Source organism: Rana temporaria, chromosome 1 (assembly GCF_905171775.1).
Source record: "Rana temporaria chromosome 1, aRanTem1.1, whole genome shotgun sequence".
Taxonomy (NCBI): Eukaryota; Metazoa; Chordata; class Amphibia; order Anura; family Ranidae; genus Rana; species Rana temporaria.
In genome coordinates, this window is record NC_053489.1 from 589,780,838 (window position 1) to 589,925,016 (window position 144,179).

Consider the following 144,179-nt stretch of genomic DNA (forward strand, 5'->3'; position numbering starts at 1 on the left):
TCTCCACCCCGGTTCTCCCCCCCAGTACTCTCCACCCCTACCCCCCCAGTGCTCTTCACCCCTATTCTCCCCCCCAGTGCTCTTCACCCCTGTTCTCCCCCCCCAGTGCTCTCCACCCCTGTTCTCCCTCCCCCAGTGCTCTCCACCCCTGTTCTCCCTCCCCCAGTGCTCTTCACCCCTGTTCTCCCCCCAGTGCGCTTCACCCCTGTTATCCCCCCCAGTGCTCTTCACCCCTGTTCTCCCACTCCCTGCTCTCCACCCCTGTTCTCCCTCCCCCTCCAGTGCTACCCCCAGTGCTCTCCACCCCTACCCCCCAGTGCTCTTCACCCCTATTCTCCCCCCAGTGCTTTTCAGCCCTCTTCTTCCCCCCCAGTGCTCTCCACCCCTGTTCTCCCCACCCCCCAGTGCTCTCCACCCCTGTTCTCCCCACCCCTGTTCTTTCTGGCCCCCCAGTGCTCTCAAGCTCCACCCATCGCTCTCCAGCCCCCTAGTGCTCCCTACCGCTGTTATTTTTGGCTCCCCTCCAGTGCTCTCAAGCTTCCCCCAGCACTCTCCGCTCCCCGCTTCTGGACTCTCCACTCCCCCCTGCATTTTGCCCCCACCCATGTGCTCTCTAACCCCGCCATTGCTCTCCGCTCCCCCTGCATTTTGCCCCCACCCAAGTGCTCTCTAACCCCGCCAGTGCTCTCCGCCCCCATAGTGCGCTCCAGCCCCCTGTACTTTCCACCCCTGTTTTTTCTGGCCCTCACTGGTGCTCCCAAGCTCCCCCATTGCTCTCCACTCCCCAGTGCTCTCCACTCCTCCCTGCTCTTTGTACCCCCCAGTGCTCTCCACCCCTGTACTTTCTGCCCCCCCCAGTGCTCTCAAGATTCCCCCTTAGTGCTCTCCAGCCCCCCCCCTCAGCCTCCTGTGCTCTCCACCCCTGTTCTTTTTGGCTCCCCCCAGTGCTCTCCGCTCCCCACCCCTGTAATCTCCACTCCCCCCTGCTCTTTGCCCCACCCATGTGCTCTCCAACCTCGCCAGTGCTCTCCGCTCTTGCTTCTCTCCAGCTCCCACCCAGTGCTCTCACTTCCCCAGGATCAGAGGACAGGCTAACTGGGGGCAGAAAATGAGGATGGTTGAAGGCGCAGGTGGCCAGGGACCACTCCATCTCACAGCAAACCAATCATCTGGAAGGAGCACTGTCCCCATCCAAAACGAGAACAGACCCTGCATGCTGATGGCAATCATGGATATCCTGCTGGCATGGAAGGTACTGTACCGAGCATCAACAACACACCTTCCCACAGACAGAGACTGCAGACTGGGAAATGGGGCACAGGAGGGGCTGCAATGATGGGCACAGTGAGGCTTAATTCGTGGGCACAGCGAGACTGCATTTGATGGGCACAGTAAACCTGCATTTGATGGGCACAGTGAGGCTGCAATGATGGGCACAGCGAGGCTGCATTTGATGAGCACAGCGAGGCTGCATTTGATGGGCACAGTGAGGCTGCATTTGATGGGCACTGATGAGGCTCCATTGAGCTCTTGTATCATGTCTGCCCCTGACCATCTCCTGTATCATGTCTGCAGTCTCTGATCATCTCCTGTATCATGTCTGCAGTCTCTGAGGGAGTCTGGAGAGGAGTCAAGAGTGGGAGCACCGCCGGGATGGGGGTCATGGGAGAAGTCAGATGTCTGTGGACTGTGGAGAGGAGACTATATAGGATAAAACTAGAGCCACTGAGCTGGTGCCGACTGACTGAGCCCTGCATGGTGCACCTGAGAGGAGGTCGGTGACAGCACGGCTAGGCCAGTCTGAGGGGGGGTCACTGATGTAAGGGGGAAGTGAATATGATAATGTAAGGGGGCAATGATATAAAGGTTTCCCCCTTTTATCAGTAACCCACTACCCTTACCGTATTCTTTCTGCGGATGGTGGTCCCCCCCACATTCTGAGTTCCTGGGGTCCCCTTTAATGATTGACCACTTTTACCTGGAATTTGCATTTATAGATATAAAGCCCTATGTGCTTTCATATCTGTCTTATCTATATATATATAATACACTCTTCAAATGTGCTTTAAAATGTATGGTTTTCCCTTTCATGAACAAGAAAATAATGACGCTATGCTGGTATAATAATGCTGTGGGGCTGATATGAAATTTTTTCCAGGGCTGGTTTTTATTCCCAGTCCGGCCCTGGAAACATAACAATGTCCAACTGATGAGAAAGACATAGGTACCCTCAATCCGTGGTTAATTATTTAGCTGCATAGTACATTTTGTGAGTTGGGTGTAAAATGATTCACCCTCTTTATCAGTTTTAAAGCACATGTGTGGGAGAGGCAGACCTATTAGAGAATCTCGAGAAAAAGGCTTTTCACACTCAGGATGGCACTCCTAATTTGCATTTGATAGATAAAATTTGGAGGTCAAGGATTTTATGGGGATAAAGGGATTTACTTCTTTTACACCAAATCTGGGCAAATTCTTTGTATGAGGAAGTGAACCTGGGGCAGAATGGAACAACATGGTGGCTGGCAGTTTCTGAACTGTACAGTAATGATTCTTTAGAGTAATTTGAACAGCTACAGGAGAGTTCTCTATGCCTAAGCCAAGTTTTATCAGTATCTACAAACGTGAAATACAATAGGTTCCCAAGGGAAGATAATGCCTATGGTACATTAAAGGATTCCAGTAATAGAGGATGTGGAGAGGTCTCATCGTGCAAAGGGTGTCATCTCCTTCATATACAATATCTTAGTTCATAAATATTTGATGAAATATCTTCTAAAATGCAGGATGCAATGTTCCCAAGCTGTAAGGAATATAGAAAAAGATGAATGGTCAGATATATGAAGATTGATTCTCTCTGTCTCAATATCAGCTTCTCGGGGAGTAGGATGTATAGAAATTCACTTTATAGAGCAGGTCTCTGAGACAGTCGTAACCGTATTAGATGTGGCCAGGGAGACTGATACTAAAAAGAAGTTATTCAACATATGAATGCTATTTTCAAAACCAGCATTGTATGTTATCCATACATCATGTATTTTGGAACATCTACACCTGTAAGTCCTGTGAAAAGTAATTGTCCCCTAAACCTAATAACTGGTTTTGCCACCCTTGGCGGCAACAACTGCAATTAAACGTTTGCGATAATTGGAAATAAGCCTTATCTCGCTGCGGAGCAATTTTGGCACACTCTTTTTTGCAATTTTTTTTTAAATTTGTCACCATTGGAGGGTTTTCGAGCAGCCTGTTTAAAGTCATGCCACAGCATCTTAAATCGGATTTAAATCGAGACTTTGACTAGGCCACTCCAAAACCCTAATTTAGTTTTTTTTTGAGCCATTCAGAGGCAGACTTGCTGGTGTGTTTCAGGCCATTCTCCTGCTGCATAACCCAAGCACACTTGAGGTTGAGGTCGCAAACTAATGGCCAGACATTCTGCTTCAGGATTTTCTTGTAGAGTGCAGAATTCATGTTTTCATCAATTATGGAAAATCGCCCAGGTCCTGAGGCTGCAAAGCAGCACCAGAACATCGCACTACCACCACCATGCTTGACTGTTAGTTTTATGCCAAATGTAATGTGACGCAAAACTTCCAAAAAGTTCAAGTTTCTTCTCATCAGTCCACAGAATATTTGCCCAAGAGTCTTGGGGATAATCAAGATGTTTTTTAGCAAATCTGAGATGAGCCTTTGTGTTCTTTTTAGTCAGCTGTGGCTTTCACCTTGGAATGCTCCCATGGATGCCGTTTTTGCCCAGTCTTTTTCTTATTGTTGAATCATGAACACCGACCTTAACTAAGGCAAGTGAGTGAGAAACTTGTAAAGCGCAACACATGCGAACTGAATCGCCTCTGGGCGCTGTATCCATTTCATGGGTAGGGAACCCCTTGACCTCAGAAGAGATGGGTTTTGATCTTTCTCCTGAAGGCCAAGTGGTCCGGCTCTAGTCTGATGTTGGTTGGTAGTGCACAAGTGAGGCCTACAGTTCTTTAGATGTTGTGGGTTCTTTTATGACCTCCTAGGTGCATTCTCATTGTGCTCTTCGAGTAATTTTAGTAGGCTGCCACTCCTGGGACAGTACACCACTTTTCCAAGTTTTCTCCATTTATGGATAATGGCACTCACCCTGGTTTTCTGCCATTCCAAAGCTTTAGAAGTGGCTTTGTAACCCATTCCAGACCAAAACACGTCAATTACTTTTCTCATCTGTTCTTGAATTTCTTTAGAACACGGCATGATGTATTGCTTTTTTAGACATTTTAGCTTGCTAAACGTTGTCAGACAGCTTCTATTGAAGTGATTTCTTGATTTAACAGGTCTGACAGTAATCGCAGGCCTGGGTGTGGCAAGTGAAATTGACCTCAACTTTCCAAAAATGGGGTTAATCATAGTGTTGAGCAGAATATGCCATATTCGATTTCGCGATATATCTCGAATATATATTCGAATATTCGAGATATATTCGCGAAATTCGAATATTCGTGATATTTTATCGAAATTAAATGATTGCGATTTTTCGCTATTGCGAATGCGAAAATAATTGCGAATTTTCGATAACTGCGGTAGGAGCACTCTGGCTCAGAATATTCTTGATATTTTTTCGAAATTTCGCAAAATGCGAATGCGATCTTGATGGCGAAATTTCGACAACAGCGCTAGGAGCACTCTGATTGGCTCAGAATATTCGTGATATTTTACAATACAAAATAATTGCGAATATTCGGCAAATGCGGAAGGAGCACTCTGATTGGCTCAGAATATTCTTGACATTTTTTCGAAATTTCGCAAAATGCGAATGCGATATTTATTGCGCAATTTCGACAAATGCTGTAGGAGCGCTCTGATTGGCTCTGATGCAAAAGAAGGGCGGAGAAAATAATCGCGCAATATTCCTATTGCCGAATATTCGCATTGCGAATATTCGGCAATATAAAATGATCGCTTCAGCTACTCGGCCCAAGGTCTCTAATCATACCAGCAATGCTTTTAGACGTCTATGGAGATCACTAGGATGTAATCTGTTTTAAAAATGAAACTGTAAAAATCGCTCTGATGCGGAAGATAGGGGCGAAGAAAATAATCGCGCGATATTGCGATTGCCTAATATTCGCATTGCGATTTTTCGGCAAAATTCAATGAACGCTTCAGCTACTCGGCCCAGGGTCTCTAATCATACCAGCAATGCTTTTAGACGTCGATGGAGATATCTAGGATGTGATCTGTTCTAAAAATAAAATTGGAAAAAATCTAATATTCGGAATTGCGAATATTCACCGCGAAATTCGAAATATAGCGCGATTACTCGAATATGCTATATTCGAGTCGAATATTCGCAATGCGAATATTCGTGAGCAACACTAGTTAATCACAGTCCATTCATGATTTAGCTTGGGGCAATTTTTTACAGCACAGTAGATATTTCAGAAAATCTAGTCAGTCAATCTGAGGCTAGAGTTTTACAGACACTTTTGGTGGTATGGTCCTTTAAAATGGCCTGCAGCAGATAGAAAAAATCCCGGATGCCCATTTTGGTAGGGATGTGAAGCAGATTCAGGTAGTTGCTTATAGTGCCATTTTTATGAAGAAGTGCTGTTACTGCACCAAATTTAAAAATAATTGCCTTCTGTTCGTATATAATAAAACTAGAGGTAATTGAGCCCAACTCACAAGCAGCGTGCCTATCTCTGTATGCTATGTAGTAGATTACATATTTGCCACTGCTACGCCTTTCCCTTCCTACTAGTCAGTTTCACAGCCAACAGCCCCCTAGCAACCAGTGATGCCGACAGTGGCCAGAGCCTAATTGGGAAGCTGAGACACTAGTTCCCAATCATGTCTGCTCTCTCCTTGTGATTGACAGCAGGCAGCCTGCCAATAGCAGGCTGCCTATTGGTGAGGGATCTGCCCCACTGCCTGCTGTTAATCACATAGGAAGTGGACCTGATGGGGAACTAGTGTCTGGGAATCCCCACCAGGCTTGAGCCACAGTTTTAGCAACCACTACTTAGGCTGCAGTGGCAGTCAGATGGGGTTGTTCACATGCACAGGCAAAAATCATATCCCACGTCATGTTTGGCTAGCAGTACATAACTTATTCAAGTGAATAGGGAAAATCCACAATAACTGCAAGCCAAACATTATGATCATGGTTGCATCAGTTATCGCCTCCTGAACGTCTCCCGGCTGCTCCTGTACTAGGCTCTAAAAAGCAATACATGGCCGGTGCTTTTCAGACGGGTAGCAAGGGCTGTGTATAGGCCCATAAACTGAAAGCTGGTTTTATCATTTAAACTCAGGAAGCAAGACATATGAAGTACTTCATTAAAGGAAAAGTACATCCAAAGCTTGTTTGGCTGTACTTCTATGGATCATCACATGCGTGCATTTTATTCTGTACGCTCTCTGCTGACGTCACAGTGTCGGGGCAGGCTCCACGCCATCACCATCATGGAGGTGGGATCCACCTAGATACCTGGACCGACACCCGGCTCAGCCTCTCAGCAAGTCACTGAGAGCCTGAGCCGCCTGCCCCCCCCCCCCCACCTCTACAGCTCAGCGCTCCAGTGAGCAAGGAGGGGGCAGAGCAAAGAGCTGTGACTGTCCGACAGTCGCCAGCTCTCTGCTCATGGAGCTGTGGGAACCAAGTGATTGGCAGAGTTCGATCGCTCGGTTCTCAGTGCATATATAATATAAAAAAAAAAATATATATATATATATATATATATATATATATATATATATATATATATATATATATATATATATATATATATATATATATAATATAAAATATATATATATATAATATAAAATATATATATATAATATAAAATATATATATATATATATATATATATATATATAATATAAAATATATATATATATATATATATATATATATAATATAAAATATATATATATATATAATATAAAATATATATATATATATATATATATATATATATAATATAAAATATATATATATATATATATATATATATAATATAAAATATATATATATATATATATATATATATATATAATGAATTTTACATGGAACAGGAGATAAGAAGTCTGAGAAATCTTGTCCACAAAGTAACGTAACTATGGTTGCAAGGAAGAGAATTTTGATTTTTTTAAAAGAACATTTAGAAAATCAGCTGGTTTGTGCATAAATTGGTGTTTTGCTTTAAAAGATTCACACAAAACAAGGTGTAGATTTTTACAATATATTTTCTTTATTATGCGATAACAACATTGGTTCCTCACTGGGGGAAATTATTCAACAGAGTTCCTTAAATGACAAGTGCAATGCAAGGTTTATGTATTCAAAGAGACACATTTTATTACAGTGTTTCTTGCAGCTCCCCACCCAATGGCAACAAATACGGTACCATTTTACATCTCAACGTAAGCCCCTAAAAAACTAAAAGTTAATCAAAGTGAAATATAGCACATGTACAGTATATACTTTAGGAACTTTTCTTGTCTCTGGTGGCTTTAGGGGGTGATCATATTAAAAGTCAAATCTGCTATCAATTCCTCATGTACAAGGGGGTGGCGGCAAATTCATATTGTGTAGCAGCTTGATTACCCATATTTACTCAACTATAAAAAAAACTCTAGGTGAATTTTTAGAAACAAAAAAGCACAAAAACAATTATTGAAATGTTTTATTTTTTGTAAACAGTTACTCAATGGAGTATTGCGAACAATACATAATATATAATCTGCAATAGAATAAACGCTGTGCTACATTGATATTTCAAAGCATGAGCAATGATATATATTTTGGAAAAAATTAATTATTTAACTTTCTCCAGGACACCACAAAGATTCAATTCTCGTCCACCTAAATTATGCATAGATTTACCATGTTACATTAGGCTCATAAAAGGAGGCCTCCACTGAAAACACAGTTTAGTTTTGGGGGATGAATACTTGGGGCACAAAAAACCTGTGGCAGGAGATATATATATAAAAAATAATGGACTACCATCTTGTGTTCTCCCTTTTAAAGGACAGGCACCTGATTCCATTCAATATAAATTATGGTGGTTTTTCCTTGGCCTGAAAAGCCCAGATTCTGCATACAGCCTCCCACAATCTTAAACATGAGTTTAAGATTGAGGTGTACAGGTGTATGAAAAAAGTAGACATTTTTATAGTATACCCAGAGTACATCCGCACATAGCTATTTGTGTATATCGGAGGTTGTATGCAGCACCTGGGCTTTCTATATGGGGGCGGGAAACAATGGACTCCATGTGTGAGAAGCCATACGTTTTTAAAGGGGAGTTCCCTTCTCAAACAATTGACCACCCCACCCCTCCTTGTTTTTATAGATAGCTAGATCTCTCTCTCTCTCTCTATATATATATAATTGGTACCCTTTCTTGATTATGTCGTTGTGGCGAGGTATGTCCCTTCCACTATTGCATCCGACCCTCCTCCTTCCTCCTGCTGCCTTCTGGGACCTGTGTGTGTCCCAAAAGACGAAGGGCCATTCAAAAAGCACTGTGCAACTGGAAACCGGTTGTGAAGCCTGCAGGCTTCACTTGCTGGTTTCCTTTACGCAGCCGATGGACGGATCGGCTTGGGGTGCCGACATCACGGGCTCCCTGGACAGGTAAGTGTCCTTATATTAAAAGTATTTGTAGCTGCTGACTACTTGACGTGATTGTAGCCGTATTAGTGCAATTGTGACAGAAAAAATTGGAGTACTGTCCGTGATACTTTTTTTATTTGCACTAACATACAATTTTTCAGGACAAGCTTTCGGGGTGTTACCCCTTCTTCAAGGTCCAAGCAGTCTGACCGAATTCATTTTTACACACAACTACTTCACTTTCAATAATGACATCTATCTCCAATGTTTGGGTACTGCTATGGCAAGCAAAATGGTACCCCAATATGCAAACTTATTTATGGCTGACCTGGAGGCATACAACAAAAGCCATACAAATAGTATCGCTATATTGATGATATCTTTATGATATGAACTGAAGGTGAAGAAAATCTAAAACAATTCTTCTCATTGATCAACACTTTTCACCCATCTATCAAATTAAAAATGGATTTTTCGAATACACGTCAACTTCCTAGACACTACCGTATACATCAGGCATGACAAGCTTCACACTTCGATATACGGAAAACCGACTGACCGATGCAGCTATCTTCATAGTTCCATTTTTCACCCCCAACACACTAAACGAGCCATCATACACAGCCAGGCCATCAGATACCACCGAATTTGTTCAGACCCAGCAGACAGAGATAAATATCTCAGAACACTGGCAGGCACTTTCCATAAGAAAGGTTACAAAGACAAAACCATCAACAACAGCGTAAACATAGCCTTGAAAACCCGAAGAGAAAATCTCCTCCAATACACAGAGCAAAAAAACAAATAACCGAGTACCTCTGGTCACCACATACAACCCAACACTAGAAGGGATCAAAAAGATAATCAAAGATTTACAACCCATTATAACAGAGGATGAAACTCTGAAAGGAATATTCCAACTACCCCCCATTATTGGCTTTCAGAAAACCACCCAACCTCAGACACAAACTAATCAGCAGGAAACTTCACTCAGATTATGAAGTCACAAATAATGGTAGCAAACCCTGCAATAAAAAACGCTGCAAACTGTGCAACCAGATCAATCTATCCAAAAGTGTCACACACACAAATGGGACCTTCACTTTCATGGGATCTTACAACTGTACCTCCAGTAATGTTGTGTACCTCATCCAATGCAAAGGACCTTATGTTGGTGAAACAGGACAGAAGTTGCAAGCGAGGATGAATTTACACAGACATACCATCAAGGAATATAAAGAAGACAGTTTATGCACACATGTGGGACATCACTTAACACAACCGTATCACACTATAGAGGATAAGGAATTCCACGCATGCGTCGAATCATTACGACGCATGCGGGGGATTCATTCGGACGGATTGATCCGGTGAGTCTGTACAGACCAGCGGATCAATCCGTTGGGATGGATTCAAGCGGATAGATTTGAAAGCATGTCTTCAAATTTTTATTCGCTGGAAATCCATCCCAGGGGATAAAAATCAGCGGAAACAGATTGGGTTGCGTCCGATTGGGTTGTACACACCAGCGGATCTATCCGCTGGAGCCGGTCCGCGGATCAATTCCAGCGGATGGATCCTCTCGTGTGTACGGGGCCTTAGATTTTTTTTTTCTTGTTTTGTTTTAACATTCTGCCATAAAATTTGGGAATCAGTACTGCTTGGACCTTAAAGAAGGGTTAACACCCCGAAAGCTTGTCCTTAAAAATTGTATGTTAGTGCAAATAAAAAAAAGTATCACGGACAGTACTCAATTTTCTCTAGCTGCTGACTTAAATTGTTTTCCTCCAGGTTTGAATTCAACTTTAAGTATTTAAAACATACCCTACATTCCAATGCAATATAGTTCTACTACACATATTATCACAGTACTATTATTAAATATTATTAACGTTACAGTAGGTTGCTGTACATAACCCAAATGTAGAAGCATATTTTTTATCAGAAGCTCGACCTACAGTAGGCCGCTGTACATAACCTAAGCGCAGAAGCAAATTTGAATTTAGAGGCTCTTCACAACAGGCCGAGTTAAAGTCTCTCTCTGGCTATTTTTTCTATTATGGAGTCTCTCTCCCCCTGTTGCAACATTCTCCATATTTTTCTTTTACTCATTTCCCTTCCGGGAGCGCTGTAATCCTCTTCATTGCCCTCATGACATCATCATCTCCAAGTTCTTTAGGTAACTATAGCAAGGGAGTGACAGAATAATCTCTAGGAACCCTCATCCTGGTTCTGGTGGATACATGTCCTGCTCTGATAGACAGGGAAGGGGTGGAGACTTATCAGCGGTAATGACTCTTCCCCATCGTATGTTAAAGGAGTTGTAAATAAAATAAAAAATGTTATGCTGAAATTACTGTTTACAGGGTATAGAGACATAATAGTTAACGGATTCCTTTTAAAAATGATTAAAATCAATCATATAATGTACCTGTAGTTTCTAGTTTTGTTTTTGTTTCCTGCCTCCTGCCTTACAGAGCATACAGAGCCATAGAGCAGTGGTGGTTTGGAAAACGAAACTAGAAACTAGACACACAGTAGTCACACCTCCTGGATTAGTGACCACAGAGAGAAAGCTCCCAGTACTGTGGTTATCAGGAAACAGACAACCAGGATGTGTGGAGATCCGAGAAGAATTACAGCAACTTGAGAGCAAAAATGAACAATGAGGACATGAAAACAGCTCTGCATTAACCACTTCCCGACCGCCGCATGTATATGTACGTCCACAGAATGGCACGTACAGGCAAATAGGCGTACATGTACGTCCTTGCCTTCTAGCGGGTGGGGGGTCCGATCGGGACCCCCCCCGCTACATGCGGCGTTCGGGTTCCCTCGGGGAGCGATCCAGGACAACGGCGCGGCTATTTGTTTATAGCCGCTCCATCGCGATCGCTCCCCGGAGCTGAAAAACGGGGAGAGCCGTGTGTAAACACGGCTTCCCCGTGCTTCACTGTGGCGGCGTATCGATCGAGTGATCCCTTATATAAGGGAGACTCGATCGATGACATCAGTCCTACAGCCACACCCCCCTACAGTTGTAAACACACACTAGGTGTACCCTAACTCCTACAGCGCCCCCTGTGGTTAACTCCCAAACTGCAACAAACTGTTCATTTTCACAATAAACAATGCAATTTAAATGCATTTTTTGCTGTGAAAATGACAATGGTCCCAAAAATGTGTCAAAATTGTCCGAAGTGTCCGCCATAATGTCGCAGTCACGAAAAAAATCGCCGATCGCCATTAGTAGTAAAAAAAATAAAAATTAATAAAAATGCAATAAAACTATCCCCTATTTTGTAAACGCTATAAATTTTGCGCAAACCAATCGATAAACGCTTATTGCAATTTTTTTTTACTAAAAATAGGTCGAAGAATACGTATCGGCCTAAACTGAGGGAAAAAAAAATGTTTAGATGTGTTTTTGGGCGATATTTATTATAACAAAAAGTAAAAAATATTGCATTTTTTTCAAAATTGTCGCTCTATTTTTGTTTATAGCGCAAAAAATAAAAACCGCAGAGGTGATCAAATACCACCAAAAGAAAGCTCTATTTGTGGGGAAAAAAAGGACGCCAATTTTGTTTGGGAGCCACGTCGCACGACCGCGCAATTGTCTGTTAAAGCGACGCAGTGCCGAATCGCAAAACCTGGCCTGGGCATTTAGCTGCCTAAAGGTCCGGGGCTTAAGTGGTTAAGATAAAGGAAGCTATTAAGATAAAAAAATGTTTTCCTTTACAAACCCTTTAAGGCGCCACTGAATAGGGTGACAATTCTACAGTGACTTCCCCCTGCAGTAGAAGGTACCATGAACTGGCATAGTCAGCAGATATTTATTCTTGGAAAGACAGCACTTTCATTACATTAAAGGAAGACATTTATTTGGTATGAATATTTTACGAATTTTGGGTATAGTTGCGAAATATAAATTACACAATCTCTTAATATCATGAAGTCTAATCATTTGTTATTCAAAGCGAAACTGTTAGCATTCAGTGGTGTTCTACTTTCTGCAGATCAAACCATTAAATATCTAGACAAAATCATCAACTTTATGAAACAAAGACTTTCCAAAACCTACGATGTGCAAATTTGCATACGGCAGACAGCAGCAAGCTGTTCCTATTGGTTAAATCACAGTCAACTGGAACAGTATTGTTAGGCTTTGCTGCGATTTAGCTCAGGCTGTAGTTGTAGATGGTGCTAGGCTTTAGAAGAGGTTGCCTGAATGTGAGAGAATTGCAGTATGGGAAGCAGCAGCCGGAAAGCATCCTGGATATAAGTTGTGCTGTTACTTCCCTGGAAAACAAACACAGGTCAATAATTAAGAACCTGCGGGGCATCTTTAATGGAAAAAATACAATAATGTGCAGTTCTCATAGTCACCTATACATTTTCACCTTTCAGAATTAGAGAAATCAGACAATACATGCTAATGGTTTGCGTTATTACTACATTTTTATTGTTTTTTATTTTTTTATTTTACAATCACATCTTAAAATGAAACAAAGACGTTTCAGATATATACGTGGTTTGCGATACACATTACCCTTACATATTCTACAATGGTGCATGTTTATTCAGTCATGCAATAATTAACTGGACTGAAAAAAGGAACAAAAGGCTCAATTTGCAAAGCCTTAACACAAGAATGGGTATCTTTATTTTAGCCACATGGCTGTAAATCTAATTAAAAAGGGGTTGTAAAGGTAAAAAATGTTTTTCCTAAATAGCTTCCTTTACCTTAGTTCAGTCCTCCTTCACTTACCTCATCCTTCTATTTTTCTTTTAAATGTCCTTATTTCTTCTGAGAAATCCTCAATTCCTGTTCTTCTGTCTGTAACTCCACATAGTAATGCAAGGCTTTCTCCCTGGGGTAGAGTGTCATGCTCGCCCCCTCCCTTGGGGGGGGGGGGGAGGGGGCAAGCAGGAGAGTCAGGACGCTCTCTACATTGCAGATAAAGAAAGGAGCTGTGTGTTAGTGGGCATCCTGACTCTCCTGCTAGCCCCCTCCCCCTTCAAGGGAGGGGGTGAGCATGACACTCCACACCAGGGAGAAAGCCTTGCATTACTGTGTGGAGTTACAGACAGAAGAACAAGAAGTGAGGATTTCTCAGAAGAAATAAGGACATTTAAAAAGCAAAATCGAAGGATGAGGTAAGTGAAGGAGGACTGCACTAAGGTAAAGGAAGCTATTTAGGGATTTTTTTTTTACCTTTATAACCCCTTTAATTACCGTTTTTATTGGGGTATTGCACGCACCCGCGTATAGCGCGCACCCCCAACCTAGAAGGGACATTTCTGAAAAAAAATAAAAATACTTACAGTTTGAATGCCCCTCTTCGGTGTCCATCGGCGGCCTTGTCCGGTCCGGCGTCCGTCAGCGGCCTCGGTGGTGTCCTCCCGCGCTGTCTCTGAGTCGAATCCCCGCTTCCCACACTGTGTTTGAACGCCGCCGCCGACATTTACTGAGCGCAGTACACTCGGGCACGCTCGGCTTCTCGCACATAAAGGCTAGGAGGCGTCACAGAGCGTGACCGCGAGCGAAGCCGAGCCTGGCCGAATGTACCCGAGTGCACTGCGCTCGGTATATGTCGGCGGCGCAGTTCAAACTCAGCGCAGGAAGCGGCGTATATCGCACACCCACGATTTTCCCCTTATTTTAAGGGGAAAAAAGTGCACGGTATACGCCGATAAATACGGTAACTTAATAAAAAAAAAACGATCACTTTTAAAAAAAAATGCATATGCTTATCCTGGTGTGGTGTGTTAGCTTTTTGGATTGATATCCAAATCAGTGTTACCAACATTCAGCACTTACCAAACCCCTTTAAAAAGATAAGTTCACATTTTAAGAAAAAGTAATAAGTGCACATATTTTTGGCAAAAAATAAAATAAAAAATGTTCATTTATTATTCTTTCCCGCAGGTCCCTGGAAAACATTGCACCCACGATCAGTGGATCAGGAGTACAAGGTCAGGCTTCTGCAGACAAGCCCCACAGCTTTCAGCCGGTATCTCAGATACCGGACTGACTGTTTACAAGCTGCAGGGCTTGTGAATGAACTATGAGAGCGCTCATCAGTGCCCTCGCAGTCCATTCAGAACTACAGGTGAGAAAGAAAAAGTGCAGCGCTAAATATTGAGTGAAGGGATTCAAACAATACGGTAAGTAGTCCAATTCGATGAAACAATTCCAATAGAATTGGACCCAGGAGACACTCGCCAGGTGATGTGGTGAGTGAAAAAAGGGGAAAAAATGTCTGAAACAATGTAATAGTGTGAAAAACCACTAGGAGGTGGTGTTCCTGTTGGAAATGTATACAACACACTATAATGGGTGATGCGACACCTGTAAGTGATAACAAATGGGGTAAACCAACCACAAAGTCCAAGCAAAAAAAAAAATATATATATATATATATATATATATATAGCAATCCGATATCGGACTGATATGTACAGTCTTTGAGAGATGGAATTGGTCGGAAATTCTTATAAAGGAAAAACAAACGGCCACTCAAAAAGAACTGATGTAAGATGATCCTCTCTGGTATATCGATCAGACGATCAGTGTAGGTGGTGAAAACCTCATCAGCGATTCACAGTGATATCCAAAAAGATAAATAAATGGATACTCTTACCAGAATATGTGGACATACACGTCAGCGACGGTATGTCGATCAGGCCTGCACGAACTCCTAGGCAAAGATGGTGTTGATGGGAAACGTTCCAATATGTCAACCTTTAATCCCCGGGAGTCAGTAGAATCCAAGCGGCAGAAAACAAATCTTGCAGGAGAGATTTCACCAACAAATCTTGCAGGAGAAGTTCACAAGCATAAATATGCAGTGAACGAGGCCGTCACGGAATCATGTAAGGAAAAAAGTAACTCACATGGTGCGGTTAATCCTTAAAAAAGCCTTTTATTTAGGCATGAAAGGCAAGCAAATAAAACTGGATACAAAACATATATAAAAATTGGTAGATAAAAAATAGTACAAGCCGGATCAAGGACAAGTACAAGTGATCACGTATTTAAAAAATGGCGTCTTCGAGCAGGTAGCGTATGGGCTATGTACCCGACATGTTTCGAGCAAAAGAGCTCTTCAACTGGGGCATATTCCGAATATGCCCCAGTTGAAGAGCTCTTTTGCTCGAAACATGTCGGGTACATAGCCCATACGCTACCTGCTCTAAGACGCCATTTTTTAAATACATGATCACTTGTACTTGTCCTTGATCCGGCTTGTACTATTTTTTATCTACCAATTTTTATATATGTTTTGTATCCAGTTTTCTGTTTTATTTGCTTGCCTTTCATGCCTAAATAAAAGGCTTTTTTAAGCATTAACCGCACCATGTGAGTTACTTTTTTCCTTACATGATTCCGTGACGGCCTCGTTCACTGCATATTTATGCTTGTGAACTTCTCCTGCAAGATTTGTTGGTGAAATCTCTCCTGCAAGATTTGTTTTCTGCCGCTTGGATTCTACCGACTCCCAGGGATTAAAGGTTGACATATTGGAACGTTTCCCATCAACACCATCTTTGCCTAGGAGTTCGTGCAGGCCTGATCGACATACCGTCGCTGACGTGTATGTCCACATATTCTGGTAAGAGTATCCATTTATTTATCTTTTTGGATATCACTGTGAATCGCTGATGAGGTTTTCACCACCTACACTGATCGTCTGATCGATATACCAGAGAGGATCATCTTACATCAGTTCTTTTTGAGTGGCCGTTTGTTTTTCCTTTATAAGAATTTCCGACCAATTCCATCTCTCAAAGACTGTACATATCAGTCCGATATCGGATTGCTATATATATATATATATATATATATATATATATATATATATATATATATATATATATTTTTTTTTTGCTTGGACTTTGTGGTTGGTTTACCCCATTTGTTATCACTTACAGGTGTCACATCACCCATTATAGTGTGTTGTATACATTTCCAACAGGAACACCACCTCCTAGTGGTTTTTCACACTATTACATTGTTTCAGACATTTTTTCCCCTTTTTTCACTCACCACATCACCTGGCGAGTGTCTCCTGGGTCCAATTCTATTGGAATTGTTTCATCGAATTGGACTACTTACCGTATTGTTTGAATCCCTTCACTCAATATTTAGCGCTGCACTTTTTCTTTCTCACTTTTTGTACACAACATTGTTTTTTGTTGGTGCTGGCCGCTACAGGTTTTACATTATTTATGTTTAGCGCAATTTTTCCACCAATTTTCATTCAGAACTACAAGCCATCAATCACGATGATTGATGGTAGTTGTAGAATATTCATTCACAGGAAACTCTAAATGAAAGACGCGGACGTGTGGGCAGAGTCCCGCACGGCCGTGCTGTTTTTTGAATTGTGAAAGCGGGTGCGGATGGAACATAAAACATATTTCAAAAGGGGAACTTATCCTTTCAAGTAGCTACCTAAATAGCAATGAAACACAAAATTAAAGTAGAAGTCCAGGCTGAACTGACTGAGCTTAAACCCCACTTTTAACATCTATACTAGCGACCCTGTAGAGGGACACTTATACCTATTCTCAGGGCACTCCGGTCGTGTGATCGGCTCCCAGTGGCTGGCTTCAGGGGAGAGGAGGGACAACCAACAACAGATACCCTACATCAGGGGTGTCCAAACTTTTTTCAAAGAGGGCCAGATTTGATGAAGTGAAAATGCGTGAGGGCCGACCATTTTTCCTGAAATTCTTTTAACCATTAAAATTTGATCTATGTGTGTTACTCGGAGCACTAATACACTGCCCAACAAGAATTCTTCCTTTGTGGGTGTGTGTGGTGAAGAGATGAGCTTGGGCGTGTTATTTGGATATACCGTATTTATCGGCTTATAACACACACCTTCACTTGAGGCAAGTTTCAGACAAAAAAAAATATAAAAAATTTAATTAAGAACTGTGAAGCAAAATATGGGTCAGTGCCCATGAATGCAGCCTAATCAGTGCCCTTGAATGCAGCCTCACCATTGCCATAAATTCAGCCTCACCATTGCCATAAATGCAGCCTCACCATTGCCATAAATGCAGCCTCACCATTGCCATAAATGCAGCCTCACCATTGCCATAAATGCAGCCTCACCATTGCCATGAAAGCAACCTCACCATTGCCATGAAAGCAACCTCACAAGTGGCATTAATGCAGCCATACCATTGCCATCAGTGCAGCCTGATCAATGCCCATCTGCAGCCTCGGATGGGACAGGGAGGGGGGTGGGACGAGCCCCAACAGATTACATACAGGAGAATCTCCTGTTTACATGGCAGCCTCTTTAATACAAAGTCCCGCCTCCTATGATAGACAGAACAGTCATCCAATGGCAGCACAGGAGACGGGACTTCCTATTACAGATGCCGCAGAGTAAACAGGAGATTCTCCTGTATGTAACCTGATGGCACTCATCCCGCACCCCTCCCTGTCCCATCCGAGGCAGTGCCGATAAATACAGTACTTATCTTTTGTGGCCCTGGGGACCACAAAATATATATACCGTATTTATCGGGGTATAGCGCGCTCCCGCGTATAGCGCGCACCCCTAAAGTTGCCCAAATTCCTGTGGAAAAAAATAGGATTTTTATAACAGCTTACCTGAAAAATCCTTTTCTTGAAGTACATCACGGGACACAGAGAAGCATAGTAATTACTATGTGGGTTATAGAGAGTACCTTCAGGTGTGGACACTGGCACGCCCTTAAGGCAAGAAGTTCCCTCCCCTATATAACCCCTCCCATACCGGGAGTACCTCAGTTTTGTAGCAAGCAATAAGTGTCCCAAATTCCCCAAAAAGAGGGGCGGGTGCTCTGTGTCCCGTGATGTACTTCAAGAAAAGGATTTTACAGGTAAGCTGTTATAAAAATCCTATTTTCTTTATCGTACATCACGGGACACAGAGAAGCATAGTAATTACTATGTGGGACGTCCTAAAGCAATGCTATGAGGGGAAGGAGACCCCAAGAAATAAGCCGGGCGCCATCAGACATGAGGAATCAAACTGCAGCCTGCAGCACACTGCGCCCAAAGGCGCTCTCCTCATTCTTTCTTATGTCCAATTGATAAAACTTAGTGAAAGTATGGACAGACGACCATGTCGCGGCCTTGCAGACTTGAGCCATGGAGGCTTGATGATGCACTGCCCAGGAAGTACCCACCGCTCTAGTGGAATGTGCTTTAACCTTAAACGGGGGAACCTTTCCCCTCAAGCCATAGGCTTGAGTAATGACCTGCCGAATCCATTTGGAGATAGTGGACTTCGACGCTGCCTGCCCACATCTGGGACCTTCTGGCAGGATAAACAATGTATCAGTTTTCCGGACCTGAGCAGTAGCCTTAAGATAGATCTTAACTGCTCTTAATACGTCTAGCGTATGCAAAGACTTCTCCCTTGCAGAACTAGGTTCTGAGAAAAAAGAAGGGAGAACAAGATCCTGATTCAAATGAAATTTTGAAACAACTTTAGGTAGGAAAGCCGGGTGGGGCCGTAGGACCACTCTATCCTTATGGAATATAAGGTACGGTTCCTTACAAGATAAGGCCGCCAACTCCGAAACCCTCCTAGCGGAGGTTATGGCTACCAAAAATATCACCTTCCTGGTCAGAAGGACCAAAGGAATATGAGCCAAGGGCTCAAATGGTTGTTTCTGTAAGACAGAAAGGACCAGATTCAGATCCCATGGACACAAGGGAATCTTGACTGGTGGACTAAGCCGGATCACACCTTGCAAAAAGGTTTTGATCAGGGAATGTGTAGCTAGTGGCCTTTGGAAAAAAATCGATAAGGCCGAGATCTGGCCCTTAATGGTGCTTAGGGCCAACGTCATGTCTGCCCCTAACTGCAGAAACTCCAGAATTCTGCCAATGAGATACCTCCGGGGATGCCAACCCCTGGTCTCGCACCAGGCCACATAAGATTTCCAGACTCTGTAATAAATGAGTCTGGATGCCGGTTTTCTGGCATTAATCAAAGTAGATGCCACCGCATTAGAGAGACCCCTTTTCTTTAAGATATGGGACTCAATAGCCAAACCGTCAAATTGAGAGACGGTAAGGAAGGATGGAATATAGGCCCCTGGGACAATAGGTCCGGCCGAAGCGGAAGGGACCACGGTTGCCCCACGGACATCCTTACAATGTCCGCGAACCAGGCCCTTCTGGGCCACGCTGGAGCCACCAGAATCACTGGTCTTCCTTCCGACTTTACCCTGCGAAGAAGACGGGGTAATAATTGCAGCGGAGGAAACGCATACATTAGGGAGAACTGGTCCCATGGGAACACCAGTGCATCCGTGCCGTAAGCAAGTGGATCCCTTGTCCGGGACAGAAAGTTGCCCACCCTTGCATTGAACCTCGATGCAAAGAGATCGACATCTGGTGTTCCCCACCTCTGACAAATGCTCTGGAAGATGTCGGGGTGAAGAGTCTATTCCCCTGGAAGCACCTGTTGGCGGCTTAGGTAGTCTGCTCGCCAATTGTCTATTCCCGGAATGAACACTGCAGATATGCATGGGACATATTTCTCTGCCCAGGTCAGGATTCGATTCACCTCTCTTTGGGCTGCACGACTTCTTGTGCCCCCCTGGTGATTTATGTATGCCACGGCAGTGACATTGTCTGATTGAACCCTGACCGGAAGACCCTTCAACCTGTCTGACCAAGCTGACAGGGCTAGATAGACTGCTCGAATTTCCAGCAGATTTATGGGTAGAGACCTCTCGGAGGCTGACCATTTCCCCTGGAGAGACAAACCTCCCAGGACTGCACCCCAGCCTAGCAGACTGGCGTCCGTGGTCACAACCTGCCATGTCACGGGAACAAAGGACTTCCCCTTTAGCAGGTTCCGGGGAACCAGCCACCAACAAAGGCTCTGCCGGACTGACCGGGAGAGAGACATAGGGAGATCCAAGGCTTGAACCTTTTTGTTCCAAGCGGACAGAATGGCATGTTGAAGCTCCCTTGAGTGGAACTGCGCAAAAGGGACGGCCTCGAACGAGGCTACCATCTTTCCCAGTAACCTCATACAGAGGCGAATGGGAGGCTGACGCTTTGCTTTGACTAGTTGAACTAGTTCTCTTAAAGCCTCGAACTTCCTTTGGAGCAGGAAGACCCTTTTTAGCTTTGTGTCTATGAGTAGACCCAAATATTCGAGCCTTTGCACAGGCATTAAGGCTGACTTGTCCAGGTTGAGAACCCAACCCATGGATTCCAGAAATTTTACGGTTCTGTGTACCGCTGAGATTAAATCGGCCACTGACCGGTCTACTACCAATAGGTCGTCTAGATAGGCTACTATGGATATGCCTTGAGACCTTAGATAGGCTAACAACAGTGGAGCCAATACTTTCGTGAAAACACGAGGAGCGGTGGCCAGACCAAAAGGTAAGGCCACGAACTGGAAGTGGCGCTGATTTACCGTGAAGCGAAGCAGCTTCTGATGGTCGAGAAAGATAGGAACGTGCAAGTATGCGTCCTTTATATCGATGGACGCTAGTAGTTCCCCTCCTTGCAGGGAGGCCACCACTGACCTGATCGATTCCATCTGGAATGATTGGACCTTTAGGAACTTGTTTAAGGCCTTGAGGTCCAGGATGGGTCTTACATCCCCGTTTGGTTTGGGGACGGTGAAGAGATTGGAATAAAACCCCAAACCTTGTTCTTCCACTGGCAGTTCTCTGATTACCCCTTGGGATAACAGATGATCTGTTTGCCGAGGTCCTTTGGGACGTTCGAGGTTAAGAAGCGCGGTGGAGGAAATTCGCTCAACTCTAGCTTGTAGCCCCCGGAGACCGTAGAGAGGACCCACCTGTCTTGGATCCTGTCTAGCCAAGCCTCCGCAAACAGCTGAAGCCTTCCCCCCACCCGGCTGAGTGGGGGAGAACCTTCATAATGCTGACTTAGTTGCTGGCTTGGCCTGTGGCTTACGGTTCCAAGGCTTTTTGGAAGCCTGAGGCTGGCCCTGTGGCTTCCCACCTGCATTGAATCGTCCAGGAGGCCGTCGGAACTGCCTGGTACCGGAAGTACTAGGGATAGGAGAGGAGGATCTCTTAAAGGAGGGGGAACCCCTAAACCTTTTCTTTACTGGCAACAGTGTACTTTTGCCACTGGAAATTTTCTGAATATAAGCATCCAGATCTTCCCCAAACAAACGCTCTCCATGAAAGGGAAACCCCGCCAGTAATTTTTTACACGGGGCTTCAGCAGACCAGTTCTTCAGCCAGAGTAACCTGCGCATATGAACTAGCGAGAGAGTGAGACGTGAGGACTGCTGAATGGAGTCCTTAATAGCATCTATGGCAAAACATAATGCTCTGGGAAATTCAGCCAAATTCTGGGCCTGCTGTTCCGGCAATTCCTTTAAGACCCCCTTAAACTGGTCTTTCAAGGCCTGGCAAATCCCAATAGCCGCAATTGCAGGCTGGGTTATTCCTCTCGCCGAAGCAAAAGAGGTTTTTAATAAAGTCTCTAATCTCTTGTCTGTCGGATCTTTGAATACCAGAACGTTGTCTACTGGACAGGTCAAAGATTTGTTTACGCAGGACAGAGCTGCGTCAACCTTGGGGATGCCCCATTTTTTAGTGAATTGTTCCTCCATGGGGTATAAAACCGAAAACTTCTTAGGAGGAAGAAAATATCTATCTGGATGTTCCCAATCCTTGTAGATAAGCCCTTCCAGCAGGGGGTGAACCGGGAAGGAATAATTAGCTTGAGGAGCTTTTAAGGAGCCTAAAGATAAGACTGCACTTGAAGCTGGCTCTGAAAGTGGCAACTTGAAGGCCGAACGGACCATCTCAGTGAGGGACTGGACCAACAATTTTTCGGATTGCGACGCCGAAAAGGGTTCTCCCAAAGTGGAATCCTCAGAGTCCACTACTTCCAGCTGACCTTCTGCCAGATCTCCAGAGGGTAAATCAACCTCTTCTGAGGATGCATGCCCCAAATCGAGGGACTCCTCAGAGGGAGAGGGGGACCTTGTGCGTTTTTCCCTTGAGAGAGAGGATGCAATCAAGGTCGCTAATCTCTGCTCCAGACCCCCCATAGCTGAGGCCAGAGCCTCCTGTGTCACAAAAACTGGAGCAGGTGGGACAAGGGCAGAACAGGCATCTGACAGCCCTGATGGTTCACCCTGGGCCTCCTTAAATTTTTCAGGAGAGGAAGCAGCCGCAGGAGCATGCCCGAGATCCTCTGAGCCAGATGGCGATCCCTTTGCTTTTTTGCTTCTAGTCCCTGAGCCTTTAGCCATGATAAAGCTGAGGTACTCACAATAGTTGCAACTACTTGCGAACCTATAGACCAGCACTGACGCTGCTATTTGATGGTTGGCAAGGTGCAGAGCCCACTATGCGCCTTAAGCAGATGTCACTGTCCACCACCAGTACTAAATACTGAAAGTATGTGCACAAGATCTGTGTCCACCGTCAGCCAGAACCAGTTAGGTGGACTGGAGCATATAAGGACTAGGTATAATCACCTGACCTGCTCTGTCCTGTAATCTCAAGTCTCATAGAGAACAGCTAAGATAGACCCCCTGCGCGCATGCGCGCGCCGCTGTTAGGCGTGCACCACGAGGCTACGCGCGCACATGTAGCCGCACGCGCGCACATGTCATCACACGCATCTCACGGAGCACGCCGCGCACATTCGTGCGCACCGAAGCAGCGTACAAAAAATTCATTTGCGCGCGTGCGCCTAAGACAGATCAATGTCGCGCGCGCATGACGCTACGCGCTCATGCATGAGGATGGAACACCACAGCTCCATGTGAGGACCAGGTAAGCCAAGTGAAGCCAAACATTTTGGACAACTTTTTTCTGCTTTTAACCTGCACAGGAGGGGCTAACTACCTGACTAGAGATACCCCTCCTCCCCACAACACACAGGACCATATAGGAGAAGCACAGACAGATAGCTTTAGGCAAACATAATGGCTCAAATAAAGGAAGGTTACTCCTAGGACCAAGTCCTGAAGCACCTTCACTTACCTGATCCAACGCTGCAGGACTCTGCATAAACAGACAGTCCAATCTTCACCCATCACGGAGAGCAGCGTCTATAGACCTTCAGGGACCGGGGTCCATGGACAGGAACACCACACCCCTGGACCCATATCGCACCCTGTCAGTAAACTTTTGGTATTAGGAAATTGACCAAAGTACTGAATAACCAGGATCCAGCTCTCAAAGAGAAGCATTACAGGCCAAACCCCGTTCTTCTTAACCGGGGCCCGGGTACCGTCCACTTTGGCTCAGAAGCACTTTGGACGGATCCGGATTTCATGGAGGCTTTTTACATCCAATATGGATCCCTCCAGTGGAGCTCCTTGGAGCACATGTTCACTCGTGACCAACACCTTAGACACTGGCAAAAAACTGAGGTACTCCCGGTATGGGAGGGGTTATATAGGGGAGGGAACTTCTTGCCTTAAGGGCGTGCCAGTGTCCACACCTGAAGGTACTCTCTATAACCCACATAGTAATTACTATGCTTCTCTGTGTCCCGTGATGTACGATAAAGAAAAGATGTTTTGTACTTACAGTTTTGGTGTCTTGCGCGGCGTCCATCGGCGGCCTCGTCGGGTCCGGCGTCCGTCTGCGGCTTCGGGGTGTCCTCTTCGTCGGGTCTGGCGTCCTTCTGCGGCGTCCTCCCCACTCGTTTCCCGCGCCGAGTTTGAATACTGCGCCGACATATACCGAGCGCAGTACACTCGTGTATCGTCGGGCAGGCTCGGCAACTCTCGCGCTGACGTCCTGTACGCTCAGGACGTCCGTACGAGAGGCGCAGAGACTGCCCGAAGATACACGAGTGTACTGCGCTCGGTATATGCTGGCGCAGTATTCAAACTCGTGGCGGGAAAGCGGGTATCGGCGTATATCGCGCACCCACGATTTTGCCCTTCAGGGCAAAATAGTGCGCGGTATACGCCGATAAATACGGTATATCCAAATTACCAGGGGGGCCGCATTAAACCAGAACGCGGGCCGCAATTGGCCCCCGGGCCGGACTATGGACATGCCTGCCCTACATAGTATGCCGATGGGTGACGTCACCGCCTAGGCATTCCATCTGTTGTCGGCGCTCGCTCCTGATGTCAGCCACTGGGGAGATCATGTGACCGGACCAGACCACTCAGAGAATAGTTAAGTATGAGCATCTTCCTTCTACCTTAATAACAAAAAAACAGCACTGTATATGGAAACGTACATAAATTCCTGTAAACAATATATTTTACATACAAGCACTACCTTTTTTATTATTAATATCACATTAAGTTTGTGGTTTGAAGTATTTTATATGTGTGTATATATAGCTTTGTGAAATGAGCCCAAGGTCATCAGCCTCAAATATAAATAAGGTAAATCAGCTAAATATATCATCATCTAGTTATGACATCTGTAGTTACCCTTAATATTGACAGCATATAGGCATTGTTTTAATCTTTAATAGACAGTTTAGGTTTCCTTATCCTTGTCTCCCATCCTTTTGGTCTGTCTCTTGCCACCGCTATCCGTAAATTCAGAGGATGCATATCAGCATAGGTAGCAAGGACACAAAAATGCGCAAGGTTTAGGTCCGAGGGTATATCACAAAACAAAGCAACCTTATCTGATTGTGTCTATGGCTTGCGGATATTTGTACTAAATCAACACAGTTTGCACTGCTTTATTAAAAGCCCAAAATTATTTTTTTTGGTGATATTAAAAACGTAATTTTAAAAATAAATTTCACCCCTTACGGCAGGTGTATAAATAACCTTGGCCCTCCAGCCCTTTTGAAACTACAAGTCCCATGAGACATTGCAATACCCCTACAATCACAGGCATGACTCCTAGAGGCAGAGGCATGATGGGATTTGTAGTTTCACCACAGCTGGTGTGCCAAGATTTGCCTACCCCTACCTTACGGTAAAGACTGACATGCTCACTCTTTTTGTTCAGATATTCTTCTTGCCTGTTGCTTCAGCTGCTCCCCCTCAGCACTGGCCATGATATCCAGATTAGGGTATCTTTTCCTTTGAAGGGTTCTATAAAGCGGTGCTTTTGCAGCATTTGCAGTGCCATTTTAAAGGATTTGTTTTACCGCAACAGAAGTGCATCTCCCCAGTGTGAAAACATTCACGGATTTTAAATGGAAGCATTTTTCAGGTGCTTTTTTTTTTTTTTTTTTTAACACAGAAGCACTTGAAAAACTCCTCAGTGTGAAAGGCCCCCAAGGAGAGCTCTCCCTGTTTTAGTCTGTTGAACCAGACAGGACCCAAAAGGGAAATTTGCCTTATGTAGACCCTGTCAGAATTTCTAAACCTTTCTTATTCTACTAGAAACTTTGTTTTCAATGCTGATTTCCTGTCACTTCCTGTTCTGCCAGTCACACCTGCCAGAGATAGGAAGTAAGGATATCTGTTCTCAGAGGAGATAAAAATTAACCCAAAAACCCTATAACAGAGAAAGAGAATATGATATTACCTCTAGGTGTATACTGTTAATCATAGGATTCAAGGCTTCTGCCTTGAGCTTGCTCTGTAAAACAAACAAACATTCGGTATTAATAATTACAGGCTGTAAAATAAAACCGCACATCTAGAATTCACGAGAACATGGGATTTATGGTTTAAAGCACAAGACAAAATTACCCCAAAACAATTAAACAAAATACTGTGAAGAAAAGTACCACCTTAAAGGGAAACAATAGAGCATTTTCGTGTGACCGTTTAAGGGCTCGTTCACGCAGGAGGCCAGGCCGCAGTAAAAGCAGGTGGATGAGCCTAGGTTTTACTGCCCCCGACCATCAACCTATACAAAGCCAATGCAGCCAAATCAGGGCTGGACCCATGCTGTGTCCCTGATGCTTTCTGACCACGGCAAAAGTTAAAACGGCATGTCACATTTAGCAAGTGGTACCAGTATTAAGTCTGTCGATTAAAATATTTCCGTTAATTAACACAAAAATACGAATAAAGCTAAAATGGCACTTTAGTCAAAAGACTACGACTAAAACTAAATCTAAATTTTGACATCAAAATTAACACAGGTTATATATCATAACGGTGTCTGTAGTGCATGTTCAAACCTTAATACCATAAATAATATCTTATTCGATTTTTACTCCAGGAGCATATAAGTTTGGCAATTCTAGAGAAATACTTAAAGCGTTTTTTACCCTAGAAAAAAAAAAAATATTGATCCTGTTCCCTTAAAGTATGAGTAACAGCACAGTGCTTGTACTGTGTAATTTGGCCCTGTATCACCTAAAATACCTGGCTGATCCTGCCTGGTTCTGCAGTCCCCTCTGTAAACTGACCACGGTTAATCATGGCTGCTGACCCCTGACACTGTGGTCAGTTTTTCCTCATCCGCAGCTCTCCTTTGTCCTCTTCCCCCCCTCTCTGCCTGTCAGTTGTGTCAGTCTTGCCCCCCTCCCCTCTTGCAGAAATAACTTATTGTCAGGCAATCACCTGTCTTCCTAAATGCTATGTGCCCAGTGAATCCATTAAAAAAATGCCGTTCTATACTGTATTTCATGACCGGCCACCTTGTGTCTTTTCTAGGCATTGCGGTGCAGCTCCGTTGCAAATTCAAGACCATTATCTTCTATGGGTAGGCATCGGATTCGCAGATGTGCTCATTTCTCTTCAGGATTTCTCTCATTCACCTCAATACACTTCCCCCCTCCCCTTCCCTCTCCCAGGTCTTCAATTTGGCAGCTAAAATGGAGATGATCTGCTGAACAGCTCTCTTATCTCTCTGCAGAGATAAGAGAGCTGAAATTCGCACCGCACAAGTGTGAATCCAGCCTGAGAGTTTAAATTTGTATGCAATCAGGCAGGCCCTTGCAATACATGGTTTTGGTAAATCTGAAGCCACAAATCTGTAGAAAATCTAATAGTGTGTATGGGGTCTTAGTAAGCAGAAGGTGCAACCTTCTTATACAGGGCCAGGACACTAGGGGAGGGGTGGCTTCCCTGGGCACTGTTCTATCTCATGATAGGAGGGGGGCACCACAAGGAGACAAGGAGCGTTCCTGCTGCTACAAGCAGACAAGAGTAGTGACAGCGGCATTCTTCTCTTAGCTTGGCACTAAATCTGGGTGGCGGGAGAAATCTAGGAGGTGGCGCGGGCTGTTTTTTTGTTGGTGGGGGGGGGGGGGGGGGATTTGTGGAAAGAGAAGGTTTGAGCTGGGGGGGGGGGGGGGATTGGGGGGGCAATGATTTGTGCTGGCAGGAGGGGGGGGGGTCTGTGCAGGGAGAAGGGGCAATTTATACTTAATAGGTATTCTCCATAGTCCCCCAGAATGTACTGAATGTAGAAACATTCCCTCTCTTGCTCAATATTGAGATGGACTATAAAATTATGGGGTTTGCAGTGATCTGGACTGCTGATGAACTAACATGAACTGCTTGTTACAAAGAAAGGGAAATTGGGGGAAAAGAAGGGAGTAGAGGTTTGGGAGCTCACAAAGGACATTACAAGGAGGCAGAAAAACACACTAAGAAAAAATGTAATGAAAAATAGATTGCAGGGCCATTAAAGAGTGGATTCTTTTTGGAAAATATGGATATGGTTTAGTGCCACTTTAAATTTCAAATTCTTCCTTGAAACCCAAACACAATCAATACTGAATACTCACCCCAACAGTGGTCAGACCGTCAGTAAACCTTTTTGATAAGGATGTTACTTCTTTACACATAGCACAGGTTAACCTAAAAAGAACAAGAAAAGAAATGTACCATTAAAAAAAGAAAATAACACCCTCCACCCCCCCCCCCCCCCACAAAGCTTTTGTGAGACATTTGCTAAAATCCAATAATCTGGGATCTTATTTTTGGAGCCCCTCTTTCTCTAACATCTTGGGTTGTATTGGCTATCCCATAATAAATATTGCCCAGAGCAGGTAGAGTGCAGGCAGAGCTGTGCTCATGATAAAGGTCTGGCCTTTTGGCAGACAAAAGTAAAAAATGGCAACAGAATGAAGTTGGAAAACTGGGATAAGATACAGAATGGAAGCATACGTATCACACACACACACATACACTTTGTGGAGTGGAATATACATCATATTGTTGTCTAGTGATATCAAAACCACCCTTTGGGGCAGATCCACATAGATCTGCGCCGGGTGCAGTGTATGTCAGATACGCTACGCCGCTGTAACTCACTTAGGCTTAGTTTGAATCCTCAATGAATTTGCGCCGTAAGTTACGGCGGCGTAGTTTATCTCTCGCGGCGTAAGGGCGCGGAATTCAAATGCGGCGGGTAGGGGTGCGTTTCATTTAAATGAAGCGCATCCCCGTGCCGAACGAACTGCGCATGCGCCGTCCCAAAAATTTCCCTCCATGCATTGCGCTAAATGACGTCGCAAGGACGTCATTGGTTTTGACGTGAACGTAAATGGCGTCAAGCCTCATTCACGGACGACTTACGCAAACGACGTAAAATTTTCAAAATTAGACGCGGGAACGACGCCCATACTTAACATTGAGTACGCCACCATATAGCAGCTTTAACTATACGCCGGAAAAAGCCGAACGGAAACAACGTAAAAAATGCGACGGCCGCTCGTACGTTCGTGGATCGTCGGAAATAGCCAATTTGCATACTCGACGCGGATTACGACGGGAACGCCACTTAGCGGGCGCCGAAAAATTGCATCTAAGATCAGAAGGCGGATGAAGATGTACGCCTCTCGGATCTAGCCGAGATGCCATCGTATCTTGTTTTGAGGATTCAAAACAAAGATACGACGTGGGAATTTTGAAATTACGCCGGCGTATCAATAGATACGCCGGCGTAATTTCTTGTGGATCTACCCCTTTGTATTTTTCTGCTGTATGGAGTGTAAATTCCAGCAGGATTTAGAGACCCTGCCTTAAATGCCTGCCCAGACAAGAGGGGTGAAGGTAACAGAGCCAGCCAAGAAAGGTGGTAACTGGCCGCTCATCTTCATTATTATCTACATGTAAGAATTCTGTATCTTTATAAAGTTTACAGGTAGCATTCTCATCTCTTCTGTTTATTCAAAGAGATCTATGATGGGAAACCTTGATCTAATATCTACCCTACCTACATTAGTACATTGAAACACATCCGGTCCACTCACTTTGTTAAGACAACAGCTTGGTCCTTCACCGGCTTTTCTATGTCCTGTCCATGAAGAATCAGTTCTGCCACTTTATGAAGCTGTTCAATGCAGCGAGCGGTGATTTCAGCCAGACTTTCAATAGATGTCATGTACACATCCTAAACAAAAGAAAGGGTAGAGCCATTAATGCCATCTACTTTCAGGTTAACAGTAGCTATTTGTCTCCAGTATATCTATGTATGCATGTGAAATAGGGACTTTAGATTGTAAGTTCCTGGAGGGCAGGGACTGATGTGAAGAGATATATATGTAGCACTACCCCCGAAGAAGCTGCTGGATATTTTCGGGTGGCATGTTACCTCCATTTCATCATGTCCAGGGTATATGAGAGCTGAAAAAGTTAATGTCCACACCTTGCACTTCTTTTTCTAAGGTTTATTTTCTGAACTTGATAGGAAGATAAAATAAGTGAATGAAGAGGTGTAAGGGTAACAGGTAAATAGGTTCAGGTGCGTAGTTTCAATCCGGAAACACTCCTGTTTCCAGTGACACTTTCGTCACTAGCCAGAGTGGGTTTTGCGCACCGGGATAGGCCTCTCTCACTAGCCTAGCATAAGGTGACCAGATTTTTAAAATGAAATCCGGGAAATATTTTTTTTTTACTAGTAATGGTGGCAATCAGCAACTCTCTGCCTGTCGCCACCGCTGCCCGCCTCACAGCCTGTCAAGTCTCACTCTCCCGGCCCCTGGCTACTACTGGGTGGGGAGCGGAAGAAGATCACTCTGCCAAGGAAGGCAAGGAGAAAAGCAGGCTGGCGACTGGCCGGGACTTGAGCCAATGCAGAAGAACACACGAGCGGAGCTGAATGGGCATGCACCCGAAACTGAAGAAATATCCTCTCCGCTCCAACCACCACATGATCATCAGAAAGGGGCACAGATAATGAAAAAAAAAAATACACCCCTCCTTCCCCCAAGCTACTAGGAGCGGCGGTGTGGGGGGGTGTAATTCAGATTTTTTTTTTTTATTCTGCACTGACTGTCTTTGAAATTGCCCCAGCCCATGTTCAAATCCTATCTGGGGACAGACTTGGCCCGGGGACAGTGTCCTCAATATGGGGACTGTCCCCTGAAACCGGAGATGTCTGGTCACGCTAGCCTAGCATCCAGGGTGACACACGGAAAAACAAAATGGTATGGTACAGTCTCTGCCACAGACCTTCCCACAGATGGAGACACTTTTTGGTCCAGAATCCTCACAGTACAGGACTCAGCACCCGGATCTCTCCAGAGTAACTTCTTGTAGAACTTGAAACTGACAGGCGATCACCATCCAGCCTTTCAGTAAACGGTGCATCCTTCGATGGAGTTCAAGGCCTCTCTTGAGAAAGCAGCCTAGTACTCGGTCCTCTCCAAGATAGGTCCTTCATCAAGCGGCTTCCTCCCTCAGAACGGACAGCACAGGATCACCTTCCAATGCGTAGACCCAATCTGCCTACTGGGCCTACTCAGAAGATCACAACCCCGGACCAACGTGGTCCCGGAGCCAGGATTACAAGAACACGCACCCCCGGCCAGAAGGGCCACACACGGGGGGGTGGTGGTACGACAGACTCAGGATCAACGACCCTAGTCCAGTGATGTCTGTCCCTTAAGTACCCCTCCCCAGCATGCACAGTGGGACGATCAACCCCACTGATTGGCTGCCGAGGGAGAACACTCAAATCACCCTGACCTAGCTGCTGCCATCCTTAGCCTGGAGTAACAACTACACCCCAGGCGAACAATAGTGGCCATTTACAGCACAGCCATGGCTGGAACAGAAGCAAAATTTGCACAAATCACACATGTCTGAGTAAACTAACTCTCCGACTTCCCTCTAAATTTACAACATCGCTGGCTCAAAAAGAGCGGGCCGCTACATACACTTTATATATATATATATATATATATATATATATATATATATATATATATATATATATACACACACACATACACACACACACACACACATTTACACACACACACACACACACATTTACACACACTACTGTGAAAAAATGTAAGGCAGGTATGGAAAAATGCTGTAAATTAGAAGTATTCATAGTTTAGTCTACAAAATAGAAAATAAATGAACAAAATAGAAAGTAAATGAACAGAAGAGAAATCCAAATCAATATGTGGCGTGATCAACCTTTGCCTTTAAAACAGCATCAATTCTTCTATATACACTTGCACACAGTTTTTGAAGGAACTCAGCAGGTAGGTTGTTCCAAACATCTTGGAGAACTAACCACAGATCTCCTGTGAACGTAGGTTGCCTCAAATCCTTTTGTCTCTTCATGTAATCACAGGCACACTCGATGTTGAGATCAGGGCTGTGTGGGGGCCAAACCATCACTTCCAGGACTCCTTGTTCGGCATTATTCTGAAGATAGTTCTTAGGCCCCTTTCACACCAGAGGACCCGAGCAGACCACTTATTGTTCTCTATGGAGCGGCGGATGTTAGCGTTCCCCATCCGTCCGGCGGATCGGATGACAGTTGGATGGAAACGGACAGGCAGTCCCTTTCCATCCGGCCGCCCTATAGAGAACAGCGCTGATGTGTTAGAGTCCGCTCTACAAAGCGGAGCGGACACGGACCTGTCATCCGCCTCCCCTGCTGAGCTGTCGGATCTGCTTGACGAATTCTGCTCCATTTGAAAGGGGTCTAAATGACATTGGCTGTATGTTTGGGGTCATTGTCCTGCTGCAGAATTAATTTGGGGACAATCACAGGCCTCCCTGATGGTATGGCATAATGGATACGTATCTGCCTCTATTTTAGTATTGAGAACACCATTGACCCTGACCAAATCTCCAACTTCATTTGCAGAAATGCAGACCGAAACTTGCAAGGAATCCCCACCATGCTTTATTTTTGCCTGCAGACACTCATTGTACCACTCTCCGGCCTTTCGTAAACAAACTGCCTCCAGGTACAGCCAAATGTTTCATGTTTTAATTCATCAGTCCAGAGCACCTGCTGCCATTTTTGCAGCACCCCAGTTTTCATGCATAGACAATGGAAACAAGGCTAAGCGACTCAGCTATACATAAAATATGGGCTGCAGAAAAATGTCAGCAGATGCCCTAGCCTAGGGTTTGGCTCCCACACAGCCCTTGTCTCAATATCATCTTATCTAATCCAGTCACCTGCTCCTTATCTATCCATCAGCAGTCATGTGCTCCTACTGAGGAGACTTAAAATGCAATGTTAGACTGCAGTATACAGAGTGCCTTGACGGGTCCTGCAGCTTACACATGCATTTGCGTGCAACTAAACCTCTGTTTTAACACACACTGTTAGACAGGTGAATTTGGTTGGTTGCTGATTGGTCAGTAAGTTTGAGCCTGGATATTCCATGTTTTTGTATGTATATGCGCCCTTTACAGCGCTCCTTATTGTATAGACCAGTCATAGGTAGGGGCAGTGACTTTTGTTTGTTGTAATCTGTCTGGGATTACATGAAGTGACAGAAGGATTTGAGAAAGCCTACATCCACAGAAGATAAGTGCTTAGGGCCAGATTCACAGCTGAGATACTCCGTCGTATCTCTCAGAGTATCTATGCGACTGATTCATAGAATCAGTTACGCATAGATATGCCTAAGATCTGACAGGTGTAATTGTTTTACACTGTCGGATCCTAGGATGCAGTACCGCGGCCGCCGCTGGGGGGAGTTTGCGTCGTAAACCAGCGTTGGGTATGCAAATTAGGAGTTACGGCGATCCACGACGGTATTTCGCGTTCGCTTCGTCGCCGCTAGTCTAGTTTCCCGTCGCAAAGTTAGTCGTCGTTTTAGGTGCCTTAACTTTAGTCAGCAATCGTATTGCTGTCTAAAGTATGGCCGTCGTTCCCGCGTTGAAATTTTAAATTTAACGTCGTTTGCGTAACACGTCCGGGAATACGGAAGTATGCTACGCGCGTCGCCGTTTGAAAAAATGACGTCACTTCGCGCAAAGCACGGCGGGTGTTAAGAAACGGAGCATGCGCAGTAGGTCCGGCGCGGGAGCGCGCCTAATTTAAATGGCACACGCCCATTTGAATTGGCCGGCGTAGGTTTTCATCGCAAGTGCTTGGTGAATCAGGCACTTGCGATGAAAACTTGTGGTGCTGTAACGTATCTACGATACGTTACGCCGCCGCTCAGCTACGTGAATCTGGCCCTTAGTTCTCCAAGATGTTTGGAAAAAACATATCTGCCGAGTTCCTTCAAAAACTGTGTGCAAGAGTAACTAGAAGAATTGATCCTGTTTTAAAGGCAAAGGGTGATCACACCAAACATTGATTTGATCTGATTTCTCTTCTGTTCATTTACTTCCCATATTATTTTTTTTTTTAATAAACTCAATTAAAAAAAAAAAAAAACATTATTTCTGAAAGCATTCTTATATTACAACATTTTTCCACACCTGCCCAAGACTTTTACACAGTACTGTACATACACAGTGCCTAGAGAAGTTTTCATATCCCTTGAAATTGTCAATATTTTGTCATGTTACAACTAATCATAATCGATATGATTAGACCAACATAAAGTGGCACAAAAAGTGGCAACTGTGAAGTGGAAGAAAAATGATAAATGGTTTTCAATTTTTTTTTTTTTTTTTTTGAAAAGTGTGGCGTGCATTTGTATTCAGCCCCCTCAGTCAATACTTTGTAGATCCACAATTTACTGCTATTACAGCTGCAAGTCTTTTTGGGTATATCTACCAGCTTTGCACATCTAGAGAGTGACAATGTTGTCCATTCTTGTTTGTAAAATAGCTCAAGCTCTGTTAGATTGGATGGAGAGCGTCTGAACAGCAATTTTCAAATCTTGACACAGATTCTTAATTAGATTTAGGTCTGGACTTTGACTGGGCCATTTTCTCTTTCCATATATATACACACACACACAAACAGGAGCGGTGGGGAAAACCACATGCGATTCAGACAAATGCGGTTTCTTGCAGTGCGATTTGCGCTCATTTTGTATTGACGCAAATTGCACCGCAAAAATATCGATACTTGGTATCGGCGAGTACTTGACCGAAAGTATCAGTACTTGGTTTTGGTGAGTACTTGACCGAAAGTATCAGTACTTGGTTTTGGTGAGTACTTGACCGAAAGTATCGGTACTTATACTCCCCGATAAAAAAAACAGGCATCAGTGCAACCCTATTAGAAATACTGCACCAGTATGCCCATTGTATGATATATAATGTTTACTTCAGTGGTGATGCCCTTCTGTTGTTCAGCTAGAAGTTCTTCGCTGCTTTCTTTAGGATCTTCTTTCACAAGCTCTATCACCTCCTGGCCATCTGCCTCCGGGTCCTTTGGCGGCTCTTCCGGACACATGCTTTCTGAAGACAACCAATCATGGGCTTTCTTCCTGGCCTGCAGAGAAGAATGCACTAAAAGATTGAACCAGATATCTTTTTAGATACCAATATGTGAATAAATGTGAAATGAAAATGAAAGCGAAAGCATTCCTAAAGTTCACAGGACAATCAGGAAAAACTGAAACGATTAGAAAAGATATAGAACAGGATTATGATCATAATACTAAGAAAAGAGAAAAAGTCAAGAAGCCCAAAATGCAAATATACTGCAGTTAGAAAATTAAGGCGTCAAAATGTATCTATATACAAGAAAAATAGAACTGACCTTATTTAGCTTGTCAGGTGTAGCAGCAACATGGAGCTCAAATAATAATTCAGTAAGCATACTGGCAAACTCTTCTTTCTCTTCCTCTGCACAAAAAATATAAAATTGGAATAGTTAAAAGATTTAGCAATATTGCTTTTGAAAAAGTATCACAGGCAGAGGAATCTCATGCCTCGTACACACGACGGGCAGTGTTGCCAACCGTCCGTATTTTTACGGACGGTTCGTAAAAACGGGCACTTTTTTCCCCCGTTCGTAAATGTCCGTAGTTGCGGGAATGTGCCAGTAAAAATAGCCAAGATCGGTTGGGCTTGGAACTGCGCATGGAGATTAGAGGCAGGGGGCGATGGAGGCAGGGGGCAATGGAGGCAGGAGGAGATTGGAGGCAGGGGGTGATGGTGGCTGCGGTGGCACCGCAGAGGGGGATGGAGGCAGGGGGCAATGGAGGCAGGGGGAGATTGGAGGCAGAGGTTGTTGGTGGCACCATAGAGGGGGATGGAGGCAGGGGGCATGGGGGAGATTGGAGGCACTGCAGAGGGGGTGAAGGCAGGGGGTGTTGGTGGCAGGGGGTGATGTGACTAAATCATTTGCCCTTATTATATCGAAAATAATAAAAATATGTGTTTTTTTACCTTAATATCTACCTTAAATCACATTGCTATTTGCCTAGCGTACTTGTTTGTAGCCTAAATACTGAAATTTGCACCTAAAAATTTAATTTAGTAACTTTTGTGAAATGCCAGTAAAAACGTGGCTGTGCCAGTAAATTTCAATCTGGTAGGTTGGCAACACTGCCGTCGGGAAAACTGTCATAACAGCTTTTGGCCAGGAAAACCAGCCATGTGTATGCTCCATCGCAGTTTTCCCAGACAGGAAAACCGCCGGGAAGAATGAGAGCATGTTCTCTTTTTTCCCGCCGGGATTCCCGGTGTTTAAGCCGGCAGTTTACTTATGGGGAAAACCTGTGGTGGAGCATACACACGGCCAGGTTTCCCGACCAAAGCTCTCATGGCAGTTTTCTTGCCAGGAAACCCGGCCGTGTGTAGGGGGAAAAAAGCTACCGAGCAGGTTCTTGGTTTTTCCGGCAGACTTTTTTCCGCCGGGAAAACCGATCGTGTGTACAAGGCATTAGTCTGTTATTTATATCATAATCCTACCCTTCGGTTATCTCCATTCATTATAGAGATGAAGCTCTCAAAGTGGCCTAAGAACATGGATGTAAAGGTTTTAGATATTCTGTGTAGACTTCTGATAGCAAGGATGCAAAGAATATCACCTCTGTGTACTAGTGGATTGTAAACATGCACAGAACAGAAAAATCTGTTTTGTTTTGGATAGATTCGTTATGATACCAATTTAGTTTCATTGATTCGTTTTGAAATTCATTTAGTTTAGTTTAGTTTATACAATTTTTGAACAAATTCCAAATTTTCGGAACAATTCAAATTCAGACTGGTTGAAAAATTATAGACTGATTTGAATCCTGTGTGAAGAATAGCTGGTTGTTAAGAAGCGGGCCGGGAAGCCGGCAGCGTGTCCTTAACAAACGATGACTCATCAGCTGTCAGCGGGCTTCCACGCTGAGAGCTGAAATGTACACAAAACAATGCCAGGAATAAAAAAAAATAAAAAAAAACCCACACACACACACCATGCCCCCCCTCCCCCCCCCCCCCCCCAATTCACTTCAGGTCCTTAGGGAAATAGAAAAAGTTCATACCAGACCCTTTTCCGAGCATGCAGCCTGGGAGGCCAGGAAACGGGGCGGGGTGAGCAAGCGACTTTGCCCCCCCCCCCACCCCAAAGCACCTTGTCCCCATGTTGATGGAGACAATAGAGTATGGGGTACCCCTATCCATTCACCTAAAAAGTGAGTAAAGACAGAACAGTTTCTGACAATTTTTTTTTTTTTTTAATAAATAAAGTCCCCCGGTGTAGATCCATCCTTAATCACACCATCTGCTGCAACGCCAGTCCCGGAAAAAAAAAGAAAAAAAAAACCACCGGTCTCATCGAAGGCTTCTGTCTGCCTACTCCCCCATCCAACATTTCTTAAATAGCGAAGGGACAGAGTCACCCAATGACATTGGTGGTTGACCCTGCCCCCTTGTGGCATCACTGACCCAGAATGCCCTTCCCTAAACCGAATTGCATAAGTCTAGTGGATTTTGTAGAAGTTTTTTCTTCTTTGCACAGACTTCAGGTGGTCATATACATAGGTGTGCGCAGCCTATTGCATTAGGGTGTGCACTCCAAAGCTCAAACACCTATGGTACCGATCACTTACTGTTTTCATTCCCAATGGGAAGGGGCCGGTAAATGATATATTTACCGGCCTCTTCCCCCACTCTTTTTAAAACTTCCCCAGTGTGTGCCAGCAGCAGCAGCCTTTGGGAGAGAAGAGGAAGGAAGGGGCAATCTGCACTGCACAAGGTGATTAGGGTGTGCCCAGGCACACCTGGCACACCCTGTGCGCACGCCTATGGTCATATAGTAGAGACGCTAGAAACAAACCTGTACATATAAATCCCATCAATTTCACAGGTACACTTTCACACACTTTTGTGGCATCCTTGACCGTTTATCTGAGTTCACCTAGACCCTAATGGAAACTTTACCGTCTTTAGGCAGGCGGATGTCCATTTACATCCGATTACCTCAAATCTATCACGTTCGGCTCTGAAAAAGTACGCAAACCTTTTCTGTTTTTTTCTTTACCTAGAAGGACTTGGATTGGCTGCAGCTGCTGATCAGGAAATATTTTCCAGCATGTCCCTTCAACAGAAGTAAGGATGAGCTCCGCCGTGTTCGCATAGAACACGTGCAGAGCCCGCCAGGAAGTGAGCACGGCGCTGTGCTAATCACAGCCAGGGAGACATTGTCCCGATGCTCGGCTGCAGGGATCGTGAAATGTCTCCCTGGCTGTTATTAGCGCAGCGCCGTGCACACTTCCTGGCGGGCTCTGCACGTGTTCTATGCGAACACGCCGGAGCTCATCCTTAAACAGAAGTCAATCAAATTTGGACGGTCCCTGCCGATCCAGCCGAACTTTGATCAGGGTATGGCCAGCTTAAGGCTAGCCATGCTGGCTACTGTATTCAAGCAGCTATGTCAATTGTGGCTACTTGAATACCTAAACAAGAGACTGCATCGAATAGGTTGCAGTCATTGTTTGGCCGATAATTTTCCTCCCAGGTCCTTAATTTTTTCATTTGAATTTTGTTAAAGTAGAACTATAGTGTGCAAGGAAGGGTAGTAACCCCTATCAGATTTATTTTTGCAATCTCTTCCCCATTACAGAGATTTCCCTTCACTTCCTGTCCCATAGCCAAACAGGAAGTGAAAGGAAATCCCTGCAAATTAAGGGAATCCCTTGGGGACCCCCAGATCATCATCAGAACCAGTGTCCCCATTGGAACATTTTCCCTCTATTACTTTTCCGGGGGACAACCCAAAAATTTGGGGATTTTCTCTTAGTTTCACTTTCAATGATAATAGTAAACAGGACTACTAGAGAGGGTGAATCTCCTTAATGGGGACACAGACAGCAAACACAAATTGACAGGTGTTCTAACCCATCTCTACTATCCAAAAACAAACAAAAAAAAAAGTTTTGCCTTTAGTTATACTTTAAAGTGGTTGTAAACCCACTTTGACAACTTGCACCTACAGGTAAGCCTAGATTAAGGCTTACCTGTAGGTTCAAGAAATATCTCCTTAACCTACACGGTTAAGGAGATATATGCAGATAATACTGCACCGATGTCTGCAGCGCAGGCACACTGAGTGTCCCGGCATTCTGAATGGGATAATGCCGGGATTATGCCGATCCCGTGCGCATGCGCGGGAGTGATGTCATCGCCGATCCGGCCAATCACAGCACAGGATCGACGATACCAGGAAGAAGCTCTAAAGGGACATGGCGGTGGAGGAGGGAAACGAGGAGCGCTTCGGGGGCTTCGATTTCTTTCAGGTAAGTGCCACATAATGAGCTAGTATGCCATGCATACTAGCTCATTATGCATTTTTCTGGCAGGTGTTTTTTTTCAGGATTAGTTTAAGAGGGTTTACTTCCTCTTTAAGCCAGGTAATGCCGACAGGGCAAGCGACAGCTCAAATTTTGAGCCATGTATGGCCAGAGTTTTTTTCCTGAACGATTAGTGCCACCAGCTATATAGCCTGCAACATTAATCATTGTGTTCTGCTGGCAGGTAAGGCTCCCCACAATCCCTGCTGACAGAACACCATAGCATTGTGGGAGGGATTCCCCCAACACTGAGTCCCGGGTTCACACTAGTGCGATGCAAGAAACCCTGAAATTTTGTGCCGGTTCCCACATTACACCTGAATCTCACACTGGTTCTCCACGACATCTGCGAACTGCTGGGGATGTCAATGTAAAGTTAATCACACCCCCAGATCGGTTCACAGTGCGAACTGTAAAATGGTGCCGGAATTGGAACGCATAGGTGTGAACAATGCGAACCAAAAAAAAAAAAAAAGTCCTGCACCATTTGGGTGCAAATGCAATGCGATTTCAGACGCACAGTTTGTATGGCTGAATTTGCATTGCAAAGACATCGCATGTGATCTGAACAGCAATGCAGTGTGAATTACATGCAATGTCTGTGATCGCACAAGTGTCAACCCAGCTTCACTGTGTAAGGCTGGATTCACACCTGTGCAGTTTTAGTGCTTTTTGCATTTTGCAGGTTTGCACTACAGTCCATTTAACATGGTTTCCTACGGAACACCTTCTGTCATGAAAATCTGCAAAATGCAAAAAGCACTAAAAATGCATAGATGTGAATCCAGCCTAATGGGGAAATCCAGCAATTTACTTTCTTTTCACCTGTGGTGGAAGGAATGAAAACTGCATCATCTATGGCTTGCCTTAGTGCGCACAATTGGACATACACAATACAGCAGTGCAAATAAATCAAACTGTTGCAACCCACTGGGCCGGATTCAGAAAGAGATACGACGGCGTATCTCCTGATACGCCGTCGTATCTCTGAGTTCCGCCGGTCGTATCTATGCGACTGATTCAGAGAATCAGTTACGCATAGATATCCCTAAGATCCGACAGGTGTAAGTGTCTTACACTGTCGGATCTTAGGCTGCAATTCCAGGCTGGCCGCTAGGTGGCGCTTTCGTATTTTTACGCGAGGAATATGCAAATGAGGATTTACGCCGATTCAGAAACGAACGACCGCCCGGCGCTTTTTTTTTACGTCGTTTGCGTTCGGCTTTTTCCGGCGTATAGTTACCCCTGCTATATGAGGGGTAGCTAATGTTAAGTATGTCCGTCGTTCCCGCGCTGAGTTTTGAAATTTTACGTCGTTTGCGAATACGACTGGACGTAATTTACATTCACGTCTAAAGCAATGACGTCCTTGCGACGTCATTTAGAGCAATGCACACTGGGATATTTTACGGACGGCGCATGTGCCATTCAAATAATACGTCAAAAGCGTGTGGTCAAGTTAGATTTAAATAATACACGCCCCCTACATCCCCATTTGAATTACGCGGCCTTACGCCGCAACACATACGTTACGCCGCCGTAACTAAGGGTGCAAGTTCTTTCTGAATAAAGAATTTGCGCCCAAAGTTAGAGCGGCGTAACGTATCGGAGATACGTTACGCGGGTCGGACAGATACGCCATTGTATCTGAATCCGGCCAACAGTGTCCAATTTCAGTTGCTATCAGTTACTTCTAATGTTCTTTACTATATAGGACAGGACCTTAAAAAAATACCTTCTTTGCTAGATTCTTCTCCATTGTCAAAGTCTTTCTGAAGAAAAATCTCTTTGATTGCGATAAGTTCTGCCTTTAGTGTTTCCAGCTGTTCCTCATTTAATGATAATAAATATGCTTGGACCTGTAGGGACATATGATCACTATTCAAGTATTTTATATTTTTTGTACATTTGAACATTTTCAGCATTAAACAAAATAAAGTCAAACACCTGCATCTTGCCTCTGAAAATTCACACCGCTGTCAGACATAACCACATTTTTTGACAGACATCAGAAAGAAAGATTACAGAAATATAACATATCAGGAGTTATTTTAGTAAAAGTGTGGTGGGCATAGCTACTCATGGATATAAAGGAAAACTCAGCTTCTGATTCTTTTCTGACATCAGATCTGGCAAAGTCCTTCGCTCTACTTGTCAGAAACAAACCTCTCATCAGCACCGACAATATGCAGTGTCTGTCATCAGTGACATGTTAACTTCCTATAGAGTCAGCACCCCAACTATGAAGCTTTAACAATCAAGACTTGGCACCCTAATAAACAAGCATATATTTTGAGAAGAAGAAAGAAGAAAGAGGAAAAAGAGGAAAAAGAGGGAAAAGAGGCAAAGAGGCAAAGAGGCAAAGAGGCAAAGAGGCAAAGAGGCAAAGAGGCAAAGAGGCAAAGAGGCAAAGAGGCAAAGAGACAAAGAGGGAAAGAGGGAAAGAGGAAAAGAGGGAAAAAGAGGAAAAGAGGGAAAAAGAGGAAAAGAGGAAAAGAGGAAAAGAGGCAAAGAGGCAAAAGAAGAGGGAAAAGAGGGAAAAGAGGAAAAGAGGGAAAGAGGGGAAAAGAGGGAAAGAGGGAAAAAGAGGAAAAGAGGGAAAAAGAGGAAAAGAGGGAAAAAGAGGAAAAGAGGGAAAAAGAGGAAAAGAGGGAAAGAGGGAAAGAGGGAAAGAGGGAAAGAGGGAAAGAGGGAAAGAGGAAAAAGAAGAGGGAAAAGAGGGAAAAAGAGGGAAAGAGGGAAAGGAGGGAAAAAAAGAGGAAAAAGAGGGAAAAGAGGGAAAAGAGGGAAAGAGGGAAAGAGGGAAAGAGGGAAAGAGGAAAAGAGGGAAAGAGGGGGAGGAGGAGGTGGAGGAAAAAACCTGCGCCTCGATGCACAAGCGATGATACTAATGTGTGCAGCTGTTGTGTATTATGTGCAGCAAAGGGTTAATCAAAATTAATCTCAGGCAGCACTTGCTATACCATATGAATATGTCAATACGTGCTTCAATTAATAAACTGTAAACATCAATGGTGAATATTGCACATTGGTGACAACGAATTAAAAATAAAGTGACATGGTGCAGTAAAAGTGCAAAAAAAGGGCAATTTTGAGTGCCGAGTGCTTAATCACAGGGATCCATCCCCCTGTATATTCCACCACGTGCGAGATGGGTACACGCCGCACTCACTAGATGTCGGTGACTCCCTTGCCTTAAAACAGGGCTGCTTCTGAAGACGTTGCTAACTGATGACTAAACGCATCAAGCTGGATGTTCCCATGTGTCACTTCCAGCCCAGCAAGTGAAACACATGCCAGAGCATTAGGTGGCATCCAAATTTTTGCACACTCCACAGGGCTGAGTTTTTATGATTATCATTCTATACGCGACACTTTTTCTAACCTTTAGTAGTAGCAAATAAAAAAATAATGATAAATAATATAGCAAGCAACACAAGTCATATTGTAATTAAATGTTCCTAAAAATTACCTTTCCTTTTCAATCTGCAGCTCTGCAATTTTCTGTAAAATGCAGAATGGCTACCTGGAGGTGTCCTGTACACAGAATCCTCCCTCCCCCCCAGATATGTCATTTCCTGCTCATGTGATTGGCGCACTCATTTTCCTAGAAGTCTGCACTAGGATACAAGTCAGATTTTAGGCATCCCCTGCAACAAAAATGTAATTTTTGGTGTGGTACTTCCAATAGGAAATCACATTTAAAGGGATGCAGGTCCTGCAATTTTCCACATTGGAGCCCTGCAGGTGAAACATCTGGTGGATATTAGACTCACTGTGCCCATGGGCACATACAAACACACAGGGATTTCTTCAGAATAACAAAGGTAGGAATATGCAACAAAGTTTGTTAAAATCCTTGTAATGTACATCACCCAGAGTTATTGTTTAAAGCTGCTATAAAACAAATGAAACAGACAAATGTAATTGGGTTTGTTTCAAATTGTCATTCACAAAAGATGGCAGAAGAAGCAAAAAAAAAAAAAAAATCATATTGATAACTAGGTGAGCTAAAAAAAAAAAAAAAAGTCACTCTCATATGTTACCTTTGTCTCACTTTCGTTGGACAATATTTCCAAAGCCTCCAGGTGTGACAGTCCCTGATACTCATCAAACAACATTCCATAGTGCGCCGTCCTCTCATCTGACAACTGCTCAGACAGTCTCTGCTTCTCCTTTTCTTTAGCTTCCCGTAACATCTACCATGTAAGAATCATAAAATGAAGCAAAGCAATAAGAAAACTTTTCCATTCTACATTTTTTTTTTTAAAGGATGCAAGAGCCATAACCCAAAATTTCATCCAGTGAGTATTTACTATTCACAACAAACAGTCAGAAGGTATAAGCAAACTGTTTCATGGGCTCACAACGTTTCCCTTTGTGGGGGCTTGTATGCTGGCAATAATGTAGGATACTACTGGACTAAAAGAAATTCCAGCACAGTTTGCCTGTTTGAAAAATTGAATTGGACTACATCTTAGGTTGTGCCTCTCTCATCCTTTTATACAGACTTTCAGACTGCTTGAGGGTCCCCATGAGCACCCCGGTCGATGGGGAGTTGCCTCCAAGTATTGTAAACGATATTCATCCTGATTTACACCTGTGACTTCAGTGCCCCACCAACAATTTTTTTTACAATTCTCTGACCATCTCCTGTATCAGCTCTGCAGTCTCTGACCATCTCTGCAGTCTCTGACCATCTCCTGTATCAGCTCTGCAGTCTCTGACCATCTCTGCAGTCTCTGACCATCTCCTGTATCAGCTCTGCAGTCTCTGACCATCTCTGCAGTCTCTGACCATCTCTGCAGTCTCTGACCATCTCTTGTATCAGCTCTGCAGTCTCTGACTATATTCTGTATGATGTCCACAGTCTGTCTCTTATCTCATGCCGCTAGTCTTTGACTATATCTGATTATACGTCTCCTGTCTCTAAGGCTGCATTCACACCTGAACGCGGCATATTTTACCGCGATTTGCCACGACAAATTGCGGCGTTTTGTCCCGTGATTTCCCGCGGCAAAAACGCAGAGTTTTTCACCGCGGTTTTCGCTGGAGGGGTGATTTACACATTGTCGGCTATGGCCGAACGCGGAAGCCGCCTGAAAAAGGGTCAGGGACTTGTTTTGAGCTTCAGGCATACGGCGTTTCGGCATTCGGCGTGGAGGTGTGAACTATCTCCATAGCCGACAATGTTAAATCGCCCCTCCAGCGTATTTCAGGCTGCAATAGCGTCGCGCTACAGGCGACAAAACGCCTAGGTGTGAATGGAGCCTAACACTGAATTGTATGTCTGGCCTTTTGGTGATGTTGGGGGCTGCATTTGAGGCCCCTTATATCAATAAAGTTGACCACCACTGCCCTAAAGTGTTTCAATTTCTCTTAAGCAAAGCGATGTAATCCTACATGTGTAGACTCATAGGACGGGCGAGTTTGCAGGTATGTGTTGACCAACCTTTTAATGGAAATCTCTTGCTTAGATAGAGAAATATATCTATATTTTGAAGCAGCAAATGGAAACATTACATTTCCTGTCTACTTTTGGTTGTCTGCTGGTTTTAAGGCTTGATTGACTGGCTTATAAATTCTGCAATAATGGAAAAATGTCAGAGAGAAATATGACCGCTGCCAAGGCTGACGTGTTTTTATAGCTAAAACCTTTGGTTAATGGTTTCTAGTGAGTCACGACATATAACAAGTAATCAGCCAGAAAAAAAAAAAACATTGTACAACCGCCCTTCTTGTGTTGTACAGAGATTTTGCATATACTGTAATATACTTACAGTATATTAATATCAGTTTTACTTATCTTACAATCTGCTGCTGTTCTATATATCGTTTGTACTTTACAGGTGATACTCGAAAAAATAAGAATATCGTGCAAAAGTTCATTTATTTCACTAATGCAACTTAAAAGGTGAAACTAATATATGAGATAGACTCATTACATGCAAAGCAAGATATGACAAATCACAGCTTGAACTAATTGTGATGATTATGGCTTACAGCTCATGAAAACCCCAAATCCACAATCTCAGAAAATTTGAATATTACATGCAATCAATAAAACAAGGATTGAGGCGATTAAGTTCGCATTTGTTGCGCTATATAAGTTTCTCACTCACTCACTCACTCAAAGAACAATATCGGACCTCTGAAAAGTATAAGCATGCATATGTACTCAGTATTTGGTTTGGACCCCTTCTACAGCAATTACTGCCTCAATACAGCGTGGCATGGAAGCTATTAGCCTGTGACACTGCTGAGGTGTTATGGAAGACCAGGATGCTTCAATAGTGGCCTTCAGCTCTTCTGCATTGTTCGGTCTCATGTCTCTCATCTTTCTCTTGGCAATGCCCTATAGATTCTCTATGGGGCTCAGGTCAGGTGAGTTTGATGGCCAATCAAGCACAGTAATCCCACGGTCATTGAACCAGGTTTTGGTGCTTTTGGCAGTGAGGGCAGGTGCCAAGTCCTGCTGGAAAATGAAGTCAGCATCCCGAAAGAGCTCGTCTGCGGAAGGAAGCATGAAGTGCTCCAAAATCTCCTGGTAGACGGCTGCGTTGACTCTGGACTTAATGAAGCACAGTGGACCAACACCAGCAGATGACACGGCTCCCCAAATCAATACAGACTGTGGAAACTTCACACTGGACTTTAAGCATCTTGCAGTGTGTGCCTCTCCATTCTTCCTCCATACTCCGGCTCCTTGGTTTCCAAATGAGATGCAAAATTTGCTCCCATCAGAAAAGAGGACTTTGGACCACTGAGCAAAAGACCAGGTCTGTTTTTCTTTAGCCCAGGTAAGACGCTTCTGACATTGTTTGTTGTTCAGGAGTGGCTTGACAAGAGGAATACGACATTTGAAGCCCATGTCCAGGATCTGTCTGTGTGTGGTGGCTCTTGATGCACTGACTCCAGCCTCAGTCCACTCCTTGTGAAAGTCCCCAACACTTTTGAATGGCCTTTTCCTGACAATCCTCTCCAGGCTGCGGTCATCTCTGCTGCTTGTGCACCCTTTTCCTCCACACTTTGCCCTTCCACATAACTTTCTATTAATGTGCTTTGATACGGCACTTTGGGAACATCCAACTTCTTTTGCAATTACCTTTTGAGGCTTTCTCTCCTTATGGAGGGTGTCAATGATGGTTTTCTGCACAACTGTCAGGCCAGCAGTCTTTTCCATGATTGCGATTCCTACTGAACCAGACTGAGAGACCATTTAAAGGCTCAGGAACCCTTTGCAGGTGTTATGCCGCGTACACACGGTCGTTTTTCGGCATAAAAAGTGATTTTGTTATCATGAAAAAAAAAAAAAATTTTTTCCAACTTCATCATTAAAAACGACATTGCCCACACACCATTGTTTTGGAAAAATTATGAACAAAGCGCGGTGACGTACAACACGTACGACGGCACTCTAAAGGGGAAGTTCCATTCGCCTTTGGCCTGCTTTTAGCTGATTCCTTGTTAGCAAAAGACGATTCGCGCTTTTTTGTCTGTTACAGCGTGATGAATGTGCTTACTCCATTATGAATGGTAGTTTTACCTGAACGAGCGCTCCCATCTCATAACTTGCTTCTGGGCATGCGCGGGTTTAAAATGTTGTTTTTGCCCACACACGATAATTTTTTACATTACGAAAAACAACATTTTTCAGAAGCCGAAAAATTATGTGAAGCCCACACACGATCATTTTATATGACATTTTAAAAAAATGAGCTGTAAGCCATAATTATCACAATTATGACAAATCACGGCTTGAACTATCTTTCTTTTCATGTAGTCTATCTCATATATTAGTTTCACCTATTAAGTTGCATTAGTGAAATAAATGAACTTTTTCACAATAGTCACATTTTTTGAGTATCACCTGTATTCTAATTGAGTTTCATATTGTTACATACACCCCTTTTTGTGACCAGGTAAAACCAGCATGGGGCTTCGTGAGAGTTTCCCAACTAGCTGGTTTATTTGAACCCATTAGGGACTGATGACTTTGTGTCACTTTTTTCTAACTCATTTTGTTGCATGTTAGAAGATGGAATGTCCCATGTACATTTCATATGTAGTATGTCCTCTTTACCCTATCTGCGAATATATTTTTATATATTATATACACACACATGTACACACAATTTGGAAATCTCCATAAATTGTTCCCAGAACCCAGTGAGTAAATCTTCCCAATGGGGACAACTGGGTCTAACCTTTTCCCGCTTTATCGAAAACTCTCCCGCTGTAATGCCATGTGCATCGACTTATATTGGCATGGGGCAAGCTCACCAGGTGATGTCTGGCGACCCCGCCCCTAATGACGTAACCACCCCTCCCACCATGTACAAGCTGAGACATCATAAGGGGCAGGGTCACTGGATGACATCACCTGGCGACCCCGCCCCATGCCAATATAAGTTGTTGCACACCGCGCACGCGGCATTACAGCGGGAGAGAGTGTTGAGTCAACATCAGAAGAAGAGCAGAGGGAAGAAGACAAGGGAGAAGACTGGACAAGAGCTAGCAATAGAGCAGAAGAACCCAGTAGAAGACACGGGACAGCGGGAGAAGAACCAGAGAGTGCGAAAAAGAGGCCGGAGAAGTCAGAAGAGACCCCTGGAGCTGCCTAATAAATTACTTTAAAAACCTGTGTAGTGCGTTTTGTTGTTGACATTTTTTCTTCTTCAGGTGAATGGGTAAGGGGTGGGGGGGGGGCGGGGGGCGGGATCTGCGGGTCCCCTTTTTAAAGGTGGATCCCAGATTACGATAAGCCCCACGCCCGCAGACCCCGACAACCAATGGCCAGGGTTGTTGGGAAGGGGCCCTCGTCCTCATCAATATGGGGGCAAGGTGCTTTGGGGTGGGGGTGGCGCCGGACCCCCCTGCCCCAAAGCACCCACCCCCCAATGTTGAGGGTATGCAGCCTGGTAGGGTTCAGGAGGGGGGCGCTCGGTCATCCCCACCCCCTTTCCTGACCTGCCGGGCTGCATGCTCGGATAAGGGTCTGGTATGAATTTTGTGGGGTTCCCCTTAAAATCCATACCAGACTGAAGGGCCTGGTTTGCTCATGAAAGGGGAACCCATGCCGTTTAAAAAAAAAAAACTGGCATGGAGTTCCTGGTCATTGAAGTTGTACTTCAAGTTGCAGGGCAAAGTCAGATCCACAGTCATATGACTGTTTTGACAAAATCGTGGCCTCAAAATCGCGGCAAAAATAAATAAATAGTAAAAAAATAAAAAACGCACGACTTTGGATTAGCATAAGTGTGAAAGGGGCCTTAAAATGTTGAGAAAGGCTGTTTTAAACTAGAACAAGTACACAAACTGAGTAGCTATTACAACCCCCAATTTCAAAATAGCTGGGATGCTGTTGCTGTGTAAAATCTACATAAAAACAGAAATGCAATGATTTGCAACTCTCATAAACCCATATTTTATCCACCACAATAAAAAAACATATCACATAGTTAATTGATGGCAGCAGCACGTCTCAAAAAAGTACCAAGTGGACAGCGCAGTGGTCAAAATTTTACCAAGTGGTCCCCTGGGGTATTTAAAAAAAAATAAATAATAAAAGTTGAAGTGATAATTCTTTAGTTTCAGTCATCTGGCAACAGAACAGATACATCCATCATTTATAATTTATGTTAATTTCATCCGTAGAAGTTCTACCTCTGGTTGTGCCCTAGTTTTTTTTAGCTAGGCACAGGGCAAACTGTACAAGAGAACAGCTTAATGCACTTCAAAACACAGTCAGGTTTTGCTGAAGATTGACAAGATGCAGATCTCCAATAGGCGCTTTAAGGCAGGGTACGCATTTTGTAATTTCATCTGTGCTTGTCACAGGAGAATGCTGTACCCATGTATATTATTCTTCGCAACTTCCCACCAAAGCATGTCCCTGATCTATGAATCAATACAATATTGTATACATTGTTAATACTTCCTAAAAATACAAGCTAAAAGTACTACTTTTTATGCAGTCCGCATATAGCATGGCCTGGTGTATACAGTACTTGAGTGTCTATAGTAGATTATGTGGGTCTAAACTAAAGCAGCTTTATGCTCCATTCACATGCGCGATTTTCCAGTGCGACTTTGATTCGTTACATTTTCTGGACCAAAGTCACATCAAAGTAGTGCTGGCACCTTTTCAAAACCGTTGCGACATTAACACTGATCTGAATGGGTGCCATTCCAAACAATGGACTGTGACTTATGTCCAACGTCGCATCACAAGTCGCACAGGCGTGAATGGCTTTTTGGAGTTTCTAAATATGAGGAAGGGTTAGACCCTCTGAAAATGTCCACTGGGGCAGGTAGTGAGAAAATAAAAATATACTGATTGGGGCCATAGAGTAGGGAAAAAAATGCATTCCTTCTCATATTATTTCCTATTCAAAAGTTAAAATTGTTAGCGAAAAGTTATAACAGAATTCATTCTACATTTTGACAGAATTTGTATACCTGTGATAGAGATACTGTCCTCTGCATAAGTATTTTCGTTTTCTTAAAGCCGGGGTCACTTTCTGCGAGTACATTCATTGTCTTCTTCCCTATAAATTCCAAGGCATCCAGACCGCCGCTGAGAACGGTTTTACCCTAGAAAAATTTACCAGGGTTATAACAATAATGGTGTGCTCAGATCTTTAGAATCTACTTTAAAGCTTGGTTCACAGCTATGCAGTTTTTATTTCAGTTTTAGTTTTGCAGAAACACACTACAGTCCATTTAACATGGTTTCCTATGGATGTAGTTCACATCTGTGCATTTTATGGAAAGGGCCAGAGTTATTTTTCTGTTTTTTGGTTCCATAGACTTCAATGGTATGAAGATGTGTATAGGAAAAATGCAAAATGCATCTGCAATATGCAAACTGCAACCTGCACAAGTGTGAATCAGGCCTAAAAATACATGTCTTCATGCAGTAAAGGAAACTTAAAAAGTTGGATATTATGGGCCAGATTCTCAAAGGCGTTACGACGGCGCAACACCATTTGTGCCGTCGTAAGTCCTAATCTGGCCCAGGGTATCTATGCAACTGATTCTTAGAATCAGTTACGCATAGATTCCCATTAGATCTGACAGGCGTAAGGCAGACGACGCAGTGATGTTACGACGTTTCCGTAAGCGTAAACTTGCCCCTGCTATAATGAGGAGCAAGTTTACGTAGGTCGGTCGTATGCCATGTTAAGTATGGCGTCGGGTCAGTGTCGTTTTTTTCCGTCGTTTACGTCGTTTTCGCAAGTCGTTTGCGAATACGACTTTACGTCAATGACGCTCACGTCGGTGTCATTGACGTTTTCCGTCGTGAGCTGGAGCATGCGCACTGGGCTATTTTCCGCCCGGCGCATGCGCAGTTCGATTGGCGCGGAGGCGCGCTTAATTTAAATACAAGCCACCCCCTTTGAATTACGCTGCCTTACGCCGGGCCAATTACACTACGCCGCCGCAAATTACGGAGCAAGTGCTTGCAGAATACGGCACTTGCTCCAGTAATTTGCGGCGGCGTAGTGTAAATGGCTTACGCTTCGCGGCCGCAGATTCTACAAGAATCTGGCCCTTAGGTTTCAGTGTTAAGCAGAATATATACACATTACATGGACCGAAAATCAGCCGGATCAGCATGAACTGGCCAAATTTGTGTTTGTGTGTAACGCAGGCTGTAAAAACAGGGTCTTCTTTTCCTGTGTTTATCTGGGAAGCCCATTGAAATGAATGTGCTGCTCTACACCCAGCTGCACAGATGTGAACATTGCGGAGGTCTGCCGCGAGTTATCGCAGGATTTAGAAAGAAGCAAGTTCTTTCTAAATCCTGCGATAACTCGCGGCAGACCTCCGCAATGTCTCCTGGGAACAATGACAAAAGCTCCCAGGAGACATTGCAGCATCGAGGAAGTGACGGAATACCCGCACACTACCTGATGAATCCACATACAGGAAGCGGCCAGTAACATAAAGGATTACTAAGGTTCGCCTGCCCCTGACAGTGACTCGAGTTGGGTATCACCGCTTAGTGAAGGATTGGCTCGGGCGGCTCGGCTGCTCTCGGCTGCTCTAGTCCTGCAAAGAGAACTGACTTCCTGCTGTGAAAAAAGTGCAGGAACTCCGTTCCCACGCGTTCCCGCAGGACTTGAGCCCTGGGTAAAACCATGTGGTTGAGATGCATTTTTACCACCCCCAACCGCTCCCCCTTTAGCTGAAGTGGCAAAAGCCAGGGATATACACAGGCTGTGACTGGAATTATACCCCCAGGTGAATGGGGTTTTGTTGCAACCAACCCTCAACCACCTGCATTGAAGGAGCCCTAAAAAGGCATACATACTGTACATATACACACACACACACACACACACACACACACACATACATACAATTTTTTTTAAATACAGTATAGTACCTGCATTCGCACCAGGTACTGCACTGCTGGGTACTGCTCTGTAGGGGGAGGTGGAGAGCTTAGGACTCAGAAAGCTGCCTCCTCCTTCCACTACTTTCATTTCACGGTCTGACCAGGCTTCTGCTTCCCAGAGCTCAGTCGGATCTGACAGCCTTTCTCAACCAGGATGCTGGGAACCCCTAACAAGCTCAGGTCGTACCCCAGTATTCTGCAAAACCCCCCATTGAGAAATTTTGGTTTAGATTAGTGTTATGCCCTGTACACACGATCGGTCCATCCAATGAAAACAGTCTGATGGACCGTTTTCATCAGTTAACCAATGAAGATGACTGATGGTCAGTCGTGCCTACACACCATCAGTTAAAAAAACGATCGTGTCAGAACGCGGAGACGTAAAACACAACGACGTGCTGAAAAAAATGAAGTTCAATGCTTCCAAGCATGCGTCGACTTGATTCTGAGCATGCGTGGATTTTTAACCGATGGACGTGCCTACAAACGATCGTTTTTTTTCCTATCGGTTAGGAATCCATCGGTTAAATTTAAAACAAGATTGCTTTTTTTTTAACCAATGGATAAATAACCGATGGGGCTCACACACGATCGGTTTGGTCCGATGAAAACGGTCCATCAGACCGTTCTCATCGGTTTGACCGATCGTGTGTACGCGGCATTAGGCTTAGGGGCTGTGGGTTTGAGTTTTACAGTTAAGTTTAGGATTTCTGAGTTTATGCCTTAACCCCTTAACCACTTCAATACCGGGCTTTAAAACCCACCTCCTTCCCGGGCCTATTCTGGCACTTCTTTCCTACATGTACAAATCCTCATTCTTTTGCTAGAAAATTACTCAGAACCCCCAAACATTATATATGTTTTTTTAGCAGACACCCTAGGGAATAAAATGGCGGTCATTGCAACTTTTTATCTTGCACCGTATTTGCGCAATAATTTTTTAAACGGCTTTTTTTTGTAAAAAAAATGGTTTCATAAATTAAAAAATAACAAAACAGTAACGTTAACCCAATTTTTTGGTAAAATATGAAAGATGATGTTACGCCGAGTAACTAGATACCTAACATGTCACGCTTTAAAATTGCGTACACTCATGGAATGGCGCCAAACTTCGTTACTTTAAAATCTCCATAGGCGACACTTTAAAATTTTTACAGGTTGCCAGTTTAGAGTTACAGAGTAGGTCTAGTGCTAGAATTGTTGCACACGCTCTAACGCACGCGGCGACACCTCACATGTGTGGTTTGAACGACGTTTACATACGTGGGCGGGACTTACGTGTGCGTACGCTTTTGAGCGCGAGCTACCGGGGACAGGGGCATTTTAATTTTTTTATTATTATTTTTTCTTTTTTATTTTACTTATTTCTTTATTTTTTACACTTTTTTTTACACTTTTTTTTTTTTCAATCGCTTTTATTCCTATTACAAGGAATGTAAACATCCCTTGTAATAGGAATGTGTGTGACAGGTCCTCTTTAAGGAGAGATGCGGGGTCAATAAGACCCCACATCTCTCCTGCAGGCTGGAAAGAATGAGATCGTGAAAAAAAATTCACAGATCTCATTCAAACTAGCCGCAATTGCGGTTTGTTTACTTACGGGGACCCGGGCGTGACGTCATCACATCGCGCCCGGGCCTCCGACGGTCATAGAGATGACTGGTGACCAGATCGTCACCAGTCTTCTCTATGGCAAACATCCGGCGGACGGCGATCATCTCTCCGGGCCCCCGGTGGGACGGGAGAGCCCGGAGAAGCACCGGATGGCGGCGGGAGGGGGGGGATGTCCCCTCCCGCCGCCTGTAAGAACGATCTAGCGGCGGAACCGCCGCTATGATCGTTCTTACGGTGCGCAGGATCGCCGCCGCTAAACAATGATATCTCAATGATGCCTCCGGGTGCAGGCATCATTGAGATATCCCCCCGCAAAGCCCATCACGTCATATGACGTCCACCCAGGATAACAGGTCCCCGTTTTGGACGTCATATGACGGCGTGCGGGTGTCAAGTGGTTAACGCCCGCCGCACGACTATATACGTCCGCAAAATGTCACGGACAGGCAGAAGGGCGTATATGTACGTCCTTGCCTCCTAGCGGGTGAGGGGTCCGATCGGCACCCCCCCCCCGCTGCGTGCAGCGGGCCGATTCCCTCGGGGAGCGATCCGGGACGACGGCGCGGCTATTCGTTTATAGCCGCTCCGTCGCGATCGCTCCCCAGAGCTGAAGAACGGGGAGAGCCTGTGGCGGCGTATCGATCGAGTGATCCTTTATATAGGGAGACTCGATCGATGATGTCAGTCCTACAGCCACACCCCCCTACAGTTGTAAACACACACTAGGTGAACCCTAACTCCTACAGTGCCCCCTGTGGCTAACTCCCAAACTGCAACTGTCATTTTCACAATAAACAATGCAATTTAAATGCATTTTTTGCTGTGAAAATGACAATGGTCCCAAAAATGTGTCAAAATTGTCCGAAGTGTCCGCCATAATGTCGCAGTCACGAAAAAAATAAAACTATCCCCTATTTTGTAAACGCTATAAATTTTGCGCAAACCAATCGATAAACGCTTATTGCGATTTTTTTTACCAAAAATAGGTAGAAGAATACGTATCGGCCTAAACTGAGGAATTTTTTTTTTTTATATATATATGTTTTTGGGGGATATTTATTATAGCAAAAAGTAAAAAATATTGCATTTTTTTCAAAATTGTCGCTCTATTTTTGTTTATAGCGCAAAAAATAAAAACCGCAGAGATGATCAAATACCACCAAAATAAAGCTCTATTTGTGGGGAAAAAAGGACGCCAATTTTGTCGCACGACCGCGCAATTGTCTGTTAAAGCAACGCAGTGCCGAATCGCAAAACCTGGCCTGGGCATTTAGCTGCCTAAAGGTCCGGGGCTTAAGTGGTTAAATGATTTGATCAAGGTTAAACGGGTTAGAGAGTTTATTTAATCTGGAAAATTAAAGATTTCAATACATCATAAAGCAAGGCTATAATTACTTACGGTGTTTTGTACAACATTTGTTATGGTGGAAAATACACCACGGGAACCCGCTGTAGGTGATGACGGCTCTGCTGGACAATCTCCTTTTTCTGGCAACACTTTAAGACAATGACAGAAAAAGTCAATGTGTTACAGTTAGAAAAGTTACAAAAGTTAAAAACAAAATAAAAGTTCCATAAAATGTGTTAAAAGAAAAGACCTGTACTGAGAGCAATGGAGTCAGCCATTGCTAACCTCCTTCCAACACGTAGAGGAGAGTGACACACAGACATGCTATACGTTTTCATTTTTATGTACCCCTGAAACCTGCAGATGGAACACCAAAACAGTATTTTTATACAGAAATTGCTGTTATTGCCCTAAACCACAGGAATTATGTTTTAGTGGCAGTGTACATATGAAGACTGCTTCTTGAATTTTCAACTTCCATCCCGCTTTTGTGCTATTAAAAAAAAAAAAAAAAAAAAAAAAAAGAAGTGGAGGTTCACCCTATAAAAATGTTTTAACACTGCATCCAGCACTGTGCTGCATATAAAATGTCACTGACCTTTATTTTTTTTTCCCGTAGATATCGTTTAGCCGTGGAATTCACCGCGGCTTCCAGGTAGGGAATCCCGCAGGAGTGGGCGTTCCTATTGACATGCCAATCAATTGGCATGCTAAACGACGGCGCACACAGCGCGTCACGACTTCCCGAAGGATGCTCAGGTCGGCTCGGCTCTATTCGGCGCCTGCGCACCGGTGCCGAATAGAGCCGAGCCGACCCGAGCTTCTTTCGGGAAGTCGTGACGCGCTGTGTACACCGTCGTTTAGCATGCCAATTGATTGGCATGTCAATAGGAACGCCCACTCCTGCGGGATTCCCTACCTGGAAGCCGCGGTGAATTCCACGGCTAAACGATATCTACGGGGAAAAAAAATAAAGGTCAGTGACATTTTATATGCAGCACAGTGCTGGATGCAATGTCACTGACCTTTATTTTTTTTTCCCGTAGATATCGTTTAGCCGTGGAATTCACCGCGGCTTCCAGGTAGGGAATCCCGCAGGAGTGGGCGTTCCTATTGACATGCCAATCAATTGGCATGCTAAACGACGGCGCACACAGCGCGTCACGACTTCCCGAAGGATGCTCAGGTCGGCTCGGCTCTATTCGGCGCCTGCGCACCGGTGCCGAATAGAGCCGAGCCGACCCGAGCTTCTTTCGGGAAGTCGTGACGCGCTGTGTACACCGTCGTTTAGCATGCCAATCAATTGGCATGTCAATAGGAACGCCCACTCCCGCGGGATTCCCTACCCGGAAGCCGCGGTGAATTCCACGGCTAAACGATATCTACGGGGAAAAAAAATAAAGGTCAGTGACATTTTATATGCAGCACAGTGCTGGATCCAGTGTTAAAATATTTTTATAGGGTGAACCTCCACTTTAAACAAACCACAAATTAAAAAGACTATATCCTCCAGTGAACCTAGGTATTAAATAGACAGCAACACTGCCCACCCAACTTGCTCTTAGGTATCTTTATGCCCGGTTTTATTAGAAGATGCCAAGATTATGTGGGGTACCATTGCTGGCCACTCCTTTGGCTTTTATGCTTTGAGTCACTGACCTGGAAAAGTTAAATAAGATTTTTATGTCACTTATGAAGCGCTACCCCTGCAGGAGCCGCTGGTTTGTTGTTAGGATCGGCATATTACGTTACCTCAAAGGTGTTTAAGGGTGCAGCTGATGAATAAAGTAGATGAAGAAGGGGTTTCAAATGCTTTATTTCAGGCCCAACATAGCCAACATCAACATGCAGTAGGAAGGAAAGGTTGATGAAGCGATAGAGAACTTGCGGTATCAGGCCTGGATATGAACAGAGCAATCCTGCTCCCAGTAGCACAATGATAGTAGTCACCGTTCGTCGCCACTCTAGCCAGAGTGGGTGAAGTGCCCCCGAACAGACTTCTGCCACAAGCCTGGCAGCTGAAGTGTCACTTTAAGTTGCTGGGAGGAACAGGCCTCTGCTACAGGCCTAGTACTTGAATGAGCTAAATGGGCGAATTGAGCGAATCCTCCCAGTAGATTCAACATAGGTCACTGGATGACAGCAAAGAGTACCTGTCAGCATTCCAGTCACCAGATCCCCGATGGTTCGTTCAAGCTCTGATGGACAACCTGCCTCCGGGTTCTCCTCAAGCCGACCCCCCAATCGAGCGGCACCCAGCCAAGGATCTTCTCAGTAAAGCGGGGGACCCAGTAAGTCACTGGGGCTCCTCTTAGCAATTTTGAGCTCCGGGAAGGCCATCACCGGGGTCCGTTGGATGCGCGCACCCTAAGGGTGGATGCCGCACCTGGAACCCGCGGGAAGAACCAATAAAGATGGTGTCTGCCACAGATATACCCCTCCCCAGCATGCCCCACGAGGGAAAACTCCTCTAATTGGCTGCTGGGGAAAAGTGGCTCCGCCAGAACCCCTCTAGCGCCACCTGCCACCTACAGGACAGTTCTGGAATGACAGCAGCCCAAATTTAACAAATTGCGAATGGGAGCAAAATAACTCTCCCATTCCCCACTAACTTTAGCGTTGTGCCCATACTGAAAGTAAGGGGGCGCTACACTTATTTACAGAAAGCTTCTTCCAAGTTTGTATCTCATACGTACTGAATTATTATTTTTAATTACTGGAGGATAATTTACAAATTTTCTGGATCAGGAGGAATATTCCTCTATTTCCGAGAAATTAAAGTTCCGGCCTGCCCTGATGGATAGATATAGAATAAGCCTTATTTTAATTGTTGGGAGCCACAGCCTGGAAGATTACGCTGCTTGCTCATGCATATGAGTAAACAGCCCCCTACCTGTCCCCGGACCCTGCTGCTGAATTTAGGAGGCCCTGGGAACTTTTATTTATTCTCTGGGAGCCATGGCCTATGGGATTACTTTGCATGCATCCAAAGATATGTTATGAGTTTCTTATCTGCTCCCTGCTAAACAGAAGGGGCCCAGGCCCAATACAGGAGCGCTGGCTCTACCCCCAATCAGTGTCCCTGGAGGTAATATGGATTTTGTACTGCACATTGCACTAGCACACTGTGTTAAGGGAAATACATTTTACAGTGGTCTCCAGAACAAGAGATGAAGGAAAATCTTCTTTTTTGTTTCAATATTTTGTATTAGTATATAAAGAATCATATACATACATATCAAACGTGCAAGTTTCGACAAAACTCATATAGTTGTATATAACGTCCAGTTACAATTCTTATAACATTAAATTGAATAATATATAAATATTTTGCTTCGCGACTTAAAGCGGAAGTCCTGTTATACAGACAAAACAACTATTTCCATTTACTTCCGGTATAGTACTATTGCTAATACTATATGTACAAATAACAGCCACATTAAAACAACATCACTGAATTATTACTTACTCAATCAAAGCTTGTATGAAAGTAATACATTAGAAAACTACGATTATAAACTCACAGAGATTACGATCTCTGGTTTAACATTCAAATGTTTTGATTGACCCACGTTTTCCATGGTGACCATGCAACATCGAATTTGTTTAAGTTGTTTTGGGATAAAGCCCACAATCTTTCATATGTCATATGAAGATTTGTTAAGTCTATAGCTTCTATCACCGAAGGAGGATATGGAACTTTCCACTTTCTGGTGATTGTAAGTCTAGCTGCCAAGAGTAAATTGATGACTGAAGTTCGTTTATTAGCCTGAACACATTCCACACCCAGGGACAACAATGCCAAAGCTGGGTTTGGTTCTATAGTAGTATTAGTTAAACTGTTTAATATATTGAAAATATTATCCCAATATTCCTTTAATTTGGGACAATTCCACAGTATATGGAGGAGATCACCCTTACCACAACACTCCCTCCAGCATGTATCAGAATGTTGGGTACCGAATTTAGCCAACACATCAGGTGTGTAGTACCATCTTAAATTTATTTTAACTGTCAGTTCCCACAACGTAGCACATCTGGACACTGTTTGGTTTATTACACATGCTAATCTCCATTGAATGTCTGTAAAAGAGAGTCCAAGATCTTTCTCCCATTGAATGAGTGTAGCAGATTTAGTAAATTCTCTTTTTCCCTGAAGTAAATTATAGAAAAAAAAGATACCCTTTTCTTGCATATCCATGGAATTGAAAAAATTCCAAGCACGTTTACAGATCTGGAGATTTGTAGGATTAAAATTTTTCAAGCATTTAAATATCTTTTTGTAATGAACTTGGTGTGCTAGGGGCAATTGAAATTCAAATTCAGATTTAATCGTAGAGACAAGGGGGGTGGGTCTAATAAGCAAAGAGGAAGATGAAAACACGTAAAGTCCATATAATTAAAAGGAAGGGAGAAAGAAGAACGTATATATATATGTGTGTTTTTTTTTTTTTTTTTTCTGCCTGGACACCACTCCTGGCATCCCCAGCATTTTGGACTGCTCAGTTACGGGGGATGAAAACTAGCCTGACAAATGAATGATAAAAGGTCCAAACAAGGTTTTTTTTTTTTTTTTTTTTTTTTTTGGGAAGGGAAGAGAAAAGAAAAAAGAGACATATGATAACAGAGGACAGTCCAGTAGAGGGACCTGGCCACGGAAGGTTCAATAAAAATATGAGCGGACTGGAAATTTTTTTTTTTTTTTTTGCACCTTAGAGATATGTAAGGACACTTGGTGAAACCCATGTTAAAATACTTGTTATATATACACATATTTACACAAGGTTTACTAGGTTGACACGGTGTATAGTGATTTATGAAGCCCTGTATCAGGGCCCTAATGGCAACATTATTACGGATGATTAAGAGATTAACTAAAGAAGAAAGCAGGGGGAGATAAATTTGGACACCAAGCATAGTACGCACATTTGAGTACCCCATCCTTTCATTACCCATTACCTTTATGGAGAAGGGGATGTGAAGTATTATCTAGGGGTGGGGGAGGGGATTTATCCCCCCCCCCCCTTTTTTTTTTTTTTTTTTTTTTCTTATTGTGGGGGAGTACTTGACACATAAATAGAAATACTCACACTAAAATGCACTGAGATATTTTCAGTAACACGTTAGAAACAACTAGCAACTAGTTAGCTAGCACTTTTTGATAAACGTCACAATTGTCGCAACGTTGAATTAATGTTTGTTTTTTAACCTACTGTAAACACATTTATGACATAATGTTTTTACTCCCCTTAGGGTTATGTCCCAGGGGATCTAGTATAGGGGGGTGGTATTATATTGTTAAGGGGGGGGAGCGGGTTGGTTATTACTTTTTCTTTTACAGGGTTGCAGGTAGTTTTGATTCAGTTTTTTTGAGAGAGAGAGAGAGAGGGAGGGAGGGACACGTGTCTGCGAGTCTGTAGTATGTGTGAGAGGGAGCGTAGAGAGGTCACTGGACAAGTCCCCAAAGGGTGCCCAGTAGGGCGAGGTAGGAAGTGGGCGGGTGGGAGGGGAGGGTGGGGGGAGGTGGGGAGGGGAGGGAGGGAATGGGAAGTGTTAAAGGGAGGGGATAGGAAGCGTACACTACTGGTATTAAGAGCTGTATTACGGGGGGTGAGAGCGGGAGGAGCGAGAGAGATGAGGCCAGAGGGCGCCCAGGTTTACATAGAAAAGCGAGAGATGGCCATGTACCTAGGCTGCGGGACCAAAACCGAGCACTTTATTATTATGTTAAACAGTCTAGATGCAGGATAGGTTACTGGCCATCACTTCTTGGAATGTACGAGGAATGGGGGATCCAACCAAGAGAACAGCAGTTATGTCACTCCTGGAAGATGGTATACCGGGACTGATATGCTTGCAAGAGACACATTTGACCAAGGACTCAGTTTCATTATTGAATAGTCGTAAATTTCAATCCCAGTTCCACTCGGTGCACTCATCTTATTCAAGGGGAGTGAGCATATTGGTGGGGAGGGGCGTGACGTTTTCCTGTATCGAGTCTCAGATAGACGACCAAGGTCGATATATATTTCTTTCCTGTCTAATCGAGAACCGCCCATACGTTCTAGCCAACATGTATATCCCCCCACCATTTAAGCTAGAGGTCCTATATAAACTCCTTGAGTTTGTTTTGGATAAAACAGCTGTTCCGGTAATAGCTGTAGGGGATTATAATGAGGTTTTAGACAGAAGCCTGGATAGATTCCCTCCTGGGAAAAAATCTAACGTGGGACGACTAGCTCGATTCCTAGAGGAAATAGGGTTGAGGGATATATGGAGAACTTATTTTCCTCAGGATCACCAATACTCGTGCTATTCCAGCTCCCACCACACGCTTTCTAGAATAGATCTGGCTGTGGGTAGTGAGGATGTAATTCCCCTGGTAAAGAGAATATACTATGGCCCCAGAGGGGTTTCGGACCATTCCCCTCTGGTGCTTATATTGAAGATTGGAGTTAAAGTCTCCCGCAATGAATGGAAATTTAACCCAGGTTGGCTGGAGCTGATTGTCGATCCAGGATCCTTGGAGTCTAAATTAAAAGATTTTGTATACATTAATACAGGATCCGCACCGACGGGAATAGTCTGGGATTCTCTGAAAGCCTTTATGCGAGGTCTGCTAATACAGCAGGTCGCTAGGATAAAAAGAGAAGGGAGAGAGCAGGAGGATAGGTTGGCCCGTGAGACCACTCAAGCAGAACAAAGGTTTATCGAGCAGCCTACCCCAGACACGCGGGAAGCATGGTTGACAAAACAGCTAGAGTATAGCACAGCCATTCTGAGAAACGCGGAGAATAAGCGAACTCTACAAAGACAGTGCCAGTTTGGTGAGGGAGAGAAGATAGGGCGGATGTTATCGCTCCTGAGTAGAACCAACTCCCCCCCGTCAAATATCCTAGCAATAAGGACAATAGCGGGAGAAACTTCTATGGATGGCCAAGTGATTCTACAAACGTTTTGTGATTACTATAAAGAACTCTACAAATCTAAGGGGGGGGTCGGGAGAGTAGCCATGGAAACGTTTTTCCAGAAAATAGTAGTCCCTACCCTGCCTGATAAGGATAGACAGGCCCTGGAAGCACCAATCACTTTAAGCGAAATCCAGCAAGTAGTAACCGAGATGCCAAATCAAAAATCTCCTGGCCCGGATGGATTACCCATCGAGATATACAAGAAATTTAGCGAGATCTTGCTTCCAGAGTTGCTGAAGGCCCTGGAAGGGGCTGAAAGTGGAGGTACACTCCCTTGTTCAATGCTGGAAGCAACTATCATAGTAATTCACAAGGAGGGGAAGGAAAAATTGTCGCCCTCATCTTATCGCCCAATTTCCTTGCTACCTACCGATGTTAAGATCCTAGCTAAAATTCTAGCAACACGCCTAAATAGATATATTAGTAGCCTTATTCACCTAGACCAGTCAGGGTTTATACCAGGCAGAGCAACAACTACCAATATAAGAAGAACTTTTTTAAATATACAAATACCAACGGATAATGAAAGACCCAGAGCGGTGCTATCTCTCGATGCCGCTAAGGCATTCGATAGCCTTGAATGGAGATACTTATGGGAAGTATTAGAGAAATTCGGCATCGGACCTCGCTTTATTAGATGGGTTAAATTACTATATAGCGAGCCAAGAGCTAAAGTTAAAATTAATAATGAGATATCGGAAGTCTTTCAACTAGAGCGAGGGACGAGACAGGGGTGTCCTCTATCCCCCCTTCTGTTCGCCCTCGCTATGGAACCACTTGCAATAATGGCCAGGGCGAGGTCGGACATAATGGGGTTTAGAAGACACCAAGGGGAAGACAAAATTGCACTATTTGCAGATGATATCTTGTTTTTTCTAGGTGATGTTGAAACCACTCTAGACAAAGTGATGCAATTGGTAGACGATTTTGGTCATTTCTCAGGGTTAAAAATAAACTGGGAAAAATCTGCCCTTTTACCACTGGATCCAGTTGACCTCCAGGTTAACTCTCAACTAAGTGTGGTTACAAAATTCAAATACCTAGGGATATGGATAACGAAAGACGTCTCTCAATATGCAAATTTAAATCTTGCCCCATTGCTAGCAAAGTGGAAAAATAAATGTGATATCTGGAAAAGACTGCCCATGTCCGTAGCAGGACGATGTAACCTAATTAAAATGCTATGGCAGCCACAATTATTATACGTGCTCCATAATGCACCCTTATGGTTGGGATACATGTGGTTCAAAAACATAGAATTATTATTTAGAGAACTTATATGGAAGGGAGGCCAAGCAAGGATAAGTTTGCAAACACTTCAACTGCCAATAAAAGAAGGGGGAATGGCGGTTCCACACCCAAAGCTATATTTTATTGCGTCACAATTGCAACATTTAGCAGGGTGCGGAACCGCAGAGAGAGACGACTCCATTATCCGTTTGATGTTAATACGCAACCCCCACAAACTGCTGGTGGAAGCTCTAGAGGCAAATTTTTTCCCCCACAAATACCCCACCATAAAACTAGTTACTAAAGTTTGGCATATTACAAAGACCCTATTGGGATATGTTGGCCAAACAGAATTTTCCCCCCTATGGAAAAATAACAACTTACAGGAAGTAACAAGTATAGAAGAATCGAGGGAGTGGACGAGTCAAGGTATAACCCGCCTAAAGCACCTGTTTGAGGACAATACCTTAAAAACATTTCTAGATTTAACAAGGGAATTTAATATCTCAAACAAAACATTTTATAAGTACTTGCAGATTCGCCATGCTATTCAAGCACAGTTTAGCTCTAATATAATTGTATGGACCCAGATACCCATCCTTATTAAGGTAATCAATGCAAGAATTGCCAAAGGCTTAATATCAACATTATATAATAGTCTGGGCGCTAGCGCGATAAGCAGAGCGGGCCCGGCTAAGAGTAAAGTAGCATGGGAAAAAGACTTGGGAACAATATCACCCGAACTGTGGGATAGGATCCTTCAACAAGGCGCTCTGGTCTCAATTGCCCCCGCGCAAAGACTGTCCCACTTGTTCCTATTATATAGGGTATACCATACCCCGCACAAAATGTTTAAATTAGGGTGGAGACAAAATAATGAATGCCCGAGATGTAAAGATAAAGGAGATCTAATACACATGGTCTGGAAGTGCCCCAAACTCTATGGCTTTTGGGTGAAAATAATAGAAAAGATAAACAAAGTCTTCAGAATATCTCTTGACCCAGTGGCTAGGATTTGTCTTTTGGGGTGCATAGAGGACATAAGAGTTCCTCAAGGCAATAGGGAAGCTATACTGAGATGCCTCTTCCAGGCACGTAAGACGATAGCCCAAAAATGGCAGGCACAGACTCCTCCGTCGGTAGAAAACTGGTTAGCAACTATGAAGCTAACAATCTCAAACGAGAGAGTGTACTTCACTCGTCAAGGGAACTACGGGAAATTTGAAAGAATATGGGGACCGTGGCAGAGGGCGGAGGGGAACTTAGGCTAGGGAAATCGGAAAAATTCCTTCCAGGATACTACGCCCTCCCCCGGCAGCAGTGGCTGATCCCCATTGAGGTCGGGGTGGGACGGATGGGAGCCCCAAACAGGGTTTAGTACCCCCCCGGGAATTTGACCCCTAACACCAATATAAAGGAAAAAGCTGTAAACCCAATGGCCTCATCTCTTCTCGTCTCTCCTTTTTGCACAGTGGATCGATCAATAGGGTAGCACGCTTCCTTAGACAGGGGTAGGGAGGGGGGTTGGGGGAGGGGAAGAATAGACATATGGCTAGGAGATATAGCAGGCACCAGGCACCAGGCACCTTCGGCTATACAAGCTGAGAATATGATTAGTATTGTCTGTAATTGGTCGTTTTTTTTGTTTAATTTTCCTTTCTTGGCTCGTATGCTGTAATATTGCTATCTGTTTAAATATCTGCCTGTTGTACCAAGCCATTTTAAAATCAAATAAAAAACAAATAAAAAAAAAAAAAAAAGATTTAATCGTATTGAAAGATTTAATTTCGTTTCGTACGAAGAGGTCTTGAATTCGCGTAATCCCATGAGAACACCACACATCAATTGCCTCCGAAGGTGAGAACACCTTCATGATTTCGAATGGAATATCTATTGTGACTTTCGGGGAGGATTCCTCAGTGTTTTTAAGGAATTTCAGCCAAGATGATATTGATATTTTCATAGATGGCGGCAAGTGTGAGGGGATTTTCAATCCTATAAGTGCTCTAAAACAACCAATTTTTTGTTGGTTTTTGCAAGCAATACGAGGATTCAATGTATCCCCAAGATTTCGTGGGAGAGGTCTGAAACCATTCCTTAAGTTGGGTTAACACAGTGCTGTGATAATAATCTAGAAAATCCACATAACCTACTCCTCCCCACAATCTATGTTTTATAAGCTTATGGTGAGCGCATCTAGATCTTTTTCCCTGCCAAACGAATTTAGATAGAAGGGATTGTAGGGATTTGAAATAGCTAGTCGGGATTGGAATTGGAATACAACGAAATATGTATAGTACTTGTGGTAGATGTATCATTTTAAAAGCAGACAATCTGCCCCACCATGAAAGTTCTTGTTTACCCAATTTGGTCAGTTCCAAATGTAAATTATTCCTCAGTGGTAAATGGTTCGCCGTAAATAAAGCTTTGGTAGTTTTTGTCAATTGGATACCCAAATAAGGGATTTCGGAGTCCGCCCAGGTGTACGGGAAGTCGTGTTGTAATATAGCACTATTTACCGCATCTATATTCATGTCTAGGATCGAGGATTTGGACGTATTTACTTTATAATATGATATTTTGCTAAACCAGGTCAATAAATTACTGATTTCTTTTAGGGAGTTGTATGGGTTGGTTATCATCATTATAACATCGTCAGCAAATAAACTGATCTTATGGGATTGTTCCCCTATGGTTATTCCAGATATATTTTGGTTAGACCTGACATGTTCAGCTAACGGTTCCATCATGAGATTAAATAGTAGGGGGGATAAAGGACACCCTTGTCTAGTCCCGTTGGATATGGAAAAGGATTGGGAAATAAAGTTAGACGCCAGTACTTTTGCATTTGGAGAAGAATAGAGAGCTAGAATTGATTTTAAAATAAATCCCTCAAAACCGAATTTTTGAAGAGTCAAACATAAATAAGTCCAATTAATTCTATCAAACGCCTTCTCTGCATCCAAGGATAGGAGCAGAGAAGGCGTTCCCGTTATATTGATGTTGTGGATTATGTTTATCAACCTTCTGGTTGCATCAGATGCCTGGCGACCTCTGGTGAATCCCGCTTGATCTAAATGGACCAATTTAGGAATTAAAATTTACGAGTCTGTTTGAAATTGTTTTGGCAAATATCTTTACATCTACGTTGAGTAGGGATATAGGGCGAAAATTTGGAGGTGAGGTTGGGTCTTTACCCGGTTTGGGAAGTGTCATTATTAATGCAGATAGCATTTCTTTAGGAAATTTAGATTCTGAGGCCGAGAGAAGGAAAATCTTCTTGAACTGTCCGAGACGGAATTTCCCCTCACTTTAGGGGGATTTTCACAAACTTTTCTGTTGTGTCTTTGAGACAAAAAGTGAAGGGAGCATTGCACATTTTATATCATGAATGTATGTTTCTGGTAGTCAGACATGACAAATTCTCACCTTGTTCTCCAGTATCAGACTCAGACTCTGAGTTTCTCATTCGCAAAGTGACTCCGGCTTTTTCCTTGACTGCAGATAGGCTATGACCTGTTCAGAAAAAGTGATCAATTTATTTTTATATATTTACACATTTAATATCTTAGTCTACTAGCAGTACAAAATTTGACTCATGTAAGAATAGACCAATTGCTCTTCTGTTTGTTTGGTGAAGAACTATAACCTCTGGTGAGTCTTTATTGTCATATGTGTCCTTGTTGTGTAGATTTCCCCCTACTGTCTGTTCTGGTGACTGCTTGTCACATCTGACATACAGGACAGGAAATGAGGGGAAAAGTTTCCTAATGAGGACACAGACAATAGAAACAGAGATTCAAACCTTCCACAGTATAACAACTGTTTTTATTGCAGTCTCTACCATTTTGGAGAGTTTTTTCTCGCTTACTGCCTGAATTCCGTCAAATTTTATTCAGGCAGAACTGACTTTCTTCATATACAAGTCAATAGCAATGAGGAAACAGCTTTGGGGGACAAATGCAGGACAGAAAAAAAATCAAAAGAGCTTAGGAGCACCTGTAAGGGATCTTGAATGCAAGCTAAAGGAACGTGAAAGCATGCTGCATTTGCCCATTAACAAATGACCTATAGCCAGGGCTGTCTTAATGAGTGGGCACACCTGGGCACTGCCCAGGGGCCCCAGCTGCATGGGGCCCCCTCCACTTTCCCCAAAGCAGTTGGTCCTTGAGCCCATGCTGCCCCAAAATTGGGGGCCCCATGATGGCACTGAGAGTGATGGATACACAGGGAAGGCAGGCTGGCAGCAGTGCGCCATGTTGTGCAGAACAATGTCTGCCTCCTACCTACTTGATGTCTGTTTACCTGCGCTGTCTCCATTGTAGGGGCCCTTAGAGCATTACTTTGCCCAGGGGCCCATGATGCTATTACGATGGCCCTTCCTATAGCCAGCATTTGTGCCCCCAATACAGAGGAAGGTTCCATTCACACTTGTAAAACTCCACAGTTGTGATGACTTTGGAGTGCAACTTTGGATGGGTGCAACTTGGATACAACGTTGGCTTTAACCAGAGATAATGGATAACTGTTACACACAAGTTGCATTATATAGCATTCAGGTATGACTTTCAACTTCTGGGGGTTAACATTGAAGTCTACAGCTCTCAAGTTTCATGAAAGTCAGACCAAAGTAGTGCATGAACAACTTTGAAGTTGTGCATATAATTGTAGCGGCCCTTTTTTTTTTTTTTAACAGGGAAATGTAGCGCCCCCTTGACTTTCAGAAAGGGCACTACGCTAGTGGGAGAATGGGAGAGATAAGTTGCTCTGTGGGTCAATCTGCATTTCAGGGATGTGGTGCCATCCCTGGGCAGTAGATGGCGCCAGAGAGGTCCAGGCGGAGCCGCTTCCTCCCAGCAGCCAATGAGAGGAGTTGGGCCTCGCTGTGCATGCTGGGAGGGGGTATTTCTGTGGCGGGTTCCTAGTGCGGCACCCAACTTTAGGGTGTGCGCACATCGCGGGCCCCACCACTATGGCCCACCTGACCTGGGGTCGCGCGCCACGCGGAGTTCCTGACTCTGGGCCTTCCTGACCTGGAGCAACTGATGCCACAAAGGGGCCCCAGTGACTTACTGGGTCCCCACTTCTACTGAGGAGTACTCCCAGGCTGCATGCCGTTCGGTGGGGGGGGTCGGCTTGAGGAGAACCCGGAGGCAGGTTATCCAAAAGGGCTTGAACAAACCATCAGGGATCTGGTGACTGGACATTGACAGGTACACTTGCACTGTCAACCGATGACCCTGACGTGATCTATTGGGAGGATTCGCTCTGCTGTTCACATTGTCAGCATTGAGCCTGTGGCAGAGGTTTCATCTGGCATCCTAATTTAATCAGAGCCAAGTCGGTGGCAGAGACTTGTTCCTCCCAGCAACCTAAAGTGATGCCCTGGCTGCCAGGCCTGTGGCAGAGGTCTGTCCGGGGGCACTTCACCCACTCTGGCTAGAGTGGCAACGTATTGTTACAGCTGTAGAGAAGCAGGACTGCTTTTCCTTATCCAAGGCCTGATACCGCAGAGTTCCTTTATTTCATCAACCTTTTCTGTCTACCTCAAGTTGATGTTGGTCGTGTTCACCTGCGGACTGGCCATCACATATAGGTAACTTAATACGCCGATCCCAAAACAATCAGCGGCTCCTGAGGGGGTAGCGCTACATAATGAATGGGTATCATTGGAAAACGACTTGTCATGCAACTTTGATGTCCAAAGTTGCATGACAAGTCACCCAAGTGTGACTGGAGCTTGGTGCTTGGGATACAGTTTTTAAACCTCATGACTTTTCCAGTTCCAAGGTGATACAAGTAGAAAATGAAATTTGTTAGTTTACTGAAGTCATGTTTGGGTGTCTGATAATTATATGATATTGTCTATGAATGGCTTTGTAACTCAAACGTCTCTAAACACATGCTAAAGCTTCCTAGAACAGTTATGATACTGAGAATTTCCTTACCTACAGTGGCACTAGCTGATGACAAGAGGGATTTGCCCCATGTCCCCCAGGTAGACCAGCTACTTCCTTTTGCAGCACCTTCTTCATCCTGACAAAAATAATAAAATAATTACTTAGGGTCCATTCACATCTTCATGTTCTGGTATGATGTGCCATTTTAATGGGCCAACACACAAGAAAGGGGACAAATGGCATTACTTTTGACACAACACACAAACACATGGCAGAGAATTCACATTTTACAGGAACTCTTTAGCTCCTCTGTTGAGGAACAGTGCACTAAGTTGTGTTGTCTTGGCAATGAATTGCAGTCTCATTAAAACAACCGGTTTTTGTTTTTTCTCAAAAGATTCCCTGTAAAAACCTATGAAAATAATGCTTGCCTGACCAAATCATGTGTTGGTCCTAATCATTGTACATAAATTATGAAAATAAAAATATAAGTTAATTTCAATTAATTAGAATTTTAATAATTTCAGAGACAGGCAAAAAAAAAACTAAGGATTTTTGCCTTGCTTCCAACTGCAGGGGTTCGAGTCCTGAAAATAAAAAGAGATCCAATCCATTTAAGCCCCCCCCCCCCCCCCCCCCCATTTATATGTTCTGTTTTTGGTTGAATTAATTGTCATTTTTCTTGAGAATAGAAATGTGAAGGCAGGGCTATAAGAAATGTAAAGTCCAATAGATCTGGAGCTCACAACATCTCGGATTGCGATTAACGAGCGTTTCACAATACGAGCAATTTAAAAAAAAATCCTGACTCGTTTTGCGAGTGTTGTCTCACAATACGAGCAGGATTCGAGCCTCTGCAGTGTGCAGTACTGCATTTGGCCAGAGGTGCAGGGGCGCCGGAGCCGATCGGAGCCATTTGGAAATACTCAGAAATACTCTGTTTCTGAGTGTTTCCGAGCCTTTCCAAACGCAGCCGAACGGTCTCCGAGTATTTTCGAGTCTCTCCGGCGCCCCCCCACCTCTGGCCACATGCGGTATTGCATGCCATAGAAATCAATGTGGAATGAATTATTTTAGTTTCCATTGACTTCTATGGGGAAAGTCGCTTTGATATGCGAGTGCTTTGGATTACAAGCATTTCCCTGGAACGGATTATGCTCGTAATCCAAGGTTCCACCGTAGACCAATGTAATAAAGGTGATTATTCATTTGAGATTTTTAATCCTAGCTATAACAGAAAAAATAAACGTTCGCACTTGCTGAATCAATCTTTAAATCTACACTGAGATATACTGTAATTATACAAAATGTTTGTAATGGTGTTATTGTACATTTTCCATGAAGCTGTGGAAGAAGAAATGGTGATCATGTTTCAAAAGTTTTTTGTATAATTAAAGCTCTTGAATGTAAGAAAATAAAACAGAAGGATGACATACGGGATGGTCATGCTCTTCCTGATTGGCTGTGGCCTCAGATGCTGGCTCTAAGCTCACCGACTCACAAAGTTCCTCTGGGCTTTCTTGGCTTTGCCCGTCTTGGTGGGCTTTTTCCTCTGGAGCCGACTCAGCACATGATGTATTAGACTCTTGGCTGCTCTGTGTGCTTTCTTGGGACATGGACTTGCTTTCCTCACTCAGTACCAGATCTGTGATCTTCTCTAGAGCAGTCTCTGTGTTTTCTTCCTCCGTTTTACTTTCCTCGCTCGACATTTTGGCTATGGGTAGGAAAGACATCTGATAAAGTAAACCATTAAAAATTCATACAACAGATCATTGAGAGGTAGGTGTAGATGTATAAAAATCTCTGCCACTTTTCTGATCTCTAGGCCCCAGATGATTTTTAGCCAGTGTGATGTGCCAAGGGTTGGGGAATGTTTACAGGCAGTGCGGCTATCCTCCTACGTCTGCAGCCATAGGTGTGCACCCCAAAGCCCAAACACAGAGCAACAGAAGCAGTGGCTAGGGGTGTACACCTTCCCACGGTTGCAGCACTATGCTTCGCAGCCATGGCGGAAATATTTTTTTTCAGATTTTTTTTTTATATTTGTTTATTTAACCACTTCCATACAGGGCACTTATACACCTTCCCGCCCAGACCAATTTTTAGCTTTCAGCGCTGTTGCACTTTGAATGACAATTGCGCGGTGATGCTACACTGTACCCAAACTACATTTTTATCATTTTGTACCCACAAATAGAGCTTTCTTTTGGTGGTATTTGATCACCTCTGGGATATTTATTTTCTGCAAAAAAAAATTAAAAGATGACCGAAAATTTTGAAAAAAAAATGTTTTTTTTGTTTCTGTTATAAAACATTGTAAATAAGTACGTTTTCTCCTTCACTGATGGGCACTGATGGTACTGCACTGACGGGCACTGATAAGGCGGCACTGATGGGCACCGATGAGGTGGCATTGATGGGCACTAATATGCGGCACTGATGGGCAGCACTGATAGGCGGCATGGATGGGCTAGGTCAGGCGGCATGCATGGGCACGGATAGGCGGCACAGATGGGCACAGATAGGCGGCACGGACGGGCACAGATAGGCGGCACGGACGGGCACGGATAGGCGGCACGGACGGGCACGGATAGGCGGCACGGACGGGCACGGATAGGCGGCACGGACGGGCACGGATAGGCGGCACGGACGGGCACTGATAGGCGGCACGGACGGGCACAGATAGGCGGCACGGACGGGCACAGATAGGCGGCACAGACGGGCACAGATAGGCGGCACGGCTGGGCACGGATAGGCGGCACGGACGGGCACGGATAGGCGGCACGGACGGGCACAGATAGGCGGCCAGGACGGGCACAGATAGGCGGCCAGGACGGGCACAGATAGGCGGCCCGGACGGGCACAGATAGGCAGCCCGGACGTGCACTGATAGGCGGCACGGATGGGCACGGATAGGCGGCATGGATGGGCACTGATAGGTGGCACGGATGGGCATAGATGGGCACTATTGTATGTGTTGTACTAATGGATGCCAATCAGTGCCAAACAATGCCTGCCAATCAGTGATGCCCATTGTGGGCACTGATTGGCATCCATTTTCTGTGTCCTCCTCATCCCTGGTGGTCTAGGGTGGCATCCTTTATTTTATTTTAATTTCTGGTGGTCTATATGGCCATCCCTGGGGGGCATCCCTGGTGGTCCAGTGGGCATCCTCGGGGAGGCTGTGCTGATGACCGATTCGCACAAACCCCCCCTGTCGCAGGAGCAGCCGATCGGCTCTCCTCTACTCGGCTTTTCCTATTTACATCGTGATCAGCTGTGGTTGGACACGGCTGATCACGTGGTAAAGAGTCTCCGTGAGAGACTCTTTACCTTGATCGGTGTTGCGGGGTGTCAGACTGACACCCCGCAACAACGATCGCTGCGATGCGCGCCCCTGGGGGCCCCCAGTGGCTCAGAATCCTGAGGACGTCATGTGACGTCCAGTCAGGATTCTACAACCACTTTGCCGCCGTCAATATGTCATTGGCGGGCGGCAAGTGGTTAATTATTTACATATTTACTGATCTCTTGGAGGCTGTAGTGAAATATCAGGGGTCTAAACAGATTATTTTTAAAAGCAGAACACATTTCAGCCTAGGATCACATTGGAGCAATTTGTTATGCGACGGAGATCAAATCGCATGACAAGTCGCAGCCTATTGGCAGCAATGGCAGTGTTCCAATCGGTGCAACACCGATTTTATCGTGCCGCACCGCTTTTCCAAAAGTAGTTCCTGCACTACTTTTGACGATTTCAGGTGCGACTTCAATAGACATCGGTGCATGAAGCCACACAGATGTCTATCAAGTAGCACCTGAAATCAAGAAACCAAAACAAATAGGTTTAAAAATGAAGTTATGTGTAATGAAACTAAAATGACACAGGGAAAAACGTATTGAACAAAGAAAGGGAGGTGCAAAAAGCCATGGAAAGCCAAGACAACAGCCTAAATCTATCAGTAATTAGAAAGCAATCCTGCTCCTTGTCAGTGCAAATTAATATCAGCTGGTTGAGTCTCAACTGATGGCCTATAAAAAGGTGTCTCATTACCAAGGTGTCACACAAGAAACATCTCATGATGGGTAAAAACAAAGAGCTCTCTCAAGACCTTACTGTGGCAAAACATACTGATAGCATTGGTTACAGAAGGATTTCTAAACTTCTGAATGTTCCAGTGAGCACTGTTGGGGCCATAATCCGTAAGTGGAAAGAACATCTTTTCACCATAAACAGACACAACCAGGTGCTCCTCATAAGATTTCTGATAAGAAGTGAAAAGAATTATTAGGAGAGTTGTCCAATAGCCACTTGTGGAGAGCTTCAAAAAGACCTGGAATTAGCATTTACAATTGTTTTAAGTAAAGCACTCGACCTCCATGGCCTGTATGCCTGATCACCATGTAAGACTCCATTGCTGAAAAAAAAAAGCATGTTGAAGCTCGTTTAAAGTTTGCTGCACAACATTTAGACAAGCCTGTGAAATACTGGGAGAATATAGTCTGGTCAGATGAGACCAAACATTGAACTCTTTGGATGCCATAATACACACCATGTTTGTAGGTCAAATGGCACTGCATATCACCCCAAACACCCCCATACCAACAGTGAAGTTTGGAGGTGGGAACATCATGGTGTGGGGCTGTTTTTCTGCATACAGTAGTGGCAAACTTCATATCACTGAAGAAAGGAAAAATGTACCAAGACATTCTTGATAAAAATCTGCTGCCATCTTCCAGGATGATGAGAATAAAACGAGGGTGGACATTAACCACTTCCTTACTGGGCACCTAAACCCCCTTCCTGCCCAGAGGACTTTTTGCGATTCGGCACTGCGTTGCTTTAACTGACAATTGCGCGGTCGTGCGACGTGGCTCCCAAACAAAATTGATGTCCTTTTTTCCCCCACAAATAGAGCTTTCTTTTGGTGGTATTTGATCACCTCTGCGGTTTTTATTTGTTGCGCTATAAACAAAAATAGAGTGACAATTTTGAAAAAATAAATATTTTTTACTTGTTGCTATAATAAATAGCTCAATTTTTTTTTAATTTTTTTTTTTTTTTTTATCCTCAGTCTAGGCAGATACGTATTCTACATATTTTTAGTAAAAAAAAAAAAAAAAAAAAAAATCGCAATAAGCAACTGGTTTGCGCAAAAGTTATAGCGCCTACAAAATAAGGGACATAATTATTATTTTTTATTATTTATTTTTTTACTAGTAATGGCGGCGATCTGCGATTTTTTTTGCGACTGTGACAGTATGGCGGACACATCGGACACTTTTGACACATTTTTGGCACCATTCACATTTATACTGCAATCAGTGCTATAAATATGCACTAATTACTGTATAAATGTGACGGGCAGGGAAGGGGTTAACACTAGGGGGTGAGGGAGGGGTTAAATGTGTACCCTGATTAGTGTTCTAACTGTGGGGGAAGGGGGGTGACTTGGGGAGGTGACCGATCTGTGTCTCTATGTACAAGAGACACAGATCCGTCTCCTCTCTCCCCTGACAGCACCGCTGTCTGTGAGAGCTGGCAATGAGAAATGATCTCATATGTAAACGTATGAGATCATCTCTCATTGGCCGCACAGATCGCCTAGCAAACGGCCACTCTGATTGGCGATCCGTTCACGGCGATCTGTGATTGGCTGTGTCCAAGGGACACGGCCAGCACAGAAGTTCCCCGCTGCGCGCTCGGGAGCGCGGAAAGGGGTGGCCGTAAAAACACGGCGCCCCAGAGAAGTAGAACCACCCTGCGGCCGTATATAGTTGTACGGCCGTCGGGAAGTGGTTAAAGGTGATCTCCGGCGTGTTCTCACACCCCACGTGCAGAGCCCGCCAGGAAGTCAGCACTGTGCTGCGCTAATCACAGGCAGTGAGACATATGCACGGCTGCAGAGATTCGGACAACGTCTCACTGCCTGTGATTAGCGCAGCGCCGTGCCGACTTTCCTGGCAGGCTCTGCACGTGGGGTGTGCGAACACGCCAGAGCTCATCCTTAGTGGACATATATCAGCAAGACAATGATCCCAAACACAAAGCCAAGGAAACTCTCAATTGGTTTCAAAGAAAATAAAGCTGCTAGAATGGCCCAGCCAATCACCTGACTTGAAGCTAATAGAAAATCTATGGAAAGAACTAAAGATCGGAGTTCATAGAAGAGGCCCACAGAACCTTCAAGATTTCAAGACTGTTTGTGTGGAAGAATGGGGCCAAAATCACACTGAGCAATGCATGCGACTAGTTTCTCTATACAGGAGCCTGCGTCTTGAAGCTGTCATTACCAACTCTGGCCCGGATTCACAAAGCACTTAAGCCGACGTATAACAAGTTACGCCGATGTAAGTGCAAATGTGCGCCGTCGTATCTGTGCGCCAGGCCCACAAACTAAGATAAACTAAAAACAGGCTTCACCCCGCCGACGTAACTTGCCTACGCCAGCGTAGTGTGGGCGCACATTTACTACATTTACACTGGACGCATGGTGGCGCTCCCATTGATTAGCCCTTCAAATATGCAAATGAGGGAAATACGGCGATTCACGAACGTATGTGCGCCCAACTCAGGCTACGCGAGGTGCGCGCAAGTTGTACGTCCGGCGTAAAGTTATTCCCCATAAAGGAGGCGCAACCCAGCAGCAGACATGCAAAGCTCTGCACCAGGGAATACAAGCCGGCGTATTTTACGTTGGAAGTGTGTCTGGCTGGGCGTAGGTTGCGTTCACGCCGTACGCAGTGATCCGGCGTAGTTTAGGCAGTTGTTCCAACATGGTTGTAAGCATGCGCAGGGGGATGCGTCCACGTCTCGGCGCATGCGCAGTTCGTGATACGTATCTGTCTGGCGCTAGGCCCATCATTTGCATGGGGTCACGCCTCATTTGCATGGCTCACGCCCACTTCCACCTACGCCGGCGTATGCCTTCGAAACCCAGCGCAGCATTGGGAGCACTGGCTTGGTGAATTCCATGCTTGCCTCTCTGCGCTGCGTTGGTGTAGCGTACATTGTTTGCGCTACGGCGGCGTAATGTGCGCCCGCTATCTGCGAATCTGGGCCAAAGGATTTTGTATGAAGTTTTAAATATCACTTAGCGTGTTCAATACTTTTTCCTGTGTCATTCCATTTTATTACACCGAACTTCATTTCTGACGTTATTTGTTTTGGTTTCTTTGTATGTATGGATTGCATGGGTTGTTACTGACATGTGGTGGAAGTGTCATATCAATAGCAACTTTAGAAATATATTTACCTAGAAAAATGGTGACGTGTTCAATACTTATTTTACCTTTATGGGTATATTATATATAATATATAATTATTGCTTTACAAATTCAGATGCTAAAACTAAATTTATTAATGTTGTGAGGAAACTAAAATATTATCTTTATAGTATTTTTGTGAATTAAATTGTGTATACAAAAATACTATAAAGATAATATTTTAGTTTCCTCACAACATTGATAAATGTAGTTTTAGCATCTAAAAATCTGAATTTTTAAAGCAATAATTATAAATATTAACTCTGCGGCACAAATCTCCATACTCAGGGCTCTTTCTAAAGACTAAAAATGATTACGGTAATAATTGGGCAGAATTTGAAAAGTACAGCAATAGGAAGAATGAGAGTTATCAAAGTAACAATCTCTTGTTAATTGTCATATTAACTGTCCCTGGCTGATCCTACTACTTACAAATTGCTTTTATTAATGAATAATATCATTTAGTATTGCCATACTTACATTTTTATCTCCCGGCAGCCAGATGTGTATTAGATGCCACGCTGCAGGCTCCGGGATTAACCCTCCGTATGCTGTATAGGACTGCCTTTACAAACTAACTTCCAATGAAAACTTCCACAACTGACAATTTCTATTCCCTAAAAAGGTACAAAGTCAGATTCTTAGGAGGAAGAAGAGTTCTAACTCTCAGTAGCACTATCACTGAATTGCTCAGGATTTACCCAGACAAGAAGGGGTTAAGGTACTATTACTCCGCCCTGAATATGCACATCACTTCTAAAAAAAAATGGATCCCAAACTCTGGACTGGCCTCTGACTCGGATGCAGATTAGGGATTAAAGCGGGGATCCTCAAACTACGGCCCTCCAGCTGTTGTAGAACTACACATGCCATGAGGCATTGTAACACACTGACATTCACAGACATGACTAGGCATGATGGGAATTGTAGTTCCTGAACAACTGGAGGGCCCTAGTTTGAAGACCCCTGGATTAAAGGGTAACATACTGCAATAATGTGTAGCTGGGGGACTACAAGCTCCATAAGAAGATATATAAATATATGTACTGTATATACACATCATAGGGTATACCAACACTCATTTTTCCATTGGCTGCCAATCCTACATTTCATGCAATTGATTATTTGGGTGATCCTGAATAGAGTAACAATTTAACAGTAGTTGTTGGGGTTGGGCAAGCAATGTCATCCTTCATAAAAGGAAAGCAGTCCTGGTAGATCAGCACATAGGAGTCCTACATGAAATAAAAGGAACAGTCCTTGTACATCAGCAGACAGGAGTCCTCTATGGATACAGATGTACATGTTCCTCTAGTCCAGTGCTTCTCAAATAGTGGGGCGCGTAAAGGGGGGTTCGTGTGACCTGGCAATTATCCCCCGTTTCCAGCCAGTGGCGGAACTACCGCCATAGCGACCAGGGCCGGCCTGATCGTGAATGATGTGGGGATTCTGGGGATGCTGATCTGCACGGCACCCCGGCGCTGCAGAGGGGGGGGGGTGGCGCCGACGCGCCCGAAGTGTCTGACACCGTCTGGTCCCCTTGGCACGCACACCCTCCCTTCCTCCCTCCTCCGCGTCTCAGGTCAGGTGCTAGCGCGGCGCCGTTGCGTGCATGCGTAAGGCATGCAGTTCAAATTCTAACGGCGGGACCAGGACGGGACTGACAGACTGCCGCCTTACACAGTGCGCTGAAGAAAAGTAAAGGTAAGGCCGCCCGTCCCCTCCACCTTATCCAGCAGGCTGACAGGTGTCATCCCTCCTCCCACCTCACCTGTACTCCAATGAGGAGGGCCAGTTTATAAAAAAAAAACGTTAACATTTTTTTATCTTTTGTTGAAAAAAAAAGGAAAAAAATAAAACGCAGAGGTGATCAAAAACCAACGCGCAGTTGTCAGCTTAAAGTGGAGGTTCACCTAAAAACCGTATAGAGCAATACCAAATTTATAGACAAAAGATACTATTTACAGTCGCGCGGGGGGCCCGAAATGTTTTTTTCTTCTTCCTAGGGGGGGCATGACAGAAAATAATTGAGAAGCACTGCTCTAGTCCTTTGCAGTGGGCTGTCACATCACACATATCAGCTGTGCTGGGCAGAGATTTCTGAGCCTGCAGCGCCTCCCCCAGGTAGCTTTGTGAACAGCACCCAAGCCTTACTGTCCAAGTTAAATGACTTGTTGAATATTTCCTTATAGAACTCACAAAGTACTGCCATGGTAAGCCTCCTCCTGTATTGCACATGACTATTATAGAACTAGATGTGATTGTATAGGATGGTTACATTGAGTCCTGTGATTCGGAAGCCAGCTGTCAGCTGGTGATCCTCCATGGAGACTGATACATTGTATGCAGTATGTGTGCACTGATGATAATGTGTAGGGTGCAGGGTGTGGAGGAGCTCAGGCTGGGATCAGGACTTTCCTACATAGATGTGAGTGTAAATAAATAGAGGAAATGTTCTTACCTTAGAGCACAGCTCCCTCCTTCCACTGATCAGCCTGGAGCCTCCTCCTCCTCCTCCTCCCTGCCACGTACACTGGAGGCTGGATACACACACATCCCATTCAGGACAATGTGCAGCCCATTGTATGGAGGCCAGACACACAGCACTGTGTTACACCCACTCCCTGCATGATCATGGAGGAGGACTTCTACAAGAAGGGGACCACAAATGTCATCCTTCATTAAAGGCACAGGCCATGCAAAAATGCTGTTCAGTTATATCTGAGTCATCTGCTGGCTTTATATAGCTTTAGGGCTCATGCACATGGGTGTAAACAAATGCTGCACTCAGATCCGTACAGCCCATTATACATTTTGGATCTGAGCACAGCAGTATTACGTTATAGATCCATGCCCACAGCTGCATTGTGCTCAGCAATCTGCTGCGACCAGCTGTGTAAAGTAAAGCCCTGTACACACGGCTGGGAATCCCGTCAGGAAAAAAACATCGGTTTTCCTGACGGGATTCCTGGCAAGCTTGCCTTGCAAAGCCGTGCAAACAGACGGCTACTCAAAAAAACGCCGTTCTTTTGAATGGCAAGAGCGCGGCGATGTCATCGACTACGACGAGCCGTAGTCGACGACACACCCCACACTAACCTTGTATGCTACCGCGCATGCGTCAAAGTCTTATCGAGCATGCGCAGGTTTACCTCGGACAGGTAAGCATACAGACGACCAGCTTTCTCGTCAGGAAACACTGATGGGAAAATAGAGAGCAGGTTCTCTATTTTTCCCGGGCAGTTTTATTGTCGGGAAAACTGCTAGGGAGCATAATGAGTTAAAATGTGATTCCGCGCTATGGATATTTAAAATTGGCAGGACTTCCAATGGGATTTGAAAAAAGGGATTCCCGGGCCAAATGCTCTCCTGGCAGTTTTCCTGCCGGGAAAACCGGTCGTGTGTATGAGGCCTCAAAGTAGAAAATTGTGAACAAGTATAGGGGCATAATTAAAGTAGAACTTAAAGCAAAACTTTTTTTTTTCTTTTACAAAAAAAGCTGGTGCTCAAAATTATTTGGGGGGCGCAAACAAACTGAAAAATTATGAAAGCCCCCCCCCCCCCACCAATTACAAACTTACTGTGCCCATCAAATGCAGCCTCTGTGCTATCAAATGCAGCCACTGTGCCCATCAAATGCCGCCACTATGCCCATCAAATGCCGCCACTGTGCCCACCAATTGCAGCAATTGTGCCCATCAATTGCAGCCACTGTGCTATCAAATGCTGCCATTGTGCCATAAAACGCTGCCATTTTGCCATCAAATGCAGCCACTGTGTGCATCGAATGCTGCCACTATGCCCATCGAATGCTGCCACTGTGATCCCCCCCGCCCGCTCGCCATCTGCCCGACACTTACCCTGTCTCGGTGGGGCGAGCTGTGTCCTCCATGGGTCTTCTGCTCTCCTCCCCTCCCGTCCACTCTTATAGAAGATTGGACGCCTGATTGGCGGAGAGACGGTTCGGTGTTAGAACAGCAATATACAAGGAAAAGAGAGCGCACGGCTGCCCTAGTGTGATATCATTTTAATGATAAAAATGCAAAATCAAATAGTAGAGGATTGTCCTCACAAACATGGGACTTAGATCGCATGTACAGCAGGATATACGTCTCCCTTCCTTCCTGGCCTGTATGACTGGGTTGGCTCCCAAAAACGAGTGGTAATGATGTGGGATGTTACTGCAGACTTTGCTTCCTCATCATGTCAGGCTGTGTCTGCTGCGGGTCCAGCCAGCGCTGTGTGATGTCACTTGCGGCCGGAGAGGAAAGGCCAAGTGTTAAGCTTCAAACACACGATCAGTCCATCCGATGAGAACGGTCTGAAGCAGAGGCGTTGCTAGGGGGGTGCGGGGGGTGCGGTCCGCACCGGGTGACACCCGCTAGAGGGGTGACACCATCCCCTTTTTTTTTTTTTTTAGCTGACATGCCCAGCCTGCCCTGTGCAATCCCAGGCTGCAATGTACCACCCCAGCCTGCTCTGTGCCACCCCAGCCTGCCCTGTACCACCCCAGCCTGCTCTGTGCCACCCCAGCTTTCCCTGTATCACCCAGCCTGCCCTGTACCACCCCAGCCTGCCCTGCAACCCCCCAAACAGCCCTGTACCACCCCAGCCTGCCCTGTACCACCCCATGCTTCCCTGTACCACCCAGCCTGCCCTGTGCCACCACAGCCTGCCCTGTACCACCCCAGCCTGCCCTGTACCACCCCAAACTTTCCCATGCCACCCCAACTTGCCCTGTGCCACCCTAACTTGCCCTGTACCACCCCAATCTGCCCTATGCCACCATAACTTGCCCTATACCACCCCAACCTGCCCAATGCCACCCTAACTTGCCCTGTACCATTTCAACCTTTTCCATGCCATCTCAACTTGCCCTTTGCCACCCTAACTTGCACTATACCACCCCAACCTGCCCTGTACCACCCTAACTTGCCCTATACCACCCCAACCTGCCCTATGCAACCCTAACTTGCCCTATACCACCCCAAACTACCCTATATCACCCCACTCTATACTACCCTAACCTGCCACTATACTGCCCTATACTATCATTTACAGGGGCTGGTTTGGGGTGCGCCCCGTGCCCTGCCTGCTTGGTGCTGGGCAGCCTAGACAGAGGGGGGGTGACACCATGTTTTACCGCACCGGGTGACACCAACCCTAGTGACGCCACTGGTCTGAAGGGCACCTCCTGCAACTGTTGGTATCAGGAGCACAGTCCAGCAGTAAACAGTACAGGCTGGAGTGTCCCCACAACAGAAACGATGAGAGAGTGGTGGGGCACAGTACACCCTTAGGCAAATGCAATAGCAACTTGGCACACTCCTTGGACTAAAATAGAACTAGGCAGACAGTGATACAAAAAAATGCCTTTAAGCTTGATGTAGCAATCTGTATTTTGTAGCAACTACTGTTTCCTATAGCAACAACCTTGCTCACAGTATCCCACTGTAGATCATCAAAACCATTTGATCAAAGACTACAAATTCGCCACGCTAGTTACCACCTAACACAACTAAATTTACTAGCAGCCCTGTTTAGGACAAGGGCATACCTCCCAATCTCCCTGATTTGGAGGGAATGTCCCTCATTTAGAGCAATGTCCCTCTGTCCCTCATTTTGGTCTGATCTATATAGTTGTATATAAAATGCACTAATTATCTATTCAAAAGCATTTTACAGAGCTAAACTTCTAATCCATATTCTAAATTGCTGCATTTGTAAATTCCATAAGCCAATAGAAAAGGGAAAACCAATCTTTTTTTGTTGTATAATTTTCCTTTACAGGGGGCGTGGTAGGGGGCGTGTCCTATGCCTACATATTTTTGCTAATCAGTGGCGTCTCCAGCTTTCATATTTAGGGGGGGCACATGGGGGCACAGGGACAAAAGTGGGGGGGCCAACTATAAAATGCAATTTTATATATATATATATATATATATATATATATATATATATATCCTGGGGCCCTTTACTACGATCCCACAACGGGCCCTTTCACATGTTCTGCAGTGAGCTCCCTTTCTACTTTACTGGGCCCCCCCAGGGTGGCAGAAAACAAGATATATATGTCACCAGCACACCAAGAAAATATAAGGGTCCAAAGCAGTGGGAGAACTCTCAGGGTTGCAAAGGTTGTCTTGCCACCGGGCCCTGGTGTTCTGCCACTGTGGGGTTTCCCCAGCTGTCCTGTCCCTGCTATTGACAGCGCTGGTCTGGCATCTGTCTCCTTGGCAGCGGCGGCAGTCTATTAGGACCTAGTCCTGCGGAAATTATGGGTGCATGCAGGGGAAGGCTTGAACTATTGGTTATAGAGAGCCGAGCCCCCAGCTGGTCACCTAGCAGCAGTAATGCTGTATAACCTTCTCTGTTGACATGATGATCAGGATGTGATCCAAGTGATGCTCCCGGTCAGATCTAATAAACACAGTATTTATTAGCATCAAGAGTACAACCACATATATATAATCAACCATATGTTCCACAGCCATGTGGGCTCTATGCCTGTAAAGTGTGGGCTTTGATCAAAAAAATCACTGATATTTATTACTAGGATTTGACTAGGAGCAGCTAAGCAACCTGTCTACAACCAATAGAGATGGGCTCGGGTGTGTTTGAAATCCCACATGCCTGATCCCGCCAGGAAGCCGACACTCCACAGTGCTAATCACAGCCACTGAGACAGTCCTGATCTATGCAGGGAAATGTTTCACTGCCTGTGATTAGCGATGTGCAGTGTGGGCTTCCTGGCAGGCTCTGGCATGTGGAATTTTGAACATGCCCAGCCCATCTCTAACAACAAATTGTGCTGGCCCTCCTGTACATCAGCCCCATAAAGTAACCAGCACTGGGTTCCTATGTGCCGCCGCTGCCATGGAGACAGAGACCAGCGCTGTGAATAGCCGGGACAGGACAGCAACTCTGATTGTTCCAGCACTGGTCCACACTGGGAGGATTCCCCCATCCACCTATAATGTGTAGATGGGGAAATTGGATCATTTCTTTTTTTTTTCATTCAACCTAATAGTTGAATGAAAAGAAGTGATCAATGTATGGGCTGAGATTTGAACCATTAATGAGCAGATTCTCTTATGATTATCACTAGTGGTTGCTGTATAGCCACTAGTGATAATCACTGTTTGTCAGGAGAATATAATTGCTGGGCAGGAGGGATATTCCCCTGTCAGTTTGTGTTGATGGGGGAATCATGAAAGTTGCCTAACTGAAAGTGAAAGTAATTGTGATTGTCTTGAAAGAACAGGAGAGGGGGAGGGAGACAGATGGGGAGAGAAGGGATGGAGATAATGCAGTTCAGTAATTGCAGTGTACTGCAGTCTGCAGTGCACACACTTACCCATGATCCAGGCTAGAATCTCAGGCATCATTCACACACAGCCAGGAATGCTGCTGATTTTCATATTTCCCACCCACACATCCCCTCTCTTCAGATACAGCACACCGGGATAGTGTGGGCGGGACTGAAAGGAGGAGGAATTGTATTCCTCCCTGCTCGTATGTAAGGAGAGTGAGGGGGTGGGGTGGCTCAACTCGCTCGGCTGTAAAAGAGTGTCATAGACTGACACTCGGCTCAGCTTGCAGTCACCACTTTCGGAATTTGCTTGGCTCCCCCCTCCCCCCACAGTGCTCATGGAGTCCTTTCTGCAACTCGCTCTTCTCCGTGCCAATGAGGGTGCAGGGGAAGGAGCAGATCGGGCGGCTGTGGTTGTGTGAGTGCTCGCATTATGCAGTGTCAGCGAGCAGAGGCAGGGGGAGGAATGCCCCGCAGAGCTGACAGGGGACGCTCTCCCTCTCAGGAGACACTGTTACTCCAGCGGCGGCCTGAGCAAAATACAGGGGCACAGCATAATTTTGGGGGGGTCAGGGCCCCCTCTGGCCCCCCCTAGGGTCGCCATTGTTGCTAATAGGTGTCCCTCATTCCCATCTCAGAAAGTTGGGAGATATGCAAGGGTGCTACACTTGTCAGAAGTGATTCATGCTGATAGTAGAGGGATGAAGCAGTAGACAGAAATTACACGTAGTGCTCTAAATTGAGACAAGTACACACTATAGAGGAATATGCTTTGTTCATATTTCATGTCCGAGGCTTACAACCACTTTACCTTTCATTGCCATGAAACAAATTCAGGGGGCAAGATGGGGGGATTAAAGAGGAACTGCAGTCTGCTCACATAATTTGTAATAAAAACATCTTTGCCATTCTGAAGCTTCCCTCCAACCACTTTACATATTATTTTATATATACTGTGCTTCTGTCCTTGTCAAATATGCTGCAGAAATCTCCCTTCACTGAGTTTGGCTGCAACCATTTTAACCGTGGGCAGTGGCGTAGCGTGGGTTGTCAGCGTCCGGGGCAAGGCAAGAAATTTGCGCCCCCCCCCCCTAACCTGCGGAATTTCCACTACACTACACACTGACCACTACACTACACTACACATTGACCACTACACTACACACTGACCACTAACCCGCACACCACTACACTGCACACTGACCACTACACACTGACCACGAACCCGCACACCACTACACTGCACACTGACCACTACTCTACACACTGACCACTAACCCGCACACCACTACACTGCACACTGACCACTATACTACACACTGACCACTAACCCGCACACCACTACACTACACACTGACCACGAACCCGCACACCACTACACTGCACACTGACCACTACTCTACACACTGACCACTAACCCGCACACCACTACACTGCACACTGACCACTACACACTGACGACTACATTACACACTGACCACTAACCTGCACACCACTACACTGCACACTGACCACTGCACTACACACTGACCACTGCACTACACACTGACCACTACACTACACACTGACACACTATAGAGGAATATGCTTTGTTCATATTTCATGTCCGAGGCTTACTACCACTTTACCTTTCATTGCCATGAAACAAATTCAGAGGGCAAGATGGGGGGGATTAAAGAGGAACTGCAGTCTGCGCACATAATTTGTAATAAAAACATCTTTGCCATTCTGAAGCTTCCCTCCAACCACTTTACATATTATTTTATATATACTGTGCTTCTGTCCTTGTCACACCACACCACTACACTGCACACTGACCACTACACTACACACTGACCAATGCACTACACACTGACCACTACACTACACTACACACTGACCACTAACCCGCACACCACTACACTGCACACTGACCACTACTCTGCACACTGACCACTAATCCGCACATCACTACACTGCACACTGACCACTACACTACACACTGACCACTACACACTGACCACTAACCCGCACACCACTACACTGCACACTGACCACTAACCCTCACACCACTACACTGCACACTGACCACTACACTACACACTAACCACTAACCCGCACACCACTACACTGCACACTGACCACTACACTACACTACACACTGACCACTAACCCACACAAAAATACACTGCACACTGACCACTAACCCGCACACCACTACACTGCACACTGACCACTAACCCGCACACCACTACACTGCACACTGACCACTAACCCGCACACCACTACACTACACACTGACCACTACACTACACACTGACCACTAACCCGCACACCACTACACTGCACACTGACCACTACACTACACTACACACTGACCACTACACTGCACACTGACCACTAACCCGCACACCACTACACTACACACTGACCACTACACTACACACTGACCACTAACCTACACACCACTACACTGCACACTGACCACTAACCCACACACTGACCACTACACTACACACTGCACACTGACCTACCTGACACCATTACACTAACCTACCTGACACCTACACTGACCCAATGTGAGTGATATGCCTAAAAAAAAAAGCAGCAGGACCACAATTTTTAGGCATTGAGGTGTTCTCTAGTGCAGTGGTGATATCATTTGCTGCTCAGTGATTGCAGTATTCTAGTCTGCATCTCCCCAAGGTAATACATAAATCTGGCCTGTTAGTGGGCCCTGAGCACAGGATTGATGACCACTGCTCTAGTGTATTCATTTTAAGGGGTCTATGTTTTTACACAAAATTCACGCAACTTTCACCCATTTTTCCCATGAGTAGGGATGAGCTTTGAGTTCAAGTCGAACTCATGTTCGACTTAAACATTGCCTGTTCGCCAAACAGCGAACAATTTGTGGTGTTCGCGGCAAATTCGAAAAGCCACGAAACACCCTGTAAAAGTCTATGGGAGAAATCTAAAGTGCTAATTGTAAAGGCTTATATATGCAAGTTATTGGGAGCCGACAATTCATTATAGCTGCGAGTGATTTTAAATGACTTTTTTTCCTCCAGAAATGACACTTTGTGCAGGGACAGTTCTAAGTAAGGGAAACAAGCGCTACTTCACAGGCATACTATACACCCCCTAGGTACGAAATTTAAAGCAATATAATTTACTTTTATTGTTTCACTTTAAGCATTATTAAAATCACTGCTCCCGAAAAATCGGCCGTTTTAAAACTTTTTTTTTGCATTGATACATGTCCCCTGGGGCAGGACCCGGGTCCTCAAACACTTTTTAGGACAATAACTTGCATATAAGCCTTTAAAATTAAGTTTGAGTCCCATAGATTTTAATGGGGTTTTAAAGTTCACACAAACTTTTGGTCTGTTCGCAGGTTCTGGTGCGAACCGAATGGGGGGTGTTCGGCTCATCCCTACCCGAAGAGGTTTAATTAGAAAAATGTTTGAAAACTGGGTCAAATTTGTGAGAAAATATTTATAAATAAAGTGTGTTATTGGTAACGAGAAGCAGCTGCAATCTCATTTCCTGTATCTGCAGCAAATGACATCACATTTTTATCATATTTGTATTCATGATGCTTTATACTTCTGCAGGTAAATTGTTACTTCAGTGCAGAGTTTACTTATTTTTATTATTTGTATCTACATTGACATACTGGGCCAGATTCACGTAGATTCCGGCGTAAGCTATTTACACTACGCCGCCGCAACTTAGTGGAGCAAGTGCCGTATTCTCAAAGCACTTGCTCCGTAATTTGCGGCGGCGTAGTGTAAATGGCCCGGCGGATCCCCGCGTAATTCAAAGGGGGCGGCTTGTATTTAAATTAAGCGCGCCCCCGTGCCGAACAAACTGCGCATGCGCCGGCCTTAAACGTAGCCCAGTGCGCATGCTCCGTAGTACGCCACAAATACATTGGTTTCGACGTGAACGTAATTAACACACAGCCCTATTCGCGTTGAGTTACGTAAACGACGTAAACGACGGAAAAACCCGATGCTGTCCCGACAGCCATACTTAACATGCGGCGGACTGACGCTTACGGAAACTACGTAAACTACGGCGAAGCGGCGCAAAAACGTTCGGGAATCGGCGTATTCGGCTCATTTGCATATGCGACGCTGAAATCGACGTAAAAGCCACCTAGCGGCCAGCGTAGTATTGCATTTAGGATCCGACGGTGTAAGTGACTTACACCAGTCGGATCCTAGCCTAATTCTGGCGTATCTTGTTTTGAGAATACAAAACAATGATACGCCGGCGGGATTTTCAAATTACGACGGTGTATCTGTAGATACACCGGTGTAATTCTTTTGAGAATCTGGCCCACTGAGATATTTTATTGTCTGTCAGGAGTATCAGATACCACTAGAGGGCAGGATTGCATCTTTATTAATTTTACACACTTTTCCCAATTGTTGTTTAGATAGCAAAAGTGAAAGTAGTGGTGGAGTGCAGAAGGGCCCCTGAGATCACAGCAGGGGACACAACCTCAAATATTTCTTTCCTATATTTACCAGATGTGTGGTCACATTTCCTTTGATAAAGAATAATGCGATATTCTTTCATATTCCCATTTTCTTCCAGTTTCTATTTTTGACAGGTCCCGCAGCGCCGTCCCTTCGGAAGCTCGGCCTCCCCATCTGATCTACACTGTTCATATGTTTCTGCAGTGTCCATTCACTGAAATCCCATCCTTGTCGCCAGTTTTGTGTATTTAAAATGAATTTAAAGCATAGATATGAACAGGTGTTCACAGGCCTTCTTTACTCAATCCAACACAAACATACAGGAAACATAGATGCTAAAAATACATATTCTCTATTCCCTACCAGAAGTATACACAAGTGAACATATTTACTACAATGCTTCCGGAGATAGGCAGCGAACAAAGCAGACAGTAGTTCAGGTAAAAGCTGGGCCAGTCACAGAATCAGAATGAGGATCAGGATCAGGAACACAAGAGCAAAACTGAAGACCATTCAGCAATGAGCTTGTGCAGAGATCAGATTTAAAAAGGCAGTTTGACAGCAGTGGATGGACGTGTATGTCCATGAAATGCTCATATGTGCTCGCATGTGCCCTTACACATCTATGCCCACACAAATTTGCATTATTATGTGCATGCATGTTAGCCTGATGGTTGGTATAATGTTTCTGACTGTAAACATTAATGAGGCAAGTTACACTGAGAATATGTGTGTAAGGTAACTATCAGCAGAGCGTTCCTAGCATTACACAACCTGTATTTGTAATCCACAATGTAGACAACAATATTGTCCTGCTACTGCAATCCAGTAGTTCCCGAGGGTCAGGCAGGATCAAGGTTTCCCCCTCGGTGTTCACCATAGTGACAATTCTTTTAAAGGCCCTTTTTTGTCCGGCCTTTCGAATGACCACACTCCAAGTTTATCCTCCTTCCGTAGCTCCAGGTGTTCCCTACAGAGTGGTACTTTGCAGCCATCTTAGGGGACAGCTTAGGAAAGTCCAAGTGGAGAGGAATGTGTAGGAAATGGTGGACAGCCTCATCCACCCACTGAGCCTCTTTTTCGAATATATCCTCTTCAAGATGAGCTGGTATGTATGGGTACAAGTATCCATAATCAGATGCTACCTTCTTTATTATGATGCGCTGTATTTTGGACAGCTGCGGCAGAGTCTTAGGATCTCCGTACCAAGGTAGAACACGTGCATGACTGAAGACCCATCGATTACCTCCAGCTTACGATCTGTTTTGGGACTGGGCATGGGTGTAGTTGGCCGAGCTGTAGGAACCCACTGAGCCCCTGGATCTTCCTCAAAAAGGATCTGGCAATGCTGATCAGCGTCGCTGTACTGGCTGACAGCCTAATCTGCACCCTTGCGGTAGTAGTAGCAGGTGTATCATCTTACTGCACACTACTGGTAAACACTTCATCACTCGCTCCCAACTTCCCTGAATAAGAAAGTGTCCGAAAAGAGTTCTGATAGCTTATCAGATGAAATGTCCGAATCTGAGATGGTCGAACACCCTTCCACCGGGAGGTAGTTTCTCTTGACTTTTGCCTTGATTGACACCTCTAGATCAGCTCCCCTTGTGGCCATTGGTATCACTTCCCACACAGGCACATCACGCTCACTGCTCACTGACTTACCCGGCCCTGGTATTTTCCTCTTGGGCAAATCAGTCATCAATGTGATCAATCTGGCCAGGCCTCGGCTTTTAGAAGCAATCGTTGCACTGGGTTTTGGGGTAGCTGCTGATGCACCACTTGGGGGGACGACCGACAAACTTTTCACATCACTCTCCAGATGGACAACAACACTCTTGTGCCAATCCACTTGTAGGATCCGTGGAGGTAGGTTTGGAGGGACAACCATGAACAGATGCTCCCCACAGCTTCCACAGACGGTCCAAGGCCTCAACTGCGTAGTCAGATCACAGCATTTTCCACAAATCAGTCCCAAAGACTCGTAGCCTCCAGCCGTGTATAAAGCAAGCTGACCATTTGGTGTCTACCGCACCCCGATATCAGTCACAACAGGTTTTCCACCGTTCAGGTTAACATAGACACCCAGAGCGTACTTTCTCCAATCCGCCATCTCCTTCACTAACCCACAATCAAACACACGTGGAGGCACTTCCTTATCCTCCTCTGCAGAGCGGGAACTCCTCCCCCTGCCAACAGGTTGGTGTAAATGATTCTCGGGCATTGTCGCGTCCACCTCCCTCTTGCTGCGGCATGCCAAAACTGAAATGGAGTCTATTTTGGGGTCTATATAACCCTTACAGTGCTGGCGGGAAGTGTCAAAAGACCAGGCTGATTCCTTCCCATGAGCAGTGAGACTCGATTCTTCTCCGCGCTGATAGTACACATGACAACACAGTCTATAAGAAGGTTAAAAGTCACTTGCCACCTTTCCACGGAACCAGGCAAAATCCCGTTGGAGCTGAAGCCAGTTGCTATGGGCGACTGCTGCAAGGCCAACACCTCAGCCCCACGTTCGGTGCCAAATGTAGCAGAATCTCTGACCTCTTCCAGTCTAATAGAGAACCTTCAAGGCCAAAGATAGCTGAGATCCTTCAAAATGTGTTGGGTTTTGGGGCATAGTGGGTGCAAAGATGGTAACTCCTCCCCCTGCCAACAGGTTGGTGCAAATGTTTCTCGGGCATTGTGGTGTCCACCTCCCTCTTGCTGCGGCATGCCAAAACTGTAATGGAGTCTATTTTGGGGTCTATATAACCCTTACAGTGCTGGCGGGAAGTGTCAAAAGACCAGGCTGATTCCTTCCCATGAGCAGTGAGACTCGATTCTTCCCCACGCTGATAGTACACATGACAACACAGTCTATAAGAAGGTTAAAAGTCACTTGCCACCTTTCCACAGAACCAGGCAAAATCCCGCTGGAGCTGAAGCCGGTTGCTATGGGTGACTGCTGCAAGGCCAACACCTCAGCCCCACGTTGGGTGCCAAATGTAGCAGAATCTCTGACGTCTTCCAGTCTAATGAGAACCTTCAAGGCCAAAGATAGCTGAGATCCTTCAAAATGTGTTGGGTTGTGGGGCATAGTGGGTGCAAAGGTGGTAAAAATCATTGAGTGCCAGACATTTCTTGGATGTAAAAGAGGTTTTATTTCTTTTGAGAGTCCTTTTTATATTTTGCAAGGAAAAGAGGGTTAGGGCCAGGACACCCTTAAGTAGTTGCAATTTCAAATGGCAGACTCCGAGACTTCAACAGGAGGACAACCGTGCAAGGAAAGGCCCCAGCAAGGCGCAACCTCTGCACGCGCAGGATTGCAGTCTTCTATGGCAAAAGTACTTAAACTGTTTCTAAGTAACAGTTCTCTCAGCTGTACTACAACTTCTCCTTGTAGCTCTACAGACCCTTGAGCTCCTGGTCTCTTACTGGACTCTCTGATTCACTGACTCTGAATCCCGTGAGCTCAAGGCTTTTGCGGTGGTATCTCCCTCAAGCGTCACCCACGCTTCCCTGCTGGGTCCCTAGCTTGGCCCTTCGAATACCTTAAGCATCACCCATATTTGTGTTGAGAAAAAGTCATCCTTTGACATCTACTACCTTTGTAAACTACACCTGACATCCGGGGTATCAGGACCTATTTCAAAATCAATTTTCTACCTTATGGAGCTACTGGCCCATAATTTTAAAACATTTTTTCTTTTTTTCATATTTTTCCTTCTCTCATTTGAAGTTGTTTTTTCTTTTTTCTCCTTTCTGGTAATGCAAATGTTGCTCTATCATGGGCCTGTCATTGAGCTCATGCCAAGCAAATGGCTTACCAGTTATATTTTGTTCCCAGATCACTATCTGCCACAAGTGATTTGGTAACTTTAAAGTAGCATTTAATTAGTTGTACGGAGTGTTTTAATGATACATTTCCTTTGACTCATTTTTTGCTATCAAATTAACCATTCTATACTGTTATACCTAAAATAGCAGTTTGAGTTAATTTTATTGCATTGCGGGTGTAAATACCCAGATGCAGGTTTTGCATCATTGCAGTTTGATAGGATTTTTAAATTTAGCTATATCTCTTAATTATGGCGTTCTATAGCAATGAGGGGTTCAGTTATATACAGCTAAGATCGAATCATTTCGATATGTCTGTTAGCCAGATTTACCAACCCCCGCTATATTTTAACATAATTTGTATTTTAAACTTAATACCAGTTCAATACATTTTTTAGCTCTAAGTGACCAGTGTTGTTGCTTTATCTTTTAAATTGATTTTTTGTGATAATCAAAGCCAACTATAGCACTGTTAAACGCAATAAGGGCTAGGATCCCACATTAAAGATGGGTGACCCGCGTCCACGATCCCCGGAAGTCAGGTCTGGGCGGACGTTTGGACACTGAGTTTTGCATAAGTAGTGGCGAGTCAGCACGCCGCTCGTGCCCCTGGAGGAAGTCATCATTTGACGAAACGGCGTAGGGAGGAGCGGCGTGCTGACGTCATCACTGTATACCCACGACTATCCGGAAGGACGAGCGGAACATTCAAGCCGGCCGGCTTAAAACATCTAACACACGCTACTTTTACCATTTGTGAAATGTGAGTGCAACTTTGTAATATTTTAATAAAACGTATGCCTTGCAATGCTACTCTATGTTTGCCATTCTTGTTTCCACTCCCGGGTTTGAACGTATGTGGTGTGATCTGGCCAAACACCATTAAGCACACAACCTATTGTGGAGGAATCCAGCAGCGGAGCAGTGGATACTTATCTGACATAGAGATACATGCGATTTTGATCTGTTTGTCTGGTAATTATTGATTGTGTCTATATATGCATATATATGGTATTTAGTGGTTGCCATTGAGATATGTTGACACTGATATAGACACATACTTTATATTAGCAGCGCAGCTTTCACATTTATTATATTCTTTTTATGTTTATCTGACATATTATTGCTGCGGCAGCTACACACCACTGATCTTTTTGTCATCATATCAATAAGATTATATTATGGAGACCAGCGCTGTACTATTCCACATATATTGCACGCTATTTTAGATACCATTTACAGCAGCGGTCATTACACTACATTAGATAGTGCTGATATTTCACGTATACCACATTTTTTGTGAGGAATCACAATTATAATTGAATTTCACTATTTAATTTATTTATTTTTCACTTTTATTCCATTTTGATTATGGATGTCTTTGACTATCGAGCATCCAAAAGTGTCAATACTGAAGGAGTGTTTCAGATGTACAAAGAGGGAGATTTGAGTGGTCTGTTTGTCAGACTCAAAAATCTCACCATTGCGGAGGTACACACACAGTGGGATGTGGCCTTCTTAGAAATTTATATTAAGTTGAATATGGTACCTAGAAGCCTTAGATGGCAGGTGAGCCCTCAAAAGGGTGACTTAGAACTTCAGGAATGGTTCCGTTATTTCAACGAGGCAGGGGTGAATTTCTTGAAATTTTTGGTTTCTAGAAAGAACATGAAGCTAACCAAATTGGATAGTGAAATTAAAGTGTTAAAAGACACAATGTTACCTTTTAAAAATTTTAGACAGAGAAGAGAAGGAACAGAAAATAAAGAAAAAGAAAAAATATAACAGAGATGTCAGTGACTACCAATCGAGCTTAGTTTTTGAGTGGCAGAAAAAGCTAGCTGCTGAGGAACAAACTGAGGTAAACTGCAGAATGGAGGCCATGATGCAGGGTGAGGAGACCCAGAATGAAAGGGTCACTCTTCCACAGACCCCACGGGTCAAGAAAGATCAGGGTAATACCGTTAAAAAGAAAAAGGCTGTCAAAAAAGCGAATAAGGCTTCACATACTCTTCCAAATAGGACATCAGGTACTTTTCCCAATAATTACCATCAAGAGATTAATTCAAGTCGGGTCAAACCTTCTCAGGGTAAATATATGGGCAGCACAGAACGGAATGAAGGTACCTATCATCAAGGCCAATACCATCATTACAGTGACTCTCCGAGAAGGGAAAGAGGCAGTGGGAGAAATGGTGCTGAAAGTCAATATTATGGCCCTAATCAGGGACCAAGGAATCATCATGGTATTCGCCACTACTCAGACAGAGGTAGGGACGAATATGATGATGAGAGCGACTCAGATGTGAGAAACCATTTCTTTCCCTTAAGGGATAGGGATGGACCACGCAATTCTAGTCGTGTAGATTACGAGAGGGCCAACCAGACGCAAGAACTCTATAGGCTGGGCCCTTCAAGAGATTTTCCTCTGGACCAACAGGGTGCTCACATGAATGACAATTGGGGTTTTCCCAGGGCCAGTCAAGGCGTAAAAAGATCTGTAGAAAACAAAGAGGGTGCCGAGGGGGGAGGAGAACAAGACCCAAAGAAACCAAGGATGTAGGAGATTTGGGCATTTACAATCTTAGTTCCCACACTTTGACAGAATTGTCATTGTTGGATAGAGGACTTAAGTTCGCCCCCCCTAAGAAGTTAAATACATTTTCCACATACATGGACGTTCACCGTTATGTAAGGAAAATTAATATCAAAAGATATTTTGTAGGCCTTCCTAATAAGGATAGTCCAGTAGCTCAACAGTCCTCTATACACTCAGGGCTAACCAATGCATCCACCTGGAACCCTCCAGGGACGTTGGCCCCTTCCCTCAAAGTGTTCAGGGATGTTGTACTTAGGGACCTGGAGTCCATTAAAGTCACCAACCAGAAATTGGATCAGGAATTAACTAGGGGATTAGACTCTTTATGTAACAACAGTCAAATAGTTATTCGTCCAGCAGACAAGGGGGGAGGTATAGTTGTCATGGACCGTTCAATGTACATCGATGGAACCACGAAACTGGTTGAAGACCGTGACACCTATTCACTCCTTAGGGGCAACCCAGTGAATCAATATCAGGGAACTTTGGAGGTGTTGGTGAAGAAGGGCTCGGATCTAGGCATATTGAATGAAAAAGAGCAGAAATTCCTTATCCCTAGGGCACCTAGGACACCAATTCTTTATTGCCTACCCAAGATCCACAAGAGCCTCACTTGCCCCCCTGGACGTCCGATAGTCAGGGGGATAGACTCGGTTACGTCCAGGGTGGGCAAGTATATTGACCACTTCCTGCAACCCTTGGTCCAACAAATGCCTTCGTACCTGAAAGATACGAAACAGGTTATCAACATGTTATCTCAGATAAAGCCTAGTGATGATACTTGGTTGGTAACGGCGGACGTAAGTTCGTTATATACCATCATTCCTCACCAATTGGGTATATCAGCTGTTAAACACTATCTAGATGCTCTTTCTGATGTACCTCAAGCTCAGAGAGATTACCTGATTGAATTATTGGAGTATGCTGCAGGGCATAATTATTTCTGGTTCAACCACAATTTCTACCAGCAAATTAGAGGTGTCGCCATGGGCGCCAAATATGCGCCTAGCCTGGCTAATCTATTTATGGCCAAGTGGGAGGAGGATGTCGTCTACAGGGACCGTAACCCACACATATTGTTATGGGCAAGGTACATTGACGACATCCTCCTCCTATGGAATGGCACCAGGTCCCAACTGGATGAATTTATTGTTTCCTTAAACAATAATGATAGGGGTATCCACCTCATTCATGAGATGGATAAGGAAACGATAAATTTTCTTGACCTCACTATCAAGAAGGTGGGAGAAGGTTTTTTAACAAAAACTTACCTCAAAAAAACTGACAGAAACTCTTTCATTCCGGTGGGGAGTTGCCACCATCAAAATTGGCTCAACTCGGTTCCCAAGAGCCAATTCATTAGAATGAGGAGAAACTGTACTTCACTTGAAGATTACCAATTCCAATCAGAGGTCCTCAAAACTAGACTAATAGAGAAGGGATATGAGTGCAATAACTTGGAGACAATAAGAAGTGAAGTGGCAGAAATTGACCGTTCACAACTTTTGGACCCCACTACTAGGACACGTCAGGATGGCCCTATTGTACCTTTTGTAACCACGTACTCAACTCAGCATTATCTTATTAGGAAGATTATTAAAAAACATTGGCACCTGTTGGGCAACGACAGGGTTATTAGAACTTTACTCCCGGCTAACCCTCGGGTCATATTTAGAGGTGTTCCCTCGTTAAGGGACAAAATTGCGCCGAACGTTGTGGATCCCCCTATTAAAAAGGTCTCTTTTTTTCAGAGAGGTATTGTTGGATACCATCAGTGTCGCAGGTGTCAAATCTTCACATTGAATAAGGTTACCTCTAAAAAAACTCTGAAATTTATGTCCACTAGCACCTCTAGAGAACATTCCATAGAACCTTTTATTACTTGCAGTTCAACTGGCATAGTGTATTTGTTACAGTGCCCTTGCGGGCTACAATATATAGGCCGGACCAAGCGGTCCATGCAGGTCCGCTTAGGAGAACATGTAGCCAATATAAGATCAGGTTTTGATAAACATTCAGTATCACATCATTATGATCTATGCCATGATAGGAATCCAGAGGGAACCCTTTTTCTTGGCATAGACAAATATGATGCCCATTGGAGAGGTGGTTCCCTAGTAAGAAAGTTGTCCAGGCTAGAAATGGCCTGGATACATCGTGTACGTACATATACCCCATATGGGTTAAACGTAGACATTGATGTCAACGCTTTCATTGACAACAGTTAGGGCATTTTAGGAGTAGAATTTCATTATAGTCATCCTTTGACATCTACTACCTTTGTAAACTACACCTGACATCCGGGGTATCAGGACCTATTTCAAAATCAATTTTCTACCTTATGGAGCTACTGGCCCATAATTTTAAAACATTTTTTCTTTTTTTCATATTTTTCCTTCTCTCATTTTGAAGTTGTTTTTTCTTTTTTCTCCTTTCTGGTAATGCAAATGTTGCTCGATCATGGGCCTGTCATTGGGCTCATGCCAAGCAAATGGCTTACCAGTTATATTTTGTTCCCAGATCACTATCTGCCACAAGTGATTTGGTAACTTTAAAGTAGCATTTAATTAGTTGTACGGAGTGTTTCAATGATACATTTCCTTTGACTCAATTTTTGCTATCAAATTAACCATTCTATACTGTTATACCTAAAATAGCAGTTTGAGTTAATTTTATTGCATTGCGGGTGTAAATACCCAGATGCAGGTTTTCCATCATTGCAGTTTGATAGGATTTTTAAATTTAGCTATATCTCTTAATTATGGCGTTCTATAGCAATGAGGGGTTCAGTTATATACAGCTAAGATCGAATCATTTTGATATGTCTGTTAGCCAGATTTACCAACCCCCGCTATATTTTAACATAATTTGTATTTTAAACTTAATACCAGTTCAATACATTTTTTAGCTCTAAGTGACCAGTGTTGTTGCTTTATCTTTTAAATTGATTTTTTGTGATAATCAAAGCCAACTATAGCACTGTTAAACGCAATAAGGGCTAGGATCCCACATTAAAGATGGGTGACCCGCGTCCACGATCCCCGCAAGTCAGGTCTGGGCGGACGTTTGGACACTGAGTTTTGCATAAGTAGTGGCGAGTCAGCACGCCGCTCGTGCCCCTGGAGGAAGTCATCATTTGACGAAACGGCGTAGGGAGGAGCGGCGTGCTGACGTCATCACTGTATACCCGCGACTATCCGGAAGGACGAGCGGAACATTCAAGCCGGCCGGCTTAAAACATCTAACACACGCTACTTTTACCATTTGTGAAATGTGAGTGCAACTTTGTAATATTTTAATAAAACGTATGCCTTGCAATGCTACTCTATGTTTGCCATTCTTGTTTCCACTCCCGGGTTTGAACGTATGTGGTGTGATCTGGCCAAACACCATTAAGCACACAACCTATTGTGGAGGAATCCAGCAGCGGAGCAGTGGATACTTATCTGACATAGAGATACATGCGATTTTGATCTGTTTGTCTGGTAAGCAGATTATTTACCTGAGGTGGTGGTGCTTTTATTCAGCTATTTGACACCATTGTCTTGGACTTTTTCTCAACACAAATATGGGTGCTTCTGTGAAGAACTTAGAATATCTGTAGAAGTCACAGCTGATTGCGGCTATATGGACTACTATTTCTTCTGTGCACTTGTCTTCATTTTTGTATTTATTGCATGTTGAGCACTTTATTATTGATTGTGTCTATATATGCATATATATGGTATTTAGTGGTTGCCATTGAGATATGTTGACACTGATATAGACACATACTTTATATTAGCAGCGCAGCTTTCACATTTATTATATTCTTTTTATGTTTATCTGACATATTATTGCTGCGGCAGCTACACACCACTGATCTTTTTGTCATCATATCAATAAGATTATATTATTGAGACCAGCGCTGTACTATTCCACATATATTGCACCTTAATCATCACCCCTGCTGATCGGCTCGGTCCCTAGCTTAGCACACAAGGCTGCTCTGCAAGCGTCACCTCCACTGGTTGGGTCCCTGACTTGATCACCGCCTGAAGTTTCCTGGTATTCCACCATGCCTGTTCGGTGAGAAAACTGCTCCGGTACTTGCTTTTGTTACTCACTGTGGTCCCTGATAAAGGTGGTTGGTCCCTTAGTGGCAACAGCTTCCTGTCTACCTCCGACTATGACATGTAGAACCGTCACTTTTGGTTGGACTGCAAGCTGCAGTCCCAACCCTGCGCTGCCCTTTTGCTTCTGGATAGGCCCTCACACAGCCTGGCAGCCTGTTCCCCCTGGATTGGCCCAATCTCCCGCCTTGCAGCCCAGGGCAGATGGCAGTCTGGGTGGCACACAAGAATCTGGATTACCTGACATTATCCAAATATATAGGCTCTCCCAGCAGGTCAAGGGATTCAACAAAATCCCTTGTCAATTGGCCGAGATACCCCATATACCCATAACCTGACCTTAAGTTGTCCTTTTTAATCTAATACCTCCAAGTGCCCGGCCACTTGCTGGTAGAAGAGGAAAGTACAACCAGGCCAAACTTATGGAGAAGTCAATGGATCACTAGCTTAACTACAGTAGCTACTCCTGACAAGGAATTTGGTGAGGGGCTCCCTGACTAAACCCAAGGGAACTAAATATGCCTTTTATGTACACTAAACTGAAGTGGGAAGGGAGGAGCTCTGCCTGGTGATACTAGGTCATTAATTTCCCCTACTGCAATAAGCAAAAATTACAGATCATTATACTATACATCTCTAAAAGCCCAATTGAGTTTTCAGTTATAATTTTCCCTAAATAAAATCCAGGTTCACAAAATAAAAGCTGTGATAAAAGCTGTTTCTTTAGAGAGCAGCTTCATCTTAAAGTGTAAGTCCAGCTTAACACTAAAGCCCTGTACACACGATCAGTCCATCCGATGAAGCTGACTGATTGTCTGATGTGCCTACACACCATCAGTTAAAAAACCGATCGAGTCCAATGCAGTGACGTAAAACACAACGACGTGCTGAGAAAAATGAAGTTCAATGCTTCCAAGCATGCGTCGACTTGATTCTGAGCATGCGCAGGCTTTTAACCGATGCTTTTGCATACTAACCGACGGTTTTGACCTATCGGTTAGGCGTCCATCGGTTCAATTTTAAAGCAAGTTCTAAAACTTTTGACCAAAGGATAAATGACCGATAGGGCCCACACATCATCGGTTTGGACCGATGAAACGGTCCTTCAGTCCGTTTCCATCGGTTTTGACCGACCGTGTGTACGGGGCCTAAAATTCCTGCATCTACAGAAATCCACGATCTAACAGTAAAATATCTAGCCCTGTAAAGAAGAAATTTGAATTTTTCAAGACGCTCCCAGGGCTGCCTTTAATATTGATTGGACCTTGGGCAAACATTTTCCTGGGGCCCCCTTGGCCCAACACCACCCCCTGCCCCCACTATGCAATTACTCTCTCCACCTGCTCTGAGACATACAATAAATACCAGGCAGACTCAAAATCAGTTTACTGCAGCAGATCAGACAGCAATTGCAATTGGTTGTCAGAAGTTACACCATATCATTACCAATTACTGACTGGTTGCTAGAGGTTACAGCACACATTACGGCTCACTGATTAGTTGCAAGAGGTTACAGCACATCAGTTCTACACACTGATTGGTTGCTAGAGGTTACTGCACATCATAGTCACTCATCCATTGGTTACTAGAACTTACTGCACATCATTACCGCTCACCCATTGATTGCCAGAGGTTACTGCAAATTATTACTGCTCACTGATTGGTTGCTAGAGCTTACTGCTCATCATTACTGCTCACTCATTGGTTGCTTGAGGTTACAGCACATATTATTTACTGCTCATTGATTGGTTGGTAGAGGTTACAGCACATTATTACTGCTCACTGATTGGTTGCTAGATCTTACTGCACATCCTTGTTGCACATTGATTTGTTGATAGAGGTTACTGCACAACATTACTGCTAACTGATTGGTTGTAGAGGTTACTGCACATCATTACTGCTCACTGATTGGTTACATAGTTACATAGTCAGGTTGAAAAAAGTCACAAGTCCATCAACCATAAAATAAATAAATACATAAATAAATAAATAAAAAATAATATCAAACAATCCCATATACTCAATCCCATAACCACAGTTGATCCAGAGGAAGGCGAAAAACCCCAACAAAGCATAATCCAATTTGCTACAGCAGGGGAAAAAAATTCCTTCCTGACCCCCAAGAGGCAATCGGATTTCCCTGTTTCAACTTTACCTATAAATGATAGTACCCAGTTATATTATGTACATTTAGGAAAGAATCCAGGCTTTTCTTAAATAAATCTACTGAGCTGACCAGAACCACCTCTGGAGGGAGTCTATTCCACATTTTCACAGCTCTCACTGTGAAGAAACCTTTCCGTATTTGGAGATGAAATGTCTTTTCCTCTAGGCGTAAAGAGTGACCCCTTGTCCTCTATGTTGACCGTAAAGTGAACTATATGGACCCCTTATATAGTTGTACATGTTGATCATATCCCCCCTAATTCTCCTCTTCTCAAGAGTGAATAAATTCAGTTCCTCTAACCTTTCCTCATAGCCGAGTTCCTCCATGCCTCTTATCAGTTTGGTTGCACTTCTCTGCACTTTCTCCAGTTCTCCGATGTCCTTTTTGAGAACTGGTGCCCAAAACTGAACTGCATATTCCAGATGAGGTCTTGCTAATGATTTGTACAGGGGCAAAATGATATCTCGGTCTCTGGAGTCCATACCTCTCTTAATACAAGAAAGGACTTTTCTCGCTTTGGAAATTGCAGCTTCGCATTACATGTTATTATTGATCTTATGATCTACCAAAACCCCCAGATCCTTCTCCACTATGGATCCCTCCAGTTGCACTCCCCCTAGTATGTATGAAGCATGCATATTTTTAGCCCCCAAGTGCATAACATTACATTTATCAACATTAAACCTCATCTGCCACATAGTTATCAAAAAAGACAGAACATTGAGGTCGGCTTGTAAATTAGAGACATTCTATAAGAACGTTATTCCACTGCATAGCTTGGTGTCATCTTTAAAGGCTGAAATGGTACTTTTAATCTCAGACCTTATATCATTTATAAAGATAATAAAAAGTAAGGGTCCCAGCACTGAACTTTGGGGTACACCGCTGATAACCTTAGACCATTCAGAGTAAGAAGAACCATTAACCACTATTCTCTGAATTCTGTTTTCTATCCATTTAAAAACTGATATTTCCAAGCCTGTAGAGTTTACCTTACACATTAGCCGTGTGTGTCAAACGCTTTTGCAAAATCCAAGTTGCTACTTTGTAGATAGATTATGCTACAAATGCAAAGCACTACCATTGCCAGATTAAAAATGTTGTTTTGCATTACAGCAGAATTTGGGGTTAATGAACCCGACCAGGATTACATTCAAAAACAGTGCTGTCAATGATAGCAAGCAAAGATCAGTGATCGTTTAGCTGCTAAAGAAGTGAAAGTTCAACTCAGCAGGCAAGGGCAAATGAGCTAATTGAGATTGTAAATAACACAACATACCAGCTGCCCGGTCATCCATGCCGACCAGTGTTATATACAGGCAGTGCTGGTATGTTGTTAAAAAGCAGAGAGGTAAAGAAGAACTATAACAGATTAACGCTCAAACAGCCATGCACATGTTCTCATTCAGATCGTAGCTCTCATCACCCACCAGATTTTCTCATTCTTAGGACTTTCATTGCCTCCTCTCTCTGTGATCCTCTCTCACTCCTCCGACCCCTACCACTGCTCATTAGTGTGTCTCTCCACTCGGCCAGTTCTGTTGTCAGGCAAATACACCACCGCTTAGGCCTCGTACACACGATAGGTTAACCAGAGGACAACGGTCTGATGGACCGTTTTCATCGGTCCAAACCGATCGTGTGTGGGCCCCATAGGTTATTTAACCATCGGTTAAAAAAAGGCCAACTTGCTTTAAATTTAACCGATGGATTCCTAACCGATGGAAAAAAAAACGATCGTTAGTAGGCACAACCATCGGTTAAAAATCCACGCATGCTCAGAATCAAGTCGACGCATACTTGGAGGCATTGAACTTAATTTTTTTCAGCACGTCGTTGTGTTTTACGTCACTGTGTTCTGACACGATCGGTTATTTAACCAATGGTGTGTGGGCGCGACAGACCATCAGTCAGCTTCATCGGTTAACCGACGACAACGGTCCATCAGACCGTTCTCATTGGATGGACTGATCGTGTGTACGAGGCTTTACTTTCCCTGCAGCTCCACTATGTGACAGGGAGCGATTGTGAGGATGTTGGGCCCCTCAACAATGACAGGGCCCTGGGCAGATACCCCATTTGCCCTGCTTTAAAGACGGCCCTGGCCACTCTGATCCGGTCTCCAGTGGTGGAAGCTCTGCTAAGGACACAGTCGACAATGGCTGTAAAATGAATAGGTAGTGACATCACCCACAGAGTTAAGATGGGCCTTCCGTTATTGTCTGTGTAATCTGCACACGCCTCCGCAGCGAAACCAAGACCGACAGCTCAGCATGAGATCGGATCAGCTTAAAAAAGGGTGTGTATACTGATTTCTTCTTTACAGGGCTACATACCGTGTTTCCCCCAAAAGTAAGACATCCCCCGAAAATAAGACCTACTTACAGTTTTGCCTCTCGCTGAAATATAAGGCATCCCCTCGAAAATAAAACTTCTACGATAATAGGGCCTCCCCCGAACATAAGGCATCCCAATAATAAGGCGACCCGAAGCTACCGTAACTCTCTACCCTGGACCGTAGCGGCGGGCGCCGCCGCACAGCCCACTATTGGCCACAGCGCAGACTGAGTAGACAGGAAGTGTGTGGTCTCTTTTCATCAGAGAGCCCGCGCCACCGCTAGGACAAGCTGCCGCCTGCTACTCGCTCTGCCCTGACAGAGTCTGGCCACCTCACAAATAGACGGTGAGTAGCTCGGAGCAGGAGTCGGCACATTGTGTGGACACACAGGGGTGACTGAGGTAGGGGGGAAATATCTGATAAAGGGGTGGGGGGGATGTCTGGTGAAGGTGTCCACTGGCACAGGGGTGGGGGGAGGGGGATAACTTAAAATGACATTTGTTCAACAATAAATGTGTACCGTATTCTTCTTCATGGAAAAATAAGACATACCCTGAAAATAAGACCTAGCGCATCTTTGGGAGAAAAAAATTATATAAGACACTGTCTTATTTTCGGGGAAACAGGGTAGGTATTAGTGTTAGATCGTGGATGTCTGTAGATGCAGGGATTTTAGTGTTTAGTGTTAGGGTAGTAGAAAGCACTGCAGACCTTTTAGCTCTGAGGAAAGGGGTTCTCCCCTGAAACGCGTCAGCCCTAGCCACGGTCACGGATCGAAACAATATCGTGCTATGCCGATGGTGTTGGTTCTTTGCTGCATTGTGATTCAAGGCCTGTTTTTAACACTCCTTTTGTGAGTATTATGATTTGTTTTTATTGATTTAATAAAATCCACCAAACAGTATCACACTAGGTCGGTGCGCCCTCCGTTTTTCCTCTTTTGTTTCCCTTAGGGTAGTAGAAATGTCTGACTCTGCCAGCATTCTGTAGAGAAAAACCTTTGCTCTTTGTGTGGAAGCAGTGGTCTCACCAACAAAGGCAAATTTGTAGCTCTGCAATCAGCAAACACTCTGAGGTGATTGGAGAGTTCTAGCAGTAACACATCAGGGGGCGTGTCTGACCTCTGCAGAGAGACCACTGCTTTCACACAAACAGCAAAGATAATTATTATAATACAGGATTTATATAGATCCAACAGTTTGCGCAGCGCTTTACAACATGGGGGCAGACAGTACACTTACAATACAAATCAATAAAGGAGGGATCAGAGGGCCTTGCTTGTTAGAGCTTACAATCTAGAAGGGAGGATCAAGTGGAAAAAAAGGTAATAACTGTGGAAGATGAGCTCATGGAGAAAATGAAAATACAGTTGTAGGATAGGATAGGCTTCTCTGAAGAGAAGGGTTTCCAGGGTTCCTCTAAAAGCTAATGGAGTAGGAGGTAATTTGACAGATTGGGGTAAGGTGTTCCATAGGATTGGAGAGACTCTGGAAAAGTCCTGGAGGCAAGCATGGGAGGAGGTGACGAGGGAGCTAGAGAGCAGGAGGTCTTAAGAGGAATGAAGAGAACGATTAGGTTGGTATTTAGAGACTAGGCTAGTGATGTAGCTGGGGGCTAAGTTGTGGATGGCTTTGTAAGTAGTTGTTTGTATTTTGAATTTAGTTAGTTGGGTGAGCGGAAGCCAGTGGAGGGATTGACAGAGAGGAGTCGCAGACACAGAGCGATTGGTAAGGTGGATGAGTCTGGCAGCAGCAATCAAGATGAATTGAAGGGGTGATAGACTATGTAGAGTTAAGCCAATGAGAAGGGAGTTACAGTAGTCAAAGGCGAGAGATGACCAGGGAGTGAATTAAAAGCTTTGTTGTGTCATTGGTTAAAAAGGGGAGTATTTTGGAGATTTCGCGGAGGTTGAGGCGGCAAGATTTGGACAGTCATTGGAAGTGGGGCTTAAAGGAGATTTCAGAGTCCAGGAAACCTAGGACCTTGGCATGCGGGGGTGGGCTTATAGTTGTGCCATCGATTTGGACTGAGAGATCGGGGGAAGGGGCACATGGAGGAGGAAGAATTATAAGTTTGGTTTTGGATAGATTGAGTTTGAGGAAGTGGTGTGACATCCAGACTGATATATCTGATAGTAAATTAGTGATACATGAGGAGTCGGAGGGAGTGAGCAGAGGGGTAGAGAAATAGATTTGGGTGTCGTCAGCGTAGAAATGGCATTGGAAGTCATGGGAGGCTGACCCAGGGAGGAGGTGTAGATTGAAAATAGGAGAGGTCCAAGAACAGAACCTTGGGGGACCCCAACAGAGAAAGGAAGAGGAGAGGAGGAAGTAGAGTTGTAAGAAACGCTAAAGGTGCGGTTGGATAAGTAGGTAGAGAACCAGTAAAGAGTATAGTCACAGAGACCAAAGGCATGGAGTTTTTTTTGAGGAGAAGGGGGTGGTAAACAGTATCAAAGGCAGCAGAGAGGTCCAGGAGTAGGAGTGCACAATAGTGTCCATTGATTTTGCCTGTTAGTAGATCATTTGTTAGTTTTAGGAGAGCAGTTTCTGTGGAGTGTTTAGAACGAAATCCAACATATGATCAGCAAGGTGGACGCTCAGTCAGTTGTAGGCCAGACGTTCAAGGAGTTTGGATAAAAAGGGGAGCAAGGAGATGGGGCGTAGGTTGTTAAGATTGGTTTGGGTCCAGTGAGGGCTTTTTTAAGTATGGGGTTGACAGGTGCATATTTTGGAGAGTTAGGGAAGATGCCAGAAGAGAGCGAGAGATTGTTTTGAAGCACCTGGAATGTATTTAGCTGGTTTAAATTGACTGTCCAGTTGGGCTTTACAGTGGTTCTAAAGCCAAGATATTGTTTTACCTTCATTTATTCCCTTCATTAGGGTAAAAAATGTCCCAGTTATTGTATCGCTCTCCCCCTAAATACTTACCTGAATCCTCATTCGATCCAGCGCTGTGCCCTCTGTAGCGGCTCTCCCCTCTCTCTCTGCATTCACAGGACACAGAGGCAATCAAATCCTCAATCAATCAAATCCTGTGAGCAGAGCGGGGGCCCACAGAAGAGGAGGAACCAAGAGCGCTGGCAGGGGACCACAGAAGAGGAAGTTCAGGGCTGCTCTGCGCACCCCAAATGTTTCACCCATTCCAGACTAATGGTAGGTATAACATATCAAAAAATAAATAACAACCAGGGCCGGCGCTACCACTAGGCGAAGTAAGCAGCCGCTTGGAGCGCACTACCACCTAGGGCGCAAGCGCCAGCTGCGAGTGGGACAGATCAGCAGGGGGATCGGAGCACACTGAGAGCTCCAGAGAGAGAGATGAGCTGGGCGTATCACAGCCAGCTCTGACATCTATCCCCTCCCCTTGCTGCCCACACAGCCAGTTAGAGGAGAGGAGCTGCTTTTACTCCTCCCCTCCTCTCCTTGTGTCTGCCCCGCCCACTCTCCCCGGCATACAGGGGATGTGGGCGGGAATTTTTAAGCACAGCAAACAGAAGGGAAAGATGGAGGAGTGTGATATCCATCCAGTCCCTCCTGCCTCTGAGTGAGTACAGTACACTGATGTAGGGGTGGCCTTCATTCCCTTCTCTCTCTTCACCTTTCTTTCTTTCTCTCTCCCTATTATCTATCTATCTGTCAGATTATCTATCTATCTATCTATCTATCTATCTATCTATCTATCTATCTATCTATCTATCTATGTATCTATCTATCTATCTATCTGTCAGATTATCTATCTATCTGTCAGATTATCTATCTATCTATCTATCTATCTATCTATCTATCTATCTATCTATCTATCTATCTATCTATCTTTCTATCTATCTATCTATCTATCTATCTATCTATCTATCTATCTATCTATCTATCTATCTATCTATCTATCTATCTATCTATCTATCTATCTATCTATCTATCTATCTATCTATCTATCTATCTATCTGTCAGATTATCTATCTATCTATCTGATTATCTATCTATCTATCTGATTATCTATCTATCTATCTATCTATCTATCTATCTATCTATCTATCTATCTATCTATCTATCTATCTATCTATCTATCTATCTATCTATCTATCTATCTATCTTTCTTTCTCTTTCTCCTTTTTCTTTCTTTCTTTCTTTCTTTCTTTCTTTCTTTCTTTCTTTCTTTCTTTCTTTCTTTCTTTTCTCTCTTTCTTTTCTTTCTTTCTTTCTTTCTTTCTTTCTTTCTTTCTTTCTTTCTTTCTTTTTTTCTCAAAATTATCTATCTATCGGTGAAGATGGGGGGGGCGCCACAGGCTTTGCTCACACAGGGCGCCTGAACACCTAAGGCCAGCCCTGGGCGCAACCACAGGCCATGTTCTGTGTGAGCTCGGCTCTCCTCTCCTAATCGCTCGTTGTGCGCCGCCACCACTAATCCCTCATGTGTCCCGCTGAGCGCCCTGCTGCACTGTTACATCTTCTAGACCGGTCACACAGCGCTGCTCCGGGACTCCTTTGCTCTAGCCTGTCCCTCTGGTGCAGCGCTGTGTGTCTGTGTGTGCAGCGGAGGGGCGGGGCTCAATGGAGATGGGAGCCCGGAGCATTGAGAGGAGCAGCAGACCTCCGTGGAGCGGGAGGATGGCGCTGGCCTGGTCTCGGCGGGGACACTGTGGAGCGGGAGGATGGCGCTAGCCTGGCCCCTGAGCAGAGAGTGGATGATGGTCGATGACGATGAAGCCACAAACAGCCGAGGTAGGAGGAGGACGGATCCCTTCCGAACTACATTACACTGTCTGTGGAGTGCCGAGTGGGGGTTCTGTCTGTGTGGTGTGTGTGAGAGTCAGGTGGGCCAGTCACAGTGTATGTGTCAGGTAAGGGGGGTCAGTGTATGTGTCAGGTAAGGGGGGTCAGTGTATGTGTCAGGTAAGGGGGGTCAGTGTATGTGTCAGGTAAGGGGGATCAGTGTGTCAGGTGAGGGGGGGTCAGTGTGTCAGGTGAGGGGGGGGTCATTGTGTCAGGTGAGGGGGGTCAGTGTATGTGTCAGATAAGGGGGGTGTCAGATAGGTCACATGTGTTGCAAGGGCAGAGTAAAGTGATGTCAGGGGCGCAGCGGGGAGGGGGGGGGGCGCAAAATTAGGATTCGCCTAGGGTGTCAAAGATCCTTGCACCGGCCCTGATAACAACTACCACTGCTACAAAGATCTTTATTGTGGGGTGTTAAACATCATCTTTCTAAGGCACTTTACAAGTGATTGTAAATGCTCACCTTGTAAAACAACCCATTCAGTTTAAAATAGAAATGAAAGGCACAACATTTTTGTATAGATATAAAAAAATGTATAAACAAATGTTTTCCCTTTTTTATAAATAATCTCATTCCTCCTGTTCTCAGCTACATAAAAGCTGGGGGGGGGGGGGGAGCAGCAGCACACTGAGCTTGCCATTAAATGGCTGTGCATTGATCAGAACAAGTCTGATCATTGGAGGAGTGTACACTGAACTGAACACAATGTGCTCTCCTGCTTAGTGTGGTCAGTTTTTAACTGGTTCCTGACTGGTTCACGCAGATATACTGCGGCACAGTGGCTCTCCTGGGCTAAATCCCGTATGGGTACGCCCTTCCATTTTTGGCCACCAGAGGGCGCATGGGCACACACCGCATGGCAGGGGACCCGATGAGCGTGGCCCAATCACGAGTGCCAGCACAAGGATTTGTGTGTGTAAACACACAAATCCCAGTGCTTTCAGAGGAGAGGAGACATGTCGTTTGTTCCTAGTAAGTCGGAACAGTGATATGTCTCCTCTCCTACTCAGTCCTATCCCCATACAGTTAGAACACACTGAGGGAACACACATTTTACCCCATGATCACACCCTAGTGTTAACCCCTTCCCTGCCAGTGACATTTACACAATAATCAGTGTGCAATTTTATAGCGCTGATCGCTGTATAAATGTCAATGGTCAAAAAAATGTGTCAAAAGTGTCCAATCTGTCCATCACATTGTCGCAGTACCGCTAAAAATCACAGATTGCCACCATAACTAGTAAAAAAATAAAAATTAATAAAGATGCCATAAATCTTTGCCATTGTTTGTAAACAATATAACTTTTGCACAAACCAATCAATATACGCTTATTGCGATTTTCTTTTACCAAAAATATGTGGAAGAATACATATTGGCCTAAACTGATAAATAAATGTGTTTAAAAAAAAAATAATTAGGAATATTTATTATAGCAAAAAGTAAAAAGTACCGTATTTATCGGCGTATATCGCGCACTTTTTTGCCCTGAAAATCAGGGGGGTGCGCGATATACGCCGATACCCGCTTTCCCGCGCCGAGTTTTGAATACTGCGCCGACATATACCGAGCGCAGTACACTCGGGTATACGTGAGCGCGACAGTTGCCGAGCCTGCCCGAGTGTACTGCGCTCGGTATATGCTGGCGCAGTATTCAAAACTCGGCGCGGGAAACGAGCGGGGAGGACGCCGGACCCGACGAAGAGGACACCCGAAGACGCAGACGGACGCCGGATTTGCCGATGGACGCCGCGCAAGACACCAAAACTGTAAGTACAAAAAAAACTTTTTTTCCACAGGAATGGGGGCAACTTTAGGGGTGCGTGCTATACGCGGGAGCGCGCTATACCCCAAAAAATATGGTATATATTTTTTTCAAAATTGTCGCTCTTTTTTTGTTTATAGCGCAAAAAATTAAAAACGCAGAGGTGATCAAATACCACCAAAAGAAAGCTCTATTTGTGGGAAAAAAAGGACGCAAATTTCGTTTGGATACAGCATTGCATGACCGCGCAATTGTCAGTTAAAGCGACGCAGTGCCAAATTGTAAAAAGTGCTCTGGTCTTTGGGCAGCCAAATGGTCCGTGGCTGAAGTGGTTAAAGACTGTTTTGATATTGATTACGGAATAAAATATGTTGTTGTAAATAATGTTGTAGTGATTTATTAATTCCTCAGCACCGATAAAGTCCCAATAGGTTTTTGTTTTGGAAACGGAATAATTCAGAGATGTGGTGCTAGGTACACCTATCTACACCTTTAGGCCCCGTTCACACTTCACAATTTGGATTCGGTGGTGCAATTTCCGTGATTTTGCCCACATTTCTATATCGCGTGGCAATCACTGCAAAACACAAGACTCATGTTTGATTACCATTCATTCTAAATGGCACCCTAAATGCTGTGTGATTTTGGTGTGATTGTTGTGCAACAGAATCGTGCAGCAATCGCAGTAAAACGCGCCTTTAAAAATATTGTGAAGCTTGTCACCCAAAAAGGAACAGGAGCTTCTTTTGGGTGACAAATGCACATAGGAAAGCCAATTCAAATGAATAGGCTGCTCTATGTGTGACAAATGGAATTGCCTAAAGCGCTGTACACACGGTTGGGAATCTCGTTAGGAAAAAAACATTGGTTTTCCTGACGGGATTCCTGGCAATCTTTCTTGCTCGCCGAGTGTACAGACACACCATTCAAAAGAACCGTTGTTCTTTTGAATGGCAAGAAGGCAGTGACGTCATTGACTACGACGAGCAAGCGCTCATCACATTCGATGCTGTCGCCGCCATCTTGCTACACCCTACACTATGTCATGGGAGCTACTGCGCATGCGCCGAAGTCTCATCGAGCATGCGCAGGTTTCCATGGAGGCAGGTAAGTATATACACACGCTCAGGTTTCTTGGCAGGAAAACACTGCAGAGAATCACGACGAGAAAAAAGAGAGCAGGTTCTCTATTTTTCTCGTCGAGATTCCAGGCAGTTTTCTCGACGAGAAACCATACACACGAATGGTTTTCTCGGCAAAAAAGCTCTGCCAGCAGTTTCCTTGCCGTTTCTGGCCGAGAAAACTGTGCGTGTGTACGAGGCCTGAGAATCATGCTTTGAAAATCGTGAACGAATTGCCATTAGATATACAGCTGCGACCAAAAATTTTGAGAATGACACAAATATTAATTTTCACAAAGTCTGCTGCCTCAGTTTTTATGATGGTAATTTGCACATACTCCAGAATGTTATGAAGAGTGATCAGTTGAATAGGAATGAATTGCAAAGTCCCTCGCGAATAGGGATTTGCGTAGAATGACGTCACCGTCGGAAGCATTGGCTTGTTCCGGGTTAATTTCAAGCATGCGCACTGGGATACCCCCACGGACGGCGCATGCGCAGTTAAAAAAAAACTTTGTTTACGTCGGGTCACAACGTATATTTACAAAAAAAAAAAACGCCCCCATCACAGAGATTTAAATGCCGCACCTTTACGCCGCCAAAGATACACTACGCCGCCGTAACTTACGGCGTGGATTCTTTGTGGATTTGAAAAAAAAAAGTAAGTTACGGCGGCGTAGTGTATCTTAGATACGTTACGCCCGGCGCATAAATGCGCCGCTGTACGTGGATCTGCCCCATTGACTTTGGCAGACTTTGTGAAAAATTAATATTTGTGGCATTCTCAAAACTTTTGGCCACGAGTGTGAATGGGACCTTACTGTTTTAAAAAAAAGGTACATTATATTCGATTTTTGGGTGTAATACTTCTTTAATTCTTTTGTTATGATAAAACAATACATATTTATCGACTCTCGGTGCCCAAAGAGAAGTTTGTTTTGTTTTTGATCTGTTGAATGCTTCCTTTCACTTACAAAAGAAGAAGCAGTGAGATCAGGCTGAATCACACAGAAAGGCATTTGGCAGGCAGAACGTTTTATACAAGACTGTACTTCCTGCTCTGCCAGTCGCACTGGATCTACCCGAGAGCTGCACCATGGCTCCCTGCTGACAGCCCAGTAACAAGCTTGTGTAAGTATTGACGCTGTCTTAACTGCCCGAGGGCACCTCTCCCATAAAAGTGTCAATGTGTGCTTTTAGATTTCGTTGTTCAAAAAAATCAGTGAGTTCGTATTTACAGGTGTTCAGGCTGGTAACTAGGGAAAGGCGAGGACTTCTGATCCTTGCCGTGTAAAAGGAAACCAGCAGTCTGATTATAGGTGACATACAGGTGACATCTCTGGTCCAACCATTCATAGATCATCCCCCTGACAAGCAGATTATATTTATTCGTTATAAACCCGAGGCTTCTATCATACACTGGACTGGAACCTTAACTGCAACAAAATGAAAAAAAAAAAGGATCTGTGCTATTTTTTTTTTTATTATTTATATACAGGATTTATATAGCGCCAAAAGTTTGTGCTGCGCTTAAGAAAATAAAGGCAGACATTACAGTTACATTACAATTTGGTACAAGAGGAATCAGAGAGCCCTGCTCATTAGAGCTTACAGTCTAGGAGGGAGGGTCAGTTGATACAAAAGGTAATATCTGTGGGGGATGAGCTGATGGAGAAAGAAAGTGGGGTGTATTCAAGTAGGGGCGCGCACTACTACGGAGGCGCAGCGTACCGTTTTTACGCTACGCCTCCGTAAATTACCTGCGCTACGCTTCATTCACAAAGCAGTAGCTCCGTAATTTGCGTGTGCGCTCCGGAAAACTGCCCGGCGTAAGCGCGCGTAATTTAAATGATCCCGTAGGGGCGTGGATCATTTAAATTAGGCGCATTCCCGCGCCGAACGTAGTGCGCATGCTCCGTCGGGAAACTTTCCCGACGTGCATTGCGGTAAATGACGTCGCAAGGACGTCATTTGCTTCAACGTGAACGTAAATGGCGTCCAGCGCCATTCACGATTCACTTACGCAAACTACGTAATTTTTAAAAATCGCGACGCGGGAATGACGGGTATACTTAGCATTGGCTGCCCCTGCTAATAGCAGGAGCAGCCTTACGCAGAACCCGACGAACGCAAACGACGTAAAATGCGAACGTAGGGCGCGCGTACGGTTGTGAATCGGCGTGAGTATGCAATTTGCATACTCTACGCTGACCACTACGAGAACGCCACCTAGCGGCCATCGTAAGAATGCAGCCTACGATACGACGGCATAAGAGCCTTATGCCAGTCATATCTTAGGCTGCAGTCGGCGTATCGACCTTTCTGAATCAGGAGCAGTCGATAGGCCGGCGCAACTAAGCAATTGCGCTGCGTATCTATGGATACGCAGACGCAATTGCTTACTGAATCTACCCCAAAGTGTATTAGTTAGAAGCAGGATAAGCTTCTTTAAAGAGAAGGGTTTTCAGGGGTGGTCTAAAGATGGATAGATTAGTGGACAGTTGGAACGGTTTGGGGTAGGGAGTTCTAAAGGATGGGAGAAGCTCTGGAGAAATCCTGGAGGGTGAGCATGGGAGGAGGCGACAAGGGAGCTAGAGAGTAGGAGGTCTTGGGAGGACCAAAGAGAGCGGTGCTTTGTTGGTATTTTAAGACTGATGTAGCTGGGGGCAGAGTTGTAGATGGCTTTGTAAATTATTATTAGTACTTTGAATTTTATTAGTTGGGTGAGTAGAAGCCAGTGCAGGGATTGGCAGAGAAGGGTGGAGGACACTGAACGGTTGGTAAGGTGGATGAGTCTTGCAGCAGCATTCATTCATTTATAATGTTCCATGCTTTCTGTTATGTCCTGATAAAGCCTATTCCAGGCTCTGATGGGTAAAACCGTGTGAGCTGCCAAGACTAAAAAAATTATTATTTTCTTATACCAAAGCAGAGCTGAAACACTCACGGGTAAGAAAGATGTCATATTTTTTTATTGTACATTGATTCATTTTGGTTGTAGTTCCTCTTTCAGTTCCTTTTGCAATGAGAGTGCATACAGCATGAAAACCTAGACACTTCACAAGATCACAGCCATAGTCCTTCAGCTCCCGTGACATATAATCTTCTTAGGGAAATTAGGCGACCTCTGAAGACAGGACCTAAAGCTGAACCCTAGGTGAATCATACTTACCTGGGTAAAGCTTGGCTGGTACTGGGGGGGGGGGGGCGAAGGGGCGGATGCCCTAGGCGGACCTATTTACTGTAGAAAGGGAAGCGCAGGTTAAGTGCTGGCAGTATGCTGCTAAAAACACTCTCCTGCACCCGACACAAGCCTATGACCAGGTTAGAGTTACAGAGGGGGTCTAGTGCTAGAATTATTGCTCGCGCTCTGACGATCGCTGCAATACCTCACATGTGTGATTTGAACACCGTTTACATATGTGGGCGTGACTTCCGTATGCGTTTTCTTTGCTGCGCAAGCTCGTGGGGACGGAGCCGCAAGGACGTATCGGTTTTGACGTGAACGTAAATTACGTCCAGCCCCATTCACGGACGAGTTACGCAAACGACGTAAAATTTTCAAATTTTGTTGCGGGAACGACGGCCATACTTAACATTGGTACGCCGCACTTACGCCGCCATATAGCAGGGGTAACTAAAAGCCTAACGTAAATGGCGTAACTTTACTGCGTCGGCCGGGCGTACGTTCGTGAATTTGCGTATCTAGCTGATTTACATAAATCAGCGTACACGCCCCTAGCGGCCAGCGTAAATATGCAGTTACGATCAGAGGGCGTAAGAGACTTACGCCTGTCGGATCTAATAGATATTTATGCGTAACTGATTCTAAGAATCAGGTGCATAGATATGACGGCACAACGCAGAGATACGACAGCGTATCTGGAGATACGCCATCGTATCTCCACTGAGAATCTGGGCCAAAGTGTATACCCAGCTTTAATTTCATGACCCTTTATGTGAGCCAGTGACATCTAAATCATATCTTGTAGACCAGACTGAACAAGTCTTTGCTTTTCACTTTCAGCAGCTGACTTTTAATTTATTTCTGAAGGATCCTGGAGCTCCTCTTTAAGCTGGCAGTGCCCATGGAAAAATATGGGATTGCATTATAACATTAATTATGATCACTGAAACGCAGAGAAAGCTGGACATGGGCTTTAAAACTGGGCAGATACAGAGATAATGACCTGTCCTTTGCCCCAGTGTCACAGCACTTGAGGGTGTGTCACATGCACCTACCTAGAGATCCAAGACTTCTCTGTGGATTCAGGCTGGCATAGGAGTGAGTAGATGATACGCGCACTTTACTTTGCCCTGTCTGGGTTTTAATAAACTGAAACAAAGTTTTAATTTTAATTCCTAACAGGTTCTTAATCTTTGTATACATTTCTCTATATTTTTTCTTTTGCATATATGAATATACATGTGAATACTACATTACCGTCCTATACTGCTTAAAGTGGTTGTAAAGTCTCAAGGTTTTTTACCTTTATGCATTCTATGCATGAAGGTGAAATACCTTCTGTGTGCAGTAGCTCCACAGTCCCCCCAGTCCCCCCAATACATACCTGATCCCCATTTCGATCTAGCAATGTGCACGAAAGCAGTGGCTCTCCAACTGTCAATCACAGCAAGTGAGCCAACGAGGAGAGAGCAGGGGCAAGCCCAAGCCATGCTCCATGTGTGATAGGACACATGGAGCAAGCCTGCTTGGTGCCCCCATAGCAAGCTGCTTGCTATGGGGGCACTCGGCAGCAGGAAGGAGCTAGGAACGCCGGAAGGGGACCCGAGAAGAGGAGGATCTTGGCTGCTCTGTGCAAACTCACTGCACAGAGCAGGTAATTATCAGATGTTTGTTATTATTATTATTATTTGTTTTAATCTGCCTTTAATATCTCTTTAAAGCGTTAGTTCACATTTTCATTTTTCTGTAAAGGTGAACTAACACCGTACGCCCTCTCCACCCACCAGTTCTTGCTATACTTACCTCTGGGGATGCTGAGCTGTCAGTGTCCCCACAGCCACTCTGGCATTCTGGGGATTTGAAATCCCTGCTCTTGTCCCTCTACTCTGTGCAGCACATCTGAGGCAGACCAGATCAATTCTGATTGGTCAGCATATGCGCAATGAATCGTCCTTATCCATCCTGGAAGCGCTGCACAGAGAAGAGAGGGAAGAATGGGGATTTCAAATTCCTGTAGCAGCTGCATGGGCACTGACAGGTCAGCTTCCCCAGAGGTAAGTACAGCATTTTTTTTTGCAAGGTGAACTAAAGCCTCACACATGGCCCAAATCTCTCTCTGAAATTCAATAGAAACTGCCCGACATTCCGCCCGTGTGTACTGGAGCCGGTCCAACAGTAGACGCAGCTGACCACAGTTTTCTGTTAGAACACAATAGAACAGCAGGGGAGATTGCTGTACCAACATCAGACCTTAGCTGTCAGATTATTTTCGTTCAGCCCGCTGGGTTGAATGAAAAAATAAATTCTTATGCCGCGTACAGATGATCAGACAGTCCGTCAGTGGATTATTTTCCGACGGATGTTGGCTCAAACTTGTGTTGCATACACATGGTCACATAAATGTTGTCGGAAATTCCAAACGTCAAGAACGTGGTGACGTACAACCTGTACGACAGCACTAGAAAAGGAAAGTTCAATACCAGTCGTGTTAGTAGAAGCTTGGTGAGAGACGATTCACGCTTTTCAGCCTCATGCTGTCCGTTACAGCGTATTGAATGTGCTATCTCCGTTATGAACATTCGTTTTACCAGACCGAGTGCTTCCGTCTCGTACTAGATTTAGAGCATGCGTGGAATTTTGTTGTCAGAAAATTTGAGAACCAGCTCTCAAATTTTTAGTTGTCGGAAATTCCAACAACAAATGTTTGATGGGGCCTACACACGGTCGGAATTTCCGACCAAAAGTTTCCATCGAACATTTGTTGTCGGAAATTCCGAGTGTGTGTACGCGGCATTAGTGTGTACTAGGCTTAACATCTGCAGTGAGAGTTGTATGGCTTTTTTTAATGATTTGTTATTTAATATGCTACTTTAATATTTAAGCACCAATTAATTCAAACAGTTATTTTCTGTAATTAATTATATTTTCTACTTTGTAGGTGAAAACCTGCAGTCTACTATGATTGTTTAATCTCTCTAGAGTTTGAGCTCTGAAAAGACGGATGTAGCAATGGCTGAACTTATCCTGCTACTTACCACCATTGCCTCTGTGCTCATTGCTGCACATTGTGTAGAACACCAACTTAAGGATCAGGAATTTGTTTCTAACTACTCATACAAGTCACTGATTTCTGTCCCTAACAATGTGTCTGTAGAGACAACTGTGCTGGATCTGTCACATAATAATATCACAAACCTGGAATCAACCGATCTCAACTATCTCTTGCGTCTCAAAGTTCTCAATATTTCATATAATCTACTCGCTGAACTGAACAAAGACATATTTGACTCCAGCAAACGCTTGGAACATTTGGATTTATCCTACAACAAGCTTGAGAATGTCTCTTGCACATTTCCAGACGACCTTCGGTATTTGGACATTTCATACAATTATTTCACAACATTGGCTGTGTGTAAAGGTTTGGGAAATCTGTTAAAACTGGAGTACTTAGGGTTTGGTGCACAGCAAATACTGCAATCGGATATTGAAGCAATCTCTTCGCTAAAACTACAACGTGTGTTCCTCAATTTGGATAATCTAACCTATTACCAAAATGGCAGCTTACTCATGCTGAATACAAAGTACCTTCACCTTGCCTCTCTGTCTAAGAAAAATGATATTTTAAATTTGCTTTTTGATGCCGTGAATGTATCTGAATCTTTGGAACTGTCCAACTGTGCCAATGTTTTTTATATAGAAACAAGCTATATAACAGCAATAGCTCGTAATTCCAGAGTCACCAGTTTCTATTTGAATCGCCTTTCTCTATTATGGAATATAATTATCTTAATTCTTCAGGCTATATGGCAATCACCTGTTGAGAAGTTCCACCTTTCGGAGTTTACAATGCTAGGAAAAATCAACGAAGTTCCATTTGACTATTCCAACTCTTCCATGAAAGAGCTTCACTTGCACAATATTCAAAGTAAAGTGTTTTTGTTTGACCAGACTATATTGTACAGATTGTTTTCTGAAATGAACATCGAAGTCCTGACCATAACTTCAGCCAATTTTCTGTTCATGGAGTGTCCTTTAAAACCTAGCAGCTTCCAGTACTTGGATTTCACCGGTAATGCTATGCCGGATGATGTCTTTCAAAACTGTGAAACGCTGATTAAACTGAGAACTTTGATAATGGCAGACAATAAACTGCAAAAACTAGCCAAGGTCAGCTCCATGACCAACAAAATGATAGCCTTGCAGCATCTTGACGTTAGCAGGAACCAGCTTGATTACAACGAAGAGGAATGCAGCTGGTCGCAGAGTATAACGAAGATGAATTTGGCTTTTTGTTCTTTGAGCAATTCTGTTTTTAAATGTTTGCCAAAGAATATTACCTGGCTGAATTTGTCTAAAAATGACATAGCATTTGTGCCATTGGATATAACCCATTTTGAAAAATTAGAATATCTTAACCTTGCGAATAATCGATTCTTTGATCTACCAGACTGCACATTTTTACCCCATCTAATAGTGCTCCAGGTTGAAAATAATCAAATTCCTTATCCAACCACTGAATTAATTCATAGAAGTAGCAATGTCTCCAGGATAAACATGGGGCGCAACCCATTCCATTGTTTTTGTGAGATAAGAATGTTCATTGGTGAAGTGAAGAAATCCCCTGGGAAAATGATTGGCTGGCCAGAAAAGTATGTTTGTGAACACCCAGACAACCTTAACGGGGTCATGTTGGCTGACTTCTACATGCCTGAAATATACTGTAACATCTTTATACTGGTCCCAGTTATAGTTGTGCCAATAATCCTTGCTCTTGTTCTGTTGTTTATTATATGCAAATATTGTGACGTTCCATGGTACTTAAAAATGATTTTGCAGTGGACACAGACAAAGCGCAGGACTAGGACATCCAAAAGTGACTACTGGGAACTCGGGAGAGATTTTGACTTCCATGCTTTTGTTTCCTATAGTGAACACGATGCATCTTGGGTTAAGGAAATAATGTTGCCAAGTATAGAGAAGATGGACAACTCCATACGGATCTGTCAGCACGAGAGAAATTTCTTGCCTGGAAGACCCATTGTTGAAAACATTATTAATTGCATTGAGAAGAGCTACAAATCCATCTTTGTTTTATCTCCTCATTTTGTTCAGAGTGAGTGGTGTCATTATGAACTCTATTTCGCTCATCAACAACTGTTTACCGAAAAGACAGACAACCTCATTTTAATTCTGTTGGAACAAATCCCTCAGTACATCATCCCTTCAAAGTACTCAAGGCTGAAATCACTTATGGCAAAAAGAACATATCTGGAATGGCCAAAGGAGAAAAGCAAGCACGGTCTTTTCTGGGCTAATGTCCGAGCAGCTATTAGCATCAACTTGTCGGATCTGCATCGTGAAATTTCACACAATGAGTCCCAGGCTCTCCTAAATGATCAGGAAGATACCAACTCTGAGTCCGTGTCTGTCCCAAGTGAGAGTACAAAAGAAGATAATCTGTCTGGGCACTGAGGGCCAGATCCACAGCCAGCGGGCTTAACTTGAATCTTCCTATTTAAGTTACACCGCCGCAAAATTTCTACCTAAGTGCCCGATCCACACAGCACTTACCTAGAAATTTTCGGCTGTGTAACTTAAATCTGTCCGACGCAAGGCGTGCCCAATCTAATGGGGCGATTCCCATTTAAATTAGGCGCGCTCCCGCGCCGGACGTGCTGCGCATGCTCTCGACGCGATTTTCCCGACGTGCTTTGCGCAAAGTTACATTACGCCGAGTTTTGTGAATCACGCCGGGTAAAAAAAGTTGCGTCGGGAAAAAAAAGAGATGCGGCGGGAAAAAAAAAATAAAAAAAAAAATTTGACAGCGTCGCGGGAAAGAAGGGTCTACTTTTACATGGTGTACTAACTTTACACTTTGTAAAAGTAGCCCTAATTTTGCGTTTGCAAACTAACAACTTACGGAGACTTCACGAAGGGAAACCGATTCGTGGATCTCCGTAAGTGCTAATTTGCATACCCGACGCAGAATTTCGACGAGAAATGCCCCCAGCGGCGGCCGAGGTACTGCATCCTAAGATCCGACAGTGTAAAACTATTACACCTGCCGGATCTTAGGAATATCTATGCGTAACTGATTCTGTGAATCAGTCGCATAGATAGAAACAGGGATACGACGGCGTATCCCTTTTGTGGATCTGGCCCTGAATGTTTCAGATCAGTCAGATTACAGTAAACCTGATCTATCATTTATTGCCTTTGGGTGTACTGGAAGCAGCCACAAATGGGAAGATCTAGTAAGAGACTATGAGATTCAATGCTGGGACGAGGTCATCCAGCATCCAGGGCAAAGATGCCAAACTGCGCCCCCACCACATTCATAACGTGCAAGCTTAGGGGATCCTACAACCTAGAAGTCACTCGCTTGTCAAAATCACTGCTGCCATCACTACTCCTGTCAGCCTTGTAGCAGAAGGAAGGCATCCCCACCCCTACAATAAACCATTGCGCCCAGGGCAACCGTCCCTGATGAGATTTATTCATCCTGAAATCGATTGTTGAGAGCAGCTACCCACTGCAAATGTTGCTCTTGACTACAGTGACACTTAGGCCGCGTACACACGGTCGATCCATCCGATGAGAATGGTCCGACAGACCGTTTTCATCGGTTCACCGCTGAAGCATACTGATGGTCTGATGTGCGTACACACCATCGTTTCCAAAACCGATCGGGTCAGAACGCAGTGACGTAAAACACACAACGTGCTGAAAAAAACGAAGTTCAATGCTTCCAAGCATGCGTCGACTTGATTCTGAGCATGCGCGGGTTTTGAACTACGTACTAACCATCGGCTTTGACCTATCAGTCAGCCGTCCATCGTTTCGATTTTAAAGCAAGTTCTCTTTTTTTGGACCGAAGGACAACAGATCGATGGGCCGTACACACGGTCGGTTTGGACCGATGAAACTGAACTTCAGTCTGTTTTTATCGGTTTGGACCGACCGTGTGTACGCGGCCTAACATATATTTTAGGTTGAAAGGGTCATTTTATTTACCTATGGAAAAGAAAAAGACTGTAGCTATTCAGAAGAAATATTCTAGCATGCTGCAAAGTTTGATCAATATCATGCCTAGGTATGCACATTTTTTTGCATTGCTTGCAACCACTATGTAGCACCTTAGTCTTTAATGAGATGGATTTGTGCTTCAAAAATAGTAAATCATTAAGCCTCAATTCACACTCGAGAATTTTTCAGCTTGTTACCATACTCCTGGCTATGCTCAACATGCAGAATCCCTATGCTTTCTAATTGTCACTGTTGTACACTCAGTCGTCCTACGCTTTACGCAAAAAAAAAAAGTACATGAGCTTCTTTTTGAGTGTTCACCTGTAAACGTGAGATACATACTTTCCCTGCTTTTTTGCACCCAAAGAGGTCCTTACACTTCTTAAACTGCTGCCCTCCCCTTGCCCAGCCCAAGAAACAAATCCCTGAAGCTTGATAAACATTCGAAAACACCTGTAAACCATTTGTAATATCCCCAAAAATAGCTTGAAAGGAGGCATGGGGAGCTGTCCCTGCTGGGAGAGCACAGTGATACTTGCTAGAGGCTATAGCCACTGGTAATAATCACATACAAAAATTCAGCAAGCTGGTTGTACCCAAGTCGATCAATGGATCAACTTTGATACAATCAGCTTGCCCACAGATGGTTTGAATCTCAGGCGGTCCCTGCTGAACTGGCCAAGATTAGAACCAAAAATTATATGTTAATCACCTGAACTGCAAGCTGTGGTTGCTGTTGATTTTGGATCTTGGATCGAGCTTTGGATTTCAAGGACATTTATTTTTCAGTATATTTGCATATACGTTTGATGTATTGGTTGAGGAAATAAGACATATACATATTGTTTATGAATAATATTAGATATGTGAAGAGTGGCACTTTGGGAGTGGATTATATGTACTAGCACATAATTAGTAAATAAATAACACAGGTTTTTCTCGTTAACCACTTAAGGACTGCCTAACGCCGATATACATCGGCAGAATGGCACGGCTGGGCACAGGCGCGTACATGTACGTCGCCTTTAAGAGCCCAGTCGTGGGTCGCGCGTGCACGTGACCCGGTCCAAAGCTCCGTGACCGCGGGACCCGTGGACCCGATCGCCGCCGGTGTCCCGCGATCGGTCACAGGAGCTGAAGAACAGGGAGAGGTGTGTGTAAACACACCTTCCTCGTTCTTCACAGTGGCAGTGTCATTGGTTGGCTGTTCCCTGATATTGGGAAAGACGATCAATGACGTCACACGTCCAGCCACACCCCCTACAGTTAGAAACACATATGAGATCACACTTAACCCCTACAGCGCCACCTAATGGTTAACTCATAAACTGCAATTGTCATTTTCACAGTAATCAGTGCATTTTTATAGCACATTTTGCTGTAAAAATTACAATGGTCCCAAAAATGTGTCAAAATTTTCCGATGTGTCCGCCATAATGTCGCAGTCATGAAAAAAATCACTGATCGCCGCCATTAGTAGTAAAAATTTTTTTTTTATAAAAATGCAATAAAACTATCCCCTATTTTGTAAACGCTATAAATTTTGCGCAAATCGTTAAACGCTTATTGCGATTTTTTTTACCAAAAACTGAGGAAAATTTTTTTATTTTCGATTTTTTTGGGGGGGATATTTTTTATAGCAGAAAGTAACAAATATTGAATTTTTTTCAAAATTTACACTCTATTTTTGTTTATAGCACAAAAAAAAAAATCGCGGAAGGTGATCAAATGCCACAAAAAGAAAGCTCTATTTGTGGGGAAAAAAAAGGACGCCAATTGTGTTTGGGTGCCACATTGCACGACCCCGCAATTGTCAGTTAAAGCGGGGGTTCACCCGTACATGACACATTTTCCCCTTAGATGGATGCTCGTTTTGTCTAGGGGAATCGGCTAGTTGTTTTAAAATATGAGCTGTACTTACCATTTACGAGATGCATCTTCTCCGCCGCTTCCGGGTATGGGCTGCGGGACTGGGCGTTCCTATTTTGATTGACAGTCTTCCGAGAGGCTTCCGACGGTCGCATCCATCGCGTCACGATTTTACGAAAGAAGCCGAACGTCGGTGCGCAGGCGCAGTATAGAGCCGCACCGACGTTCGGCTTCTTTCGGCTACTAGTGACGCGATGGATGCGACCGTCGGAAGCCTCTCGGAAGACTGTCAATCAAGAAGGAACGCCCGCTCCCGCAGCCCATACCCGGAAGCGACGGAGAAGATGCATCTCGAAAACGGTAAGTACAGCTCATATTTTAAAACAACTAGCCGATTCCCCTAGACAAAACGAGCATCCATCTAAGGGGAAAAGAGAAAAAAAAAAGATCATTGGGTGAACTCCCGCTTTAAAGCGACGCAGTGCCGAATCGCAAAAAGCATCCTGGTCCTTTACCTGCATATTGGTCCGGGTCTTAAGTGGTTAATAGAAATAGGGAAGTAGCACTGCTCTGGTTTAATAAACAACAAGGATGTAACTATAGCTGTCACAGACCATGGAAATGCTATGGAACATATTACAAAAACAGGTCTAGTGATTTCATAATAATTTATGCAGGCAGAAGTAGGATTTGCTACTGAGTAGGGCTCACATGTGCTGTATTAATAATTCATACTGCAGTGTCAGAACTTCATTAAAGCAATACGTATATTGCAGGATTACTCTTGTAGAATACATAGGTCTCAGTAGTTGGGTTGTCCATGAAAGAATTCTCCAGTCAAGAGAGATAAAACCCAACGTTAATATCAAAGACAATGTACACTATGACAATGCACCACACCACCCCACTACAACCGTTGCCACTTATACAGGGGCAGATCCACAAAGCGAGTACGCCGGCGTATCTACTGATACGCCGGTGTACTTTCAAATTTCCTGCGTCGTATCGTTGTTTTGAATCCTCAAAACAAGATACGACGGCATCTGGGTTAGATCCGACAGGCGTACGTCTTCGTACGCCTTCGGATCTTAGATGAAATTCTTCGGCGTCCGCTGGGTGGCGTTCCCGTCGTATTCCGCGTCGAGTATGCAAATTAGCTATTTCCGATGATCCACGAACGTAAGAGCGGCCGTCGCATTCTTTTACGTCGTTTCCGTTCGGCTTTTTTTCGGCGTATAGTTAAAGCTGCTATTTGGTGGTGTACGCAATGTTAAGTATGGCCGTCGTTCCCGCGTCGAATTTGAAAATATTTTTTTTTTGTTTGCGTAAGTCATCCGTGAATGGGGCTGGACGTAATTTACGTCCACGTCAAACCAATGACGTCCTTGCGATGTCATTTAGCGCAATGCACGGCGGTCAATTTAGGGACGGCGCATGCGCAGTTTGTTCGGCGCGGGGACGCGCTTCATTTAAATGAAACACGCCCCCTACTCGCCGATTTGAATTATGCGCCGTTACGCCGCGAGAGATACACTACGCCGCCGTAACTTACGGCGCAAATTCTTTGTGGATTCAAAGATTAAAAAAGTAAGTTACAGCGGCGTAGCGTATTTCACATACGCTGCGCCCATGCAATTGTACGAGGATCTGCCCCTGGATATTTTAGAAGTTGATTCAAAATGTAGTCTGCTGTATGACAATATGTTTCCTGTGTGCCATTAAAAAACTTTTTTTGTATTCACTTCTCTGTCCTCACTGTGATTCTTTATGTAACATAAAACACAAACATAGCAGGGAAAACATGTTGGGGTACCTGGAGCATAAAGAGGGAATATTTAAAAAGCAGTGGATGTGACATGCATAAAATATTCACAGCAGGTAAATCTTCTTGGTGTATCTATTTTGCATTACAGAAATTGATTCAAATTCAGTGAATGTTTGGTGAATGTCAGATTCACTGCTTTATAAATGTATAATAAATCACCCCTTTAAAATAATCACATTTTGTTGCTTTGCAGCTTGAAATGAAGACAGACACAGTTTTGTTTTATCCAGCTGTATTTAGTAGTGCAACTTATAACATCCAAGTGAAACATATAAACACCAACAAGTCATAGAAAGAAAAAAAAAAGTTGGAAAAAGTATCACCCCCTTATGTCAGTATTTTGGACCACATTTTGCTTAAATTACAGCATTTAGACTGTTGGGATATGTCTCTACTAACTTTGCATATCTAGACTTTGCAATATTTGCCCACTCTTCTTTGCAGAACTGCTCAAGTTCAATTAAATTTGATGGTGACCTTTTGTGGACTGCAGTCTTCAAGTCATTCCGCAGATTTTCAATGGGGTTTAAGTCTGGGCTCTGCCTAGGCCATGCAAGGACATTCACCTCTTTCTCCTTCGACCACTGTGTGGTCATTTTTGCTGTGTACTTTGGATCATTGTCATATTGGAAGGCAAATCTTCTTGGAGGCAGTGTGTAGTGGGGGCACTTAGTGTGTAGTGGAGGCAGCGTGTACTGGAGGAAGTCAGTGTGTAGTGGGGGCACTCAGTGTGTAGTGAAGGCTGCGTGTAGTGGAGGCAGTGTGTAGTAGAGGCAGTCAGTGTGTAGTGGAAGCAGTGTGTAGTAGAGGCAGTCAGTGTGTAGTGGGGCCAGTCAGTGTGTAGTGGAGGCAGTGTGTAGTGGGGGCACTCAGTGTATAGTGGAGGCAGTGTGTAGCGGAGGCAGTCAATGTGTAGTGGGGGAACTCAGTGTGTAGTGGAGGCAGTCAGTGGGTAGTGGGAGCAGTTAGTGTGTAGTGGGGGCACTCACTGTGTAGTGGAGGCAGTCAGTGGGTAGTGGGAGCAGTTAGTGTGTAGTGGGAGCACTCAGTGTGTAGTGGAGGCAGTCAGTGGGTAGTGGGGGCACTTAGTGTGTAGTGGAGGCAGCGTGTACTGGAGGAAGTCAGTGTGTAGTGGGGGCACTCAGTGTGTAGTGAAGGCTGCGTGTAGTGGAGGCAGTGTGTAGTAGAGGCAGTCAGTGTGTAGCGGAAGCAGTGTGTAGTAGAGGCAGTCAGTGTGTAGTGGGGCCAGTCAGTGTGTAGTGGAGGCAGTGTGTAGTGGGGGCACTCAGTGTGTAGTGGAGGCAGTGTGTAGCGGAGGCAGTCAATGTGTAGTGGGGGAACTCAGTGTGTAGTGGAGGCAGTCAGTGGGTAGTGGGAGCAGTTAGTGTGTAGTGGGGGCACTCACTGTGTAGTGGAGGCAGTCAGTGGGTAGTGGGAGCAGTTAGTGTGTAGTGGGAGCACTCAGTGTGTAGTGGAGGCAGTCAGTGGGTAGTGGGAGCAGTTAGTGTGTAGTGGGGCACTCAGTGTGTAGTGGAGGCAGTCAGTGGGTAGTGGGAGCAGTTAGTGTGTAGTGGGGGCACTCACTGTGTAGTGGAGGCAGTCAGTGGGTAGTGGGAGCAGTTAGTGTGTAGTGGGAGCACTCAGTGTGTAGTGGAGGCAGTCAGTGGGTAGTGGGAGCAGTTAGTGTGTAGTGGGGGCACTCAGTGTGTAGTGGAGGCAGTCAGTGGGTAGTGGGAGCAGTTAGTGTGTAGTGGGGCACTCAGTGTGTAGTGGAGGCATTATAAAGTGGCAACCCTGGAAGCAGATCCCAGCTGTTTGTGTGTAGGTTAGGGAGCTGAAGCAATAATGATGGGGGGGAATTCCTGTAAGGAAAACTTTTCAGCACTCACTCACTAACCTCATGGCTTAAGTGTCAACAAAAATCTGCATGCTTACACATTAAGTGTACATTCCCCCTCCTCCCAGTACAAATTCGCCCCCTGCTAAAATCCCCTATCCTAGCACACATCTCTGCTCCCTATCAGCGTAAATAACCTCCCCCCCCTGAAAAAAATCACCCTTCCTAGCACAAATCTTTTACCCCTCAAACTTCTCCTCCCAGTACATACCCTCCCCCCACACTTCAAATCCCCCCTCCCAGCACAAATTCCCCCAATCTCCCCATCTAGCAAACATCCTCCCAGATTCCCTTCCTAGTACAAATACCTCCCAATCATCCCTGCTAGCAAACCCCCCCCCCCCAAATGTATTCCCTTCCCCCCCTCTATCTTTACCTTAAAATGCACCCTTTGTGAATGTTGAATACAGTTGGATGCACCCATAGTTCCTTTTTTGCAATATTTCCATTTGTCCAATGAAAACGAAGTGAAATAATGATCTGGTATTTTTAAATATGGAACTGAAACAAGTTGGGTTAAGACATCACACAATTGAAAAGTGTATTTCCCCTTTTGCAGCCAAATTGATGTACCAAATGTATATTTGATACATTTGTGCCCATTCACATAGTATAACTTTAAAAAGTATTAAAAAATTGCTGCTTACATTTTTCTTGCTCTTTTTTGAAAAATCAAAAAAAGAACGTTTTCTCTGTCTGCACTGTGCTGCAAGATGTCATCATCAGTTGTGAACTAGACTGGAACGGGAAACCCACATTCCGTGCGAGTTTCCTGAACCATGTTCAAAATGCACTGCACTTGTGATCTGCGGTAAGTGTCATTGTTAACCTAACGACACCCCAAATGTAGGTTACACACACAGTCCGTTTACCTGCACCAGATCTCACATTTTGAATGACAATTACTCAGTCATGCAACACTGTACCCATATGACATTTTTATCTTTTTTTTCACACAAATAGAGCTTTCTTTTGGTGGTATTTAATCACCGCTGTTTTTTTTTTTTTGCGCTATAAAAGATAAAAAGAAAAAAAATTCTGTAAAAACATGCATTTTTCTTTGTTTTTGTTATAAAATTTAGCAAATTCATAATTTTTCTTCATAATTTTTGACCAAAATTTATACCGCTAAATATCTTTGGTAAAAATAACCCAAATTGGTGTATATTATTTGGTCTTTGTGAAAGTTATAGAGTCCACAAGCTATGGTACTGACGGCCTATCTCATTCCACGGAATTTAGTAAGAGGCATTGTGAGTTTTTTGAAGTTGTAATTTTTTCCCACAATTCTTTGCAAAATCAAGATTTTTTTTTCTCACACACAGCATATGCATACCACAAATTAAACCCCAAAACACATTCTGCTTCTCCTCCCGAGTATGGCAATACCACATGTGTGAGACTTTTGCACAGCGTGGCCACATACAGAGGCCCAACACTGAGGGAGCACCTTCAGGCGTTCTAGGAGCATACATTACACATCTAATTTCCTGACTACCTCTTGCAATCTTGAAGGCACCAGGACAATTGAAACGCCCCAAAAATTACCCCATTTTGAAAAGAAAACACCCCAACGTATATTCTATGAGGCATAATGAGTCTTTTGAACATATCACTTTTTTCTACAAGTTTTTGGTAGATGTGGAAAGAAAATATTGTACATTTATACAATATTTCTAACACATAGCGTGTACATACCAAAAATGACACCCCAAAATTGATTCTCCTACTCCTCCTGAGTATGGTGATACCACATGTGGGAGACTTTTCCACAGCCTGGCCACATACAGAAGCCCAACATGCAGGGAGCACCATCAGGTGTTCTAGGGGCATACATTTCTCAAATCTAATTTGACTACCAATTACACATTTGTGAGGCATTGTAGTGGTATGGATGAGAACTGATGTGGCATGGATGAGCATGAATGGGGATGGATGAGCCGTGGATCGGGATTGCTGAGCATGGTTGAGCCATAAATGTGGATGGCTGAGTATGGATGGGATGGCTGAGCACGGTTGGGTATTGCCGAGTATGGATGGGTATGGCTGGGTATCGCCAAGTATGGCTGGGTATCACAGAGTATGGCTGACTACGGCTGGGTATCGCTGAGTATGGCTGGGTATCGCCGAGTATGGCTGAGTATGGCTGAGTATGGCTGGGTATCGCCGAGTATGGCTGAGTATGGCTGGGTATCGCTGAATATGGCTGAGTATGGCTGGGTATCACTGAGTATGGCTGAGTACGGCTGGGTATCGCCGAGTATAGCTGGGTATCACCGAGTATGGCTAAGTATGGCTGGGTATCGCTGAGTATGGCTGGGTACTGCTGAGTATGGCTGGGGGTGGACGGGTTGCCTGAGCATGGATGGATGGATGAGTATTGCTGAGTATGGATAGCTGAGCATGGATGGATGAGTATTGCTGAGTGTAGATGGCTGAGCATGGATGGATGGATGAGTATGACAGAGGGATGGCTGAGCATGGATGATTGGATGAGTATGACAGAGAGTCGTTAAGTGGTTAACAAACCTTGTTGCAGATTTAGTTTGAGCATGTCCTGTGCGGAGTGATCCGGAATGGGTGGGTTTGGTTCAGTATAATCACCTGATGCACTCTCAGTGTTCTATTAAGAAAAGTTGCAGTGTCAGCATCCCTTTGGTAGGAATTAACCCTATTGGTATCTCTAGAGTAGTGAGTCACCAAAAGTAAAATTGTTGTTGCAGAAGATGCCTAAAACCTGGCTTTTGGAGAAGTCCTGTACACCAACAATGTACAGAAGGCCTCTGAGCTTCCATTTTGCATTCAATTTTATTGAAAATTCCAGCACTGCAGATTGAAAAGGAAAGGTAATTTTAACATGATATTACAACATGGCTTGTGTAGCAATTGTAGGTGCTATATTATTATTATTATTTTAATTTGCTGTATTTATTTTCTGCAGACGTGGAGTTACACTTTAAACAAGAAGAAAATTATGAGCACAGCCTGATTTTATGTTTTTATACTCTTTTACTTTTAAGATATGTTAATAGTTCATGAATGCAATGTGTACTGTATGTAGCAGTGTGGGAAATTCCAGACCATTAGTACACATTACCAGTTCTCTGAATGAATAAGCTGAATAAGAATTTCTTATGTAAAGAGAGGATGAATTCTTTTTTTTTCAATGGAGACCTACATTAGTCTCATTTATTGCGACATCTTATGTAAGCATAAAATTGTTAAAAAAGATGGATGTGTGTATAGTAAATATTGTATTTTCTCTGCAAGTAAGGGGGTTTCCCAGGACAGAAGTGCTTCTAAACAAGCTGTACGGGACTTTCCTGGAACCTCCTATTGCATTGGGACTGACAAATACCATTTGTGATTTTTTTTCTTGCAGCCCCACCTGCGGGTGAACTCTGGCATTTCATCCTAATGAAAAATACAGATAAACACTATGGCCCGGATTCACAGAGAGTTGGGCGCACATTACGCCGCCGTAACGCAAACGCCGTACGCCACGCCGACGCAGCGTAGAGAGGCAAGCATGGAATTCAGGAAGCCAGTGCTCCCAACGCTGCGTCGGCGTGGCATAGGTTTCAAAGGCGCAGGCCGGTGTAGGTGGAAGTGGGCTTGACCCATGCAAACCCATGCAAATGAGGTGTGACCCCATGCAAATGATGGTCCGAGCGCCAGACAAGTATGTTTACCGAACTGCGCATGCGCCGTGATGTGGACGCATCCCCCTGCGCATGCTCACAACCACGTCGGAACAACTGCCTAAGATACGCCGGAGCAATGCGTACGCCATGAACGTAACCTACGCCCAGCCAGACACACGTCCAACGCAAAATACGCCGGCTTGGCTGGCTTGTGTTCCCTGGTGCAGACCTTTGCATGTCTGCTGTTGGGTTACACCTCCTTTATGGGGCTTAACTTTCCGCCGGACGTACAACTTACGTGCCCCTTTCGTAGCCTGCGTCGGGCGCATGCAGGTTCGTGAATCGCCGTATTTCCCTCATTTACATATTTGAATGACTAATCAATGGGAGCGGCACCATGCTCTCAGCCTAAATGTGCGCCCACTCTACGCCGGCGTAAGCAAGATACGTCCGCGGGTGTAGCCTGGTTTTAGGCGCATCTCTGTTTGTGGGTCTTGCACACAGATACGACGGCGCACATGTGCACTTACGTTGGCGTAACTTGTTATACGTCGGCGTAAGTGCTTTGTGAATCCGGGCCTATATGACCAAAAGTATTGGGACACCTGCCTTTGCACACACATGAACTTTAATGACATCCCAGTCTTCAATATTGAGTTGGCCCACCCTTTGCAGCTATAACAGCTTCAACTCTGTGTGTCTATGGGAATGCTTGACCATTCTTCCAGAAGCGCATTTCTAAAGGTCAAGAAATGCCTGGTTTGCAGCCTCCGCTCTAATTCCTCCCAAAGGTGTTCTATTGGGTGGAGGTCAGCACTCTGTGCAGGCTAGTCAATTTCCTCCACCCCAAACTCGCTCTTCCATGTTTTTATGGCCCTTGCTTTGTGCACTGGTCCAAATCATTTGGTGGAGGGGAGATTGTGGTGTGGGGTTGTTTTTCAGGGGTTGGGCTTGGCATCTTAGTTCCAGTGAAGGGAACTTGTGAGACATCAGCATACCAAGCCATTTCGGACAATTTCATGCTCCCAACTTTGAGGGAACAGTTTGGGGATGGCCCCTTCCTCTTCCAACATGACTATGGTGATGTCACTCGCCTGCCGCTGCTGTCCACAAATGCGTTCCGTCCACACACAGAGCCGGCGTTCGGTTTCAGCAAGAGAAATGTTAGGACACAGCCCACCAGCCAGCCTACCAGCGTGTATAGAGACTCACCGTTGCAGGATGTTTCTGATGTGCCTGTTTTTATTAATTTAAATGTGAGTGGTTTTATATTTTGTCTACACTGAGAAGGTGCCTTCTTGGGGCCCCCCATGCAATTTGCTCTCCACCTGCTCTGAGACATACAATAGGTATCAGCTAGACTTAAAATCAGTTTACTGTATCAGATCAGGCAGTGATTGCGTTTGGTTGGCAGAGGTTACAGCATATCATTACCACTTACAGACTGGTTGCTAGAGGTTACACATTACGGCTCATTGATTAGTTGCTAGAGGTTACACCACATGATTTCTTCTTGTTGATTGGTTGCTAGAGATTACTGTACAGTAATAATGCTCACTGATTGGTTGCTAGAGATTGCGAGAGATTACAGCACATCATCTCTTCAATGCAGAGGGGCATGATATACGAATGAATGAAGCCTTTATTTACATATGAATGCCACCGCTATTTACATATGAATGCTCCCGTTATTTACATATGAATGGATGTTATGTACATGTAAACACAGGGTCTGTATGGGTAGTGTGAATGAGCCCTTAGACTACTGTATCTTTTTTCATGAGAAATATGCAATATGACTGCTATTTAATCTCATTGCTCTTCAGAATTATTTTTTTATGATCACCACATAATTTTATACAGCTACGCCTGTTAACCATTTATCACCATTATGCTTTTAGTGCTCTGAGGCTTCCAAACCTCAGTTTATAAGACTGCCATAAAATTCAGAAATGTGTATGTTTAATTATTATTTTCTTTTTTTCTCAATACATTTTTTATTGTAAATAATAAAAAAAAAGCATTTGTACAATCATAATAACATTTAGACATGTACTTGAGCATAGTAACTTCAAAATAAGTATAACAAGTTGCAATATTAGAGCTTTCCGTCACACAAACCTTAGTTGAGGTCTTGATTTTTCAAGTATGTTTAATTCTTCATTATCTTTACAAAATATAATTTAGTCTTTTTAAAACAGGCAATTATATGGCCAAACAGTCTTGTTCATTGTTATAACTCTTCTTTACAGGTTATGTCCATCAGACTCTCTATGGTTGTGAAGTTCCGTCTCCTCTTCAAATAACTCCCCCTCTGGAACAGGAAGGTCTATTTGAATAGCTCCCCTGAGGTTAGCCCAAAAAAGGCCTTGTTTGGCTTTCTCCATTGGCCATTCCATGTAAGTCCTTTCCTTCATGAGTGCTTTTAATCTACTGTATTTGTCAGGAATAAGATATTGGGGTATTGGTTCTAGTAAAATGAGTATTAGGTTGTCTGAATTCTTGCCAAATAATGAATGCTGTGCAAAGTATAATTCATAATGACACCATTCACTTTGAAGAAAATTTGGAGAAAGGACAAAGATAGACTTGAAGCTTTTTTCTATGCAGCAGATGATATTTTCAACAATGGCTTTGCCTGGGATGAAGTCTCTTTCATGGAGACAAATTCTTATTGAGCTATCATCTTTTTCAAGGTTGGGCATCAAAAAGTTTCTTACCCAGTCACTGTCTTTTTGGCTATATGAGACAAAGGCATGGAAATGTTTGCTTTTATGGATCTCTGCTACATTAACCTGCCGTACCCTATATTTTCCTCTCAGCCACTGAAAAATCATTCTCAAATACCAAGGTACATCAAAATATTTACACGTAAAAACTATGGAAAATACCACAATCAATACTGAACCCACAACAATGCCTATTAAAAGGTATACATTACATGATACCTCAGAAAGATGGAAGTCATTAAGAATGATTCCTCTAAATTCTTCAGGAAGTTCACAATTATAGGATGATGGCCACCCCAACATTTCTCCTTTAAATGCCTGGATAGCGCTAACAAATGCTCGCATTTCACAATTACAAACAAATTTATTGTTTATAGCACTCACTGTCTTTACATTTCGACAGCTCTGGAAGAAATCACCCGATGGAGAGAATATGACATTGTTATCTATGTTTAGGACCCTCAAATTCTTGCTTATGTGTCTACAATCTGGTATATTGCTTAGCTGGTTTAATGCAAGATATATTTCTTTTAATGCTCTTAACAATTTAATGTCTTTAGAAATACTTTTTATCTGGTTTCGGGAAAGATCCAGTATTTCAACATTATTTGGCAGACATTTGAAAACTGAATCTGTTAGCTTGTTTCTGGACAGATTTAGGAAGACCAGACTTTCTGACCATTCACAGCGTACATTGTGATCATAATAAAGAGAATTAAAGCTCACATCTAGATGGAGCAGAGAATCCATAGTTGAAGTCATTGAGCTTAAGCTCAGAAGCCTCTCTAGTCGGTTATTGTGTAAGTTTAGATACTGCAAAACTAGAAGAGATCTACATTGTTGAAAAATACCATCGGTAATTCCGTTATTTGCAAAGTTTAGAAACTGGAAAATGCTTGGTAATTTTGGACAAACGAAGTATGTAAGATCTGCATTGGATAGAGTCAAATTGCCGACAAACATTTCTGAAAAAATGGGCAACGGATGTTCATAAAATTCAAACACTAGAGACATAACATTTTCAATATGTAAAGATTCTATTGAACCTTTCGAGACATCAATGGGTTCATACTCAAAATCTCCTATGACTGTGTACCCATAAATGAAGAGACGTTTAACTGAGGACTTCCAGAAACCTTCCAGAAACCTACTCATGGCACTCCATGGCATTGTAAAATTGCTAAGAATTAGAGTTGATATGTTTGAGTTTTTGGTAATAAAAGCCATCTGCCCCACAGGGCACGGTATACATTGAATTTGAGAGATTTCCAGAGTTATTGTTGATTTAAAGGCATCATACAGCAAGAAAATGGAGATGTGGATAATTTTGGGTAAAATAATATGTATCTTCTCAGTATTCAGTAGCCTTAGACTACCAGGTTCATATTCTTGCAATTCTTCAAGTGCCAGAAACACACTTTTCAATTCATGGAGTGCAATATTTGCAAAATCATTTCTTTCAATCCTTTTACTGCTCAATCCAAGGTGTTCCAACTTTGTCAAGTATCCAAATTCCTTGCAAAGATCCATTGTTTCAAAATTATTGTAGGGCATATTTAGTTGTTTTATGTCTTTAATAAATTGTAATGAGCTACAGTTTATAATGTGTAGTCTGTTGTGTGAAATGTCTAGATGTTCTAGAATGGTATTAAACTTGAACACTGAAAAGTCTATCTCTTCTAGAAGGTTATGAGACAGGTCCACTCTCTGTAAATTGGTGTATAATTTGAAATCACTTTCTTGAAGGTTGCGAATATTGCACTGACGTAAATCCAGCTGCGTGACCAAAGATGGATTGATGTGTAGTTGGGATCCAGTACATACGTTACCAAAGCTGCTTGGCAGAAACAGGAATGTCAGAAGCAAAGATAGACAGAACACTTTTGATATTATTGCGCTCTTTTTCATTATGTTGGTTGTTCCTTGTTCTTGAACCTGTGAACCTGTGAAGAATTAATCCATCAGTATGTGTGGAAAACAGTGATACCTATGTCAATATAGTTTAAATATTGGTCTATACGGACAACAGTGATAGTCTTGATTGGACACTGCATTGCCGAAGAACCCTGAGCTGGTTTCAATCTATGCCCTCTCTCCCTAAGATGTCATTCTATTCAAGCTGAATTTCCCAACTATTTGCAAATTCTACATTGCTAAAAATCTAGGTTGTATGACGCTATATAAGGGGAATTTTGATGAAGAGTTTTAAGTGATATTAGATAACATAATTTAATTAAACTCTAAAGTATCCATGATTAACTGACATTTAGGTTGACTAAAGTGTTAATTTTGACATCAAATTTTGATTTAATTTTAGTCATAGTCTAAAATGCTATATTTTAGTTTTAGTCGTATTTTAGTTATCTGAATTGTTTTAGTTTTAGTCGTGATTTAGTCGACTAAAATCTCCTACATTTTAGTCAACTAAATTCATTTTAGTCTACTAAAATCTAAAGGGTTTCGTTAAATTGCAATGCATTATTTAATCACTTCAATACCTGGCATTTTCACCCCCTTCCTGCTAAGGCCAATTTTCAGCTTTCAGCGCTTTAACATTTTGAATGACAATTGCGCGATCAAGGGGTTAAATGTGTTGACTAGGGAGTGATTCCAACTGTAGGGGGATGGGACTGACTAGGGGAGGAGACCGATCAGTGTTCCTATATGCTAAGACACACAGATCCACGTTCCTGCTCTGTCACAAGAACGTGCATGGGCTCCTCGGTGATGCGGTGAGTGGGTGTGCGTGCCCCCTATGCCGCCGGGAAGCCGAGGACGTCATAAGACGCCCGCCTAGGATGGGAGATACCATCTGCGGACATCATATGACTATAGGCGTGGAAGGAAGTGGTTAAGCTTTTCTCTAGAATTTCCAAACTCATTTTATACTCCTGGAGCAAAAATCTAATAACATGTTATTATTTATGGTATTAAAGTGATGGTAAACGATCACCTTGTAAAACAACCCATTCAGTTTGAAATAGAAATGAAAGGCAAAACATTTGCGTATAGATATAAAAAAACATTATAAATACCTTTTTATCCCTTTTTTATAATTTTATATAATGATCACATTCCCTCTGTTCTTAGCTGCATAAGAGCTGGGGGGGGGGGGAGCAGCAGCACACTGAGCTTCCCAGTGAGTGGTTGTGCGGGGGGTGTCAGAACAAGTCTGATCATTGGAGGAGAGCAGTTTAAGTTCCCAGAACAGCTAGAGAACTAACCACTGCAGTCCGCTCTCTGTTGACATCACAGAAATCAGTGCAGGCACTGCGTCATTCCGACAATGGGAGTCTGGATCCGCCAAGTGCCTGGACTGATACCCATCTCAGCCTCTCAGCAAGCCACTGAGAGAATGAGACGGCCATTCCCAGCCCCTCCACAGCTCAGCACTCCATTGAGCGTGGAGGAACAGAGCGGAGAGCTGCTGATTTACAGTCAGCAGTTCTCTGCTCAGGGAGCTGTGAAAACCAAGCCATCAGCAATGTTCGATCACTCAGTTCTCAGTGTAGAGACACTGCATGAGCATCCACCTAGGTAAGTATGATGGAGGAAAAAACAAAACAAATCCATAATTCCCTTTTAATGTTTGAACATGCACTAAAGACATAGATTGAACCATTATGATATATAACCAGTGTTAATTTTGACATCAAAATACAATTTAGTTTTAGTCATAGACTTTTGACTAAAATGTAATTTTGTTTTTTGTTGTATTTTAGTCATTCGATTTGTTTTAATTTTATTGTTTATTTTTTGGCTATTTGTTCCTAAGATGAATATGTCCAGTTACAGCCTAGAGTTTTTATATCTTGATTATGGTGCTCAGTAATAAAGGATTTTCCCCAAGCAGCTCATTTGCAACTCACTTGCATGGTATTATTTCCCATACACATTTCCATACGTTAAGCTGAATTAACACTTGTACTTTCTCTTCTTTAGTTATACTGGAAATAATGATGTTGTCAGTAAATTCTCTGTTCAATTTGCAATCTGCCCGACCTTGTCCTATATTCTTTATTATTGGGTCAATTTATTTGTGGCCTGATGGATTTTATTTTTTCTATTTACTTCTTAACACTTAATTCAATAAAAAAAATAAAAAATAATGCCTTCCCCCTCCAACCGGTGATGTTAACGGCCAAAATACCACTTGCCTGTTTACTACCACATTGTTCCATGGTCATTTGCAGGCCTATGGGGAAGATTAATGGTAGATTAGAACAAATGAGTCCCTAGTTTATAATTCACTTTTTAAAATAATAAAAAAGATGAAACATTTGTTGAAAGAGAAGCAGTGAGCTTTAATGATGAAGAAAAGTAGATAAAGTTTGTGAAAGGCAGCAATGGGGAAAATTAGGAATTCAGCTGGATTTTAGACTTCAAGGTTGTGGTTTCTGTTTCTTTAATAACTAACTTTTCCTTGGAGTGAGTGGGGAATTTGTGCATTTGTGGAGATTGTCCTCACATCCTGTTTGGTCGCCAAGACACAAAGGAGTTGATTTACTGAAACTGGAGAGTGCAAAATCTGGTGCTGCACTGCATAGAAACCAATCAGCTTCCAGGTTTTATTGCCAAAAGTTAATTAAACAAGCTGAAGTTAGAAGCTGATTGGCTACCATGCACAGCTGCACCACATTTTGTTCTCGCCAAATTTAGTGAATAAACCCTATTGTGAATAAAGTCATGGGAAAACTAAACTCTGGGAAAAGTCCTCCCTTGTAGTGGGGCTGCTAGGGTTAAAGGGGTTGTAAAGGTAAACAAAATTTCCCTAAATAGCTTCCTTTACCTTAGTGCAGTCCTCCTTCACTTACCTCATCCTTCCATTTTGCTTTTAAATGTCCTTATTTCTTCTGAAAAATCCTCACTTCCTGTTCTTCTTTCTGTAACTCCACACAGTAATGCAAGGCTTTCTCCCTGGTGTGGAGTGTCATGCTCCCCCCTCCCTTGGACTACAGAATAGTCAGGACGCTCTCTACGTTGCAGATACAGAAAGGAGCTGTGTGTTAGTGGGCGTCCTGACTCTCCTGTAGTATAACATCTTTTTAATTTTAAAGCAACAACAACAAAAAAATCCTTTACTATCACTTTAAGGTTTTCACATCAAGGGGCATTTTATTATCTGGACTTAAAGTGGTTGTAAACCCTTTACAACCACTTTATGCAACAGTTAAAGGGGTTGTAAAGGTAAATGTTTTTTCACCTTAATGCATCCTATGCATTAAGGTGAAAAAACATCCGATGGTACTGGCCCCCCCCGAACCCCCGTTTTACTTACCTGACCCCTCGAAAGTCCCGCACGCGTCCACGTGATCCTCTTTGGTTCCCAGCCTGGCTGTTGATTGGCTAGGCTGGAAGGATTGATAGCAGCGCAGCCATTGGCTGGCGCTGCTGGCAATCACAGCGGATGACGCGGCGCGCCGGGGGGGGGGCGAGTCATACAGTCGGTGGCTATGGCAGCCGCTGTATCACGGGAGCGCGCTCGCAAAAGCTTTCCACCATGCTCGCTCGCATGAAGGTGGAAAGCTTTTGCGAGGAGGAGCCGAGACAGCCGCCGAGGGACCCCAGAAGACAGCGTTCACAAAGTGTGTGTTTTTAAAAGCTTTCACAAAGTCAGAAACAGCTAAGGGTATACATATACTAAATAAAGAAAAGTGAAATGAGTAACCTATTGTAAAGTAATAATAAAAATCAAAGCTGTTTACAGTAAAACCTGTTTAAAGTGTCACTAAGCCCACATCATAAAAAAACTAGCCATAAATGGTGTATTTCATGCTGTTTATACTCACTCAGTCACTATGGGGTTTGTTTTCTGTTTTCTGGGAAAAAAAAACTGGTTGATCCTGCTGCCCTCCATCACCACTTTATGTTCCCAATTCAGCTAGGGAGGATTTTACAGCTGTAGTGGCAACTCTGCGCATGCTCAGTTTTAAGTGAGCTTCTATGCTGAGCATTTCCTCCCTATCACACCTTTGCCTCACACATGTAGGCGTATACATAGTGGTAAATGACAGTTTATTCTCACTCTTCTCTATGCTCACTAACCAGCTAAACACAATGGGGGACGGGATATTACATATTGATTGATGGTGGCTCTACCTCCCTCTTATTTTAAGACACAGGCTGGAGGGGCGTGACACAGGGCAAGCCTGTGACTGGCACAAATCCGCGCACACCATGTTATTTATACGAAATAATAAAGATTTGATTTCAAAAATATTTTTTCGTATGCCAATTTAAAACAGTTTATTGATATTATTTATTTATTTTTACTCTGTATTCCAAAGGCTGTTTTTTTTAACACGTGACCTTCAGCAGAGCACTTGAAGCTCCTCCTGCTTATATTTCCTTGCAGACAGGCTAGGAAAGATCTGGGTCATGTGACAGCTGTATATTGATTAAGACAGAGCCTTTGGAGTCAGGCTGCACATGCTCAGTTTGGTGTGTATTGCTAAAGAGGTTTTTTTCATGGGAGAGAGCTTGTGATCAGCGCAGGACCAATTGCACCTGTAGCGCCCCCTTACTTCCAGTATGGGCACTAGGCTAAAGTTAGTGAGGAATGGGAGAGTTATTTTTGCTCCCATTCACAATTTGTCAAATTTGGGCTGCTGTCATTCCAGAAATGTCCTGTAGGTCAGCCTGCGCTCCAGGGGTGTTGTTTCCACCCCTGGGCGACAGGTGGTGCTAGAGGGGTTCTGGCAGAGCCACTTTTCCCCAGCAGCCAATTAGAGGAGTTTTCCCTCGCGGAGCATTCTGGGGAGGGGTATATCTGTGGCAGACACCATCTTTATTGGTTCTTCTCACGCGTTCCAGGTGCGGCATCCACCTTTAGGGTGCGCGCATCCAACGGACCCCGGCGATGGCCTTCCAGGCCGGGGTCAAATGCTACGCGGAGCTTTATATTGGCGAGAGGGGCCCCAGTGACTTGCTGGGTCCCCCGCTCTACTGAGAAGATCCCAGGCTGTGTGCCGTTCGATTGGGGGGTCGGCTTGAGGAGAACCCGGAGGCAGGTTGTCCAACAGAGCTTGAACGAACCATCGGGGATCTGGTGACCGGAATGCTGACAGGTACGCTTTGCTGTCATCTGGTGACCTAAGCTTAAATCTACTGGGAGGATTCGCTCAATTCGTCCATTTAGCTCATCCAAAGTAATAGGCCTGTGGCAGAGGCCCTAGAGCCGGGTCTGTGAGAGAGATCTGTTCCTCCCAGCAATCTAAAGTGACACTTCGGCTGCCAGGCTAGTGGCAGGAGTCTGTCCAGGGGCACTTCACCCACTCTGGCTAGAGTGGCGACGAACTGCAATTTGATACTACTGAGAGCAGGATTGCTCGGTTCATATCCAGGCCTGATACTGCAAGGTTCTCCCTCTTGCTTCATCAACCTTTTCTTCCTATTTGATGTTGATGTTGGCCGTGTTGGCCTGGAAATAAAGCATTGGAAAACCTTTATTCATTGTCTGTACATTCGCTCACTACTCTGTTCTCCAACTGCACCCCTAGACAACACTAAGGTAACTTAATACGCCGCTCCCAACAACAAATCAGCGGCTCCTGCAGGGGTAGCGCTACACACCCATATACTGCAAACCTCAACGGACACAAAGGTTATAATATCTCAGTGCTATCTTATGCTCCTATATGCGCTTTTAGAGGAATTCTCTATGAAACCAGCGGCCCAGTGGGAGGCAGACTTAGGTCCCATTACAGGAGAGCAATGGGAAGGGGCCCTTCAAGCTGTTAACACTTGTTAACCTGGAAAAATATATATACCAACATAGGGGGTATCCTGAGAAAATTTGACAGACTATGGCCCACATTGGTTTGACACACAAGGAATTAGTTTTTAGAGAACTGGTACAGATAAGTCTGCTCAGATGCTTATAGACATAGTGGGTGCCCGGAGATATGATTGCCTGTGTAATATATCACATTGTAAGCAAAAAGCGGGAATGATATGGCTGCCATTACAATGGCAAGGGTTCGCAGTATCTCACCATATGGAATTTAACACTGTATGTGCCAAGCAATAAATGCTTAATGTCACCTGCCTAGTGTAAGGTATGACTGATGTTTATGTAAGGCCCCTTTCACACTGGGGCGGGAGGTGCGGTGGCGGTATAGCCCCGCTAAAAATAGCGGCGCTATACCGTTGGAATTGCCGCAGGATTCGGCCGCTAGCGGTGCGGTATTAACCCCCGCTAGCGGCCGAAAAAGGGCACATCTGCAGAGGCGCATTGCGGGTGGTATTACAGCGGTTTGCCATTGTTTCAAACGGGAAGGAGCGGTGAAGGAGCGGTATACACACCGCTCCTCTCACCGCTCCAAAGATGCTGCTTGCAGAAGATTTTTTTCTCTCCCGCCAGTGCATCGCCTCGGTGTGAAAGCCCTCGGGCTTTCACATTGAGAATGCTGGGCAGGAGTTTTTCAGGCGGTATTTTGGCGCTATTTTTAGCGCTAAACCGTCTGAAAAACTCCTCATTGTGTAAGAGGCCTAATTGATTTCTCAATGTCAGATCGAAGTGTGATGTAATGTTTTGTTTGGTTTTGCTTCATTTTTCTTGCGCAATAGAAACCTTGTGATTTAAAAAAACAAACAAAAAAGATACAGTTTATACTTAGCTACAGAGCGCTGTCAGTTTTTGGTTCTTCTCAGTTCTCCAGCATTCAATCCAATGCTATCTGACAGCAACACAGTTGAGCTTGGACCATATCATTGTGCCTTTTGTTTCATACATATACTAACATGGTGGATTTACAGCTTTTAGCGCCTGGAACCCAGTTTTGTCATTCCTTTATATTGTATGCATGTGCTACACTGCCAAACTGTTTAAGCACAAATTAGAGCATATCACTTGAGAAAAAAAAATTATCTTTGAAAAGAGTAGAGAAGGATGTACTGGTAGCCATTGTTGTTGAGAAAAAATTAAGGGGAAATCCCAAAATTTTACAGTTGTTCCCAGAAAGATGGGTGAAGAAATTTTCTAATAGGAACACTTGCTCCAGGCACACTGGAATATGGTAGATTTCCAACAATTTTCTATTGCGTTGATGGGACAGGAAGTGAAAGGTAATTCTCCCCAGGGTACACAGCCAGCGGAGAAATAACCTGGCAAGTGGTTTGACCCACTTCTACTCTATACACAATTTAACATATTTTTTTCGTTTTGACCATACATACTCTTTAAGAACTGATACATTTTTAGCCATTACATACAATGCAATTGTGAACTGTCAAGTGACCGAACGCAGAGTGGAAGCAGTGAAGAATGTAAAGCAGCACAGAAAAGTCGTAGGAGCCGCTGGATAGGAGGATGGACACTCTGTTCTTTGCCTTAACCTTCTTACGAACCTCAGCCCTTCTGAAACACCAGGTTAAGTGTACAAACATACAATATCACAGGAGACCACTGGAAGTAATATTTAGTACCCAATACTAGTGCTATATCAAAGAAAACAGGCACCAAACTAAGTAGTAAAGGAAAACTTAAAGGAGTTGTAAAGGAAAAAAAACATTTGCCTAAAATTACCGTATTTATCGGCATATACGCGCACTTTTTTCCCCTTAAAATAAGGGGAAAATCATGGGTGCGCGATATACGCCGAAACCCGCTTCCCGCGCTGTGTTTGAACGCCGCCGCCGACATATACCGAGCGCAGTACACTCGGGTACACTCGGCCAGGCGCAGGAAGTGGGGATCGTCTCAACAACAGCGCGGGAGAAGCGGGGAGGACAGCACTGAGGCCGCAGACGGACGCCGGACTGGACAAGGCCGCCGATGGACGCCGGGCAAGACACCGACGAGGGGCATTCAAACTGTAAGTATTTTCTTTTTTTTCAGGAAATTTTCCTTCCAGGTTAGGGGTGCGCGCTATACGGCGGTGCGCGCTTTACCCCGATAAATACGGTAATGTCTGCAAGGTAGACAGATAGAATAGTGTAATGATTCTGTTAAAAAACGAGTAAATACCTATTAAATTCCTTCATCTATATCACCTCCGGCATTGTAGTTTCTGTTCTCTCATTCACTTCCCGGTTTGCATCGCTCGTTCATGTAAGAACTACATTACCCAGTATGAATTGCGGCACGCCCAGTAATTCACACCTCCTTGAAGTCTCTAACATGTAGAGAGCGTCCTGCCACACAGATGTAGTTCCCAGGAGGGGGCGAGCACGTTACTGACCACCGCAGTACAGGGCCGTCTTAATAGCATCTTGCGCCCCTGGGCAAAGTAATGCTCTGGGGCCCCTATAATGATGACAGTGCAGGTAAACAGACATCAAGTAGGTAGGAGGCAGACTGCCTCCCCTGTGTATCTATCACTCTCAGTGCCATCACGGTGGTCAGTAAAATCAGACAAGCAGGAAGTGAACAGAACAGAGAAGAAATAGAGCAACTTCTGAGCAAAAACGAACAATGAGGAAGTCATTGTGCATCCCTGTGCATCTTATTATTCACCAACACTGATATTGTTGTTGTATTTTCATAAGATATTGCCCAACAGGGCATATTTGTTTTCACTAGCGCTGCACTTTCTTTTCATATTTATTTTCAATGAGGAAGTGAAAAGAGGAATGTCTGCAGGTAAAGGATGCTTATTATGAAAAAAAAAAAAAGTTCCTTTACAACCCCTTTAACATATTGTCACCCATTGTGGCTGGTAACTAGGCAAGCATAAAATGGATTATCAATGGTAACAACACAATTTATCATACAGAGTGATTAACAGTAAAGACTAGGCATAAGATGACATTTGATGTCTAGATCAGTATAAACAGTATAAAGGTCACCTCAAGTACAGCAGTGAGCAGTAGTAAAGTTTAATCTACTGAATGCTAAAACTATACTGCCAGAGCACATTTATCAACGGGACAAATTTTGTTTTGTTTTCGTCCTGGAAGGCCACATTCCTCTACGCTTCCCTTAGTTTAGTTGTAATAGTTCAATCTATCAAGGGCATGTCTCCAGTACTCCAGCTCTATAGATACGAATGTCTGTAGTTCACTTCTATGTATCATTGCATTTTTGGATGGCAAAAGTTCTACTTTGTCAGTTCTTGCTGTTCTGTACCTGTATACCCATTTAAGCATTTGGAATTTCTTTGTCTTGCCCCCCCTTGGGATAAATAAAGATTAATTATTTAAAAAAATTGTGTTGATAGGATGCCATTCTGAATGGGCATTTGCTGATGGACGTGCATTGTAGTGCAGCACAGCATGTGGCAATATGTTGTGGCTCTCTGCCAAAAAATAGTGTATGTGCCGAAGTTGGTACTCTGCCGAACTACAATGCACATGCATCCCAAAATGTATTGGGGTGCCATTTCGATTGAATTGAACTGCATTGTATCA

The 144,179-nt window shown here is 44.1% G+C and overlaps 3 protein-coding genes across 4 annotated transcripts in view; 1 reads left to right on the forward strand and 2 right to left on the reverse strand.

The window, feature by feature from the left end:
* Positions 1 to 12,425: 12,425 nt before the first annotated feature.
* Positions 12,426 to 78,810, reverse strand: FAM114A1 (family with sequence similarity 114 member A1). Of its 2 annotated transcripts, XM_040335131.1 has the most exons (15): positions 78,640 to 78,810; positions 76,659 to 76,795; positions 70,349 to 70,626; positions 68,961 to 69,048; positions 66,442 to 66,528; positions 54,863 to 54,960; positions 49,905 to 50,039; positions 43,490 to 43,642; positions 41,179 to 41,302; positions 35,417 to 35,502; positions 34,979 to 35,146; positions 29,739 to 29,878; positions 28,269 to 28,341; positions 26,108 to 26,161; positions 12,426 to 12,910 (listed from the first exon to the last, which is right to left on the reverse strand). In XM_040335131.1, the coding sequence occupies exons 3-15, from the start codon at positions 70,619 to 70,621 to the stop codon at positions 12,815 to 12,817; spliced, it is 1,575 nt and encodes a 524-aa protein (XP_040191065.1). In that variant the 5' UTR covers positions 70,622 to 70,626; positions 76,659 to 76,795; positions 78,640 to 78,810; the 3' UTR covers positions 12,426 to 12,814. The 2 variants fall into 2 exon arrangements, with proteins under 2 accessions (XP_040191065.1, XP_040191066.1); XM_040335132.1 differs by lacking the exon at positions 76,659 to 76,795.
* Positions 78,811 to 111,579: 32,769 nt separating this feature from the next.
* Positions 111,580 to 119,382, forward strand: LOC120924275 (toll-like receptor 6). Its single transcript, XM_040335133.1, has 2 exons — positions 111,580 to 111,784; positions 116,779 to 119,382. The coding sequence occupies exon 2, from the start codon at positions 116,850 to 116,852 to the stop codon at positions 119,310 to 119,312; it is 2,463 nt and encodes an 820-aa protein (XP_040191067.1). The 5' UTR covers positions 111,580 to 111,784; positions 116,779 to 116,849; the 3' UTR covers positions 119,313 to 119,382.
* A 12,929-nt stretch (positions 119,383 to 132,311) lies between these two features.
* The window catches only part of LOC120924276 (toll-like receptor 1), a 12,687-nt gene continuing 819 nt past the window's right edge, over positions 132,312 to 144,179 (reverse strand). Inside the window, exon 2 of the mRNA XM_040335134.1 lies at positions 132,312 to 134,773. Within this exon, the coding sequence (XP_040191068.1) occupies positions 132,348 to 134,738 (2,391 nt within the window). The 5' untranslated portion in view covers positions 134,739 to 134,773 and the 3' untranslated portion in view covers positions 132,312 to 132,347. The remainder of the gene's footprint in view (positions 134,774 to 144,179) is intronic.

Excerpts from the sequence above, each read along its gene's own strand:
- LOC120924275 (XM_040335133.1), top strand. The coding sequence starts at position 116,850 with ATGGCTGAACTTATCCTGCTACTTACCACCATTGCCTCTGTGCTCATT.
- FAM114A1 (XM_040335132.1), bottom strand. The coding sequence starts at position 70,621 with ATGTCGAGCGAGGAAAGTAAAACGGAGGAAGAAAACACAGAGACTGCT. Across the intron at positions 54,961-66,441 it reads GTCTGATACTGGAGAACAAG|TGTTGCCAGAAAAAGGAGAT; the intron begins GTGAGAATTTGT and ends ATTGTCTTAAAG. Across the intron at positions 43,643-49,904 it reads GGACAGTATCTCTATCACAG|ATGTTACGGGAAGCTAAAGA; the intron begins GTATACAAATTC and ends CTTACATGGTAG.